This window comes from Chiloscyllium punctatum, chromosome 3 (assembly GCF_047496795.1).
Source record: "Chiloscyllium punctatum isolate Juve2018m chromosome 3, sChiPun1.3, whole genome shotgun sequence".
In the NCBI taxonomy this organism is placed as follows: Eukaryota; Metazoa; Chordata; class Chondrichthyes; order Orectolobiformes; family Hemiscylliidae; genus Chiloscyllium; species Chiloscyllium punctatum.
Window position 1 is genome coordinate 52,962,115 of NC_092741.1, and position 144,179 is coordinate 53,106,293.

Genomic DNA, 144,179 nt, shown 5'->3' on the forward strand with positions numbered 1-144,179 from the left:
AGCTGTTGAAAATGGGTGAGACACTAAACGAGTATTTTGCATCAGTATTTACTGTTGAAAAGGATATGGAAGGTATAGAATGTAGGGAAATAGATGGTGACATCTTGCAAAATGTCCATATTACAGAGGAGGAAGTGCTGGATGTCTTGAAACAGGTAAAGGCGTATAAATCCCCAGGACCTGATCAGTGTACCCTGGAACTCTGTGGGAAGCTAGAGAAGTGATTGCTGGGCCTCTTGCTGAGATATTTGTATCATCGATAGTCACAGGTGAGGTGCTGGAAGACTGGAGGTTGGCTAATGTTGTGCCACTGTTTAAGAAAGGTAGTAAGGACAAGCCAGGGAACTATAGACCAGTGAGTCTGATGTCAATGGTGGGCAAGTTGTTGGAGGGAGTCCTGAGGGACTGGGTGTACATGTATTTGGAAGGACAAGGACTGATTAGGGATAGTCAACATGGCTTTGTGCGTGGGAAATCATGTCTCACAAACTTGATTAAGTTTTTTGAGTAAGTAACAAAGAGGAATGATGAGGGCAGAGCAGTAGATTGATCTAAATGGCATTCAGTAAGGCATTTGACAAGGTTCCCCATGGGAGACTGGTTAGCAAGGTTAGATCTCACAGAATACAGGGAGAACTAGCCATTTGGATACAGAACTGGCTCAAAGGTCAAAGATAGAGGGTGGTGGTGGAGGGCTGTTTTTCAGACTGGAGGCCTGTGACCAGTGGAGTGTCACAAGGATCGGTGCTGGGTCCTCTACTTTTCATCATTTATATAAATGATTTGGATGTGAGCATAAGAGGTAGAGTTAGTAAGTTTGCAGATGACACCAAAACTGGAGGTGTAGTGGACAGTGAAGAAGGTTACCTTAGATTACAACATGATCTTGACCAGTGGGCTGAGAGGTGGCAGATGAAGTTTAATTCAGATAAATGTGAGGTGCTGCATTTTGGGAAAGCAACTCTTAGCAGGACTTATACACTTAATGGCAAGGTCATGGGGAGTGTTGCTGAACAAAGAGATCTTGGAGTGCAGGTTCATAGCTCCTTGAAAGTGGAGTCGCAGGTCGATAGGATAGTGAAGAAGGCGTTTGGTATGCTTTCTTTTATTGGTCAGCGTATTGAGTACAGGAGTTGGGAGGTCATGTTGCGGCTGTACAGGACATTGGTTAGGCCACTGATGGAATACTGCATGCGGTTCTGGTCTCCTACCTATCAGAAAGATGTTGTGAAACTTGAAAGGGTTCAGAAAAGATTTAAAAGGACATTGCCAGGGTTGGAGGATTTGAGCTATAGGGAGAGGCTGAACAGGCTGGGGCTGTTTTCCCTGGAGCGTCGGAGGTTTAGGAGTGACCTCATAGAGGTTTACAAAATTATGAGGGGCATGGATAGGATAAATAAACAAAGTCTTTTCCCTGGAGTGGGTGAGTCTAGAAATAGAGGAAATAGGTTTAGGATGAGAGGGGAATGATATAAAAGGGACCTAAGGGGCAACGTTTTCACACAGAGGGTGGTACGTGTATGGAATGAGCTGTCCGAGGAAGTGGTGGAGGCTAGTATAATTGCTACATTTCAGAGGCATTTGGATGGGTACATGAATTTTGGAGGGATATGGACCGGGTGCTGGCAGGTGGGATTAGATTGGGTTGGGATACCTGGTCGGCATGGACAGGTTGGACTTTTTGGATTTTCTAACCTGCTCTGAAACATGTATGTATATTGTATTTGAAGCAACAGCATTTGAAATTTCTGACTCTTTTGTTTTATTAAAATCAATCAAATCTTTTTGCTCATCAAACCAAATATCAGTTTGGGGAATGTGAGTTTCATTTGCTTTAGAATCCAAAGTCTACTTTGAGTCTGATTGAACATTAATTTCCTGCGCCTCAAGTTCAATCCTGTTCTCTATCTGAATGTAGGCTCAACTCCTCTTCTTCAGAGTCAACCAATAATTCCTTCACTTCAAACCTTCTATAAAACTTTTTGGGAAATATTCATACTTCCTGGTAATGGTTTGACAGATGTATATTGGATTTGAAAGGAGAATTTATAAGTATAGGCTCAACAAACAATTTTGCATTCTTTGAGATACATAAGGACTCTTCCCCACCTTACTCTTCTCTTCAGTGGTCAACTTTGTCATTGCCAGAGCACAGTACGAAAGACTTGGAATCTCTAGAATGAAGGTGGATGTAGTTCAGCCATACTGAGTTTCAAGGGAGTAGGTTTAGGTCAGATGGTCTCTACTTTAATGGGAGGAGTATTATCGGTAAGACAAATGAGTTAAGGCTGTGGATTGAGACATGGAACTGTGATGCTGCTGCCATCACAGAGATGTGGTTGAGTGGGGGGATGGGGACTAGGAACCCAACATTCTGGGCTATAGGCTCTTCAAATAAAGCAGGGAAGCATCAGTTACTGCAGTAAGTGATGACAATTTCTTGGGATGGTTTCAAATGAGCCTTTGTGACTCCAGCTTAGAAATAAAACGGTGACAAACACACTGCTGTGAAGGTATTATAGACATCTGAGTAGTCAGTGGTCCGTAGAAGAGCAGATATGTAGACAATTCACTCCGGTGTTTAAAAAGAATAATAGGACAATTATATTTGGGAATTGTTTTCTTTATGACCTGTGGGCATCACTGATGGCATTTATTGCTCATCCCGAGTTGCCTTGGAGAAGGTGGTGGTGAGCTGCCTTTTTGAGCTGTTGTAGTCTGAGCGCTGTCGATTTTCCTGCTCCTCGGATGCTGCCTGAACTGCTACGCTTTTCCAATACTATTCTAATCTTGACTCAAATCTCCAGCATCTGCAGCACCCACTTTCACCATACTTACATATACTTGAGGCACAGGGAGGGTCCAATAACTGAACGGATCTCTATTATACTTTGGCTGAAAGACCTTAAATGGGGCTGTTTCCCCACTGCGCCTTAGGGTCAGCTGCCCCAGCTTTAGTACATCCCTCAGCACATATTCTGGGTGATGAGGGAGGAAATTACAGAGGCTTTGACACAAATTTTTAATTCCTCTCTGGCGGCAGAGGAGGTGCCAGAGGACTGGAGGAGGGCTAATATAGTCCTTCATTTCAAGAAGGGAGTTAAACCAGGGACCAGTGAATCACATATCAGTGTTAGGGAAACAATTCGAGAAAACTTTGAAGGAAAGAGCTAATTTCTGTTTGGAACGGTAAGCTTTGATCAGGGATGGAGAAAGTGACGACTGAAAATGCTGGAGGTCAGAGCTGAAAATGTGTTGCTGGAAAAGCGCAGCAGATCAGGCAGCATCCAAGGAGCAGGAGAATCGACGTTTCAGGCATGAGCCCTTCTTCAGGAACCTGAAGAAGGGCTCATGCCTGAAACATCGATTCTCCTGCTCCTTGGATGCTGCCTGACCTGCTGCGCTTTTCCAGCAACACATTTTCAGCTTTGATCAGGGATGGTCAGCATGGCTTTGTCAGAGACAGGCCTTGTCTAAAAAATATTTGGCTACATTTTTGGAGCAGGTGACCAGGTGTGTCAATGAGGGGATGGTGGTTGATGTAGTTTATATGAATTTTAGCAAAGCCTTTGACAAGGCCCCAGATGGGAGACTGATAAAGAATATTAAAGCACATGGGATCGGGGTAACTTGGCAAGTTGGATCCAAAATTGGCTTCGTGATAGAAGATGGAGGATGGAAGTAGAAGTCTGTTTGTGTGATGGGAGGCCATTGTCCAGTGACATCCCACAGTGATCAGTGCTTATGAATGATGTAGAAGAAAATGTGAGGAGCATGTTAACTAAGTTTGCAGATGACACGAAGATTGGGCAGGTTGTTCACAGTGAGGTAGAAGATCTTATGTTATAGGAAGATACAGATGAATTGGTCAGATGGACAGATTAATGGCAGATGGAATTTAGTTCCAAAGTGTTAGATGATGTACTTTGGAAGAAATAACAAGTAATGAATGACTCTGGGAAGCTCAGAGGAATAAGAGTGACCTCAAGCTGCTTGTCCACAGATATCTGAAGACAGCAGGACAGGCTAATAGGGTATTTAGAATGCAAATGGGACTCTTGTCTTTATCATTTGAGATATTGATTCCAAGAGCAGGGAGATTATGATGAAGCATTAGTTAGGCCACAGCTGGAGTACTGTGTCCAACTCTGGTCATTGCACTTTAAGGAGGATATGATTGCAGTGGAGGGGAGATTTATCAGGATATTGCCTGGAATAGAGTAGTTTATTTATGAAGAGAGGCTGGATACATTTGGGATTTTTCTTTTGAGCAGAGAAGGGGACCTATTTGAGGTATATAAGATTATGAGGAGCATGGACAGGGTTAATAGAAAGAATAGAAGGATTATCGGGAATTTGAAGAAATGTTTTTCTTCAACTGGGAGGAGGTTGACACAGGAATCCTCGGAACTTTTAAAAAGTACTTGGATGAGCACTCAAAATGTCATAACATTCAAGGCAATGGGTCAAGTGCTTAAAAGTGAGACTGGTGTAGATTTAAAGTAACTTCTGTATTGTATAATTCTATAATGCTGCTGTAGAAACTGTTAAAGGATGTTCTACAATATTACAAACAAGGAGAATTCTGGAGAAACTCCACAGGTCTTCCATGTTTTTAGTACTTATGTTTCTCCACTTGAGGTATACACTTCTATGCTAGATTTGCTCAATTTTGTTATGATTTCTTTGTCAATTTTCACTGCCACCTCAGTTTTTCAATTTGACTGGGATAGCGTGGAGATGATGAATGGTGTTGAATTTCTGAATCCTGTATAAAGTGGCTGAATTCTTCACTTGTGAATTGAGAGATCTTGTTGCTCATCATAATGTTGGGAATACTGAAATGTACTTTCAGGCAGTTACAATCTTACAAGTAGCTATTGAAGTCAGCTGGTCTTCCTCCCTGTAGTCAAAATAGCAATTTACAGCGACAAGAAAATCAACTCCTGTGAGAGTAGTGAAGTTTGTTTCCAGCTTCAAACATGGCTTGACCCTTCAACCAGGGGATGTCATGAGTCATCCATGGCTGTCTAGCTTGTTTAGCTTGGTACTCTTCACCTGCATTTCACTCTCTGATGTGGCTCTTGATCTCATTGCTCATGTTTGGCTGGTTGAAAACGTCTCTTGCCTCCCTCAGACTCAACTTAATTCTTTGGTGACTTTCACAGATGTGCTTTTGCATTTCTCCTTTCAACATGTTAGGGATATGACTCTATTTCCTTTGTACAATATGCCATCTGGGGCTATCAATTCATCTCTTTTAGCTAATATATTCTTGGGAACCACACAATACTCTCAAGACATCCTTTCATCACTAATTCTTTGCAATACTTGGAAGAGCTGCATCTTGTTGGGTAGTTCACTTGATCTGAGCAAGATGTGCATCTGGTTGCATTCACTGCCTCAACTGGATTGATTGTTTTCAGAACATGTCAAGCTGCTGCTTCACTTTGGAGCTGGAAGATTCCACACACTGTCTCAGAAGCCGTTATTTTCTTCATGGGGAATGCTGCTCTCAGCAGCATTTCAGCACTGTGTGTCTTTATTTCTTTGCATGTCTGTCACATTCTAGTGAAATCTCTGACCAGAATACCATTCATTGCAGACACTTCAGAGCTGCAAGTAGCAGTTGGAGGAAAATGTTTTTAAGTGTCTTACGCTTGGACTCTGTTTCTTCCCAAGTAGGTATCGATAAAAATGTTAACAAGCAAAGACAATGGCCAGGCATTCTTTTGTGATCTGAGTATAATGTCATTCATTTACGTTAATGCCCTGGATATAAATGGGACCAGTTACCTTTGCTGCATTAAGGTTGCTCTAAGACATGCAACATGCCTTTCCAAAGTCACATTGCAGGATGTATTTCTAATTTATGGCAAAGTATTGCAGCATTGGTGTTGCTATCACTAGGTGTTTGATCTTAGTGAATTCTGCTTCTTGTTTTTGTATCTATATCACTGTGTACTCTTTGTCGTGATTTGACATAATGGTTCACACTTGGCTGGAAAATTGGGCAAGGATTTAGTTAAATAGTTGACAAGTGTAACAAATCATTGCACTGCTTTACCATCTGTTGGTTGCCACATCTTTGCTACAGCTCTCACCTTTTCAGGATCAGGATAATTTGCTGTCAGTACATGAGCTATGTACTTAGCTTTGGGTATCTTTAACTGCAATAGCTCGCTTGATCAGCTTCAGGTCCCATTAGGTGAACTCTCTCTGTAACAGGTACACGAGATTTGAGTTTGTCTTCAATGGCTTCTTCAATTCTTTCTCCACATTCATAAATTAGCACAACATCCATGAATGCTTTAACTGCGAGAAAATCACCGACTCCCTCATGTTGTCTGCATTTTTACTCTTCTAGAGCTGTGAAGATTCTAAATGGCAAATGCAACCATCTGAATCCCCTGACTGACATCCAGAACGCAATTAGAAACTTACTACTGTGCTGTCATCCAGCTTCCCTTGTCAGCTACTGTCCTTCACTTCACGGGGAGTGAAAAGATTTCCTTTGGTAAGTTGAGGCAAGATTCCTTTTAAATATTTGGAAAGAGATCCCTTCAGAGCTATATTTAGATCTTTTGGGTTTGTGCATATGTTCAGCTTTTTAAGTTTTTCACTGCTCCCATGCTACTAATCCATTCAACAGGAATTATCCCTTTCCTGATTAGATCCTTTTTTCCAACCCTTCATCGTGTCTTTCAGGTTGGACTTGAGGACAGTTGGAAATTTTCTCAACAAATGCTAAACTGTCTTATACTTGCACCTACTTTTAGACAATATTCTCCAGGAAGACATGATAAACCTTTCAACACAATACAGCTCTCTTCTAGGATCTGTTCTGTGGTCAGTGGTTTAGTGTTGAGACACATCGCAAATCTCTTGTATCACATTCATGGTTACCTTTTTTCTACAGCTTGTCACGTGTGATCTGGAAATCCGGATCATCATTCTTGTTGTTGTACTGGGCTTTCAGAGTAATCTGGCCTCTCAACATGAGCATAGTGCTTTCAGCTGTGGCCTGCATCTTTGTGCCTTTTCTGTAGCTGCCTCTGGCTCTTAAGAGCAGCACTGAACATTCAAGTGTTCATCCTTTGATAGCTGTACAACTCTTCAATGCTCCATTTCAGCTCCACTCTGTTGCCATTAGCAGTTTCAGGAAAACAGGCAGAAGTGGGTACTGCAGATGCTGGAGATTAGAGTCAAGATTAAGGGCTTTTGCCTGAAATGTCAATTTTCCTGCTCCTCGGATACTGCCTGACCTGCTATGCTTTTCCAGCACCAGTCTACTCTCAGGAAAACAGTCTGGCTTATACTTTGGCTTAATTCAATTGGTTGTAAGATGGATGGCCTGCAGCAAGTGGCTCATGGTAAAGTTCACATGGCTACAGTGAGCCAGAGGGCCCACTAACTAGCACTGTATTGCACTTCTATCCAAACCGATAATACTCTCGAATCTGCCCTAGAATTGCGGAACTTCACTTTCTTCTGCTGTGTGAACCAAAGATAGGCCTATCTGCAGGACACAAGCAGGATTCCATAATATAATGCAGGTTGGCCCCAGATTGATCAAGCAACTGAAGAATTGTTTCAATGTGCCAAAAGTGAATACAGTGTATCAATGATAACAATACTCACTTTGGAAGCACACAGCAATGTGCCAAAAGTGAATACAGTGTACCAATGATAACAATACTCACTTTGGAAGCACACAGCAATGTGCCAAAAGTGAATACAGTGTATCAATGATAACAATACTCACTTTGGAAGCACACAGCAATGTGCCAAAAGTGAATACATTGTATCAATGATAACAATACTCACTTTGTGCCCTATGGAAGCACACAGCAATCTGCAGCGCAGACTTGCAGAGGATAACCATGATTTCCGAGAAGCCACCCAGAGAGTTCACTTTTTGGGTCAAAGAGTGTTGGTGTGGTAAACTATTTGAAAGCGAAGCATTATGGCAGCTTCCAGCTAAGCAAGCATCCTGCAGTACACTGCAATGCTGTTAATTGCAAGTGAGTCACACATAGAAAAGTGGAAAGCTTTTCTTTTGAGGTGGATCATCCTATTGTGCAAAAGAGGATGTAAACATGTTGAGGTCCAACCAAAATGATGCCTACCATAATTTGTTAGTGAGAAAAAAATTAATAAAGTTAAAGTAATTGAACCATCAAAAATGGCAAGCAATTCCAAGACTTAACAGTGCGTGGTATACGTGGTGAGAGTGTAACATTGGCAAGGACTGCAAGAGAAGCTTCCTGCACTTGCTCAAATTTTCAATCTGAACCAGCAGATGCCCATACAAAAGGCATGCACCTTCAACAATGCCCATCTCCTGCAGTACTGATGTAACTGTAGCTCACAAATTGCTGACTCAGATATGACAAAGGGCTATGTCAAGTACTTTGCAAATTCTGCCTGAATTGCGGAGAGTTTCCTGACTATGTCTGCTTTCCTATCAGATTTTTACAGAATCCCCACAGTGAGGCCATTCAGCCACACCAACCCTCTGAATAGCATCCCATCCTGATCCAGTTCCCCACCATAACCTGACATTTCCCATGGCTAATCCACTGAGCTTATCACATCCCTGAACACTATGGACAATTCCAGTCTGGCTAATCCATCTAATCTGCACATTTTTGGACTATGGGAGGAAACCAATACATACATAGGGCGAACATATAAACTTCATGCAGTCACCCAGAGCTGGAATCAAACCCGGGTCTCTGGCACTTTGAGGCAACATTGCTAACCGCTGAGTTACCATGTCACCCATGATCCTATGGCTTTTTTTCTTTCATCAGAACTCATTAATTTTCTAGTTTCTCTGACTGTTCCAGGAATTAGAATTGTCTACTGCTAGAACTGTGCATTGGTTTAATATGCCAGCTGATCATATTTGATATGTATTGCTGAGATATTGCAGGTGCCTTTCAGTCCCACATACAGAAGTATCACTGATAAATAGATAGCTACAATAGTGATGAGGTTTGCCCATTCAGCAGATTGAAGGGAGGCTGATCCATGCATCAGTGAGTAATGTTTCACACTTACAACTTGTCTTTTGTAAAGAGTGCACAAATAATCAAACCTGGACTCTGCAACTTTAAAGTGCATCCCTTATTTAAGTGGCTGAAGCGAAATGGTCTGTTTTTTTGCAGGAAACTGCAATATACTGTTCTATGAAGAAAATGCAACACGTAATCTAGACATTATAACCATTAACAACCTAATGGCATTTCCTTCACACTACGTATTGTTTTTTAAGACAGTCTGTTTTATGACTAAAATATTACAGCTTCATACACTTGCTGCATCATTTCTGTAGTGATTTATTTGAAAGGGCAGAGGCAGGACAGCTCACCAGCTTTGTTCCTTCCTGTATCACTGTTTGGGGTCAAGAACTGAGAAAAGGGCTGGTCCCAAAGGCCTAACTTATTCCACTAGTGGAGGCTTTGGCTCCTCGCCTCTCTTTCTCTCCCCATCACTCTACATTTAAAAAGGTCCAGATGTAGAAAAAGGTTTAGAAAAACCAACTAATTGAATTTCACAAAAACAATTTTGCCATTGTCTGAGGAAGTGTTCAAATCAACAGCACATTTCTGAAAGGCAAAGGTTACCTAATTAGAACACCAAAAGTGTAACTAATTGCCCACATTTATTTAAGACGGTCTAATATGGACTTCAATAATGTGCAATTGTTGCACTACTTAATGCAGTGGTTTGGCTGTGTAGACAACATAGTTGGCTTAAATGAACTGAACCCAGCTTAATGAGCAGATCATTCACTGACTGCCAAAAATCGACATGTGAAAGAGTTAGAACAAACCAAGTAGTTTATAGTCTTATAGCATCTTGTGGATTAACAGATTTAAATCAGCTCATAATTCATGCTGTTTTACTTCTGTTTCCTGGACTTGGTTCAAGATTTAGGCACCACCTACCCTTCTTTTAATTGCAAGCATGGAGTTTGAAAATGGGTACCCTATATATAAAATATATTGGTGGAAGGATTGAGGCCAGCTCTCTACAATGTGTGATGTAGGTCAAATTCTGATGAAAGAGGAAAATAATCACCCCAGTGGACCAGGAAAAAAAGCTGCAATATTAGGAATACAATTTATTTTATTTACGACTTCTTTTTTTTCTGCTGTTTCACTCCAAATAGCAGTAGTCATACAGTCACAGAGATGTACAGCACAGAAACTGACCCTTCGGTCCAGCACGTCCATGCTAACCCGATATTATAGATAAATCTAATCCCATTTGCCAGCATTTGGCCCATATCCCTCTAAACCCTTGGTATTCATGTACCAATCCAGATGCCTTTTAAATGTTGTAATTGTACCAGCCTCCACTAATTTCTCTGGCAGCTCATTCCATACATGCACCACCCTCTGTGTGAAAATGTTGCCCCTCTGGTCCCTTTTAAATCTTTCCCCTCTCACCTTAAATCTCACTTTAAAGAAATTTGGCAACTATTGCTGCAACATTGGGCTTTTAACTCAGGTGTATAATTCCTCAATCAGCTGGTTAATATTGTGTCTGAAGTGGGTTACAATGGTCTCAACCCAGTGTCTGGTTGATCATCATTCACGGCACAAGATGGCTTATGGCTGATATTAAACCAGAAATCTGACATGGAGACAATGTCAGATGACTGGAATCTGAGTGGAAATACATCACAATGAAATGCTCTTCCAAGGATAGAAAGGAGTGTTACTCGATGTGCAATCAAGCCTTTGGCTGTTCTGGACTTGCTTTATGCTTACTCTGACTGCTTTGAATGCAAGGTATTACAGTCCCAACAGTTAATATTCCTCCCCTTCATCAGAATAAAATTCAGGAAAAAAGATCCAGGCACCTCAGTGGCATAATTTTTGTTTGTCCAATAAAGTATAAAGAGTAAGTTTGTTTGAATCTCTTGTAAACTTGAAACACACAAAGCCTTACAGCAAGCTATTGACTTCTCCAAATAAGTAAATGTACAATCCCTTAGTGATCCACTATTCTCCTTCAATTCAAGAATAAAAATTGCAATTGTACAATGCATTACCAAAATAGTAAGTATACATTTTCCCCTACATTCATGCATTGCTCCTAACCTGTCAGCCTTGACTCAGTGATGGCTGTCCCACCCCTGGGTCAGGAGGTAGTGTGTTCAAGCACCATGGTAAAGGTGATACTTCATTACGTACACATGATGTGCTTCTCTTCTGGGGTTGCCATCTTTTGGATGAGTTGTTAAACCCAGGGGTCACCTATTCTTAGAGATCTCAGGTGAAAGATCCTATGCTAATATTCAAGAATAGGCGAGTCTCTCAATGTTCTGGCTTTTAACCCTCAGCCGATCAATACAGCAAATAATCTTCTGAATTATACCATGGCTGTTGGTGGAACCTCGCAAGATGGAAACAAACTGTTATCTTGCCCTACAGTACAACAATGGCTATATTTCAAAAAGCATTTAGTTCACTGCAAAGTTATTGAGATATTCTAAAGTCAGCCACTGTGCTATATAATCTTAGAACATAGAACATAGAACAATACAGCACAGAACCGGCCCTTCGGCCCACGATGTTGTGCAGAACATTTGTCCTAGCTTAATTACCCATCCATGTACCTATCCAATTGCCGCTTAAAGGTCACCAATGATTCTGACTCTGCCAATCCCACAGGCAGCGCATTCCATGCCCCCACCACTCTCTGGGTAAAGAACCTACCCCTGACATCCCCCCTATACCTTCCACCCTTCACCTTAAATTTATGTCCCCTTGTAACACTCTGTTGTACCCGGGGAAAAAGTTTCTGACTGTCTACTCTATTTATTCCTCTGATCATCTTATAAACCTCTATCAAGTCACCCCTCATCCTTCGCCGTTCCAATGAGAAAAGGCCTAGCACTCTCAACCTATCCTAACCTATTCTCCATTCCAGGCAACATCCTGATAAATCTTCTCTGCACCCTCTCCAAAGCTTCCACATCTTTCCTAAAGTGAGGCGACCAGAACTGCACACAGTACTCCAAATGTCGCCTAACCAAGGTCCTGTACAGCTGCAACATCACTTCACGACTCTTGAATTCAATCCCTCTGCTAATGAATGCTAATACACCATAGGCCTTCTTACAAGCTCTATCCACCTGAGTGGCAACTTTCAAAGATCTATGAACATAGACCCCAAGATCCCACTGCTCCTCCACCTTACTAAGAACCCTACCGTTAACCCTGTATTCCGCATTCTTATTTGTCGTTCCAAAATGGACAACCTCACACTTGACAGGGTTGAACTCCATCTGCCACTCCTCAGCCCAGCTCTTTTTTTTAAATTTTTGTTCTCTTTACTTGTGCAGTGTTCAATTCACAATTTTTTAAAAAATATGACAGGTATTTCAGCAAGTAAAAAAAGGAGTATGATATATAACCTTATATCCTGTGTGAATCTGGAATTGAAATGAGTTCTATTCATGGCTTACCTCTGGGAGTGCTGCTAGGAAACAACAGGTAGAGGCCATGTTAAGCTGATGGTGAACTGTGGGGACCCTCCTCTGTAAGAGACTCTTAAGCCAATCAGAGAACTCCCCAAAGGCTTCACCTCTGTTCATTGGCTTCTCAAATCACAATCACCGCTTGCTGGGCAAGACTCACACCTTGACATCCAACAAGATGCCCAAACCAGAAGAGGAATATTTTTAAAGTGAGATAGGAGAGAAGATAATCGATAGCAGTGAGACCATAAGGCAGGAGAGGTGTGGTATGAAACTGTGGTGGTTGGGGGTAGGGGTTGCGATCATGTGGGTGGGGATCTTGGCCCCCAAAATACTCAAGTTCATTTAGACTACTTCTTGGGTCTGTCTAGAAACACTTCACACTTAGTCCCAGTCACAGCCTTCCCTCCAAGCCCCTGAGGCCCCTGCAGCCTACCCCAGCCTTCAAACCTTCCCAGACCCCCATCTACATCAGACCCCCTTCTCCTACGTTCTCCTTCCTCTACACCACCCTTCATTTCCTCACCTTCCCAGACTCCCTCTCAAAACAGCCCTCAGACCCAGAGCTGCCTTGACTCACCTTTCTAAAATGTAGCACCTCGCATTTATCTAAATTAAACTCCATCTGCCACACTTTGGCCCTTAGCCATGTGATCAAGATCCCCTTGGTGGTTGAGTGAATGTGCGTGCTCTCTCTGTGTTATCTCTGCACCGCACACATGCAGATACTAAAGTGTTCACATATTAGCAAGAAGAAGCCTTAATCAGCCTCCTCTTGCTGACGGTGATATCCAGGGCCAAGGATACATTCCTGTACAATGCAAGATGTCCAAGATGGTTGCTCTCTCTGCCCCAAACACTTGACCAAATTTCCCATGTCTGCCCAGATATGCTAAGAAGCTTCTGACTTCTTATTGGTTAACCTTGTGGGGTGTGAGCTCCTGCCGCTAAGGGGCACAAGTACCACTGTCAGCCACTTCATCACAAGTTAACCATTAATTGCAGAGGAACAGCTGTCCTCCCCACAATCTTTTTAGTTAGGGAATGGCGTGGGAGGGTGGGGATGGTTGGGGGGTGGGGGTGGGCAATGAATTCACACCTGAACATAATGTAACACACGAATTGTGGTGGCACCCAAGGAGGCTGTCCAGTCTGTCCTGTCTGTGCTCTGTCTATGAGGGCATTATCTCAGAATTAAGGAGTGCTAATTTATGACTGAGATGAAGAGGAATTTCTGATTTTGTTGTGAGCTTTTGGAGCTTCTTGCCATAGAGAGCTGTGGGGAGAGAGTTCTTATGTATATTTAAGGCTGAGATAGATAGAATCTTCATCAGGAAGAGAATCAAGGTTTATGAGGAAGACACAGTGAGGAGCGTCCTATTGAAGGGCGGAGCAGACCTGAGGAGACAAATGGCCAACTCCTGATCCTATTTCTTATGGCCACTGGCCCTGCAACCACTTTAGAATTTTACCCTTTAGTTTATATTGTCTTTCTTTATTATCCTTTCCTTATTTTCTTAATAAATGTATCATGTCAGTGTTCTGCATTGAATTCCATCAGAGATATGGGGAAATTACTTCTTTCAAAGGGTCATAAATCTGTAGACTTCACTATCTCAAAGTGCAATGCATGTCAGGAACCTGAATACATTTAAGGAGGAGACAGATAGTTTTTAATTAGTAAGGGATTGAAGGATTTTGGAAAGTGGGCAGGAAAGTGGAGTTGAGGCTGAGCTAAGATCAGCTACGATTGCATTAAGTTGTGGAGCAGATTTGACAGGCTGAATTACCTGTTCCTGCTCCTTGTTCTGATGTTCTTATGTTCATTCCAATAATTGTCCAGCTCCTTTTCTGGTTCTACAACATCTTCCACAAAGTCCAGTATCTCAAACTTTGTGCCATCACAAATTTTGAAGTTGCGTCTAGTTTACCAAACTCTAGGTCATTAAAGTAGATCAGGAACAGCTGGACATGGTCACAAGATGGTAGGAACAGTGTCAGGAGAGAAGGCCAATACCCTCTAGCTACCATGCCATTTTTACAATGGTGGAAAACTCAATGGGTTGGCTACCCACCACGGGACCAACTGAACCATATATCTGGTCAATCAAGCCCATATCCCACATCTGCTGGTACTTTCTGCAAAACTGAGGGACCTGTTTCCATATGGCGAAAGTGTTAGGTCAGCGTTAGCGACCTTCCAGTGGCTCCACGGGGGAAGGGTTCACCTTGATGAGCACGGCATGCCCCAAGGAGGGGCCCAGTCTCTACTCTGGCACAAACCACATTGCCAGCACTCAATGACTGCCTCACCTCCCTCCCAGCAGACCTTTTCTCAGAGCGGCCAGCTGTTAAGGAGCCCTTTTTCCGTTGAGTGGGAGCTTAAATGATGGCCATTACTTCCTGTTGAGATTGCCAAGTGTATTGAGCTGATCCCCCTTGGGGAAGGCCATCATCTCGAATCTTGTCATGTTTATTTTTTGATGTAATGTGGACATCACTGACAATGCCTGAAGTTGTTCCTCACTTGAGGGTAGTTAAGATTCAACCACATTGCTATGGGCCATACCAGGTAAGGAGAACAGATGTCCTTTGCTAAAGGACATCATGAACCAGATGGGTTTTTACAACAAAGATTGTTTCCTAATGTTATTACTCAAATTCAATTCCTTTCCTGACTTTTTTGTGACTAATTGATTACATTTATTAATTGAATTTAAATTTAACCAGTTGCTGTGGTGGGAAATAAACCCCTTTCCCCAATGCCCTGGCCCAGGCCTGTGGATCACTACTCCAGGGATATAGGACATTGGGCCCAACTCCAGCTTCCTAATTGGTCTCTGCACACAGGTCACACCTCCCACTGAACTGGGATCACCTCTCACATTCAGGTCCAATGACAGCACTTCCAGGTAAATGGCAAAATTCATTGCATTGACTTCACTGACAGTGTCTTGGCAGTCACAAGAACAATTTGTGTTTACGTGGCACTTTTAATAATGTTAACGATTTTGTGAAACTTGAAGGGGTTCAGAAAAGATTTACAAGGATGTTGCCAGGGTTGGAGGATTTGAGCTGCAGGGAGAGGTTGAATAGGCTGTAGCTGTTTTCTCTGGAGCATCAGAGGCTAAGGAGTGACCTTATAGAGATTTCTAAAATTATGAGGGGCATGGATAGGATAAATAGACAAAGTCTTTTCGTTGGGGTGCGGGCATAGGTTTAGGGTGAGAGGGGAAAGATATAAAAGGGACCTAAAAGGCAATTTCTTTACACAGAGGGTGGTACATGTATGGAACAAGCTGCCAGAGGAAGTGGTGGAGGCTGGTACAATTGCAACATTTAAAAGGCATTTGGATGGGTCTATGAATAGGAAGGGTTTGGAGGGATATGGGCCGGGTGGGATATCTGGTGGGCATGGACGAGTTGGACCAAAGGGTTTGATTCCGTGCTGTACATCTCTATGACTCTATGATTCTATAACCGTCCTAAGGTATTTCACAGACAAGTTAAAAAATAACATTGGTCACCAAGCCACATAAGGATATATCAGGGCAGAAGACGGAAAGGGGAACAAAGTTGACCAGCAGTGACTTATCACCAACAATGAGCCATTAGCCAAATCAACAGAACTCAAATTCCAGTGACAGGTGAAACCTAAAGGTGCTGCAGTACTGCAACATGGAGAAAGAAAGACTTTGTGACATCCCACGTGAAAGGAGATGGCAAATACAAGCCGCAAAGCGCAGGCAGAAGGATATTCTCACAAACCAGGGATCACAGTTTCAAGGTAAGGCGTTGGCCAGTTAGGACTGAAGTGAGGAATAACTTCTTCACCCAGAGAGCGGGGAGCCTGTAGAATTCTTTGCCACAGAAAGCAGTTGAGGCCAAAACATTGAAATATTTCAAGAGGAGTTAAGTATAGTTCTTAGGGCTAAAGGGATCAAAGGGTATGGGACAAAGTGGGAACAGACTACCACGTCTGTTCCTGCTGTCCGAATGAGCATTATAAATTAGTGTCACTCTCTTCTGTTTTCCCCATAACCCTGCACATTATTTCTTATTAAGTTGGACAATCAGCCATGATCATGTTGAATAGCAGAGCATGCACAAAAGGCTGAATGGCCCATTCCTGCTCCTATCTACTATGTTTCAAAGCATGCAACATTGAACCAACCACTGGCCCAAAAACCATGTGAGGTTATGAACTTTGGCGGAAAAATAGTAGATTTTAGATTCCCTACAGTGTGGAAACAGGCCCTTCGGCCCAACAAGTCCACACTGACCCACCGAAGCGCAACCCACCCAGACCCATTCCCCTACATTTACCCCTTCACCTAACGCAATGGGCAATTTAGCATGGCCAATCCACCTGACCTGCACATCTTTGGAGTGTGGAAGGAAACCGGAGCACCCGGAGGAAACCCACGCAGACACGGGTAAAATTTATGGGCGGCACGATGGCAAATGGGCAGCATGGTGGCAAAGTGGTTAGCACTGCTGCCTCACAGCGCCGGAGACCCGGGTTCAATTCCCGACTCAGGCAACTGACTGTGTGGAGTTTACACATTCTCCCCGTGTCTGCCTGGGTTTCCTCCAGGTGCTCCGGTTTCCTCCCACAGTCCAAAAATGTGCAGGTTAGGTGAATTGGCCATGCTAAATTGCCCGTAGTGTTAGGTAAGGGGTAAATGTAGGGGTATGGGTGAGTTGCGCTTCGGTGGGTCGGTGTGGACTTGTTGGGCCGAAGGGCCTGTTTCCACACTGTAAGTGATCTAATCTAATCTAATGTTCAAACTCAAGGTCACCCAAGGCTGGAATCGAACCTGGGACCCTGGTACTGTGAGGTAGCAGTGCTAACCACTGAAAAGAGAAAGTCTGCACATTGCTGCAGTACAGATGGATTTGGGAGTCTTTGTTCATAAACCACGACAAACTAGCATCCACATTCAGCAGGTAATAGGGGAGGCAAATGAAGTGTTGGCCTTTATTTTTAAAGAAATGAAGTATAAAATCAGAAAGTCTTGAAATATTTAAGATTAACGGCTAGACAGGTTAGATGTGGCGACGTTGTTTCCCTTGTCGGAGTTCCCAGGGCCAAGGGCATAATCTCAGAATAAACTCAGAGTCTTCATTTCTGATAAACATGAAGAAACATTTCTTCTCTCAGAGGGCAGTGAATCGTTGGATTCTTTACCACAGAGGTTGCTGAAACTGAGTAATTAGTATATTCACGGCTGAGATCGATAGATTTTAATCAGTAATAATATCACATCGGGAAAAGGCAGGAAAGTGGAGTTGAGGGTTATCAAATCTGCCACAATCCCATTGAATAGCAGAGCAGACTCAATGGGCTGAATGGCCTGCTTTCTGTTCCTTTGTCTATAAATGTTATACATTCCATAACAAGAGAGTACACATTTAAAGTAATTTACAAAATAAACAAACGCAATGTGAGAAAACTGTTTTTCACATACTCGTGGTTAGGATGTGGAATGCACTGCTTGGAACTGTCTTAGAGGCCGGTTCAGTTGAAGGAGTCAAGAGGACATGAGATGGTTTCTTAATAAGAAGCAATGTTCAGTGTTATGGGGAAAACAGAGGGGAGTGACACTAATTTATAATGCTCGTTCGGAGAGCAGGTCCAGCTGTGATAGTCTAAGTTACCTCCTTCTGCACCATTACACTTTGTGCCTCTGTAACCTTGTAATTTAAGTCAATACCAATCCCTGCACAATGACATACCAAACTAAAGTGGTACGGGCTTTGTGTGCTCTGCGCATACATCGTCCCTGAGGCTGTTTACTTCTCATCTCTGAGTAAGGCTTTACAACTCGTTTTGTTCTGCAATAGTCCTTTATTTGCATCTGTAGATAGTAGTTATCTAGCTCTCTAGCGTAGTGTCTAAGATACCTGTCTTTATACACTCCCTCTGGACTGATGTCTTCTCTTTTACTGCCTTGGGTGATGTGAGCATTTCTATTACTTAACATGATTTAACGTGAATCTCGTTGTACCACAGAATGAATCAAGCTTGCATCCTGAAGCAGCAACGCAACCTCCCTATACATGGGAAAAGATCCCAAACCAAGAGCCTATGGGCATAGGTTTGATGATGCTCAGCAGCCGAGATTATACCTTGTCCACACAGAAAGTCGTGTTGCTTAAAGGAACTGGAGTGCTTTGATTTTGGTCAATAACAAACCAATAGCTAAGTTTGGATCCTTGAGTCCTTCGGAGGATGCTGCAGGAACTCAGCCAGAAATGCGCAACGCAAGCTGGAAGAACAGCATCTTGTTTTCAGCTTGGGAACTCCACAGTCATCTCCCCAATAATAAATATGACCAGTGTGGTCTCATTTCAATGGGCAACATCTCTGTCTCAGGCTTGCTGCAGTGCTCCAGTGAAGCTCAACACAAGCTGGAAGAACAACATCTCGTTTTCAGCTTGGGAACTCCACAGTCTTCTGGACTCAATATTGAGTTCAATGGTTTTAGGGCCTGAGTACCTTCTTTTATGCCCACACCCCGACCACCACACCACACTGAGACAAGGATTGGAAACTTTCAACATCCACTTCAATGTGCATCAATCCTGCAAAACCTGCAACAGTGAATATGGCAATTTGGTGGAAGCAGGGACATTGATTATTTTTAAGGGAGAGGTAGCTCGGTTTTTATTAAGCCAGAGAGTGGAAGGTTAGTAAGCTGGGGCTGAAACCCAGGTTGAAGGTCACAATCAGATCAGCCTTGATCTTATTGAATGGCAGCACAGACTTTAAGGGCTGAATGGCCTTAATTCTGCTCTGAATTCTTATGTCCATATACCTCTATGTTCCTAAAGTAGACTGCGAACCACAAGGGCACTACAACATCGAGGTGCCCTCACTGAAGATTGGAAATAAATACCCCCAAAGCCAGTGGGGATGTGGTGGTGAATGGGAAAGACGTCCTTTACATTGGGCAGCACTGACAGCCTTTCACTCACGAGCCCCATCAACAAAACATAGGTCTTCATGTTTGTTGGCTTTAGAAAGTATTAACTGGACCAGGACCCTGAATCGACATTTACTTTTATAAAGCAGATGGCCATTCCAATTCCCAGGCTGGCCCTGCCAACATCCCCAATGAGGGTAACGTACTGGTGATCAACTAGTTTACATAAAGGTGAACATCTGGTTTGATACAGAGAGCTTTACTTATAACAGAAATAAGATGTAGTAATCCTGACTTGGGTAATGTTACTGTAAAGCAAAATGAAAACACACAATGCTAAATGAATTTTGTAGTGAGCTGGCAGACAACCGGAAGCTTAGTGACATTATTGTGGACAGAAATCTAGGTGCTCTGCAAAGCAGTAGGCCAGTCTGCACTTCATCTCCCCAATAATAAATATGATCAATTTAGTCTCATTTCAACGCACAGCCTGTTCCCCGGCCAACATCTCTGTCTCAGGCTTGCTGCAGTGCTCCAACGAAGCTCAAAACAAGCTGGAAGAGCAACATCTCGTTTTCACCTTGGGAACTCCACAGTCTTCTGGACTCAATATTAAGTTCAATAGTTTGAGGGCCTGAGTAGCTTCTTTCATGCCCTTACCACGACCCCCACGCACCAGGCCTTGTCATCACATGGGCTGCTACCACAGTCAACCCATTATCAGCCACTAACCGTCCCCATTAGCAGTTTTTCATTCTCCCAGGTTGACCTTTACCCATTCCTTTGTCTACCAAACTGTTTTTCTCATTCTCTGAGCTCCATCTCCACCTATTGTTTATTCCTTTTCTTCCCTCACCCCATCTTTAGCATGCTTTCCCTGGCTCCAGTCAGTTCTCAAGAAGGGTCACTGGACGTGAAACATTAACTCTACTTTCTCTCCACAGATGCTGCCAGCACTGTTGAGCTTTTCCAGTAATTTCTGTTTTTGTTCTAATTAACAGTTCTGGTTGTACTTTCTTCCTCCATGAAATTTAACAGAAATATAAAATGTGAGAAGTTTCACATTGAGAATTTTGGCCAGATCTCATTCCTTCCCTTGTTGTGACATTCTGTTCCTAAACTGATGACTGTTTATAAGCTGCCTGGCTTTGTCTCCATGCTAAACTGCAAGGTAAGATAGAAATGCATGTGCTGTTCTCTTCCTCATTATTACTTATTTTTGAACTAAACTTTTTCTCTTTGGGTTCCTTTTGTCATTCTCACCTGAACGTCCAGTTGCCCCAATCAACTAGGTTTCCTCCATCTCTAACCCTAACAACATCAGTCAACATGAAACTGAGCCTTGCTATTATAGGACCTCCTTGTGGCGTATTAGGCTGTCACCTTCAACTTACGTTGTTACACAACAGATGATAATATCATTATATCGCTCCATTAATTCTTTTATTCTCGATCCACAGAACTTGTGAGTCACTGTTCAGTTTCAGTGGCTTTCTAAACCATTTGAATACAAATCTCTGTATTAGAATTCCAGATGTACGTTAGGAAGAATGAAATAGAATTGTAGATCATGTCTTTTCACAGGCTAGTAAAATAGTTTCAATGAACTGTGAAAGTCAGATCTGGCAGACAGTTTTAAACGTAACAGTAGCATCTATAATTCTCTTGGTTTGCTGTAAAGGTATATATTATATCAGGCATATACTTTAGTTTCCATCTGAGGAGAAACCAATGGCTGTAATTACTGGACTCTGACCATCATTGAACAATCTTTCCCATAATATTACTCTTTATTATTATCTTTAATGTTTCGTGTGATAGTGAAGACTTCCATTGTAACAAAAAAAAGCCAATGTTATAAAATCATTTAATGACTCTGATAGACATTTTTGAACCATTGGTTTAGCACAGTTGAGATTGTAGTGCTGGAAAAGCACAGCCGGTCAGGCAGCATCTGAGGAGCAGGAGAATCGACGTTTCAGGCATAAGCTCTTCTTCAGGAATGAATCTAGTGGGCCCCGGTGGGGTGGGGGGGGGCGGGGGGGGGGAGTGGGGGGAGGTTGCTGAGGGAAGGTAGCTGAGAATGCAATGGGTAGATGAAGGTGGATGGCAAGGTGATAGGTCAGAGAGGAGGGTGGTGTGGACAGATGGGAAAGACAACAGATAGGCAAAGAGGGTGGTGCCAAATTGGAGGCTTGGGACTAGGATAAAATGGGAGGAGGGGAAATGAGGAAACTGGTGAAATCCACATTGATCCCGAGCGGTTGCAGGGTCCCAAGGCGGAAGATGGGGTGTTCTTCCTCCAGGCATCGGGTGGTTAGGATGTGGAGATGGAGGAGGCCCAGGACCTGCATGTCCTTGGTGGAGTATGAGGGGGAGTTGAAGTGTTCAGCCACAATCTGCAAATTGGCGTCCTGTCTCCTCGATGTACAGGAGACTACATCGGGTGCAACAGATACAGTAGAAGACATTAGTGGAAGTTCAGGTAAATTTCTGTCGGATATGGAAGGATCCTTTGGGGCCTTGGATGGAGGTGAGTGGGGAAGTGTAGCGCTTCCTGCAGTGGCAGGGGAAGGTGCTGGGAAAGGGGTGTGGTCTGGTGGAGATCTGATAAGAGAGTCGCGGAGACAATGGCCTCTCCGAAATGCTGATAGGGGTGGGGAGGGAAATATATCCCTAGTGCTGGGGTCAGTTTGTAGGTAGCAGAAATGGCAGAGGATAATGCGATGTATGCGAAGGTTGGTGGGGTGGAAGGTGAGCACCAGAGGGGTTCTGTCCTTGTTGCGTTGAAAGGGGTGGGCTTCAAGGGCAGAGGTGCAGGAAGTGGAGGAAATGTGCTGGAAGGCATTGTGACCAAGTGGGAGGGGAAATTGTGGTTATTGAAGAAGGAGACCATCTGGGACTTTCTGAGGTGGAATTGGTCATCCTGGGAACAGATGCGGCACAGGCAGAGAATTTGAGAATAAGGGATGGCGTTTTTACAGAAGGCAGGGTGGGAGGAGGTGTAATCCATGTAGCTGTGGAAGTCAGTGGGTTTGTAGTAGATGTCCGTGGTTAGTTGGTCACTGGAGACTTTCTCCTAACTGATTTAGCAAAGTGTGGTTTTACTTTGCTTTACAGTAACTTTAACCAAGTCAGGATTACTACAACTTATTTCTGTTATAAATAAAGCTATCTATGTCAAATCAATTTTTCACTTTTAAGTAAATTAGTTGACTTCTGTTTGATGGGGATATTATCCACTCTTTCATATCATTACTTTAAATCTAGAGTTTTGATGTTTGCGTTTATATTAAAATGCTGACATGTTTAAAACTACTAATCTTTGTTTCCTTATCTTCAAAAGGTGATGGTTAACACTTTACAATTTTCTCCCCTCCCCTCAAGGAAGCTGACATTACTCAGCTTTGGGATCCAGGACAATAAGACCAGAAAATTGGTGGGATTGCCAGGTGGGAAGTCCCACGTATACCCAGGACGCTGCTCCGTCTGGAATATGAATGTGACCTTCAAATTCCAGAAGCTGAGTGCAGACAGATCTTCCACCCACATTCCTCCCTGTATCAGGGAATCAAACTCCCCACAGTTGAACTCAAAGAATATCAATAACCAGCAATCAGATCCAGACCTACCTAATCAGTGTGTCTTAGTATCACATCAGTGAGTATGTCACCCCAATGAGCAATCTGGAACTGGGTTATGTTATAAATGAAATGTGGCCATAAAGTATCAGGTTCAAAATATCACCACTGTTATATTGGTATGCATTTCTTGAAATTTGAAGTGATTAGTATCCTGTCACTTTATATATCTAATTGGAAGGTCTTATATCTACCAAGAATCTCACATTCAATGGAAAATTGATTATGCAGATAATGAGAGAAAAACATTAAAAATTGGGCATTAGATTTCTTGGCAGCTATGTTGTTAGTTTTGAGACTCTGGTGCTGGAGAGTGAACACAATCTGAGAACCATTTGCTCTCCATGTGTCTTTGCTTCTTTTGCTGCTCTCGCTATTTCTTGCTGTATGTTATTTCCATGCGTAATAAGTTATGCACGATGATGTTCAAATGTGGCTGAATATTCTATAATGGAGCAGAGTTAAAACAAAGAGGAAGTAGAAGAGGAAGTTCTCATCCCCAGTGCTCCCAGTGCAGGCCTTCATGCACCATATACCAGCAACTCGGGCATGCAGTTCTTCCAAGATTTTTCACATTTGGCTCCTTGAAGTCTAAGTATTATCTCAGAGCGTCCTGGAGGAGAGAGAAAGTGAAAGAATGCTAAAGAGAATAGATGTGAAAGGAAAAAAAACACAAAATGGAAAGAAGTATGAAAGAAAGATAAAAATGGTTTATAATGGTGGACGCTGGGAAGTTGTTTCCGTTAGGCGGGGAGACTAGGATCCTTGGGCACAGCCTTAAAATGAGAGGGGGTCAATTTAGAATGGAAATGAGGAGATGTTTCTTCAGCCAGAGAGTGATGGGCCTGTGGAATTCATTGCCATGGAGCGCAGTAGAGGCCAGGACATTGGGTGTCTTCAAGGTGGAGATTGATAAATTCTTGATCTTTCAAGGAATTAAGGGCTATGGGGAAAGTGTGGGTATGTGGAATTGAAATGCCCATCAGCCATGATTAAGTGTTGAATTGGACTTGATGGGCTGAATGGCCTTGACTCCACTCCTATGTCTTCTGGTCCTATGGTCTAAAGACACCAGGGTTGTTACTGTTCCTGTCATTACAAATTGTAGTGGCACTATTCACATGAATTAATAACCATTGATGAAGAATATGGGGATAGTGCAGGAAAATGAGGCTGAATATCAGCTATGACCTCATTGAATGTGGGTGCAGGCTAGAATGGCCTAAATGATCTATTCTTGCTTCTGTTTCCTATGTTCATAATGAGAGTTTTATGTTAATTATACCGAAAATCCTTTTGAAAGATCGTCAATGTTGAACCTCTACAGTGTTTTCCGTATATGCAGTTCAGGAACTAGATAAGTCCTGTCAACTCTAAGGAAAGTGTCTGAGAGTATCATGTATTTGAAAAATTATGGTCTTTATATCTTTAAATATCTGCTTGGCTCGGTTGGTATCTGTATGAAAACTGTACAGTCAAACTACACAGCCGACAAAAACACTCACGGGCTGAATTTTACCAAAATCGGCTGAATGTTACTCAACAAAATGACATGGTTTTCTCCGAATTTTATTGTTCAGCACCTAGAATCTTCCAGTTCTCCAAAGCAGACATTTCAAGATTATCTTCTGTCTGCATGGTACTGGTATCAAACCATGTACAACTTGCATGGAAACCTGATACAGAGAGTCAAGGGGCTCTCTACCTTCTGAACCAACCAGTTTATTAAACTGCTCATCTCCCCACTTTACCCCATGTATCCCAGCCTAGCCATATCAACACAGTCATGCATTGTTCCCCTCTCAAAAGGAGGAACCATTGATGTCTCACTCCTTGTCTTGCCCTCTGGCCTTCAATCAGTTCCTACCCTTATGCGTTGAACTGACTATTTCATAATTTTGAATCTCTCTGCATCCCAGCATGTTGTCTCTCATCTCCACAATCAATTTCCCACTTTCACAACACAGCATTGGTTCCTGGTGACTCATCTTGATTCGTGGAGAACAGACTCTCTGGACTGACTGTGGCCCAAACTTCTAACCAATTTGAAAGACAGTTCTGACTGATCTCAGTGCAGCTCCCCGAATGCATTACTGCTAATCCCAGACTGGTTGATCTGCATCTTCAGGACTGACTATGGCCCACTTCCCAGACTGTAATATTGCAGACAGCCCAAGCAGCTGACTGACTGCGGTCAAGTCCCTGGAACAAGCCAGTTTCAAACCTTGCAGAAAATATGTTGATCAGGCACTTACACTTATAAATGGAGGGAAAACAGACATGAACTGGAGAGTCTTGTAAAATAAAGCTACAGAATGGGAATGTCCTGGAAAACTGTTGAGTTAGTAAAATAAGAGTCAAAGAAATAGTGGTCACCAAGAGCAGGGGGAGGGATTAGAATCAAGACTGGTTAGCCATGAACAGAGATTTGGTAGGATGTTAAATAATGACTTGTTTTCGAGTGCACAGTACAGACACAGTCAAGGGTTTTGAAGTTGTCCAGAAAAATGATTTTCTGAAGAACAGACTTCTGAACACCTCAGTCATAGAGTCATAGAGATGTACAGCATGGAAATAGACCCTTTGGTTCAACCTGTCCACGCTGACCAGATATCCGAACCCAATCTAGTCCCACCTGCCAGCACCCATCCCATATCCCTCTAAACCCTTCCTATTCATATACCCATCCAAATGCCTCTTAAATGTTGCAATTGTACCAGCCTCCACCACATCCTCTGGCAGCTCATTCCATTCCCGTACCACCCTCTACGTGAAAAGGTTGCCCCTTAGGTCTCTTTTATGTCTTTCCCCTCTCACCCTAAACCTATGCCCTCTAGTTCTGGACACTCTGACCCCAGGGAAATGGCTTTGTCTATTTATCCTATCCATGTCCCTCATAATTTTGTAAACCTCTATAAGGTCACCCCTCAGCCTCCGATGCTCCAGAGAAAACAGCCCCAGCCTGTTCAGCCTCTCGCTGTAGCTCAAATCCTCCAATCCTAGCAATATCCTTGTAAATCGTTTCTGAACCCTTTCAAGTTTCGCAACATCTTTCTGATAGGAAGGAGACCAGAATTGCACGCAATATTCCAACAGTGGCCTAACCAACGTCATGTACAGCTACAACATTACCTCCCAATCCCTGTACTCAGTACTCTGACCAATAAAGGAAAACATACCAAACGCCTTCTTCACTATCCTACCTACCTGCAACTCCACTTTCAAGGAGCTATGAACCTGCACTCCAAGGTCTCTTTGTTCATCAACACTCCCTAGGACCTTACCATTAAGTGTATAAGTCCCAAGTAATGTCAGAAAACAAAAGGTAATTTAAGAGTTAGCAAAATCTTACATAACTTTAGAAAATATTAATAAAACAGTACAGGTGTTGACAGCCTAAGGGTGATAAGATGATTACATTTGGGATGAGAAGTCTTCTTGGAGTTCAAAGGATATAATTGCTACAGATCTGATATGTTGTGTTGGAAGATCACTGAAATTAGCTTGAGAAAAGCCAATGAGGTTAGGTTTTATTTCAGGAGAGCTAGTAGCTGTAGGATGAAAAGGGATGGAAAACAAGATTCACAGAGGTTCTGTGAAATTATTTTGGCAAAGATTCATGTGGAGCAGTTGCTTCAGCCAAAGGTTGTACCACAATTGCTGCTTCTTTTCAATCAAATTGCATTTGACAGCACCAACAGTGGGTTTACAACAGCAAATGAAAAAAGATGAAACCATCTTGAGGTGCTGCAAGTGGCTCAAAATGGTAAAATGTTATCTTAGAGCGGATAGAGACGTAGTGAATAACAAAATCTTCAATGCCAAGAAAAATAGTATGAGTTACTTCATTGACACAAAGAGAAGGGTCAGCAGAAAGCACCAAATGTAATCCTTGAACAGAATTGTTAAAGACCAGTCCATTTGATTGCCTTCCAGAAATATATTTTCCGCTTGATGCAAATTGTGATGGAATGTACATTAACTGAGGAATTCTGATCGGTTTCCTCGATTTACCACAAAACCTGCCGTTTCACGTCTAAACTATTTCTTCTGCGTACAAATTGCTCATGTATAAGGCTGTATTTTTATATCAGGATGGTCAATGTGAGTCACAATGATTCTGGCCCATGTTTCTATCCCTGGAGAGAAGCAGAAATAATCCACGATATTCAGGCATGTCTGGCAGAGTATGTGGACAGAGACAAAGTTAATGTTTTAAATTGAGGATGACTCTTCTTCAGAATGGAAAGGAGCTGGAAAATGATGGTTATCATGCTGCAGGCATTGGGGAGACAAGAGATGAGTCACTCATTGTAGAATTTCCTGCTTCTAAATGCTCTTTCAGCCACAATATTCATAGGGCTATCGTCTCAGTTTCTGTTCAATGGCAATTCCATTGTGGAGGATTCAGTGATCTAATGCTGTCAAACATCAAGAGGAAGTAACTAGATTATTGCGTGTCAGAGATGGTCATGGTATGCCACTTGTGCAGCATGAATGTTATTTGCTATACGTCCATCCAGGCCTTGATGTTGTCTTAGTCTTACTGCATATAGACATGGGCTCAGATTTGCATATGGTACTGGTAATTCTGCACTTATCAGCAAACATCACCATTTCTGAACATATGATGGAGGGAAGGTTATTAATGAAGCAGCTGAAGATGTTTGGGCCTCAGATGCTACCCTGAGGAACTTGTGCAGTGAATGATCTATTTCTGCTCTTATGTTCTGATAATCCAAACATTCATGAGTTAACTACCTGTGAGGACCAAGATGTAAAACTGCTGACGAGTTCTGATCTTATCGCAATGGAAGATAGTCAAGTTCAGGGAAACAATACAGTAGACAGGTTAGTTGGCACAGATCAGCATAAATGCCAAACATCCCTGAAGCCATTTGAACACGCCCTCAATATTCCTAGCTTGAATCTCAAGAGATTATGAGCACTTATTTTGAGCTTATCCAGATGAATCACAATAATGAGGAACAGTAGACGATTTAAAAAAGGAAGGAAATAATGAGGAGCTTGAGGAAGGGAACAGAAGGGAAGAATTTCCTTCTTTAGATAATATTGATGACGTGCTCATGAATCCCATTGATGTAACCAATTGTCAATCAATGTATCTGCCTGACTCACAGTTCACATACTTATATTGTTCCACACTCAATTATTCTTTGTTGTTATTGCCATCATGTAAGAATGAGGGGAATTACTATATGCTCATTTATTTGTGAACCTTACTTATACTTGTGTAGTCAGATTATGGGAGAGCATTTTAAGCTGTTGTGAAATTCCAGAAGGTGTACTGAATTAATGGCATTATAATCTTTGACAGTGGTGGAATAAAGAAGCTTCTCCACAGGTGAGACCACGACATGGATGAGATAATTCCAATGTTGTACAAACATTAATCCGCTTCTTCTATTTCTAAAGTTAATGGCCAACATACAAGATCTTTCATGTCCAGGTCATTCTGGTTGGCAAAATAGCTCAGAACATAGTAAGCTACCGTGAACAAAATACACTCTCAGAGATATATTGCAGAGCCTCTCTTGCTCCATCAAGTTATATATTTTCAATGGTTTTCTTCATCATAATGTTTGGAGATGCATATACTTGATTGGAGCATTTTGAGGAGGATTCTTTGCTTCCATTCACTATTTCTCCATGTATTATCCTGGTGTGGACCTCCTTTCTATTCAGAAGAGTCATAAAGTTTAAGATAAGAATATTCAATGCTGTATTGGTCCCAGCTGTTACACATTGCATAGGGAACCCAGCTGGACAAGGAAGCTTTGATGTACTGTATAGGCCATGACCATGTTAAATTTGATATAGCTGTCAGTTCTTCTCAAAATTTCAATCACTTAGTGACTGTGTAACCAAATGCCACTCTGGATGATGTTACACAAATCCATCATGGTAGCCTGTAATGAGGTATTAGCATTGTAGTTGACTGTAGTAATGCTGTTATGGGTAAAATTCTTCAGCCAATCTTGGCTGCAGATGTTCGAACAAAAGCTGGCGAAGTTTTGCTGTCAACAAGATCTTCACTGCAGTGCACTCATTCCTCATAGTTCCTCAATGAGACCTGCACACCATCTGTGCAGCCTGTAAGCTCTTCCAAGAGGCTAAGGTGCACATTCCTCACCTGCTGCCTCATTCATGTACTTTTAATCCTCCACCCTGTACATTTGTTCTTCTTCCATTAAGATAGAGAGCAAAGGGCTGCAGGTAATGTAACTCGATGGCCTCGACCCCTCCATCCTGGCAGGCAATTCATTCTATGTATAATTCAATAAAAACTCTCCAAAATCTGTTTCTCAAGTATTCACTCATTAAGCTTACTCAGGTTATATGCTCCAAAAAAATGCACTTCACACCAACAACAGTGGAGGCTTGTAACATGCATATCCATTTTCATTTATCCTAAGTTACTGGTGGTGCACTGTGGCATAATTCAAGAGATTTCACCAATTTGATATCTGTAACTCTCACTTATATGTATTGCGATAACTCCCTGCAGTGCTGATACAAGAACACATGGCAAGCCCCAGAACCAAGCAGTAATGGCCATGGTGTTAATTTAGCAAATGAGGGCATTGGTTACCTCAGTTGGCGAGATGGCTGGTTGTTGTGCAGAGTGAGACCAACAACACTGGTTCACTTCTCACACTGGCTGACATTACTGTGAAGGTCCTGCCTTCTCAAATTCACCCTTCTCCTGAGGCATGGTAACTCTCAGGTTAAACTCACCACCAGTCATCTCTCTCTAATGAGAGAGTAGTCTTATGGTTCTCTGGGACAAGAGTGACATTATTGTTTCTGGCAAGTGACTCATCTCCTGACTGCTCAAAGCCTGTTTACCATCTGTAGTATAAGAAGGTTTGAAAAAGGTTAGTACATGAATGACATCACCCACTGTGCTCATGCCAGAAATCAGGATAAGAGAGATCAGAGCAAAGCATTTAAATCTCGCCTTTGATGGAGACAGACGTGTCTCAGTATTTTCTTTTTATTTGTGCATGGGATGTGGATGTCACTGACTAGGTCAGCATTTAGTGTCCATTCTTAATTGCCAGGGAGCAATTAAGAGTCAACCACATTGCTGTGGGTCAGGAGTCACATATAGGCCAATCCAAGTATATATGACAGTTTTCTTCTCCTAAGACACATTAGTAAACCTGATGTTTTATGATAAATAACATGGTCATCCTTAGGCAAGATGTTTACTCCAGACTTTAGCTTTTGAATTTAAATTTCACCATCTGCCATCATGAAATTTGAACCAATTTCCCAGAACATTAATCTGGGTTTCTGGAATATTAATCCAGTGACATTACCACTAAACCACTCTCCAGAAAATAAATAGTTTAAATCATTAACAAATGATTGCTGATGGGTATTTGGCAGTACTTCCATAATTCTGAAAAAGATGTACATTTTAACAAAGCTTTGCATTTTGCGCTCATTGGGATAATTCACAAGAAATACCAAAGTAAAGGAAAAACAACATTTATGCTTTATGAGCAGGAAATACTGATTAGTTGGCAAGTGGACTCTGATTGGTCGAGCCATTGCCATGGGGAATGCACTGGTTAACGACGACTATCACTTAACTGCCAAGCTCTGTTAAATCAGGTAAGCTGACACTGATTGGTCAAGTAATCACCCAAAGTAGTATACCATAGAATGGCTGTCCCCTATTTTGGTGCAGTGTATGTACAACTCACCAATGATTCTTCTGCAACACATGTCAAACCCAAGGTGTCTGCCTAGTAAACAAGGGAAAAGCTCTGTCAGACAGCTCCCCATCAACACAAACACACACACAAACACACACACACACACAATCCTGACTTGAAAGTGTGCCTTCACTGTTATTAGATTAAAATTCTGGAGCCATCAACTAACAGCACATTAATAACAATGGTTTGAGAAAGTGGCTCTCTGCTAACCTTTCAATTGCAATTAGTGGTAGCAAACAAATACTGGTTTTGCCAGAGCTGCCCAAATCCTTTAAATGAATAAAGAAAAAAAACACGATACACACTTAAGTAGTCCACGGAATCTTCTTTATAATCAGAATTGGAACAAGAGACCATTGCATAGTTTGTTGAATTTTTCTGATTGCATGAAACCATTTGTGAGCAGGTCAAGCTGAGGGTGTGATACTAGCTTTATACTTTCCCATACAGACTTGACAGCAGAAGATTGGGATGATGTATCAAAGGTCAAGTGACATCCACACAATCAGTGCTATTTGGAGGAGGTATCAGTAACTCTTTGAAAAGAAATCCCAAGCTGCAAAATAATTAATGTAGAAGGAGACAACTTTAGCAAAGCTGCTTCATAGCACTGCTATTCAAAGCAATAAATAATCACAATGAACATCCACTAATGGGTTAAACTGCTTGGCTTGCTGTACTTATGGCCACAAAATCACATTAGAATAACTGGATCAGTGGTCCCAGATAACTGGGATACCGCTGCATTGAATAATTAATGAAGTAATGAGAAGAAACCTAAGGGGAAATGCAACAGATAGGACTTCTCAGACTGCTGTCGCCATCCAATCACTATATCACACAAAACTCCAAAACAGTTCAATTGAATTCCAGCAGTGGCCTGATAATGACTGCTCTGTGATAAGAAAGTTCTAATGTCTATATTAATCATATTTATAGCCATTCATTGACAAATGTGTCAAGTTAACAAATCCTTCATTCTTCCTCTGCTCCAACATTCCAGGGTTTGAAGTGCCATAGTAAGCATTTTAATTTGAAGCAAAAATTTGAGGAAACGCATATTCTTACCATTCATTATTTTCAACCCATTCCTTTTCCTAACTTTCCAATGTGTTACAGGTTCAGGTTGTTACAGCCGGATCCTGGGTGACTTTCCCCACGTTATTATTGTTTCATACAGGATACCCCAGATGATCAAACTGGAGAGGGATGAACCATCTCCGATTCTATATTTATTTGCCCTGCCACCACCACGACCACCCAACTCAGTTGGTCACAACAAGGTTGTTATACAAGGATCTATTGCCTCATCATCCTTCCAAAGCGACTTAATTCGAGGTCTAAAAGGAGCCCATTTAATCAGATTTTCTCAAGAGTTACCTAAAAAGTGAGATAATTGGTTAATAAACGTGAGAAGGAATAATGTTGCAAAACACATACACTACAGATTATAAGTAAAAGGCGAGTCTAAAAAAAAGTAGAATTGACAAGATAAACAGATTAGACACTGAGTCATTTGTGAGGAGAAGATGGAAGAACATTACAGCTTTTACATTGGTGGTTAACGTAGTACAGGTGTTGGTAGTTGAACAGTCCATTTTGAAAGCCTTGGCTCTGCAAGCTGATTAAAATTCTTTTTGTCCAAGTTTCTTCCACCAAAGGCGAGCTGGCAACTTGTAGGATGCAAATGACTTTTTCCTTTCTTTACCTACTTTGTAGGGGTGCTGCCCAAGCTGTGAGCCTCACAGCACACCAATCCACATACTCAGAGATCAGGCCACTGACACTCACCCAGTCATTTTAAACCCCAGTCCCTGTCAATTCTTGAAAGATGCAAATGCATATTTTTCTCTCACCAAACTTGTATATTTTAAATCATGTTCACAGTCTGAGATCCTCAGAAGGAATTACAATTCAGTAGTGCATTTTTCCTTTTTGAGTCCATCCCTTTGAAGTCTCCTTGACATCTCATCAGGTGTAAGAGTTTAGAGTTTCTCTCTTTCTAGACAGTGACTGAAATTACACCCTTGGTCATTTTTGGGCTGTACATCCTTTTCAAAACAAAAGTGTTGTAATTAAATATTTTGTCTATCTATACATGATCCAGGGTTGTGATTTCTGTCATAACACAGGTGAAAAGTGCAGTCAAGACGCAATAAACATCCTAAATGACAAGTGCACCAAAGGAAAAAACAATTTGGTATGCAGTAGGTGATTGTTATGAACATTGTCATGACCTGTTATACAGTGAGCAGCACTTCATCTGTAAAACTAAAGCTGCTCTCCCAGAACCACAACCATAACATGGGAAAAGCCAAGTGTTTTTAAACAATCAGAGTATTCCACGATTCAAGGTGAATGGGACTGAATGAACTATAGAGACACAGTTTGCTGAAATGTAGCATTAGCAGACAAATCCAGATTGATCCTCTCAGGAAGAGTGTGAATAGCAGAGGATGCTTCGGCTCCTCTTTCTCCTCACAAACCCCCTAGCAGCTGGAATCAAGTCAGTGCTGTCAGAACTCTCGAAGGAGATTGTCCACCTGCCCATTCAGCTGCCTGGGCTGTATAGGGATCCCCCCAAAAAAGGCCACAGTGAAAGAAGACCCTCTGGGCAGAAATTTCAAGGTTCATGAGGGTAAGCCTAGAGGCAGTGGAGCCCAAAGAGTGGAAGGAATTCATGAAATCTGACTCTGTGACACATTGCTGCCTCCATGAGCCTCGTTCAGGAAATGAAGTGATGGCAGCACTAATCATCCAACCAGCCATGGTGGGGCTTCAATTCAGCCCCTAGTTTTACCTGCCAGCTCAGAAGGCCATACATGAAATGAGAGTGAGCTCCCAGCAGCAGACAGATAGCTATTGGAGTCAAAGGTCCTTTTCAATGAAACAGATGTATTGTTATTATTATTGTTATTTATTTTATAATTGCTTTTATGAAAGGAGGTTTTCCATTTTCTATCCAATTTCCCTAACCCCTTATTGACCCTTCCTTTCCCTTCCATCTGTAGCTGGTGTCTGGGTCTGGAGAAACTCTCATGTCTTCTGACTTCCTTCAGCAGTGCCGACATCTGACAATGCGTTGTCATTCTTTCAGAGCTGGGCGATACCCTATTGACTCACAGAGTGAGGAGTCTGTCACCAGAAGTTAAAATCCTGATGTGCTGAACTTTTGAGCTGTACTTATTTTTGACAATATTATTTTTGATTGTTTTTATATCAATTATACACAATGACATGAGGTTGGGTGTTAGTATTAAACAGTGACACCTATTACAAATCCTGTTTTGGCACCAAGGCCAAGATGACTACTTAGATTTACCAACTTGTTGCCATCCCAAAATTCCAATTATAAAAAAATACCATCAGACTCTAAAGATGGATCCCAAAAATGAGAAACTCCAAAACCAATATTGAATGGGATGTAACAGGTTACTGCAGATGCGAAGTAGAATGATGGAAACTTAATCACCTAAATTTTGAGCCAGCTGACATTCACAGCACTGATGAAAGCAATGTCTACAAACAAAGTTATTGATAGATTTGGCTAAGAATGAATCAGGTCTGATTACCAGTAAGCAACATGGGAACGTGTATAGCCAAATTCAGCTCTAACTTCATTTACAAATTTGCTGATGACACCACTGTAGTGGGTTGGATTTCAAACAATGATGAGACAGAGTAGAGGAAAGAGGTAGACAGTTTAGTGACATGGTGCAAAGAAGACAATCTCTCCCACAACACCAGCAGAATGAAGGAGTTGGTCATCAACTTCAGGAAGCAGATTGGTGTACACTCCCTCTATGCATCAATGGTGCTGAGATGGAGCTGGTCAAGAGCTTTGTATTGCTAGGAGTAAATATCACCAACAATATATGCTAATCCATCCACATCGGTGCTACACCAATGTCTCTACTTCCTCAGAAGGCTAAGGAGATTCAGCACCTCCATATAAGTCTTACCAATTTTTATGGATGCACCATAGAAAGCATCACAGCATGGTATGGCAACTGCTTTGCCCAAGATAGCAATAAACTACAGAGAGTTGTGAACAAGCCCAGTCTGTCATACAAACCAGCCTTCCATCCATTGACTCCTTCTATTCTACCCACTGCCTCAGGAAAGCAGCCAACACAATCAAAGACCCCTCCCACCCAGTTATACTCTCTACCAGCCTCTTCTATCAGGCAGAAAATAGAGAAGTTTGAAAACACATACCAACAGATTTAAGAACAACTTCTACCTCACTGTTATCAGGCTTATGAACAGACCTCTCATATACTGGAGTTGATCTTTCTCTATACCATCTCTGTAGCTGTAACACTATATTTTGTATTCTGTTCTATTAACCTAACATAGTTATGTAAAGTATTGAATAGCATGCAAAACAATAATTTTCACTATTTCTTGGTACATATAACAATAATAAATCAAAATGAATCAAATCAAATCATCAAGTTATCTTTGCAACAATAAGAATGTGAATTTCCCTCTCCCGCACTCACTGGGTAATGTAAAGGCTTGACTTGGTCTGAAAACCTCTCTACAATTGTTACATTCGACTGTGGGGCTGTTTATAAGTATTAGTTCTACTGCACATATAATCTTTAGCTCCAATGTGAATATCTACCAACGCAATGTAACAAATACAAGAGCTAAGGCTGCTCAACCACAGATATGGCATGAAAGCAGATTACATTATTTTACCTCCATATATCTTGAACAAAGTTTAAGAGCATCACTCTAGCTCTGTTAGCAGTAGCAATCCAGATTAAAAGTTGCACAAACTCTGATCTACAATGCTGAATTAAGCACTTTCTCTCTGAAGCCTTTCATGCAGTCATTAATTCATTCATAATTACTGTTCTTTGGAAAATCCAACTCCAACAACACAAAAATTGTATAGGTCATTTCTGGTTACAATCCAGTTACAATTACTGCCTGCCTACTACATATGTAAAACAGTCATTGGCTTGTAATTACTTCAGCAATTAGTAGCATAGGAGAGGTAAAATGCTGCAGATGCTAAAAATCTGAAACAAATTTGAGTTCTAAGAAGAGGCACACCAAACTTGAAATATTGTTTCTCCAGCTGTGTTTGTTGCAAAATAGTGCCGGTTATTATTAGGATAAATTAAACCCTCTTGAAGTAAGTTACTATTTAATCACAATAATAGTTTTTTCTCATTGTGTGATACTGCAATATTCAATCACACCTCACTTGAATACTGAAATCTGACTGTCAGATGTTTAGTTGAGAAACAAGTCTCATAAAGTGGAGAAAGAGGAAGAAACATGCTCAGAGGTACTGCAACATCATTGTGGATTGATATTGATATGGAAAATCCTGATTCCGATTCTCTGGCCCAGACTTTGGAAGGCATCCTAACAGCTGTAACAGTATTGTGTATTCCTGGTGAAGATGGGCTCGAAACAGCAAAGTATTTAGTTAAATAAAGTTTACGAGCAGTTTAAAAGAATGCAGTTGAAATACAAGTCCTTACCCATGAATGATTAACATGCAATGTAAAATGAGGTTATGCTGGAAGATTCATGGATTATACTTTGAGTCTTGATTATTTCAGATGACTGGCTTGTCTTTGGTTATAACCAGACACTAGGCATGTGCAGCCACTGAGATGTCCCTTTCATTGCTCCATTGCAATCCAGCGGAGCTAAATGGTAGAGATATTCCTCTCTGTACTCACAATCTGTCTGTGAGCTTATCTCTACTGAGTGCAGCCTGACATTGTTATTAGTGCAGCTTTGGGAGGACACAGATACCAACTGCAAACAGCCCCTGTGCTTATCTCCGCTAAGTGTTACATGACACAGTGCCCTATTGCTAGGAAATATTTTTGGAGCCACAAATGGTCCCAATTATATTTCTGAAATCCCAGTTAGTGATGTTGGAAGAAAAATGAAGATCCCCCACGCTGAATTCCTTACCATTACTATATGTAAGTTAGGCTTTTACTCATTGATTCAAATAATGGACTCAAATGTTTACATTAACTATAGAGTTTGAAATATATAAACACAATCAGTTATTTATTTGCCTACAAAATTTGATACTTTGATACAAATTATCAATATTTACAGAATCTAACTGGGTTGCTAAAGTGATCTAAATTAAGGCAGCTTTCAACAGCGCAGCTTGTATCTAAATATAGCTCAATCTGACTGTATAGAATAATCATAACCTGCTGAAATCGGTGTTAATGGGGTGGTAAGGGTCTCAAAATAACATCAGCCAGCTTTCTGCTCCATTAAAATGAACGGTCCCACTGCCACCATTTTAAAGGGACATCACTCCTTGGTGGTAGCAAGATCATGCAGATCCCACCTGTTCGTACTGACTTCAAGAAACTAAGGCCATAGTTTTGAAAAAGTTCCTTTCTGGTCATTCAAGAAATGGTTACACATTTTTATGTTAAAAAAAAATTAGAATTATTTTGAAGTTTGATAAAATAAATATGCTCCACTGAGCAACCTCCTTCAAATGTTGCATTGATAAGATAATGAGGTGGGATTTCTCTGATAAATTTCCCACATTTCCACATTTGGTTATTCCAATTTGGTCTTGAAGCACCAACTAGCAGTATCTACTAATTATAGAAACAAATTACTGCAGTTGCTGGAATCAATACTGAATGCAACAAATGCTAGAGCTCACAGCGGGTCAGAAGAGTCATCTAGACTTGAAAAGTTAGCTTGTTCTCTCTCCATGAATGCTGCCTGACCTGTTGCAATCTCCAGAATTTGTTGCTTTTGGTATGTACGAATGTTTTGGTTCCCAGTCAGTGACAATGAATTTCAGTAGGCAATTTCTCTAAGAATTTAAACAGCTTTGTCCATTTAACAGGAAATGCCTGCATTGACATTGGACTGAGCTGATTTTAAATTAGAAACCAAAGAATAAAACACAAAGGCTTGGATTAAAAGATAAGTGGATGTACAGTATTTAGTTGTTAACATTCTCATATTTCAGTTTGATGGGTCTAGGTTCAAGTTCCACTAAAGAGTTTAAGCACAAAGATCATGGCAGCTGCTGTCTTACAGTTCTTGGGAGTAGAACTGCTCCTCGGATGCTGCCTGACCTGCTGTGCTTTTCCAGCACCACACTAATCTAGAGTGCTGCATTGATGGCACAATTGCCAGTGGAATTGGTGGAGGCTAGTACAATGACAACCTTTAAAAAGGCATCTGGATGGATACAGGAATAGGAAGGGTTTAAAGGGATATGGGCCAAACACTGGCAAATGGGACTAGAAACCAAAAAAGAGAAAATGCTGGAAAATCTCAGCAAGTCTTTCAGCATCTGTAAGGAGAGAAAAGAGCTGGTGTTTCGAGTCTAACTGACCCTTTGTGACCCTTACAAAGGGTCAGTTAGACTCGAAACGTCAGCTCTTTTCTGTTTTTACAGATGCTGCAAGACATGCTGCAATTTTTCAGCATTTTCTCTTTTTTGGTTTCAGATTCCAGCATCCGCAGTAATTTGTTTTTATTTGGCAAATGGGACTAGGTTAATTTCAGAAATCTGTTCAGCATGGACTGGTTGGTCTGGAGGTCTGTTTCTGTGCTCTAAGACTCTGGTTTCAAAGGTGAAGCAAGATAGTAGCTCTGATAATGAAAGCAAAATACTGTGGATGTTTGAAATGAAAACAGAAAATGCTGGAGAAGCTCAGCAGTGGCTGTGGAGAGAAATGGAGAGTTAATGCTTCAAACCTGGTATGATTCTTTTTCAGATCATCCCTAAATAAAAAAAAGGAGGGGGGGTGGCATTGCTAATTAGAAATGGTATAACGGCTGCAGAAAGGAAGTTTGAGGGGGATCTGCCTCTGGAGATAGTATGGGCTGAAGTCAGAAATAGGAAAGGTGCAGTCACCTTGTTGGGTGTTTATTATAGGCCCCCCAATAGCAGCAGAGATGTGGAGAAACAGATTGGGAAACAGATTTTGGAAAGGTGCAGAAGCCACAGGGTCGTAGTCATGGGCGACTTCAACTTCCCAAATATTGATTGGAAGCTCTTTAGATCAAGTAGATTGGATGGGGCGGTGTTTGTGCAGTGTGTCCAGGAAGCTTTTCTAACGCAGTATGTAGATTGTCCAACCAGAGGGGAGGCCATATTGGATTTGGTACTCGGTAATGAACCGGGACAAGTGGTGGGCTTGTTAGTGGGTGAACATTTTGGTGATGGCGACCACAATTCTGTGACTTTCACCTTGGTTATGGAGAGAGATAGGTGCGCACAACAAGGAAGTTTTTACAATTGGGGGAAGGGAAATTACGATGCTGTAAGACAGGATTTGAGGAGCATACATTGGGAGCATAGGCTGTCAGGGAAGGATGTGGTGGAAATGTGGAACTTTTTCAAGGAGCAGATACGACGTGTCCTTGATATGTATGTACCGATCAGGCAGGAAAGAAATGGTCGTGTGAGGGAGCCTTGGTTGACGAGGGAGGTTGAATGTCTAGTAAAGAGGAAGAAGGAGGCTTACATAAGGTTGAGGAAACAAGGTTCAGACAGAGCAGTGGAGGGATACAGGATAGCCAGAAGGGACCTGAAGAAAGGGATTAGGAGAGCTAAGAGAGGGCATGAAAAATCCCTGGCGGATAGGATCAAGGATAACCCCAAGGCATTCTATGCGTATGTGAGAAACCTGAGAATGACGAGAACGAGGGTAGGTCCGATCAAGGACAGTGGTGGGAGACTGTGTATTGAATCGGAAGAGATAGGAGAGGTCTTGAACAAGTACTTCTCTTCAGTATTTACGAACGAGAGGGACCGTATTGTTGAAGAGGAGAGTGTGAAACGGACTGATAAGCTAGAAGAGATACCTGTTAGGAAGGAAGATGTGTTGGACATTTTGAACAACTTGAGGATAGACAAGTCCCCCGGGCCTGACGGGATATATCCTAGGATTATGTGGGAAGCAAGAGAGGAAATTGCAGTACCGTTGGCAATGATCTTCTCGTCTTCACTGGCAACTGGGGTGGTACCAGGGGACTGGAGAGTAGCGAATGTTGTGCCCCTGTTCAAAAAAGGGAATAGGGATAACCCCGGGAATTACAGGCCAGTTAGTCTTACTTCTGTGGTAGGCAAAGTAATGGAAAGGGTACTGAGGGATAGGATTTACGAGTATCTGGAAAGACACTGCTTGATTAGGGACAGCCAGCACGGATTTGTGAAGGGTAGGTCTTGCCTTACAAGTCTTATTGAATTCTTCGAGGAGGTGACCAAGCATGTGGATGAGGGTAGAGCAGTGGATGTAGTGTACATGGATTTTAGTAAGGCATTTGATAAGGTTCCCCATGGTAGGCTTATGCGGAAAGTCAGGAGGCATGGGATAGAGGGAAATTTGGCCAATTGGATAGAAAACTGGCTAACCGGTCGAAGTCAGAGAGTGGTGGTAGATGGCAAATATTCAGCATGGAGTCCAGTTACAAGTGGAGTTCCGCAGGGATCAGTTCTGGGTCCTCTGCTGTTTGTAATTTTTATTAATGACTTAGATGAGGGAGTCGAAGGGTGGGTCAGTAAATTTGCAGATGATACAAAGATAGGTGGAGTTGTGGACAGTGAGGAGGGCTGTTATCGGCTGCAGAGGGACTTAGATATGATGCAGAGCTGGGCTGAGGAGTGGCAGATGGAGTTCAACCCTGCCAAGTGTGAGGTTGTCCATTTTGGAAGGACAAATAAGAATGCGGAATACAGGGTTAATGGTAGGGTTCTTGGTCAGGTGGAGGAACAGAGGGATCTTGGGGTCTATGTACATAGACCTTTGAAGGTTGCCACTCAGGTGGATAGAGTTTGTAAGAAGGCCTATGGAGTATTATCGTTCATTAGCAGAGGGATTGAATTCAAGAGTCGTGAGGTGATGTTGCAGCTGTACAGGACTTTGGTTAGGCCACATTTGGAGTACTGTGTGCAGTTCTGGTCGCCTCACTTTAGGAAAGATGTGGAAGCTTTGGAGAGGGTGCAGAGAAGATTTACCAGGATGTTGCCTGGAATGGAGAGTAGGTCGTACGAGGATAGGTTGAGAGTTCTCAGCCTTTTCTCGTTGGAACGGCGAAGGATGAGGGGTGACTTGATAGAGGTTTATAAGATGATCAGAGGAATAGATAGAGTAGACAGTCAGAAACTTTTTCCCCAGGTACAACAGAGTGTTACAAGGGGACATAAATTTAAGGTGAAGGGTGGAAGGTATAGGGGAGATGTCAGGGGTGGGTTCTTTACCCAGAGAGTGGTGGGGGCATGGAATGCTCTGCCCGTGGGAGTGGTAGAGTCAGATTCATTGGCGACCTTTAAGCGGCATTTGGATAGGTACATGGATGGGTGCTTAATCTAGGATAGAAGTTCGGCACAACATCGTGGGCCGAAGGGCCTGTTCTGTGCTGTATTGTTCTATGTTCTATGTTCTATGTTCTATATCCGTATCATGGGAGAAAGGGTCTTTTTCTGTACTCTCATTCTCTATTACCATTATTCCTGCTATTCTAGCCCAAACCTAGTCCTCAATCATCATCACAAAAGACATATAATTTGATTCTAGTCACACTGCTGCATTGATCATATCACTTGCCACAGATTTCCTACATTACACAGCGACTAACCTTCAATTCATTGGCTTCAAAGCACTTGGAGGCAACCAGTGATTGTGAAAACTACTACATGAATGCAAGCTTTTCTTTAAATAATGTTATAAAGCAATGTTTTAATTTATAAAATGCAACAGCCAGTTTTCACACAGGAAGGTTCCATGAAACGCAGCAAGGTAAATTATGCAATAATTTTTCATGATGTTGGATCAGAAGTAAATGCTGTCAGGACACTGAAGATAGCTCCTTTGTCCCCCTTCAAGGAATGCCATGTAATTTTTCACCCAGGAATCAGAGGAGGCTTCACATTAACAGCTCATCAGGAAAGTGACATCTCCCACAACACAATACTCTCTTAGTATTACACAGGAGATGCCAGCCAGGATTACATGCTGCACAGTGGGACATGAGCCTAAAACATCCTGACTCAGAGACCAGAGTGCTACCGACTATAGCTAACACCTCATTCATTTTAGGTGTCTGGCAGCTGACTTGACCAGCTTTCTTGACAAGGGTAGATTTATCGCATTTCACTGACTTTTCTGCTTTTTTTTATTAGTTTGTGTGATGCATTCCGTAGACATGTTGCCATTTTCAGTTAAATAATAGTTAAGACAATTTTTTCTTGTGCCTAGAAAGATTATGATGTTTGACAGGTTTCAGATTATCTGAAGTGCTGTAAGTGCTCAGGGCTCTTGACCTTCAGACTGGTTTGACGTGTTAATCAAGAAAGAATGATAATGTTTTGAAAGTGTGAATGACATACTTACTGTGTTTCCTTAGGTATAAAAATACAATCAATTCTTCTTCTCATTCATCCATCAAGTTGAACAGGACTGTGTTCTTCATGTCATTACTGGTCACTGTACTTACAAAAGGATGTTAATGCATTGGAAGCAGGTCAGGGAAGTTTTACTCGACTAATATCTGGAATCATGATTTGGAGATGCCAATATTGGACTGGGGTGTATAAAGTTAAAAATCACACAAAACCACGTTAGAGTCCAATAGGTTTACAGAGGAACCTCGGTTATCCGAATATCAATTATCCGAATATCGGATTATCCAAAGAGGATCTCAAGGTCTCAATAGAAACATTGTGTAAAAAAAGCTGTTTTAACCCTGATGGAGTCTTTTCTTTACAGGTACAATAATTAAAAACGAAGCCGGCTTACTGAAATGCTGCTGAGAACAGTCCTGGATAGTCCAGGCACCGTCTCCAAATGACTGACCTCCCGCCCTCTCTCTTTCCTCCCACACCTTCCCGGCAGTTCTACACAGGGGTGAACCCTAAACCCTGTGTATGTGTGTGTGTGTGTGTGTGTGTTATTTGGAGACTTACCCACAAAGGCAGCACCAGTCTTGCTGTTGGTGTTCAGTCCAGATGCTTTGGGGTTTTCTTTGGGGGGGGGGGGGTGGTCATGGGGGTGCAGGTGGGTGTCAGACAGTGGGTGAGAATGGGAGGGTGCGGAGTTTGGGAGTGGGGTTGGGGGCAGGCGGTGGGGCGGATGGGGGTGCAGGGTAGAAGCCAAGCGGGTTGGGGGGTGGGGGTGGGGGTGGGAGTGGGGTTGGGGGCGGGTGGGGGGGTGGACAAGGTATGGGAGTGGGGGGTAGGAATGGATGGGGTGGGAAGTGGGGTTGGAGTGGATGGGGTAGGAGTGGATGGGGTGGGGAGTGGGGTGGGAGTGGATGGGGTGGAGGTGGGGTGGGAGTGAATGGGGTGGGGGTTGGGCAGGAGTGGATGGGGTGGGGAGTAGGGTTGGAGTGGATGGGGTAGGAGTGGATGGGGTGGGGAGTGGGGTGGGAGTGGATGGGGTGGGGGTGGGGTGGGAGTGGATGGGCTGGGGTTGGGGGTGGGAGTGAATGGGGTGGGGGTGGGGTAGGAGTGGATGGGGTGGGGAATGGGGTGGGAGTGGGGTGGGAGTGAATGGGGTGAGGGTGGGGTGGGAGTGGATGGTGTTGGGGAGTGGGGTGGGGGTGGACAGGGTTGGGGCTGGGCGAGGGGCAGGAACTCGCGCAGGGGTGCTTTTGCCTCGTCTCCTGAACGAGGAGCAGACTTCACAGAAAACTCTGAGCCCCAGAGGAAATCAATTAAGCGAATAATCAGTTATCCAAACGAAATAGTGCCCACCCACCACCATGATTAAATTAGATTAGATTCCCTGCGGTATGGAAACAGGCCCTTTGGCCCAATCAGTCCATACCGACCCTCTGAAGAGTAACCCACCCAGACCCATTTCCTTCTGAAGGGTAACCTACCTGACCTGCTCATCTTTGGACTGTGGGAGGAAACCAGAGCACTAGGAGGAAACCCACGCAGATGCAGGGAGAATGTGCAAACTCCACACAGACAGTCGCCAAGGCTGGATAATCGAGGTTCCTCTGCAATTGGAAGCACTAGCTTTGGGAGTGCTGCTCCTTCATCAGGTGGTTGTGGAGTATAAGATTGTAAGGCACAGAATTTATAGCAAAAGTTTACAGTGTGATGTAACTGAAATTATATATTGAAAAAGACCTGGATTGTTTGTTATGTCTCTCATCTGTTAGAATGACCATGTTGGTTTCAGTTCTTTCATATGTAAATCGCAAAACTTTTTTTAACGTTACATTCTCAAGTGAACTTTAGCAAGTAGTTTCATGTTGGCCCAGATAATGTACTGAAGGTGTGTGCTGCCCTGTGTGAGCTTCCCTTTTTATCTGGAATAATCACATTGCCTTATGAAGAAAGGCTAGACAGACTAGGCCTGTATCCTCTAGGAGCTGACTCAGGGATGTCTCAATTGAACCATATAAGACCTTGAGAGGACTGGAGGAGCAGCAATGACTGTTTCATATGCTGTTGCACTGTTTCAGAACGTTAGAAAAAAAAATGTCAAAACAACAGCAGTTTTAAAATGGAGAAGAACAAACAGAGGGAGTACATGGTGAGGTCAGTGCAGGAGAGAGCGAGAAAGAAATTGACACAGCAGTGAACCTGCACAGTTACTGCCTTTGCTGTTGGAATTCATGTATCTCTTGACATCGGAGTGCGTCTGGGGAAAATTAACAAACAGTGAAATTCACAACTATCTTGGAGGAACTGCTTGGACAAAGTTCACAGCACAGAAGCTGGTAGTGTATTGTTTTTTAGAGTGACCTACAGAGAGTCTGCAGTAGTGAGTAGAGTGGGTTCTTTCTTGATTATATGTTTTTTGAGATATGTCTCTTGATTAAACTTAAAATGTAAGCCATAACTATTAATTTAACTTAGGGCAGTGTTTTGTAGAGGAATAAGAATGTGTTATTTTTAGCTTCTGTAGATTGTGAAGGAGCAAAAATGGCCTTTAGTAGAGTGATATGTGCTTCTTGTCAGATGTGGGAGCTTAAAGAGTGTTTAGGGGTTACTGCGGATTATATCTGCAATAAATGCTGTTGGTTCCGAATCTTATCAGATCGAATAGATCAGTTGGAGAGACAATGAGAAGCAATGAGGAATTTGCAACAGTAACAGTATGTGATAGATGGCAGTTATAGGAAGGGGGGAAAGTCTCAGATACAGTCATATAGATGGTTGTGGCTATATCCATTTCAAAGAAGTATGCTGTTTTGGAAAAGGTAGGGGGTGATGCATTCTCAGGGGAATGAAGCACGAACACCAAGTTTCTATTATTGAGATGAGTTCTAATGCAATGAGGGGTACGTTGGGTTCCAAGAGATCAATTGTGTTAGGGAACTCTCCAGTCCTAGGTACAGATGTTTCTGTCACCAGAAGCGAAAAATCAGAATGGTGTGTTGCTTCCCCGGTGCCAGGATCAAAGATGTCTCAGAGAGGGTGTTTCTCACGGGGGAGACGGGCCAACAAGAGGTCATTGTCCACATTGGCACCAATGACACAGGAAGGGAAAAGGTTTAGATTCTAAAGGGAGATTACAGAGAGTTAAAAAGGAATTTAAAAAGGAGGCCCTCGAGATTAGTAATATCTGGATTACCCCCTGCACTACGAGCTAGTGAGGGCAGGATTAGGAGGATAGAGCAGATGAATGCATGGCTGAGGCGCTGGTGTATGGGAGAAGGATTAAATTTTTGGACCGTTAGAATCTCTTTTGTGGAAGAAGTGACCTGTACAAGAAGAACAGATTGCACCTAAATTGGAAGGGGACTAATATACTGGCATGGAGATTTGCTAGAGCTGCTCGGGAGGATTTAAACTAGTAAGGTGGGGGGGGTGGTGGGGAGGTGGGGGGGAGGTGGTGGTAGGATCCAGGGAGATAGTGAGGAAAGAGATCAATCTGAGACTGGTACAGTTGAGAACAGAAGCGAGTCAAACAGTCAGGGCAGGCAGGGACAAGGTAGGACTAATAAGTTACACTGCATTTATTTCAACACAAGGGGCCTAACGGGAAGGCAGATTAACTCAGGGCATGGTTAGGATCATGGGACTGGGATATCATAGCAATTATGGAAACATGGCTCAGGGATGGACAGGACTGGCAGCTTAATGTTCCAGGATACAAGTGCTACAGGAAGGGCAGAAAGGGAGGCAAGAGAGGAGGGGGAGTGGCATTTTTGAGAAGGGATAGCATTACAGCTGTGCTGAGGGAGGATATTCCCAAAAATACATCCAGGGAAGTTATTTGGGTGGAACTGAGAAATAAGAAAGGGATGATCACCTTATTGGGATTGTATTATAGACCCCTAAGAGTCAGAGGGAAATTGAGAAAAAAACTTGTAAGGAGATCTCAGCTATCTGTAACAATAATAGGGTGGTTGTGGTAGGGTATTATAACTTTCCAAACATAGACTGGGACTGCCATAGTGTTAAGGGTTTAGGTGGAGAGGGATTTGTTAAGTGTGTACAAGAACATTTTCTGATTCAGTATGTGGATGTACCTATTAGAGAAGGTGCAAAACTTGACCTACTCTTGGGAAATAAGGCAGGGCAGGTGACTGAGGTGTCAGTGGGGGAGCACTTTGGACCCAGCAACTACAATTCTATTAGACTTAAAATAATGATGGAAAAGTATAGACCAGATCTAAAAGTTGAAGTTCTAAATTGGAGAAAAGCTAATTTTGATGGTATTAGGCAAGAACTTTCAAAAACTGTTTGGGGGCAGATGTTCACAGGTAAAGTGATGGCTGGAAATTGGGAAGCCTTAAAAAATGAGATTGTGAGAGTCCAGAGAAAGTATATTCCTGTCAGTGTGAAAGGGAAGGCTAGTAGGTATAGGGAATGCTAGATGACTGAAGAAATTGAGGGTTTGATTAAGAAAAAGAAGAAAGCATATGTAAGGTATAGACAGGGTAGATTGAATGAATCCTTAGAAGAGTATAAAGGCAGTAGGATTTAAGAGGGAAATCAGGACGGCAAAAAGGGGACATGAAATAGCTTTGGCAAATAGAATTAAGGAGAATCTAAAGGTTTTACAAATATATTAAGGACAAAAGGGTAACTAGGGAGAGAATAGGGCCCCTCAAAGATCAGTAAGGCAGCCTTTGTGTGGAGCCACAGAAAATAGGGGAGATACTAAACGAATAATTTGCATCAGTATTTACTGTGGAAAAGGATATTGAAGATATAGAAAGTAGCGAAATAGATGGTGACATCTTGCAAAATGTCCAGATTACAGAGGAGGAAGTGCTGGATGTCTTGAAATGGGTGAAGGTGGATAAATCCCTAGGACCTGATCAGGTGTACCTGAGAACTCTGTGGGAAGCTAGAGAAGCGATTGCTGGGCCTCTTGCTGAGATATTTGTATCATTGATAGTCACAGGTGATGTGCCGGAAGACTGGAGGTTGACTAACGTGGTGCCACTGTTTAAGAAAGGTGGTAATGAACAAGCCAGGGAACTATAGACCAGTGAGCCTGACCTCAGTGGTGGGCAAGTTGTTGGAGGGAATTCTGAGGGACAGGGTGTACATGTATTTGGAAAGGCAAGGACTTATTAGGGATAGTCAACATGGCTTTGTGCGTGGGAAATCATTTCTCAAAAACTTAACTGAATTTTTTGAAAAAGTAACAAAGAGGATTGATGAGGGCAGAGCAGTAGATGTGATCTATATGGACTTCAGTAAGGCATTCGACAAGGTTCCCCATGGGAGACTGGTGAGCAAGGTTAGATCTCATAGAATACAGAGAGAACTAGCCATTTGGATACAGAACTGGCTCAAAGGTAGAAGACAGAGGGTGGTGATGGAGGGTTGTTTCTCAGACTGGAGGCCTGTGACCAGTAGAGTGCCACAAGGATCGCTGCTGGGTCCTCTAATTTTTGTCATTTACGTAAATGATTTGGATACGAACATAAGAGGTACAGTTAGTAAGTTTGCAGATGACACTAAAATTGGAAATGTAGTAGACAGCGAAGAAGGTTACCTCAGATTACAATGGGATCTTAGTCAGATGGGCCAATGGACTGAGAAGTGGCAAATGGAGTTTAATTCAGATAAATGTGAGGTGCTGCATTTTGGGAAAGCAAATCTTATCAGGACTTAATGGTGAAGTCTTGGAGAGTGTTGCTGAACAAAGAGACCTTGGAGTGCAGGTTCATAGCTCCTTGAAAGTGGAGTCACAGGTAGATAGGATAGTGAAGCAGTCATTTGGTATGCTTTCCTTTATTGGTCAGAGTATTGAGTACAGGAGTTGGGAGATCATGTTGCGGCTGTACAGGATATTGGTTAGGCCACTGTTGGAATATTGCATGTAATTCTGGTCTTCTTCCTATCAGAAAGATGATATGAAACTTGAAAGGGTTCAGAAAATATTTAAAAGAATGTTGCCAGGGTTGGAGGATTTGAGCTATAGGGAGAGGCTAAACAGGCTGGGGCTGTTTTCCCTGGAGCGTCGAAGGCTGAGGGGTGACCTTATAGAGGTTTACAAAATTATGAGGGGCATGGATAGAATAAATAGACAAAGTCTTTTCCCTGGGGTCGGGGAGTCCAGAACTAGCAGGCATAGGTTTAGGGTGAGAGGGAAAAGACATAAAAGGGACCTAAGGGTCAAGTTATTCACGCAGAGGGTGGTGCGGGTGTGGAATGAGCTGTCCAAGGAAGTCGTGGAGGCTGGTACAATTGCAACAGTTAAGAGGCGTTTGGATGGGTATATGAATAGGAAGGGTTTGGAGGGATATGGGCCGGGTGCTGGCAGGTGGGACTAGATCGGGTTGGGATATCTGATCGGCTTGGACGGGTTGGACCAAAGGGTCTGTTTCCATGCTGTACATCTCTATGACTGTATGACTGAGTGGATGTTAAAGGGATGTTTCTTCTTTTGGGAGAACCTAGATCTAGGGATTATAATTTAAAAATAAGGGGGTGTCCACTTAAGATAGAGATGAGGAATTTTCTCTTTGAATGTGGAGTGAGTCTTTAGAATTCCCTTCCTCAAAAGGAAGTGGAGGCAGAATGTGTAAATATTTTTAATGAAAGTGGATAGATTGTTGATTATTGAAAGGGTGAAAGATTATTAAAGATATGCAAGAATGTAGAATTGAGGTTAAAATGAGATCAGCTATGACCTTATAGAATGGTGGAGCAGGTTGGAAGGACTGACCGGCCTACGCATGTTTGTCTATTAATTTGTGTACGATGAAAGTCGATACTAAGGCTAAGACAGATTTGAGCTGGAAAGATGCTGCTCTAAGCAGACAAATGAGCTGTTGGCTTGGGCTCTCAATTGCTGGTATCTGCTGTCTGCCTCTGTTACATATTTGCTTTCAGAAGAGGCTGCACCATGTTTTTATTGGATGCACCAGGTGCTGTGATTCTGGGCGACTTGAACTCCTCAGTGAAATCTTTAGCTGGTCTTTGTGACAGCTCCTATGACGAGAGTGTCCTACAGACTCAGACACTTTGTGGAAGATTTGCTTGACTTTGATATTCTGGCTACATGGCCAGTCCAACTCTGTTATCCCTGGCTCAACATACTGCAGGTGCCTGGCCCCGATCAGGTGAGCACCTCAAGATGTGATTCTTTTTGCCCTGACATCTGACTGTCACGATCTTCCAAGTGCAAGTGAAAGTGGCGAGGCTTTTTGACATAACATATCGGAGCAAACATGTCTCCTCCCTGGAGGTGGTCAGAAAAGAGATGAGAAGGGAAAACGAGCAGGAGAGTTGACCATGGAGATGCTCACCCCTTAATGCCACTTCAACTCTTCGATTCTGGGTGAGAAGGTCTATTGGCGACTTTCTGCATCCAGCGTCAATTAAGGATGATCAGCAGTCAGTTACTGGCCATTCAAGAACCTCAGTTCATGACCACTCTGATTACCTGCCTTCCCAACCAGTATAAAATGGTAGCTTGTATCCTGATGGGTAAAACCATGTCACCTGCCTGCCTGGTTTGACGGTGTAGAATCATGGAATCGTGACAGTATGGAAGTAAGCTATTCCATCTATTGTGTCCATTCTGACCCTCCAAAGAGCACTCCAACCAAACCCACTCCCTACCCTATCCCTGCAACCCTGCATTCCCCATGACTATTCCACTTAGACTGTACATCCCTGGGCACTATGGGTAATTTAGCATGGCCAATCCATCTAACCTGTACATTGTTGGATTGTATTCATCTGAAAGACAACCCTCGTGCTTGGTTCTAACCCTGTTCTCACCTAGCAACCCCCACCCCATTAAAAAAATGGGCAAAGCAAGATAAGGCTGAAAGCCTTGGGGAGCAGACCTTAACTGACAGTCGTTAGGACCCAAAAGCTGCTGACCTCTGATAGACCAGCAGCTCTGGCAACTCAAGCTGCTAGTATAGAGGTTTGCAATTGACTGAAAGACTGACCTGAGATTTGCCTGTCAGGTGTTAATGATAGGTCACGCTAATGATAGTGCTTTGGTGATAGGAGTCGCTAGCTAGTGGCAACTACAGTGCTGACCCCAACACTTAGGCATGAAATGAACAACTGTGTCTTTGTACACAGCCCAGGTATTGAAAGCATAACATAGAGTGGGCAGAATTATTGCCCGATAGACTTGCAGTTTCATTAACAGATATTTCTTTATTTCCAGACTAAATGTTAAAATCAGCTATACTTTGGCAATTCCTCCATGTGTCTTACCACCAGGATACACAACTTGAGAGAATGTGCTGTCTGGGTAAGTGAGCCTACAGTGAAGGTGATAGGTAAGCAAACAGGATATGGCAAGGCAAATCTGCACTTATACATCTGCATTGAATTCCCTGTGATCACCAAAACAAATCAAGGAGCAAATTGGACATACAGGCCTCTGGGGATTGTCTAAATAAGAAAAAAGTGAAGGCCTTACCAAACAGCTCTGGGAACTGCATTTGATAGTTGCAGCTGAGTGAGAGACAAATCTGTCTTGGCAAAAAGCTATGGCCTCAAATTTCCAGTGACTGAGATCAGCACTCAGCAGATAGCTCGTTAACAGCAACTATAACTTACATTCGTATAGCACCTTTAACATAATGAAACCTCTCAAGCTGCTTCAGAGGAGCATTATAAAACAAAATATTAGATCAGATAGCCAAACGTTTGATCAAGAGATAACTTTTAAGGAAGGATTTGAAGGAGAAAGGTGGAGAAGTGTTGGGAGGATGTTCCGGAGCTTGGCCTCTGAAGATATGGCGAACAATATCAAAAAAGCAGGCCATTCAGCCCATCGAATCCACACTGATACTGTGAAGAATATCCCACCAAGACTCACCCAACCCTGTATTTCTCATGCTAATCTACCTAGACTGCATATACTGGGGCTCTATAGTCAATCTAGCCTGCATGAGGAAACTGGAGCACATGGAGGAAAACCACACAGTCACGAGGAGAACGCACAAACTCCACACAGACAATCACCCAAGGCTGGGATTGAACCTAGGTCACTGGTGCTGTGAGGCAACAGTGCTAACCATTGAGCCACCGTGCTGCCCATAATGGAGCAACTAAAATTAGAATTGCAATAGGGGCCAAAATTAGTGATGTAGTTATCTCCAAGGATTGTGAGACTTGAAGAGATTACAGATGTAAGGAGGTGTGAAGATGTGGCAGGATTTGAAAGCAAGAATGAAACCTTTAAATTCAAGACTGGAAGCCATGATATCCTAACAAAAACATGGATAACAGAGAGATTAAATTTGCTGCAAGTTAAGACACAGGTGACAGAGTTTTGGATAACTACATTAGGAATATGGGAAACTAGCCCAGGGATGCATGAGAATAGCCTGGTTAGATGTTACCGAAGGCATGGGGTGGAGTTTCAGCAGCATATGAACTGAAATAGGAGCTAAATTGAGCAATTTTGTGGTGAAAATTAGCAGCCTTTATGATGGTACAGATAAGGTTGGAATCTCATCCTGGGGTAAAATGTGACACTAACATGAACAAATAGGCTTAATTTAGATGGTGTAGTCAAAAAGTGTGGCACTGGAAAAGGTCAGGCGGAATCCGAGGAGCAAGAGAGTCAATGTTTCAGGAATAAGTCCTTCATCAGAATGTTTTAAACGTGTAAATGACATATTTACTGTGTTTCCTTAGGTATAAAAATACAATCAGTTCTTCTTCTCATTCATCCATCAAGTTGAAGAGGACTATGTTCTTCACGTCATTACTGGTTAGTGTACTTACATAAGGATGTTAATGCACTGGAATTAGGTCAGGAGAGGTTTACTAGACTAATATCTGGAATAATCACATTGCCTTATGCAGAAAGGCTAGATAGGCTAGGCCTGTATCCTCTAGGGGACAGAAGGCTCAGAGATATCTTAATTGAAACATATAAGATCCTGAGAGGACTGGACTGAGTTAAAAGGATGTTTCTTCCTTTGGGAGAACCTAAAACTAGGGATCATAGTTTAAAAATGTCTGATGAAGGGCATGTGCCCGAAATGTCAACTCCCCTGCTCCTCGGATGCCACCTGACCTGCTGTGCTTTTCCAGTGCCACACTTTTCGATTCTGACTCCCCAGCGTCTACAGTTCTCACTTTCTCTCATTTGCTTAGATGGTGTCAAGTAGAGGGATGTAGTCAGTAACCCGAGAATAGAGATTGGAGCAAGAGCCATAATAATGGTTTTAGTCTTCCCAATATTTAACTGGATGGAATTTCTACTCATCCTGTACTGAATGTTGGATTAGCAATTTGATAATTTAACAACAGTCTTCGAGTTGAGCGAGGTAATGATAAATGTAATAATATAAACAAGTATATAACAATCATAGTCATCAGAAATAAAGCTTGGCGAGGTATTGTATATACATCTGAAAGAGTTATTACTTGATTGAATTAGGATTTGGTGAAAGCTTTAGGTAGGATTGAACAGACCCAAGGTTAGGTTCTCCCAACAGCCATTGCAGTAATGGACAGCCTCTCCTAATAATATGTAATTGGAGAAGTGAGAAACTATATCTGCTTTACTCTATAAAGACTCTTCTCAGAAAACGCAAAGCTGATTACCTTCAGAGACATCAGAGGAAGTCCACTTGGAAAGAATCAAAACACTTATCAAACATGGATTACAGCACACACAACATCTAGGACCATTCAATCATTAACACTTAGCTCCTGAATATTAATTATTAATTATTGAAGAACTGCAACCAAAGAAACAGTAGTATCATTGAGTGTTTAAAGTTTGTTAATAGAATGAAGAATGTTTCATTAAATCCAGGAAGGTTAAGAGAGATTTAACAAAGGTGTTTAAAATGATAAATTCTGATAGAATAAGTCAATGATTCTGAAGTGGGGTGAATGTTCATGGAACTTTGGTTCCACCCATTCTTTTAGTGTCATAAACAGTTTGTGGGTGGAGACAAAAAGTTAAACTCGACATTTTGGAGGGAGCAGATGTTTCTGTACCAGCTCCCAAAGCTCCTTGTAATGATACCTGACCATATGTCATTGTATTTATTGCAATCATGCAATAAACCTTCCTGTTATCTCAGAACAGTGCTTTTTCTCTAGAATAACTAGGTTGACATAAGACTTGGCAAATACAAAAAAAGGATTGTTAGCAGTTTATTACCTCAAATAATCCTTGCTCTGCACTGCATGTAGTAAAAACCACATGGTTCTAGTACTGGTCATCTGGGAGAATTCCACAATAACAAAAAAACTGTTTCCATAACAGAATAGTGGATTGCAAGAAGACACTGATTTCATCATTGATAAAAGAACGAAAGGTAAGTTCACTAACATTCTTTAGGGAAGGAAATCTGTCATCCTTACCCGGTCTGGGCTACATGTGACTCCAGACCTACAGCAAAGTGGTTGGCTCTCAAATCTCCTCTGGGATGGGCAATAAATACTAGTCTGGCTAACGATGTCCATGTCCTGTGAATGAATATAAGAAGTATACCTTTTTATTCACTCTGTGTTGTTGTGAACTGGAGAGCATTGTCTGAAACAGGGGATTTAACACATGGAATGGACCTTTCAAAAGAAATTGATAAATACTTGGAAAAGAACAATTGTTGGGCAATGGGGAAAGAGCAGAAGAATGTGACTAATTGGCTCTGTCAAAGAATGGCACAGCCATAGTGGTCCAAGTGACCGTCTTCTGTGTTGTACCCTCCTATGATTAAAAAAAAGGTTAAAAAAGATAATGGGCTATTCCATTGAGTCTCTATTGTTTGATTTTGTCGATTGAGTTCGCACCTCTATCCAGAGCTGGTGGCAACTGGTCAATCCCAAGTGCTCATTTCCTAAAGCACAGCCATCTTCATTTGCTCAGTCCATAGTCAATTCTCCAATGCTCAGTCTCCCAACACTTTAGTGCCCAATGTCTTGCATTTAGTCCCTTGTTGTCAGGCTCCAGCACTAAGTCCTATGACAGAGCTTAGCACCTGGAGCAAGGCAGAGACAGGCAGCTTCATCTCAGCTTTGAATTGATGAAGGTAGCTCATGTTTCATCAGCAGACATTAAACTAGATAATAGCTATATAGAGTTTGAATCAAATGCAGTTAAAGAGTCACTAGAAATTAAGTTAACTCATTGAACCATGTTCATCTCCTTCCAAAATGGAAATAATTTGACTAATCTGATTCTTACAACTTCACAAATGCTTGGGTGGCATGATGGCTCAGTGGTTAGCACTGCTACCTCATAGTCCCAGGGATCCAGGTTTGATTCTAGCCTCTGGAGTGGAGTTTGCACATTCTCTCTTAAGTCTGTGTGAGTTTCCTCTGGGTATTCTGATTTCCTCTCACAGCCCAAAGATGTGCAGGTTAGATGAATTGGCCATGCTAAGTTGCCCATAACATTCATGGATGTGTAAGTTAGGTGATTAGTCAAGGGAAATGTAAAGTAATAGGGTAGGGGAATGAGTCTGGGTGGGATAGTCTTCGAAGGGTCCGTGTGGACTTGTTGGGCCAAATGGCCTATTTCCACACTGTAGGGATTCTACAATTCTAACAGGCATCAGTGTATCATCAAGTTTAGCTGCCCTTTATCACCAGGTCCAGACAGTAAATTTAATTATGTTTCTGAATACTGTGACAGAATAACTGTTGAGAAAATATAATTGGGAAAACAATTTTGAAGCAAATAAATATAATATTTTATCAATTATTCTGCAATGCAAGCTTGCAATTGAATAACAAAACTAAAATTTTCACACAAAATAATACATAAGTAGATCATGAGGCTTTGACTCGAGAGTGAAATGATACCACACGCTTCTCTCTGTTTTCGAACAGTTTTAATGAGTATTTATTCAGTGAATGTTCCATTTCTTTCAGGTGTTTAGTTAGTGTTGCTGAAGTTTGGCACTTCCGCATCTGTTAGAGTTGAAAACACAGAGGAAAGAATTTGGCCTCTCAATAGGATTCAATCTATGATTTGCCTGTCACATAGGCCTCTGAGCCTGGGGCTTCTTTTGCTGCATTTTATTTTCTCCCTCAAGTCTCCAAACCTGAGAAACAGGCACAGAGAAAGATGGACAAAAATTAGTAAACACTAGGGGATTTAATAGTCTCAGAGGTTCTCCTGATTAGCTGGAAGTTTGCCAGAAACCTCATTTACACATCCACACAGTGTTTCCATTAATCATCCACCAAAGCGATGGTAGCCAATTGGGAGAATCAGAAATTCCCTTTGCAGCACCACAGCCCAGCGCCTACAATAATAAAACACAGAATTCTGATCGTTTTATTTTCTAAAATAGAAATGTTCGCCAAGTTGAGGATTTTAGTTATAACAGCACCTCAGGATGAAATGTCTCTCTGTCATTGGAATTTGGTGCTTTGTCTTTACAGAATGTTAGTGAGATAACCCACTGGAAATTACACAGTGCAGAGCAGGACATTTTGACTTTGTGAGACTAGAAAGCCTGTGATAGTGACTCTGCAGCTCATTTGACATCTCTCTGATTTACATTTCCACCCAAGTCAATGGGAATATAAATCAAGATAAAATGGAGAATGATCTGGTGGATCCATCATTGTCCACTTTATCACGCAAAGTCACAATTAAGCCAGATTTTGCTAATGACCAACAAAATGAAACATGACAATGCAAAACAAAAATCATCACAATGGTAGAAAGATCGGGGCGGCACGGTGGCACAGTGGTTAGCACTGCTGCCTCACAGCGCCAGAGACCCGGGTTCAATTCCCGCCTCAGGCGACTGACTGTGTGGAGTTTGCACGTTCTCCCCGTGTCTGCGTGGGTTTCCTCCGGGTGCTCCGGTTTCCTCCCACAGTCCAAAGATGTGCAGGTCAGGTGAATTGGCCATGCTAAAATTGCCCGTAGTGTTAGGTAAGGGGTAAATGTAGAGGTATGGGTGGGTTGTGCTTCGGCGGGTCGGTGTGGACTTGTTGGGCCGAAGGGCCTGTTTCCACACTGTAAGTAATCTAATCTGGTAAAATGCTCCATTTTGAAAATTATCTACTGGATTAGTTCTGCACGAGATTTATTGTTTCATCTGAATATTCAAAACCAAACTAGCCAAACCTAAAGAAATGAAATTAAGATGACAGTTACAGTAATACAAATGTTTTTTTCAGTCTGGAGGTGTCAAAACTTTACCTTATAGGATTTTAAAAGAAGAAACTTATCTGTTATGTTGAACTGTGGAGTTTCATGTATATTGATTTAACCAGAAATGGGTATATAAATTCTAGCTCATTTGCAATAGAAGTAACGCCATGACTCGCTGAATGAATGTTGTCTTTTTATTCCCACTTTGCCCCACACAAACTCAGTGATCACTGAGAATTTGTCTGATATTATTGTTGCGTGTCCCTCATTGGATCAGGAGTGGATTGAAAGGCATGTTCATTTTATATTCCTGAGCTCTCCCAATAGCACTTCAGTATAAAGTGGGGTCACCAACTCGGTGATAGTTATCAACACCTCCTCCTTCAGACTTGCTTCAGCTCTTCAACAAAACACTTAGGCAGCTCCCCTGCAGGAGTCTCTTCTTCAAAACACACTGACATTCTAACTCAAAATAATGAATGTCTGTGTAAGGTTAGTCTTTCTGCCAACTGCGACAAATTACATGGCTCCATTTAGCTGTTTGCTTGTCGGTATAATCCCAGTCCAAGAATCCCAGAGTGATATATGTTCCTCAGTGTTTCCAGATGCATTGTGAATAGACTGTTCTGTCTCAGCAGAGGAACACTGCCTACCTTAATGTCACTTTGGGCTGGGTGTCACCATATATCATGCTGATATGCATGTTTAATTAGAGGAACCATCAGTCCACTGGTGTGGGATAAGGGAGAAGTCTATAAATAAAACACCGTAGCCAACTAATCACAGCCCAAAGAAAATTAGTAAGCAAGCCTGTGTCTCAAATTTCACAAAGTTGAAGTTCAGACAAGCTTTGACAATCCCTCCACCCACTACCCAAGCAATGACAGTGGAAATCCAGCCTTTAATGGTTATGTATATAGTTTTTACAGAATGTCAGCACTGTGTTGCAGCTTTGTATAGTTTGTGTAATCATTGTTTGCTTGAAAGCTTTACTGATACATCTCTCACTAATTTGTTGGACTACTGCTCATGACTTCCAATCTCTTGACATTAACAGCAAACATGCTGAATGTTAGCATGACAGTGATATTTGAATGATATGATGACTATAGTGTGTGAGACATAATAACAGTCACATGTCATCATGCAGATCGGTTTTTAGTGAATATGGGTTGCGTTTTATAAAGGGAGCATTCCAAACTGGATATACGTATTCGGACATTGGAAAATACGACATTGCCCTTTTGATTAAAAAATCAGAAACTGCATCACTGCAAATGAAGCACTCCCTGTAAACACACACAATTACCCACAGAGATTGGGACAAGTATTCCCGTATTTTGCCCCTTGGGAATCTTACTTCTCATTCACAAAGTAAGGGAAAAAAAGAGATGATTCAGTCTCCATATGGACTTTTAAGGATATCCCGAGGATGAGGGGACAGGGTGCTTGGTTTAAGAATTTGTTGAAGCAAGACATGCCAAGGAGACCAGCATATGAGAGAGTTAGACTGCTAGTACCTGCTGTAGTATCCTCAAACATACAAAAAAACTTAACTTCATAGTTCATCTTTGTAGCAGAAAGATATGCTAAGTTATTTCACAGAGAACTGGGAGGGAAGATAGTCATTATAAAGGAGATGAAAAACTGGGTCAAACTGAGATTTAATGTGGAGTAGATTATAGAGGAAGAGAATACATGACACATAGTTTCCATTTTAAATAGTTAAAAAACATTTATCTCCACTTTACAATTTCCTTTATTTTGTGATTCGTTTCTGGATATCTCCTAGTTTGTTTTCAAATGCAGACTTTGCAGAGATAATTAATATTAATCACAAGAAAAAGTAACTCCTCTAGGGATCAGTAGGAAGATCCTAATATCCGGCGCCTACTCCCTGCTCCTCGTTATGGTGTGGGCATGTGCTGACGTCTGGTGGGAAACAGGATAAATGAGCTGTCCTGGTGAGTGGTCAAATGTGGGGGTGGAGAGAATGCTGCTATCAGAAGACAGAGGAACGTTCCTACAAGAATGAAGAGTAATTAATATAATCATTAGACTGGAGCCTGTTTTACATGTAGGATTCACATAGTGGCACTGTACATTGGGGTCACCATAATATCTAGCACCCTGTGCAGTACTGGACACACTCAGACCTCTGTAGTAGGTCTGCACCTCAAGCGAAAATGTGTGTTTTATTCTTACTTGTTTCTTTATATAATTTCTGAGTGTGTCAATGATTGCAGTTCTGTACATGCTTGAGTATTTGTATTATATTTTTTTTCCTGTCATGGGAATCTTTCTGCATTTACATGTGAATGTGTATCTATGTGAAAACATAAAAATAGAAACAGTATTTGGCCATTCAGTTTTTTTGATCCTGTTCTGCCATTCAATGAGATCATAGCTGATCTGCTTTGACAGCGTTTTCCTATACTACCTCAATATCCCTTGTTGTTACTAATTTGTAGAAAGCTATCACAATCTTCAACACACTCAATGACCCAGCCCACTCAGGCAAGGATCCCACACATCACCTGAAGATTCAATGTAATGACATAACATATATGGGCGAATAAGACCTGATAAAAATCCTGAAATTCCCTTCCTAACAGCATCATGGGTCTACCTACAGCAGCAGGTTAAGAAGATAGCTCTCACTACCTTCTCAAGGGCAGTTCGGAACAGGCAATAAATATTGGCCCAGTCAGAGATGCCCACATCTCATAAGTGAATTGAAATAAACATAAAGGTGGTGGATGGGAGAAACACATGTCACAGGCAAGAAAATACAAATTGTTTGGTTAAGAAGAAGGCATTGTTCAATACTTGATAGCAAACTGAAGCAGCCTTTTTAACTTGCAATGAACAGAACTTATTACCTTCACAAATGGTTTGGTTATAGTCCACCATTGTTTAGTCTCATTTGAATTTTATTGGCCAGTGCCTTTGAGAGATAATAAAGGCAATGTGACTTTAATAGTCATATCCATTTAGGTGCAATTGATTTAGATTCTACAGAAAGTCACCTTTAGTGATGAAAGATGCAGCCACACATATGGTCAGTTTCAGGCTCCTTTATATGCCTTGTAATTGATACTAATTGAAATTTGAATGAGCGGATTTGAACTTTTTTCTGGGATAGAACTTACAATGGACCATATTTCAGTTTGAAAACTTGATTTGCTTCTGCCTGCACCAGTTTAAATGCAATCATTAACCCATTTATTGTTTAGCAGGTCTCTGACTGCATTAACTTACTGCATGTAGTCATTCAATGTGAATACTAATCAAGCTCACAATGATTTATGCCTTTTTGATATTTCACAATGGCATTGTAACTAGCCATATATTTCAACAAATTCTTTGGAAGAAAAAGCTAAAAATTTAGAGACAGGTTATGTTGTGTTCCTCCCTCTTTCTTTCTGCCCATCAAAATGTTCTCAGAATTTGGGAGTTACTATAAAAGATATAAATGTGCAGGAGTCACCTTATGTATTATTATTCCCAGCAATATTTTGGCAATGATAGATTCTCGTGGCACTGGTGCATCCCGGACAATCATTGTTGCAAGGATATTTGGGAATGGCCAAACTAAAATATCAAGTGCAGAATATGACCAGGCAAGGAATGGCATTGGTGAGAAAGTTAGGAAAATCAATCAGATCGGCAATAAAGTGAATCTCGTTGACAAGAGCTAAATGTTCGATTTTTCAACCAAGTGTTGAACAGCGAGACAAGATTCCTGTGAGTGAGTGGAGAGAGATGCCTAAAACAAATGTATTACAATGCATTAACATCTCACTATTAGTTGATGTCACCTCATTTATACACAGCATCTCATTCTCCCACACACTGGAAAGAAACTAGACAGTGACAATTCCTGATATCCAGCCTACCAGCTTGGACACTAGTCATTAATAGTTCAGGGCACACTCCATGGGTAGTGACTGCCCACATCTACAATCCATGTATATTACATCAGACACATCCCTTCCACAGATCAATTTTTAAGAATCCCATCATTTCCGCTGGGCTTTTGTTCCATCCTCAAGTTGGTTGCACGTTGAAATATCCCAAAAAGAAAGAAAAGAAGCTTGCCCTCTCTCTTGATTGGTAAGGCTGTATTCTTACACGCGATCTTTGTAATTGATTGCTTTATTGAAGCCTGGGACTGAAGTTCACCAGAAATCAGCTCATTGCCAACTTTGGTGAGTTTCGTAAGGGGGGTATTGTCTGTGAGGCCTAGTGAATCTTCTTACAGCAACTTCCCAGATGTGCCTCACTACCTACGCAGATGCTCATGTGGCACAATGTTTATTGGATCCTCCCACTCCTAGCACTGGCACCATCTTTAAAACCCAACCTTGCATCAAGTCCTTTGCTGGCAGTACAAGGCTGCCCCTCAAAGATCCTGTCAAGGACCCCAGATATGTTGGACAAGGGGAAATTGATAATATGCTTTGCCAATATGGACCTGGAGGTAACCGTGGTTAGGGTGTTGCAGATGAGGGTCATCCCCTTCTCTCTTCATATAATAAAAATCAAACATATTGGAAATATTCAGCAGGTCTTGTCAGTACTAAAGAAAGCTACAGAATTCATGTTTCAAGTTGACCTTTCATCAGAACTGGAAGATGTTTGGAAGGTGCTAGGTACTTCAGGGTCTTTGATATTTCTTCAAATTTCTGGTTTTACGGTATCTTACTTCTGTAATCTCTTCAATGTGATGCAAGTAGTCGAGCTGTGTTTAAGTCACTGTGCATCCCGAACTGAAAGTCATATCAATTCCAAATAATCCTTCTGGATTCCCTTCACCATATAGGATGCTCCTTATTAAATTCATAACCACTGTCGACAGCCCATTCTGTAGAAAGAAATTTGAGGCTCTGCTGTGAAAAAGAATGGCAGGTTTTTTCCATAGGTAATGGAGTTAGAAATTTCAGCTTCAAAAACTGAAAGCCTTCTCCTTGGGTCATTTGTTACATTCCAGGGGACTGCCATGGAAATATGTAAATCAGCTGGCCTCAAATTAAATTAATTTCCATTTCTAAGCATTTTCTATGCAATGGACATCATTGTTGGCCACAATGTTTATTCCTAACAGTTTATGGCTGTCATAGATACTTCTCATCTCCTTATCTGCTCCAGCCTCCCTAATTGGAATGTTAACACATCAATTAACAAACCATTTGTACTGGTGGTGTGTAATCAACTGGATTCACCACATGCTTCATCCCCACTGTGAACCAAATGCAAGACGAGCATTCAGCAGAAACCCTGACCAACTGTCAGCGTGTAATGAGTTCTCAGGCTGACTGAATGTTGTTTACATTTCTGCAGGCAGCTCCCACCAATGCTTGCAAGCCTGATTTAATTACTTGCTCTCTTGGTAATGTTGGGCCCAGGGCAGGACCCCAAATGCTGTCAGTGTTTTTGTGTTTGTTTGTTGAATGTGCCGGACAATGGAGGATTGTGGGCAGCGTGTAGTCTGCTCACTAGCTGAGGAATGCCATCTCAAGAGCCTTTCAAACAAACTAAACAAAGCCTGCTGATGTGGACTGACAATGTTTCCTCTGTGTCAACCACTGAGGTGTTTGGAAAAGTATTTGGTGACAAATTGCAGGCTGTTGATTTTCCCCTGTAAATAATTACTCGTCAACTTAATCCAACTAAGCTCTCCTTCATATGACCATCAGCACACTTTGAAAGAATGATGCCAGAGCAGGTTGTGGAGCTGAGCCATAAAATAAGTGGCTAATTTGTCAGATGTCAATATAATAACGAGACACTGTTAAACTGCATTTCAGTTAGTTGATGAAAACATATGTGTGAAAATAAATTAGAACTGGCTGCACCCCTTTTATTTAAGAAAGCAATGTTTGACACAATTTCAAATAGAGCAGTCGGACAAACTCAGAGACAGAAGGTATGAACGAAACAGCATGTATCATGACGTTATATTTGAAAGGGGATCTCAGGGCATCAGCAGCGAAGGATTCAATCCACTCACGGGGGAGGATGCTGCACAAATGTGCAGACTGGGACATAATACCCCAAACCTTCCAATCTCCGTTGGAATCCCAGTTTCTTTGCAAGAACATTTGGGCTAGACTTCTGATGCAAAATCTATCCCAACCCATGTAATCCAGGTAGCTGAAACATTGCAGAAACTATGTTCCATGTTTTAGCAATAGCTGCTGTATTCCAGTAGAAAATGGGTGTTAGGTGGGGGGGGGGGGGGGGGGGGGTGATATGTGGGTCTGGTGGCAGGTGGATAAGGAGGTTGGGTGCCAGTGGTTGAGGGTATATGGTGCCAGGTGGGCAAATGGGTAGGATGGAAGGTGATAACTTGGGACATGTCAGGCATTGCGCTGGTTTTGGGAGTGTATGGGGCTTAGTGAATGGTGGCATTGAGGTGTGTGGCAGGAGTGGATAGAGTGATTGGAACAGGCTGTTCAAAGGTCCTGGCAGTCGGGTGTCATTGTTTTTAGTGTCTGGTCTACAGGAGAGGGGTGGGAAGTGGGTGTTCTAGTTGGGAGTTCTGGTTGGGGGTTCTGGTGTTGGTGTTGGAGATGGGGTGGTGAATAGCAGAGAGGGAGTGTCATTGAACCATTGAAATACAACACAAGGGGGACTTTTGACCGATCTTGTCCATGCCAACCCAAAGACACCCAGATGCCCTTTCTAATCCCATCTTCCTCTACACAGTGCATAGCCCTGCAGCTTATAGCACTTAAGGTGACCTGGCATGTTTTAAAAAGAGTTTAGGATCTCTGCCTCCAACACCAATTCAAGCAGCGAATTCCACATACCTGCTCCCTCTGCATTAAAAGGCTTCTCCTCACGTCCTCTCTAATCCTTCCAATGCTTTGCTTGAATCTCTGACCCTGGTTTTGAACTTCCTACCAAGGGAAACAGGCTCCTATTATCTACTCTTATCTCTCTCCCTCACAATTTTGTATACCTCAATCATGTCATCCCCCAGCCTTCACTGTTCCAAGGAAAACAACCTCAACATCCCCAACCTCTCACTGTAGCTACAATTCTCCAGCCCTGGCAACATTCCAGTAAATTTTCTCTGCAGTCTCTCCAAAGTAATTATGTCCTTCCTGAAATGTGACCAGAACTGCACATAATACTCTAGATGTTTCCTCACCAGTGTTTTATATCTCGACAATTATGTTGGGGAAGGTCAGTTGTTGTGGGTGGGAACTGATTTTCTGAGGGGTCTGTGTGACAGACTGGGAAGTTAGTTTAAAAGTTATTCAGGAGCTAGAGCATCTTTTAATTCCTCTAAGAAGAGGGGAGGAGAGAAAAGTTGCAGAGTGACATGGATATCGTTAAGTTGCTGCTTTTTGCATTCCTTAATGCCAGTCCCTTCCCACTTATGCACACAATTTGTATGAAGCTTAATGTCAGTTTTAGAATATCCAGTTTGCCATGGATATACAATCCCTCTACACATGCATCCCCCACCAGGATGGTCTCAGGGCTCTCTGCTTCTTCCTGGAACAAAGGCCTGATTCGTCTCGATCCATCACCATCTTCCTCCACCCGGCCAAGCTCACCCTCACCTTGAACAACTTCGCATTTCACTCCTCCCACTTTCTCCAGGGTACATGCATGGGCACCCATTATCCCTGTCTCTTTGTGGGGTACGTAGAACATTCCATGTTCCAGTCCTATTCCAACTCCCACCCACAACTCTTTTTTTCCGGTACATTGGTGACATCATCAGTGCTGTGTCACTCTCCTACTCGGAAATGGAAAAGTTCATCAATTTCTCTTTCAATTTCCACCTCGCTCTCCACCTTTCTCTGGTTCAGTTTTGCCTTCTGCCTTACCTTTCCATCTGTTTCCATTTCTAGAAATAGGCTGGCCACCAGTATCCATTACAAACCCACTGACTCCCACAGTTACCTTGACTATAGATCTTCACACCCTATTTCATGTAAAGACTCAATCCACTTCCTAGGTTCTGTGTCTCCATTGCATCTACTCTGATGACACCCGCTTCTATAAACGGGGTGCTGAAATGTCCATCTTCTTCCTTAACCAATAATTCCTCACCATCCTGGTTGACAGGGCCTTCAGCCAGGTCTGACTCATCCCCACGCTTTGACCCTCACTCCCTCTCTTCCCTCCCACAACTGTGATAGGGTCCCACTTGTCCTTATTTACCATCCCACTTGTATCCATATCCAAAAGATTATTAGCTGCCAATACTGCCTTTTGCAGCAGGATGCCACTATTAGACACAAATTCCCTTCCCTTCCCTTGTCAGCCTTCTGCAGCGATTATTCCCTCTGGGACACTCCAGTCCAGTCTTCCATTCCCAACCCTCAACCTCTTAATCCCCTCTCCTCCCACAACCACCACCCCCCCCACCCCCATCGCCCCAAGGCACCTTTACATGCAATCACAGAAATGCCTGCCCATTTACTTCCTTCCTCCTCACTGTCCAAGGTCCCAGATACACCCTCTAGGTGAAGCAGTGCTTTACCTGCACTTCACACAATCCAGTCTGTGATCCAGTCTACTGTATTAGCTGCTCACAATGTGGTCTCCTCTGCATTGTGAAATGAAACATAGATTGGGGGGGGATCCAATTTGCAGAACACTTACATTCTGTTCACAAAAATGACCTTAAGCTTTGTGTTCCCTGTCAGTTCAACACGTTGTCATATTCCCCGGCCAATATCTCTGCCTCAGGCTTGCTGCAGTGTTCCAGTGAAACTCAATGCAAGCTGGAAGAACCGCGCATCATTTTCCACTGGAGGTCCTGGAGCCTTCAGGGCCCAATATTGAATTCAATGATTTTAATGCTCCTCCCATGTCCTTACCCCAACCCCCACAAGCTGGAAGAACAGCATCTCATTTTCGGTTTAGGGTCTCGACAGTCTTCTGGACTCAATATTGAATTTAATATTTTTAGAGTCTGAGTACCTTGTCTGATGCCCTTACTCCAACCCCCACACACCAGGCCTTGTCATCACATGGCCTGCTACCACAGTCAACCCATTGTCAGCCACTAACGATCCCCATTAGCAGCTATTCGTTTTCCGAGGATGACCGTTACCCATTCCTTTGTCTACCCAAATGCTGTTCCTGTTTCCCCCTACCCTTTCTTTAGCATATAGGCCAAACCTTTCCCAGTGACAATCAGTTCTGAAGAATGGTTCCTGGCCTCAAAATGTTCACTCTGCTTTCTCTCCAGATGCTGCCAGACCTGCCCAGATTTTATTTGGTGCAAATGTCACCTTGGTCATCTGCTATAAGACACGATGATTTCAAAATCTATGTGACTGGCTGAATGCCACAACCTGAAGTTGTAGTCACATGACTCATAACTGAAATATATGTTTGAATTATTTACAAAGATACAGTTTTGCTTAGTGTTTGTCAGTTTGCTTGGACCACCAGAAAAGACTGTTGTTTATCATTTACTGATAGAATCACAATGGAGCTTTAACTCACCGGACTCTCTAATTCTCATAACAGTGCACTGTAATGCCTTGGCACACCCATTGAGATTTTTAAGGTGTTTTGGAATAACAGGCACTTTGTTTATTTGGGGTTCACTCATTATATATCCATTGAGGAAAACACCAGCACTACAATCAAAATGCTGGAATTGTTCAGTTGGCCTGCCATCGTCTGTGGATAGAGAAATAGCATTGACTTATCAAGTCAAATGGACTTGCAGCACCCATTGTGTTTTTCTTTTCCTATCACTGCTTCCATTATTGGGGTCTGTCTTCATGCCTCACTGCCCAATTTAGGTCTAAATGGTTAAAAGCGAAATACTGCAGATGCGGGAAACTTGAAACAAACACAGAAAATGCAAGAGAATCTCAGCCGGTCTGTAGAGGGAGAAACAGAGGAAACGTTTCATGTGTGATATGAGGTCATCTTCAGAACTGAAAGATAATTTTGACAGAGGCAGCAGTTTAGTGCAAAAGCCAAAGGGGTTGTTAATGGTAGAGTAGGATAAAAAGAAATGTAAATTGGGTGTAAAATTAAGGTGTGAAAGGAGGGACTGAGATCTTTATACTAAGAATGAAATAATGTTATCACATTTGAGTATTGCTTATGTCGATGGGGGGGAATGGGAGGCAGGGGTGGGGATGGGGAGGTGGCCAGAGAATATATGCAAAATATATGAGAATATGAGTCCCATCCATTGACTCCATCTACACTTCACTGTCATGGAAAGGCATCATCAAAAACTCCTCCCATCCCAGTGATACTCTCTTCCAACCTCTTCTGTCAGGCAGAAGATATAGAAGTTTAAACACATGCACCAACAGGTTCAAGAACAGACTCTTCTGCTCTAATTTCAAATCTAATGTTGGTCTTACTTTTGTGCAGCTATAACCTTGTATACTTCACTCTGTTCAATCACCCTATAATCTGCATGCCCTTGTATGCTATGATGATTAGATTAGATTACTTACAGTGTGGAAACAGGCCCTTCGGCCCAACAAGTCCACACCAACCCACCGAAGCGCACCCACCCAGACCCATTCCCCTACATTTACCCCTGCACCTAACACTACAGGCAATTCAGCATGGCCAATTCACCTGACCTGCACATTTTTGGACTGTGGGAGGAAACCGGAGCACCCAGAGGAAATCCACGCAGACACAGGGAGAATGTGCAAACTCCACACAGTCAGTCGCCTGAGGCGGGAATTGAACCCAGGTCTCCGGTGCTGTGAGGCAGCAGTGCTAACCATTGTGCCACCGTGCCACCCATGATCTGCCTATACTAAATGCAAAGCAAAATGTTTTCATTGTACTTAGTACATGTGACAGCAATAAATCAAATCAAATGGAGAACAGATATAATGTGGTCAGTTGCTGAAGTTATCAAATGCAACATTGAGACCTTGAGGGTATAAACTGTTGAAGCAGAAAATGAGGTGTTGTTTCTCAAGCTCACATTCTGCTTCTTTGGAGTATCGCAGGATAGAAATGTTAGCATGAAAGCAAGCAACTGGGAGTCCAGGGTCATTCCTATGGACAAAGCAGAAGGTAGTCTGCAAAGCAGCCACCCAGTCTGGATTTGGTCTCACCAGTCTCATAGAGTCATTGAGGTCTACAGAACAGAAGGCAGCCCTTGGCCCCATCGAAAGTCAAATACATAAACCTAACTTTTTCAAATTTCATTTTCTAGCATTTAGCCCACAGCCTTGTATGCCTTGGCATCGCAAGTGCACATTTAAATATTTCTTAAATGTAATGAAAGTTTCTGCCTCTACTACCCTTATAGGCAGAGAGTTCCAGATTCCCACGACCTTCTGGGTGAAAAGCATTTTCCTCACATCCCTTCTAAACCTCCTGTCCCTTCCCTTAAGTCAATGCCGTCTGGTCACTGGGTCCCTCCACCAAGAGGAAAATGTTCCTTCCTGTCTATGCCCATCATAATTATGTGCATCTCAGTCAATTCCCACCTCAATCTTCTCTGCTCTAAGGAAAACAACACCAGTCTGTCTATCTTCATAACTGAAAGTTCCTGGTAAATCTCCTCTGCATTCTCTCCAGTGCTATTACATGCCTCCTATAATGTGGATTAAACACAATACTCTAGCTGTGGCCTAACCAATCTCTCTAATTCCAGTATCACATCCCTACTCTGAAACTCTACATCTTGGCTAATTGAAGCAAGTATCCCATATGCAGCCTTGACCACTTTATCCAGCTGTCCCACTACCTTAAAGGACTGATGGACATGTACACCAAGGTCACTCTGATTTTCATGCATCACATGGTCCTACCTTTCATAATATATTCCCTTGCCTTGATTGTCCTGTCCAAATGCATCATCTCTGAACACAAGTTGCCATTGTTGTCCTTACTGTAATGAACATCTTATTATGAGGAGAAAATGCAGTAGACGAAGAAATACAAGTGAAATGTGACTTCTTCTGAAAGGTATGTTTTGGAATCTTTGTCAGTGAGGAGGGTGGATGTGAAGGGGCAAATGTTACACCTTCTTCAATTGCATGGTAAGGTGCCAATGTGGAGTGGAGGAGCATTCAGAGTGATGGAAGAATGGACCAGAGTGTCATGGAGGGAATGGATCCCTGCAAAGTGCTGATCACAGAGGGGAAGCGAAGATTTGTCTGGTGGTGACATCCTGCTGGAGGTGACAGAAATGGCAAAGGACGATCCTTTCATCCTTTAGAAAGTAAGGGTGAATGGAACCTTTTGTCGTTCTGGAAAGGGGTGAGGGCAGAATTGTGGGATATGTCAGACACAACTGAAGGACCTGTTAATCACAATTGAAAGCTGTACAAGAATCCACCTCAACCACCCGAACATCAATTCTTTATTCCATTAAGGATATCCTTTCATATTATCCTCTTACAATCCTTAAGGACTTTTCAGGGGTTCAGCAGGGTAAATGCTGTTTCCGTCATGGGAATATGTAGGATCAGAGGATGTAGTCTCAGACTAGAGTGGTGCCAATTTAAGACTATGATGATGAAGCATTGTGAGTCTTTGGAACTCCTGGCCACAGAGAGCTGTGAAGCAGAGAGAGATAGATTCTTGATCAATAGGGGAACCAATGTGGAAAAATGGCAGGAGAGTACGTGCGACAAATGTCAGATCAGCCATGGTCTTCTTGAATGACAAAGCAGGCTGGAGGGGCCCAGTCGCTTACTCCTGTTCCTATTTCTTAAGGCCTTATAGTGTATTACAACTACTTAATTCCCTTCACTATTTACCAAGTATTGCACACAGTCACTCACTAGTTTGCAAGACATTTCAGAATTTTGTAGACACTTCATGACTCTCCCTGTTAACCTCATCTGTTTGAGTGAACCTCCAGTCCTTCAGCAGAACTCCTGATTCCAAAGTACTGTAATAAGAAGATTACAACTGCTGCTTCTGATGTCTCTCTTTTCCCATCCTCTTTGTTTCCTGTAATCCATTCAGGCTAAATGATCCTTTTGTTCCATTTTAGATACTTAAATCTGATAGTGGTTTCCCTACATTTTCTTCAACAAATCGACTTTCACCTTCCTCTGTAAAAATCGGATCAAAAGTACTGATTGACCATCTCCATTATTTTGTTCTCCTCATGTATAAGATGGCCCCATCTGTCTTTATTCTTTGGCTAACCTTTTACTTATGTGCTGAAAAAAGTCAATGCTATTTCCCTTTATGCTGTTAAAAATCACACAACACCAGGTTATAGTCCAACAGGTTTAATTGGAAGCACACTAGCTTTCAGAGCGTCGCTCCTTCATCAGGTGACAGTCTATCACCTGATGAAGGAGCGTCGCTCCAAAAGCTAGTGTGCTTCCAATTAAACCTATTGGACTATAACCTGGTGTTGTGTGATTTTTAACTTTGTACACCCCAGTCCAACACTGGCATCTCCAAATCATCCCTTTATGCTGATAGCCACCATTAATCTTCTTTAATACCACCTTTTGGCTTTCTAAATTTCTCATGTTGATTCATTTCTAGAAACTTTCTAATTGTCATAGTTTTCACTGCTTTTGAGTACCTCCCACTGCTGGCTCATTGTTTGATCTGTCATTCTGCCAACACATTAATCAGAACCAGGTCGCCTTTCATATAACATCTTTTCTTCAATTTGTTTCTCTTTCTAAACTGATCCTATTTAGGTTATGACCACTATTATTGAAGTGTTCTCCAGTTTTCAGGGTACTTGTTTGACCTGCTTAATTGTATGCATCCTTTTTTGTTCAACTTGTATCGGAACTAGATGCATTCTAAAAGCCTCTAACCATTTTGAAAACATGTTGGCTTAATCCAATCGAGGAGGGTTGAAGTGCCGATGATTGCAACTCTGTTACAAGCACAAATTCTCTAAATTGCTTGCACACCATGATCTCAATTTCATTCCCATTACATGGTATTTGGTGATCAGCAATGTACCTCCTTATTGCTTTATAAGTGAACTCAGACAGCTCTGAACGCCATAATTGATAATTGTACTGGGGTACAGCCTCATATCATTGTCCCTTTAAATGATCAATTTGCTGGGGTAGAATGGGATTATGGTTTGGCTATCGGTTTAAAGAAATAAATTCTATTCCCAAATTCAGCGGATTAACTTTAGAATAAGCCCATTATCCACGGCGTATAGTTTTGTGTTGCGCTAGGAGGCACAAAACTAATTGCTGTGGATAACTTTAGTTCCTCAACAATGTACTCCTCCATAACATTGTTAGACCAGGAGATCAACAGCTGCAATAAAATGGCCAATGCAGCATATAATTGCTTGTAACATTATATTTGGCTGCTCTGTGGCCTGAAACTGCAGCCAAAGCTGTGATCTACAGGGCAGTTGCATTTTCTACAACTTTTACAATAAAAACACATAATGATACTTTAAGTATAGAATCATGATAATGCACAGAATGAGATCATGTGGCCCATCATGCCCGTCTCTGCACCTGCTCTTTCCCCAGTGTTCTGTAAATTCTCTCTCAATTTATCAACTCCCATTTGAAAGTTATTATTGAATCTTATTTTGCCACTTTTCTTCAAGCTGTGGATTCCAGATTATAACAACTCTCCTTGTGAAAAAAAACATTTGTCTCATATTGCCTTTCTTTTGCCAAGTACCTTAAATCCGTGTCCTCTGATTACTGGTGCTTCTGCTAGTGAAAACAGTTCCTCCTTTTTAGTCTATCAACACCCTTCATGATTTTGAATACTTCTGTCAAGTTTTACCATTAACTTGCTCTGTTCTGAGGAGAATCATGCCAGCCTCTCTTGTCTCTCTACGTTACTGTACACACTAATGCCTGGTACTATTCTTTTAAATCCATTCCTCACCCTCTCCAAGATTTGGCAATCTTTTCTAAATGTGATGTACAAAATTGACAGCAATACTCCAAATGAGGCCGAACCAGCGTTTTACAAAGACTCAGGATTCCTGTTATAGTCCATGGCTCTGGAAGTTTAGGATCCCATATATCTTTTTAACAGCCTTCTCAACTTATCCTGTCATGTTTTATAGACTTGGATATGCACACACACCCAATTCTCTCTGTTCTTATTCCCTATAAAATTATTGTGCTTATTTATTGCTTTTTCTCATTACTTCTGCTAAGTTTCTTCACACTTTTTTGTCACATGTCTGTTATTTCATAAGACTATTCCATTTGAAGAACATAGGAACAGTCAGAACCACGACCACGATTAGGCAATTCAGCTTCCCGAGCCTGCTTTGCCAGTCAATACCATCATGGCCTCAATTCCATTTCCCTGCCTACTCCCTATAACCCTTCAACTCAGCATTAATTAAAATCTGTCTATTTCCTCCATAAATTTATTCAGTGTCCAGGCATCCACCACACTCTGGGCAGTGAATTCCAGAGAGGAATCGATTGCTGTTGTGCTCACAGTTTAGTACACATCTAAATTGCTTTTAAACTCTGTCCTACATGCCCAAATTCATATCACTAAGATACATGAGAAAGAAAAGTGGTCTCAACCCTGACCCTGAAATTGTAGGCCTAACATACGATGAGCAGCTAAAGATCCTGGGATTGTATTCATTCGAGTTTAGAAGGTTGAGGGGAGATCTAATAGAAACTTAGAAGATAATGCATGGCTTAGAAAGGGTGGACGCTGGGAACTTGTTTCCATTAGACAGGGATACTAGGACACGTGGGCAAAGCCTTAAAATTAGAGGGGGCCAATTTAGAACAGAAATGAGGAGACATTTCTTCAGACAGAGAATGATAGGCCTGTGGAATTCATTGCCACTGAGCGCATTGGAGGCTGGGATGTTGGGTGTCTTCAAGGCAGAGATTGATAAATTCTTGATCTCGCAAGGGATTAAGGGTTACGGGGAGAGTGTGGGTAAGTGGTGTTCAAGTGCTCATCAGCCATTATTGAATGGTAGATTGGACTCGATGGACCAAATGGCCTTACTTCCACTCCTATGTCTTATGGTCTTATGGTTTTATGTACCACTGGATGACACTACTTCACAATTTTGCCCAGTCTGAAAACTATTCATTTATTATTATTCTCTGCTTTCTGTACCTTTGCAATATCCTTATCCACATAGCCACTATTTTCTTAGTCCCAAGGCCAATTCGTTTGCTAGACTGTAATGTGTAGCCCCTCTGTTCTCGAATACAGAGGGTGAGGGAACCCACCCCATCCTTCATATTCCTGAGCTCCACTGAAAATCCTCAGCCTGGGATATACTGCAGTATCGGCAGTGGCCACTTCTCCTACTGCTGGCCTCTGATTGGCCGGCTCCTGTAAGAGGCAGGACACCTGCCCACCCCAGGATTTCTGGGAAGAAATCCCCCTCACAAGAAATGTGGGAAGTCCGATGTCAGGAAGGTAATTGGGACTTAAACCCATTCGAGCTCCCAAAAAATGGCTATGGCAAGTCTGCCACTGGTTTTCCAATCAGGATCATTGAATTCTGCCCAGCCTTTAATCAGAAATGACCTTATTCCTTTACAGATTTTGCCTGTCTTTACGCAAAACTAAGGAGTACTGGGATCCCCATCAGCACTTTTAAAGTGAGATCGAAGAGTAGATGTATATACCACAGAAGCTTCTGTAAAGATTATTGCACATCAAAGAAAGCATTGTATATGTAAAAATTACTTTCTTTGCATAATGGGCATTACTGGCATTTAATATATACTTCCAGTCCAAAGCCCAAAAGTATACATGCTGCCTCTTTATGCCACTTAATTGCATTTTAAACCATTCTTTTTTAAAATTAATTCATGGTATATGTGCATCTCTGGTTAGACCAACATTCATTGCTCATCCATTACCCAGAGATAATACTCAAACACATTGTTATATGTCTGGTGTCATATGTAGGACAGACTATGTAAGAGAAAGTGAGGACTGCAGATGCTGGAGATTAGAGTTGAGAGTGTGGTGCTGGAAAAGCACAGCAGGTCAGGCAGCATCTAAAGAGCAGGAGAATCGATGTTTCGGGTATAAGCCCTTCATCAGGAATCAAATCCTGATGAAGGACTTACGCCAGAAATGTTGATTCTTTTGCTCCTCAGATGCTGCCTGACCTGCGGTGTTTTTCCGGACCATGTAAAGATGGCAGATTCCCTTCCTTTCAGGATTTTAATGAACCAGACTTTTTTTACAACAGTGTGTTTTATAATTTGGTTTTACAACAATTTGGCAGCAGTTACATGGTTGTCATTAGGCTAACTTTTAATTCCAGATTTTTTTTTTTAAATTTAAAATTCATCATCAATCTTGGTGGGATTCGAACCCATGTACTCAGAACATTAGCCTGAGGTCTGAGAGGGATGTTAGCCCAGGTTTCCAGCTGGAAGTAGTCAGGCACTTTACAATAGGAAGTTTAAAAAGCCAAAAGGCAATTGAAGCCTGAGAAGATTTTCCCCATAATTTTCAACCCATACATTGTAGCACCACCTGCTGTACATATTGGTGAGGAAACTGTTGAGAGCCCACAAGAGAAAGCAACCACATTTTCGAGACCACATTTTCTTTATCAAAATGCTTGGCTTGCCACACAAAAATGTACTGTGCGATAGCAGTCTGGTGTCAATTTCAGAAGAATTTCTTGCTGATAATTTTTCACACTTTGAAAGGTCGGTGTGAATCATGCAGGCGAACCCCTATGTGTCTTCAGCAATGAGCTGAGGGAGTGCACTGACAGGGTAGACATAGTTGAACACAGTGACCGGATTGAGAAGGGGAGGCAGCATGATAGGAGCCAGTTTCATGGTTCCTCAGCCTGGACAAAGTGGTATCAGTGACTTTGCGTTTTAGTGTGCTTTCCAAGGTTTCATGAATGTTGTCACAGTTCAATAAGAGGAGGTGAAGAAATACTGGCAGTCTTGGCAAGTACTGATCGCCTGACACAAAATTGATTGTTTCGCCATGAGGTGTCAGTGCTATGGCCAAATCATTCTAACTTTACAAGTCCCAGAGAGAGGAAAAAAAAAATCACCAAAATCATCAACCAAGCAGGAGAGGTTTTCACAGTTACGTCTGCAAAGTACAACGAGTTTTAACGATTTGGCAGAAAATGAAACCCTTGGCAGGAAATTAGAAAAAAAAAGCTTGAAATGGAGCTTAGCCACACATCTGAAGGAATGATTGAAAGGAACTCTATTGTGCCATTAATTAATGAACCAAAGAGTGTTAAATAAAGACATCCTGCTATCAGAATTCAAAACAGAATTTTAGTCATACTAAAATAATCAAAACAAGAAGTTTTCAGTTGCACAATCTCTCAGTGTTTCTCTCAAATATTGTGGGACTCAGAGCAGAAAGTGAGTCTTCTGGGAGATGCATGACATCAGTGCGTTTCTTAAATAGAAATTTCTCTCATTCAGAGCCAGGCTGAAGTTTTTCTGATACAATAGTTCCCGCTGGACCTTTTCCTTCAAATGTTTGGCTTCAAGACTGAGGAGGAAATAAATGACCGGGGGAGTGAATGGTCTTAAATGGGATGTTCATCTGCAGGCTGATAAGACTTGTAACCATATTTTAGGTTATCTGCAGAAGCTAACTGCAACCCAGTTGAACAACAAAGATGTTTAGTGAAAAAGACGAAAAGAGTAAAGCATGCAAGTCTCATTTGGCAGGGAACAGGCCAGTGACTCAAATAGATGTAAACTTGATTCCTAACCAGTAGACTGTGAGATCAAGATCTATGGCTGAGTTGTCACTCCTACAACTCTGCCCCCATTGGATGAGCTTAAACAGTTCTTGATAAGGGTAAGGTCTGCATTTACAATTAAACACAAGTAAGCCTGATTACATGGATTTGCCAAAATACTGAACAGTTTAAAAAATAAGCACCTTCTTCCTTGGCTCACTTTTTGCTTTCACAATTCTGCTTGTTTGTGAAAAAAATCAATACCATCGAAGATCAGATACATTATATTCTCCTTTAACTTCCATTTTCTTCACCAAAAATCTAGTAGCGTAGCCTTGTTTTGCAGAATCCTCTGCACTGTACTGTGAAGAAAAGGCAAAGAAGCTGTATTGAGTGCACACCCATCCTGTAGCCAAAATGAAATTGTGTCTCCTTGGGTGAGAATGCATCAATTTCAGAGGCTGAATAAATTGGGGTTAGAGTACATGGACGTTTGAAGAATGAGAAATGATCTCAATGAGACATGCATGGTTCCAGAAGAGCTCAAGAGGGTAAACACTATGAGATTGTTTGTTGCTGGTCAGGGAATCTAAAACACTGGGTACAGTTTTAGGGCAAAGTGCAAAGCATGAGGGGTATGTCGGGTTCCGAGAGATCAATTGTATTAGGGGATTCTGTAGTCAGAGAACAGACAGACGTTTCTGTGGCCAGCTGCGAAAAAGCAGAATGGTGTGTTGCTTGTCAAGTGTGAGTTTGTCCATTTTGGAAGGACAAATAGAATGCAGAATACAGGGTTAACGGTAGGGTTCTTGGTCAGGTGGAGGAGCAGAGGGATCTTGGGGTCTATGTTCATAGATCTTTGAAAGTTGCCACTCAGGTGGATAGAGCTTGTAAGAAGGCCTATGGAGTATTATCGTTCATTAGCAGAGGGATTGAATTCAAGGGTCGTGAGGTGATGTTGCAGCTGTACAGGACCTTGGTAAGGCCACATTTGGAGTACTATGTGCAGTTCTGGTCGCCTCACTTAAGGAAAGATGTGGAAGCTTTGGAGAGGGTGCAGAGAAGATTTATCAGGATGTTGCCTGGAATGGAGAATAGGTCCTTCGAGGATAGGTTGAGTGCTAGGCCTTTTCTCATTGGAATGGCGAAGGATGAGGGGTGACTTGATAGAGGTTTATAAGATGATCAGGGGAATAGATAGAATAGACAGTCAGAGACTTTTTCCCTGGGTACAACAGAGTGTTACAAGGGGACATAAATTTAAGGTGAAGGGTGGAAGGTATAGGGGGGATGTCAGGGGTGGGTTCTTTACCAGAGAGTGGTGGGGGCATGGAATGCTCTGCCTGTGGGATTGGCAGAGTCAGAATCATTGGTGACCTTTAAGCGGCAATTGGATAGGTACATGGATAGGTGCTTAAGCTAGGACAAATGTTTGGCACAACATCGTGGGCCGAAGGGCCTGTTCTGTGCTGTATTGTTCTATGTTCTAGGTTCTATGTTCTAGGTTTCCTGGTGCAAGAATCAAGGATGTCTCTCAGAGGGTGCAGAATGTTCTCAAGGGGGAGAGGGGCCAGCAAGAGATCTGCACTTTGGAACCAACGACATAAGAAGGGAAAAGGTTGAGATTCTGAAGAGAGATTACAGAGAGTTAGGCAGAAGTTTTAAAAGGAGGTCCTCAAGAGTAGTAATATCTGGATTAGTCCCAGTGCTACGAGCTAGTGAGGGCAGGAATAGGAGGATAGAGCAGATGAGTGCATGGCTGAGGAGCTAGTTTATGGGGGAAGAATTCACATTTTTGGATCATTGGAATTTCTTTTGGGGTAGAAGTGACCTGTACAAGAAGGACGGATTGCACCTAAATTGGAAAGGGACTAATATACTGGCAGGGAAATTGACTAGAGCTGCTCAGGAGGATTTAAACTATTAAGATGGTGGGGGGTTGGGATGCAGGGAGATAGTGAAGAAAGAGATCAATCTGAGACTGGTACAGTTGAGAACAAAAGCGAGTCAAACAGTCAAGGCAAGCAGGGACAAGGTAGGACTAATAAATCAAACTGTATTTATTTCAATGCAAGGGGCCGAACAGGGAAGGCAGATGAAATCAGGGCATGGTTAGGAACATGGGACTGGGATATCATAGCAATTACAGAAACACGGCTCAGGGATGGGCAGGACTGGCAGCTTAATGTTCCAGGATACAAATGCTACAGGAAGGATAGAAAAGGAGGCAAGAGAGGAGGGGGAGTGGCATTTTTGTTAAGGGATAGCATTACAGCTGAGCTGAGGGAGGATATTCCCAGAAATACATCCAGGGAAGTTAATTGGGTGGAACTGAGAAATAGGAAAGGGATGAGAACCTTATTGAGATTGTATTATAGACCCCCTAAGAGTCAGAGGGAAATTGAGAAACAAACTTGTCAGGAGATCTCAGCTATCTGTAAGAATAATAGGGTGGTTATGGTAGGGGATTATAACTTTCCAAACATAGACTGGGACTGTCATAGTGTTAAGGGTTTAGATACAGAGGAATTTGTTAAGTGTGTACAAGGCAATTTTCTAATTCAGTATGTGGATGTACCTACGAGAGAAGGAGCAAAACTTGACTTACTCTTGGGAAATAAGGCAGGGCAGGTGACTGAAGTGTCAGTGGGGGAGCACTTTGGGGCCAGCGACCATAATTCTATTAGATTTAAAATAATGATGGAAAATGATAGACCAGATCTAAAGGTTGAAGTTTTAAATTGGAGAAAGGCCAATTTTGACGGTATTAGGCGAGAACTTTCAAAAGCTGATTGGGGGCAGATGTTCACATGTAAAGGGATGGCTGGAAAATGGGAAGTCTTCAGAAATGAGATAACGAGAATCCAGAGAAAGTATATTCCTGTCAGGGTGAAAGGAAAGGCTGGTAGGTATAAGGAATGCTGGATGACTAAAGAAATTGAGGGTTTGGTTAAGAAAAATAAGGAAGCATATGTAAGGTATAGACAGGATAGATCGAGTGAATCCTTAGAAGAGTACAAAGCAAGTAGGAGTATACTGAATAGGGAAATCAGGAGGGCAAAAAGGGGACATGAGGTAGCTTTAGCAAATAGAATTAAGGAGAATCCAAGGAGATTTTATAAATACATTAAGGTCAAAAGAGTACGAAGGAGAGAATAGGGCCCCTCAAAGATCATCAAGGCAGCCTTTGCATGGTGCTGCAAAAAATGGGGAAGATACGAAATGAGTATTTTGCATCAGTATTATGGAAAAGGAAGATATGGAAGATATAGACTGTTGGGAAATAGACGGTGACATCTTGCAAAATGTCTATATTACAGAGGAGGAAGTGCTGGATGTCTTGAAACAGATAAAAGTGCATAAATCCCCAGGACCTGATCAGGTGTACCTGAGAACTGTGTGGGAAGCTAGAGAAGTGATTGATGGGCCTCTTGCTGAGATATTTGTATCATCGATAGTCACAGGTGAGGTGCCAGAAGACTGGAGGTTGGCTAACGTGGTGCCACTATTTAAGAAGGGTGGTAAGGACAAGCCAGGGAACTTGATCAAGTTTTGTGAGGAAGTAACAAGGAGGATTGATGAGGACAGAGTGGTAGATGTGATCTATATGGACTTCAGTAAGGCGTTCGATAAGATTCCCCATGGGAGACTGATTAGCAAGGTTAGATCTCACGGAACTAGCCATTTAGATACAGAACTAGCTCAAAGGTAGAAGACAGAGGGTGGTGGTGGAGGGTTGTTTTTCAGACTGGAGGCCTGTGACCAGTGGAGTGCCACAAGGATCGGTGCTGGGTCCTCTACTTTTTGTCATTTACACAAATGATTTGGATGCGAGCATAAGAGGTACAGTTAGTAAGTTTGCAGATGACACCAAAATTGGAGGTGTAGTGGACAGCGAAGAGGGTCATCCCAGATTACAACAGGATCTTGACTAGATGGGCCAATGGGCTGAGAAGTGGCAGATGGAGTTTAATTCAGATAAATGCGAGGTGCTGCATTTTGGGAAAGCAAATCTTAGCAGGACTTATACACTTAATGGTAAGGTCCTAGGGAGTATTGCTGAACAAAGAGACCTTGGAGTGCAGGTTCATAGCTCCTTGAAAGTGGAGTTGCAGGTAGATAGGATGTTGAAGAAGGCATTTGGTATGCTTTCCTTTATTGGTCAGAGTATTGAGTACAGGAGTTGGGAGGTCATTTTGCGGCTGTACAGGACGTTGGTTCAGCCACTGCTGGAATATTGCGTGCAATTCTGGTCTCCTTCCTATCGGAAAGATGTTGTGAAACTTGAAAGGGTTCAGAAAAGATTTACAAGGATGTTGCCAGGGTTGGAGGATCTGAGCTACAGGGAGAGGCTGAACAGGCTGGGGCTGTTTTCCCTGAAGCTTTGGAGGCTGAGGGGTGACCTTATAGAGGTTTATAAAATTATGAAGGGCATGGATGAGGTAAATAGGCAAGTCTTTTCCCTGAACTAGAGGACATAGGTTTAGGATGAGAGGGGAATGATATAAAAGGGACCTAAGGGGCAACTTTTTCACACAGAGGGTGGTACGCGTATTTAATGAGCTGCCAGAGGATGTGGTGGAGGCTGGTACAATCGCAACATTTAAGAGGCATTTAGGTGGGTATATGAATAGGAAGGGTTTGGAGGGATAAGGGCTGGGTGCTGGCAGGTGGGACTAGGTTGGGTTGGAATATCTGGTCGGCATGGTTGGACCGAAGGGTCTGTTTCCATGCTATACATCTCTATGACTCTATTTAGGACTGAGATGAGGAGGAATCTGCAGAATTCATCACCTCAGAGGATTGCAAATACTTCATCTTCGAATATAAGTAGGGTGTGAATGACAGACGTTTGCTCTCACAGGGAACCAAGAGAAAGGGAGCAGGATGATGGAGTTGAACCTGAACATCAACCATGATTAAAACAAATAGCAGAGCAGAGCATGGACCATAATGTCCATCCCCACCCTTCTTTCTGATATCCTTGCGATCAACATTATAAGATGATAAAAGGGAAGGATAGAAAAAGGAATAGATAAAAGAAATCTAGGGTCACCTTTTAAAAATCCCTAAGAAGTATGAGCAGAAGTGTGTGATTGTGGATATATTTTCATGTAATGGGGTTTGGTGATTATTAGTATAAATACTGTGGGCCCATATCAAGGAAATGATTGTCCAGGAGAAAGCAGAGTATCCGCTTCAAAGAAGATTATATCTGGAAAGCTGTTTTAGAGGAATTATTTGGTTGGATGAATCTATACTTCCAGTCTATAAAAATAAATAGAAGGACTGAAAAATTGTCATTATTGTAATGGTAATGTCCCATCCAGTAATTCAGCAATTTTTAAAGATGAGTCTTACTGGAGAATTTCCTTTTGTTAAAGTCATATTCTTTTAGTTTGCCTCATTGGTTCTGATGATTGTTTTAAAATGTATTTTTATTAAAACACTGAATGAATGTTGGTGACATGATCAAAGCTATTGCGTTAGTATGATTTTGATCCCACAGGCACATAGAAGCTGATTTAACATTCTCAATGTGACTGAATAGCCTTTTTCATAATACTCCATTAATGTCACCAGCACTCATTGTGTAAGTCCTTTTACTGTAAATACAATTTATTTTTGATTTACTAAAATTCTTTCTGAATTTTAAACCATTTATAGATATAATTTTCAAATCAAGATGGAGGCAAAAGACAAATGAAGACTAAATAAAAAATGGTCCAAATTCATTGCACTGTTTTAATGTGTGTGAAACCTAACATGTAGTCTGGGATCTGATACAAACTCAATAAACAACTGGAATGCCAAGGATGTGATACAAGTCACACTCCACTGACTGGACCACCATGGGTCTGGTACATATCCTATTTCACAATTAGACTTTTAGGGATTTGACAGCTATTTTATTCCAGGATCATATCTCCAGGGATCTAACACATATCTCTGACAACTATCAGGCCTTCTGGTATCTGCTATGTATCTGAATTTTTGAATCAATGTATTATTGGATAGTCAAATAACACAAACTGTTTCTTTATCAGATTCTCTGGTGGGATTTCATCCAAATTTTCACTACCATTTCCACAAAAGAGCTTAGAAAGTTCCATTATATTTACAATCTTAGTCCCCATGCATTCTTCATAAATCATTCCACACGAGACGTTTCTCTTGAACTATCAAGCTGAGTTCTGAATTTTGTACTTTGGCCCATACATAATTGATTACAATGGATTCCCTGGATATACACTTAAGGCATCAGAGCAATTAAAGGGCTATATATTTATCCAAACTGTTCTTACACTCCAACCCTGATGACAGTTCAGAACTACTTTATTGGCCACAATGCGATTTATGATGTACTGAGGTTTGAAAGGTGCTATATAAATCCAAGCCCTTTTGCTAAAGGTACAACCAGAAGTTCTTCCATTGTTGTTGATGTCTGATAAACCAAATCCATTGTGTTATGCACTAAATACCAGCAACACCATGACTTAACTCATGGCAAGGCTATTTCATTTAGGTTAAGGCACACAAATCACTGAAGCAGCAACAGTTCCAGCTACACTGCTGCTTCAGTGAGTGTCAGAAAGCATTGCAGCCAGGCTTGATACTGTTGGACACACAGTCAGGACTCAAACATATTTTAGTAAAGTGACACAGAGAAAAATTAATACTTCAGCTTGAAGAGAAATTTCTCTCATAGACTGGTGCTCAATAGGTATCAGAACTGCGAGCCTGAGCTGATTTTGACACAAAGTACAGAAAATCCAGACATGGTGATGTTTTTCTCCATCCCTTGCTAACTACTTAAATCAGTTTGCACAGTGTCTATCACCCATTGGTCTGGATTTCCCATGCAGTCAGTGAAATTAATAACCTAAAACCTTTCAGATTGAGAAAACAGCCATGAGCCCATCAATCCTACTCTGCTTGGTATCAGTGTACCATAAGTATTTACCCCAACCGTTATCACTACCATCAACCACCACATACCTTTTGAAGTACCTACCGGAATGACACTAAAGGGTGAAATCTCCAGCTGCTGTACTACCAGCCACCAGGGTAGGCTGCAGGAAATCCATATGGCTTCCAAAGTTGCTGTGCTGTCAATAACTCAGAGATCCAATGTTGTAAAATGGTTTCTACTTCCAAATCTACAAAAATAAAATGAAGAGGAAGAGATAAACAGATCCCTCCAGATTGTCCAACCTAATCATGAAGACATTTTGGAACAAAACATACATCTTCCCCATCCCAATATATAATTTCCTGGGGCTGGATAAAATCATGGGGAGAGAAAATTTGAATACTTCCTCTTCCTGGCTCTTAAACTGGATGAATTAGTAAAGGAGATCACTTTGATTCTGATTAATGTCATACTGTCACTATAATGAAGAGCCATTCAAACTTTCAAAAAGTTCCACCAGTGGGCAGAGGTCCCACCAGAAGACAGAAGACCCACCAACGGGCAGAAGACCCACCAGTAGGCAGACAACTCACCAGTAGGCAGAAGACCCACCAGCAGGCAGATGACCCATCAGCAAGCAGAATACCCACCAGTAGGCAGAAGTCCCACCAGCAGGCAGAAGTCCCACCAGCGGGCAGCAGTCCCACCAGCGGGCAGAAGACACACCAGCAGACAGAGGTCCCACAAGTAGACAGAATTCCCACCAGCAAGCAGAAGACCCACCAGTAAGTAGAAGTCCCACCAGCAGGCAAACAACCCAGCAGCAAGCAGAAGATCCAACAGTGGACTGAAGTCCCACCAGTTGGCAGAAGGCACACAAGTGGGCAGAAGACCCACCAGCAAGCAGCACTCCCACCAGTAGGCAGAAGACCCACCAGCAGGCACAAGACCCACCAGTAGACAGGAGACACACCAGCAAGCAGAAGACCCAACAGTGGACAGAAGTCCCAACAGTAGGCAGATGATACACCAGCAAGCAGAAGACACACCAGTAGGCTGATGACCCACCAGTGGGCAGAAGACCACCAGCAGGCAAATGACCCAGCAGCAAGCAGAAGACCCACCAGCGGGCAGAAGACCCACCAGCGGGCAGAAGACCCACCAGCGGGCAGAAGACCCACTAGTAGGCAGAAGACCCACTAGTAGGCAGAAGACCCACCAGTGGACAGAAGTCCCATCACCAAGCATACGACCCACCAGCGGGCAGAAGACCCACAAGCGGGCAGAAGACCCACAAGCGGGCAGAAGACCCACCAGTAGGCAGAAGACCCACCAAAAAGCAGATGACCCACCAGCAAGCAGAAGACCCACCAGTAGGCAGAAGTCCCACCAGTAGGCAGACGACCCACCAGCAAGCAGACGACCCACCAGCAAGCAGACGACCCACCAGCAAGCAGACGACCCACCGGTAGGTACATGTCCCACCAGCAGGCATAAGACCCACCAGTAGGCTGACGTCCCACCAGCAGGCAGAAGTCCCACCAGCAGGCAGAAGTCCCACCAGCAGGCAGAAGTCCCACCAGCAGGCAGACGACCCAGCAGCAGGCAGACGACCCAGCAGCAGGCAGACGACCCAGCAGCAAGCAGAAGACTCACCAGCAGGCAGAAGACCCACCAGCAGGCAGAAGACCCACCAGCAGGCAGAAGACCCACCAGTGGATAGAAGGCCCATCAGCAAGCAGACGTCCCACCAGCAGGCAGAAGACCCAACAGTAGGTAGAAGACCCACCAGCAGGCAGAAGACCCACCAGCAGGCAGAAGTCCCACCAGCAGGCAGAAGTCCCACCAGCAGGCAGAAGTCCCACCAGCAAGCAGAAGACCCATCAGTGGACTGGTGGGACCTCCGTCCACTGGTGGGTCTTCTGCTTGCTGGTGGGACTTCTGCCTGCTGATGGGACTTCTGCCTGCTGGTGGGTCTTCTGCCTGCTGGTGGGTCTTCTGCCTGCTGGTGGGTCTTCTGCCTGCTGGTGGGTCTTCTGCCTGCTGGTGGGTCTTCTGCCTACTGGTGGGTCTTCTGCCTACTGGTGGGACTTCTGCCTACTGGTGGGTCTTGTTCCTACTATTGGGTCTTCTGCTTGTGGGCAAAAGCTCTTATCAGGAGAAATTACCCTGAAACTTTCTTGCTCTAAGTTCCCTGCTAAAAATCAAACTGAATGATGAATATCTCAATTACTTCTCATGCTCTCTTTCCAACACACATAAAACAAGCTGCTTCTTCATGCTGTTAATTGACACCTCCTCTTCAAGCCTATTCTGTACTTATTTAAGTTATTATGGGAGTTCTTTTGATTTTTTAAAATTCTAGTTCCACTCTGCTTTGTTTTTCTAGGCAATCTGCAAAACAGTCCAAGTTAAACATCAGAAAATGAATTATTTGCTTTATTGTATGTTAAATTGGATTTCGTTTTGTGTTCTTTAAGCTACTGGGAACGCAAACTTATCTCTTCACATAATTAGTATCCAATGATAGTATCAAATGCTTCATTAAATCTCTCTTCTGCATCAATTGTCTGAACTCAATATCCTTAAAATGTTTCACAGCAGATTTTGCCAATTAATGGTGGTTTGAATGCAGTTTTATCTTGTAATCTGGTGTACATTGGGAAGTGAGTTTAATGGACTGGTTCACTCCGTTCAGAATTCTGGATTGAACCCAAACCCGAGAGGCAAAATTACATTAATTCTGAATAACATTCAACAATAAACTTATAGTTCCCTTATTTTAATGTAGACTCTCTTAACGTGTAAATTGGGGAGGAGAGGGATGCAATTACCACAGAGGAGAGTTGGGAAAAAGTACAGGAAGTCAGGGATAAGCTTGAAGAATGGACATGTAATTGGCAAATGAACACTAATATAGCTAAGTACGATATGGCACTATTTTTTTAATAAAAAAGAACACGGAGGCCACATAGCTCTTGAAAATGGATTGCCTGAATGCGATAAGGCAGCAGAAGGATCTGGAGGTGCAGGTATACACATCACTAAAAGTAGCAATGTGGTTTAACAAGGTGATAAGAGCAAGAAAACAAGCCTTGAGGTACATTTCGAGCAGAGAAGTGATGTTAAATTTGTATAGAACCAGGTCATGCCAGTTCAGCTTGCTGCCATCAGGACTACAGATACCAGTGTTCAAAGAGGCTAGCAGGGTATTAAAATATTCCAGGAATCTGTCTCTTAACAGGTAGCTAGTATTGCTGAGATGTCAGCCAGTGATATGGCAGTAGGCCTTTGGAGTATAAACCTGCTGTCGGCTCTCACAAAAACAGCAATTTCCCATTCCTGCCACACAGCGATACCTGAGCTGTTCCTTGTCAAATGGATGAGCCCAGACTTTCACTGCCCATGTCAAGATAAATGCAATTTACACCCAAAACTGCTCCAAGACACCCACTAAGGATATCAAATAGAGCGTCATCCTTCACTGCAAATTGGAAGCCACACTGTTTAGAAACTCTGGAATAACCAAAGGTGGACAGAAGGTCAGCATAAGCAAATGGACAGGTTTTAATTTTTAATCTTGGTTTGGAATGTGAATTTTGCAATAGCTTTTTTTTTTGCATTGTGGCTAGTGGAATAATATGATGGCCAGTGACAGAGAAAAGTTAAGGAGTTTGGAGCTGTTGGTTAATGGAGAAAAATAAGCCTGTGATACTTGGTGTCAGATTCAGATGAGCTATTTCTGGACAATGGAACAAGAAGATGACTATTCAGGCTCCAGCCTTTGTTCCACCTCCACATCCTTCTCCTGCTCCTCAACATCTCACTGGTTAAGTGTGCTTTGTGCCTGAGAGGTGTGCAGAGATAAGGTACACCGGTTCCAAATGAATAGGACTTTATGACAGAAGCTTTTAAAATGTTTACATACTGTAAGCTTTCTTTTCAATTTCTCTTCCTCTGCATCCATTCCCAGCAAAGTCCCCTCTGACTACCTCCCTTCAGCCTTTGTTCAGCACACAGTTACCCACATATAAACACTGGATGTAAGTTTGCTCGCTAAGCTGGAAGGTTCATTTTCAGATGTTTCGTCACCATACTAGGTAACATCTTCAGCAACCTCCAAATGAAGGACTGCTGATGATTCCTGCTTTCTATTTATATGTTTGGGTTTCTTTGGGTTAGTGATGTCATTTCCTGTGGTGATGTCATTTTCTGTTCTTTTTCCTGTCCACTGGGACAATACATCCATCCTAGGACAAGCCAAACAGAGAGACACACGAGAATTCCTAGAAGCATAGAATTCCAACCGGAATTCTATCAACAAGCACATTGACTTGGACCTGATTTACCATCCCCTGAGAAAAAGAACAGGAAATGACATCACCATAGGAAATGACATCACCATAGGAAATGACACCACCAACCCAAATAAACCCAAACATATAAATAGAAAGCAGGAATCATCATCAGTGCTGGTCACTGAAGATGTTACCTAGTATGATGATGAAATGTCTGAAAATGAACCTTCCAGCTCAGTGAGCAAACCTACATCCTGAACCTCAACCTGAGCTACAAATCTTCTCAAAACTTGCTAATACAAATACTGAACAGTTGAACGTGACGTTATGAGAAAGGACTGTCCCCTGATTATTGTAAAGCTGTGCAACAGACCATCATGAATCAGTCGATAGGTCTGTGGAGTGGAATCATTCCTTCAGATTGCCAATGGCTTCTAGTCCGACATATGTCTTAGAACATAGAACATTACATGACAGCGCAGTACAGGCCCTTCAGCCCTCGATGTTGCACCGCCCTGTCATACTAATCTGAAGCCCATTCCACCTACACTATTACATGTATGTCCAATGACGACTTAAATGCACTTAAACTTGGCGAATCTACTACCGATGCAGGCAAAGCATTCCATACCCTTACTACTCTGAGTAAAGAAACTATCTCTGACATCTGTCTTATACCTATCTCCCCTCACATTAAAGTTTTGTCCCCTTGTGTTTGCCGTCCCCATACTTGGAAAAAGGCTCTCCCTGTCCACCCTATCTAACCCTCTGATTATCTTGTATGTCTCTATTCAGTCACCTCTCAACCTTCATCTCTCTAACGAGAACAGCCTCAAGGCCCTCAGCCTTTCCTTGTAAGACATTCCTTTCATACCAGGCAACATCCTAGTAAATCTCCTCTGCACCCTTTCCAAAGCTTCCACATCCTTCTTATAATGCGGTGACCAGAACTGTACACAATACTCCAAGTGTGACCGTACCAGAACTTTGTATAGCTGCATTATAACCTCCTCGTTCTGGAGCTCAATCCCTCTATTAATAAAGGCCAAAACACTGTATGCTTTCTTAACAACCCTGTCAATCTGGGTGGCAACTTTCAGGGATCTGTATACTTGGACACCGAGATCTCTCTGCTCATCTGCACTCCCAAGAATCCTACCATTAGCCCAGTGCTTTGCATTCCGATTATTCCGGCCAAAGTGTATCACCTCACGCTTGTCCACATTAAACTCCATTTGCCACCTCCCAGCCCAGCTCTGCATCCTAACTATGTCTCTCTATAACCTACTACATCCTTCATCACTATCCACAACTCCACCAACCTTAGTGTCGTCTGCAAATTTACTAACCCACCCTTCTAAGCCCTCATCAGGTCATTTATAAAAGTGACGAACAGCAGTGGACCTTGCGGTTCACCACTAGTAACTGGACACCAAGATGAACATGTTGCATCAACTACAACCCTCTGTTTTCTTTTAGCAAGCCAATTACTGATCCAAACTGCCATGTTTCCCACAATCCCATTCCTCCGCATTTTGTATAATAGCCTACTGTGAGGAACCTTATCGAACGCCTTGCTGAAATCCATATACACCACATCAACCGGTTTACCCTCATCTATCTGTTTGGTCACTTTGTCAAAAACCTCAATGAGATTCGTTAGGCACGACCTACCCTTCACAAAACCGTGCTGACTGTCCCTGATCAGATTATTCTTTTCTAGATGGTTATAAATCCTATCTCTCATAACCTTTTCTAACACTTTACTAACAACTGAAGTGAGGCTCACTGGGTCTGTAATTACCAGGGTTGTCTCTACTACCCTTTTTGAACAAGGGAACCACATTTGCTATTCTCCAGTTCTCAAGCACTATTCCTGTAGACAATGATGATTTGAAGATCAATGCCAAATGCTTGGCAATCTCTTCCCTTACTTCCCAGAGGATCCTAGGATAGATCCCATCCGGCCCAGGGGACTTGTCTATTTTCACAATCTGCAGTATTTCTAATACCTCTTCCTTGTGAACCTCAATCACTTCTAGTCTAGATGCAACTATCTCTGCATCCTCCTCGCCAATATTTTCATTTTCTATAGTGAACACTGTCGAAAAATATTTATTCAGTGCTCCCCCTATCTTCTCTGACTCCACACGCAACTTCCCACTATTATCCTTGATTGGCCCTAATTTAACTCTCGTCATTCTTTTATTCCTGACATACCTATGGAAAGCCTTAGGGTTAACCCTAATCCTATTCGCCAACAACTTCTCATGTCCCCTCCTGGCTCTTCTGAGCTCTCTTTTTAGGTCTTTCCTGACTTCCTTGTAACCCTCAAGCGCCCTAACTGAGTTTTCACATTTTGTCCTAACATAAGCCTTCTTCTTCTTCTTGACCAGGGATTCCACTTCCTTAGTAAACCACGGCTCACGCGTTCTATATCTTCCTCCCTGCCCGACAGGTACATACTTATCTAGGACACACAGGAGCTTTTCCTTGAATAAGCTCCACATTTTAAATGTGCTCATCCCCTGCAGTTTCCTTCTCCATTATACGCTTCCTAAATCTTTCCTAATTGCATCGTAATTTCCTTTCCCCCATCTGTAACTCTTGCTCAGTAGAGTACACCTATCCCTTTCCATCACTAAAGTAAACCTGACAGAATTGTGATTGCTGTCACCAAAGTGCTCACCTCACCTACTTCAAATCTAACACCTGGCCAGGCTCGTTACCCAGTACTAAATCTAAAGTGGCTTCACCCCTTGTTGGCCTGTCTACATACTCTGTCAGGAAGCCCTCCTGCACGCACTGGACAAAAACCAACCCATCTATAGTACTCGTACTGTAGTGATCCCAGTCAATATTTGGATAGTTGCAGTCCCCCATGACAACTACCCTGTCTCTTTCACTCCTATCGAGAATCACTTTTGCTATACTTTCCTCTCCATCTCTGGGACTATTCGGAGGCCTATAGAAAACTCCTAGCAGGGTAACTTCTCCTTTCCTGTTTCTAACCTCAGCCCATACTACTTCAGTTAATGAGTCCCCAAACATCCTTTCTACAACTGTAATATTATCCCTGATCAACAATGCCACACCTCCCCCTCTTTTACCATCTTCTTTGTTCTTACTGAACCATTTGAATCCCGGAACCTGCAACAGCCATTCCTGTCCCTGCTCTATCCATGTCTCCGTAATGGCCACAACATCGAAGTTCCAGGTACCAACCCATGCTGCCAGTTCACCCACTTTATTTTAGATGCTCCTCACGTTGAAGTACACACACTTCAAACCAGGTTCTCGCTTGCCAGTGTCAGATACTTGATTTGGGAACTCCCTACTCTCATCCTCTTCTGTATCTGTCCTACAATTTTGGTTCCTATCCCCCTGCTGTATTAGTTTAAATCCACCTTAATAGCTTTAGTGAATTTCCCACCCAGGGTATTGGTACCCCTCTGGTTTAGATGAAGACCATCCTGCTTGTAGAGGTCCCACCTACCCCAGAAAGAGCTCCAATTATCCAAAAAACCGAAACCCTCCCTCCTGCATCATCCCTGTAGCCACATGTTCAACTCCTTTCTCTCCCTATTCCTCACCTTACTAGCACGTGGCACAGGCAGCAAACCAGAGAAAACAACTTTGTTCGTCCTAGCTCTAAGCTTACATCCTAGCTCCCTGAATTTCTGCCTCAAGTCCCCATCTCTCTTCCGACCTATGTCGTTGGTGCCAACATGGACCACGACTTGGGTCTGCTCTCCCTCCCCCCGAAGGATCCCACAAACACAATCAGAGACATCACGGACCCTGGCACCTGGGAGGCAACACACCAACCGTGAGTCTCTCTCGTCCCCACAGAACCTCCTATCTGTCCCCTTAACAATGGAGTCCCCAATGACTACTGCTCTGCTCCTCTTCCCCCTTCCCTTCTGAGCAGCAGGTGCCCCACTGCTTTCCCCTGGTAAGTCATCCCCCCCAACAGAATCCAAAATGGTATATTTATTGTTGAGGGGAATGGCCACAGGGGATCCCTGCAACCACACAAATATAACCTGTTCTACTTACCCTTCCCAGAGTTCCTTTGCTTGCTCCTCCCTCGCTAGCCTGAAGGTAAGAAGGTTAAATATACTTACCAGCCTTCCCGACAATCACCTCGCACCAACGTCACCTCCTCCCGGCTCTCAGTGTCTTGAAGCAGCATAACTCTTATTGTATAGTGGCCAAGAGCACTGGGAAATCAGAAGATTGGGAAGGCTACGAAAACAAACAGAGGATAATAAAGAGAGAAATAAGGAAGGAGAGGATCAAATATGAAGGTAAGCTAGCCAGTGATAGTAAAAGTTTCTTTCAATACATAAGAAACAAACGTCAGGCAAAAGTAGACATTGGGCCACTTCAAAATGATGCTGGAAGCCTAGTGATGGGAGATAAGGAAATGGCTGAAGTACTTTGCGTCAGTCTTCACAGTGGAAGACATGAGTAATATCCCAACAATTAAAGGTAGTCAGGGGGCTGAGTTGAGTATAGTTGCCATTACAAAAGAGATAGTGCTAGAAAAGCTAAAAGGTCTTAAAACTGAAAACTCTCCTGGCCCTGATGGGCTACATCCTAGAGTTCTGAGGGAGGTGGCTGAGGAAATAGTGGAGGCATTGGTTGAGATCTTTCAAAAGTCACTGGAGTCAGGGAAAGTCCCGGAAGATTGGAAGATCGCTGTTGTAACCCCCTTGTTCAAGAAAGGATCAAGACAAAAGACGGAAAATTACAGGCCAATTAGCCTAACCTCGGTTGTTGGTAAAATTCTAGAATCCATCATTAAGGATGAGGTTTCTAAATTCTTGGAAGAGCAGGGTCGGATTAGAACAAGTCAACATGGATTTAGTAAGGGGAGGTCATGCCTGACAAACCTGTTAGAGTTCTTTGAAAAGGTGGCAAGTAGGTTAGACCAGGGAAACCCAGTGGATATGGTCTACCTAGACTTCCAAAAGGCCTTTGATAAGGTGCCACATGGGAGGCTGCTGAGTAAGGTGAGGGCCCATGGTGTTCGAGGAGGGCTACTGGCATGGATTGAGGATTGGCTGTCTGACAGAAGGCAGAGAATTGGGATAAAAAGGTTCTTTTTCAGAATGGCAGCCGGTGACAAGCGGTGTCCCATAGGGTTCAGTGTTGGGACCGCAGCTGTTCACGTTATATATTAATTATCTGGATGAAGGGACTGGGGACATTCTAGCGAAGTTTGCCAATGATACGAAGTTAGGTGGACAGGCAGGTAGTACTGAGGAAGTGGGGAGGCTGCAGAAGGATCTAGACAGTTTGGGAGAGTGGTCCAGGAAATGCCTGATGAAATTCAACGTGAGCAAATGTGAGGTCTTGCATTTTAGAAAAAAGAATACAAGCACGGACTACTTTCTAAACGGTGAGAAAATTCGTAAAGCCAAAGTACAGAGGGATCTGGGAGTGCTAGTCGAGGATTCTCTAAAGGTAAACATGCAGGTTGAGTCAGTGATTAAGAAAGCGAATGCAATGTTGTCATTTATCTCAAGAGGGTTGGAATATAAAAGCACCGTTGTGCTACTGAGCCTTTATAAAACTCTGGTTCAGCCCCATTTGGAGTACTGTGTCCAGTTTTGGGCCCCATACCTCAGGAAGGACATACTGGCACTGGAGAGTGTCCAGCGGAGACTCACACGGATGATCCCTGGAATGGCAGGTCTAACATACGAGGAACGGTTGAGGATCCTGGGATTGTATTCATTGGAGTTTAGAAGGTTAAGTGGAGATCTAATAGAAACTTACAAGATAATACATGGCTTGGAAAGGGTGGACACTAATAAATTGTTTCCATTAGGCGAAGAGACTAGGACCCGTGGGCACAGCCTTAGAATTAGAGGGGGTAAATTCAGAACAGAAATGCGGAGACATTTCTTCAGTCAGAGAGTGGTGGGCCTGTGGAATTCATTGCCGCGGAGTGCAGTGGAGGCTGGGACGCTAAATGGCTTCAAGGCAGAGATTGATAAATTCTTGATGTCACAAGGAATTAAGGGCTACGGGGAGAATGCTGGTAAGTGGAGTTGAAATGCCCATCAGCCATGATTGAATGGCGGAGTGGACTCGATGGGCCGAATGGCCTTACTTCCGCTCCTATGTCTTATGGTCTTATACATACTGTGCACATACTAGGCGTGGATTACAATTCAGAATCACATGACACAGTGATGGGAACCAAAACTGTGGGACAGGTACAGAAGGGGATGAGAGTAGGGAGTTCCCAAATCACACTGGGTGACCTACGGACATGTTGATCGTTAATAATGACATTTTTTAAGAATAACAACATGCATCCAAAAGTTGACTGTAGATATAAATTCATCGATTACCTGGAGACAGAGAGAGGGAGAGACACTGGAATATCACATCTGATGAGGCATCAAAGAACCCTCAAAGGAGAAGAATGCACTACCAGCTGCAGTTGAATCTCCCAGGAATATCTCAGGCAGTTAAAATGCTCATGAGAAGACAGTAGTCTGGGCAACGGACATATATGCATTTTCCCCTTTTAAGACTTCACAGGGATGAGGTTAAAAGTGAGCTTCAATCCTTGTCTGTGTATGTTGGTGGCTTGACACCCTAATCTGTGGACTAGTGTTCACTAAAGATTACAATTCTGAGAACACCCATTAAAGCACTCCAGCATTGTGAATAAAGGAAGTGGAGATCATCTCCCTCATTCTGAGCGGTGTCAGTCGACTACTGCCGAAAGGAGTCAAGACTCCTTTTAATCTTTTTAACTGGGTAGTACAACAATTAAAGTAGCCAGTCTAATATTGATCCCTATTTCTTCGGAGTAAATGTTCAGGGAAAGCTTACAAAATTTAATCTTTCTTGCCTGAGGAAAGTGCCACTGATTATGAGACAGTGAAAAAGCCATCTGAAATGGTACCAGAGGCACGCTATCAGAAATTCCATACCCTCAGGAAATGGCCTGACAAGAGGTAGCAGGGATTTGAAACACTGCAGCAGCTTGCTTTCAACCAACACGTATGAGTAATTAAGACAGAAATCACTTCCAAAACTTCCATGAATAATTCTCCATGAGGGTTTTAAGAAGTCATCGCCTTTCTACTAAGGTCATACCCCCAGAGGTTGACTTGGTCTAGACAAGCCACCACACTGTCTGATGATCCGTGAAGTCCTATCCAGAGGAAACACTTACCTTGTTAACCCCAACCAACTGAAAAGGATAGGGACAGAGAGAAATTGAACCCCATGGGAGAGGAGATCATCCTGAAGCACTCCTCAGGACAGGAAGAGTGATGTGGAGATTAAAAATTAGGCCAAAAAAAAACTGTGTTTAAACTGTCAAAGGCTTGTCCACATTAATTGCTGAAAGCTACAGAAAAATCAATAGGATTTATTGGGGCACATACACCCAGAGCATAGGAGTCAGTCAGAGCATTGCAGACACAGTTATAATTCATAGAGTCATAGAGATGTACAACATGGAAACAGATCCTTCGGTTCAACCTGTCCATGCCGACCAGATATCCCAACCCAATCTAGTCCCACCTGCCAGCACCCGGCCCATATCCCTCCAAACCCTTCCTATTCATATACACATCTGCATGCCTCTTAAATGTTGCAGTTGCACCAGCCTCCACCACTTCCTCTGGCAGCTATGCCTCTGATTGCAGCTGCAAATTCCTGTAAAAGTATTCCAGAGAGTGAATAGGGCTGAACAAATCTTCATGATTTAGAGGAATTTTATATCTAAAGGAACAGTGTTCGCATTTCCCCAGGGTGAGGCAAGCAAGCCTGCAGTGAACTTCAGGGAGACAAAGGCTAGATCTACTGCTGAGAAAAGGCATCATCTTCCCAATAGATATTACAATAAGTGCAATGGTGCTGACAAAAGGGATTGAGGGGGGGATTCATGTATATTCTGTATTTGGACCCTATATCAGGACCAGTGAATGTGGGAGTCATCCCCAGTTTGCCTGTGGTTGGAATCAACATGCTCTTCTGCTTTGATAGGATCAAAGGCAATAGATTCCCTAGTGGTCTCTGAGAAGCCCATTCAGTTCAGGGACATCAAATCGCTATGGGAGAAAGCACCTGGCATTTCTCTAACTATGTGGGTACACGGTCCATAGCCAAACAAGCTCAATGACTTGGTGCTGAAATGGCACTGCAAATGGAAGAGCCTACAGGCTGGTTTTCCAAAACTTTTTTTTTTGGGAGTCTGTAATAAATAGAGCTTCCTTGTGTAGCACCCAAGGAAGGCCCACTTCCAAAACACTAGTTCAGAGTACTCACACTGAGATTGAGGCAGAAACAGCCCCTGAGTATCACGATAGCTACAAAGAGGTGCTGATGAGGAAATGAAAGACCTTCACTGAAAATGAGTGGACAGTGATCCACCAGATAGTGACACTGGCCAGGTACCACTAGGGCGTATTATGGCTAACCCATGAAGTTCCGATAGCTGGAGGTACCAGTGTAAACAGCAAGGCATCAGCCAGCATCTTTAATGGCCACAGATCCACAAGGAAGTCAGAAGATCTTGAAGAATCTTGCTAACAGTGATTAGCTAAAGCCCAAGTGACCAATGGGTCAACGATGAGGACTGGTTAGGGTTACAAAGATGGAAGCAGTAGCACAATTCTCCCATTTGTCATGGGAATGTGTATGTTTATGGAAAGGTCATCCCAAATTTCAGCACAGTAGCCGCACGACTGACAGATCTATTAAAAAGGTAGTATCAACTGAAAAATGACAAACTGCTTTTGAAAACTTGAAAGTAATTTTTAAAAATGTGCCAGTACTAATAGCTCCAAACTTTAACTGTAGAAGACAGGCAAGAGGCTGGAAGAACACAGCAAGCCAGGCAGCAGCAGGATGTGCAGAAGTCAACGTTTCAGGTGAAACCCTCCTTCAGGACTGGGGGTGGGTGTCAGGAGAGCTGCTGATAAAGGGGGAGGCAGGGGCAGGGTGGTGAAGTGGGGATAGGTGAAGACAGGTAGAGGGTATGACCCTAGTTGATCAATGGGAGAAATGAATCCGGTAAGTGGCAGGGAGGAATGAAAGGGAAGGGGACGAGCTGGGAAGGGAGTTGGGGATGGAGAGGGAGGTTATTTGAAATTGGAGAACTCAGTGTTGAGTCCTCCGAGCAGTAGGCTGCCCAGGTGGAAGGTAAGGTTGGCCTCCTCCATTGCCACAATGAACCACACCATAAATTGGAGGAACAACACTTCATCTTCAACCTGGGCAGCCTACAGCCCAGAGGACTCAACATTGAGTTTTCCAATTCCAGCCTCCCTTCTCATCCCCTGACTCCATTCATTCGGATTCATTCCTCCCACTGACTAACCAGGTCGTACCCTCTACTTGTCTTCATCTATCCCCATTTCAACACCCTGCAGCACCCCCTACACCCACCCTCAGTCCTGAAGAAGGGTTAACCCAAATTGTCAACTTCTCCACCTCCTGATCGTGCCTGGCTAGCTGTGTTCTTCCAGCCTCCTGCCTGTCTTCTTTGGATTCCAGCATCTGCAGTTTTTTTTGGCATTAACCAAGCATTTTAAAAAGCCATTGAGCCAAGTGACAACTGGCCAGGGGTTTCCCTCTCCAGGAAGACAAAACACTATTAGAGAGATTATTGGGTACATGCCCAAAGAACTAAACAAACATCAGAATTGGTACTCTGCAGTGAAGAAGCAAACCTAGTTATTACTAGTTCTCAGGCATAATAAGATACATGTTCAAAGTGGGCAGTGAGAGACCATAGTCTATACTGACCATAACCTGTTAAGTTTTGTGAAAAGGTTTAAAACTCAGAATGCAAGATTATTCCATTGAATGGTTTTATCAATGATACCACTTAAGTATCATCAATACTGCCAAGAAATCAAATGCAATTGCAAATGTCCTGCCCAGAACCTAAAGTGGCCCAGTTAGAATTGAAGAGATATGATTGGCAAACTCTCAAGGAATGAGTGCATGTGTGAGTATGCCTGCTTTGAAAAAAAAAATGCTTTATTTTGCAATGATAGAAGAATGAACCTCATGTCATTCATCATGTGGGAAAAATGTCCTGATAGATCATAACCTTGCATTATCAATGGACATATCAAACTTTAACTACAACATGTGCCTTTCTTTAAAAGGAACAAACAGCCAAAATATGACGGCAGGTGTAAATTCAGAGAAAGACTCTGGATTGTCACACCTGACTAGGTTCAAAAAAGATACAAAAGGGAGAAAACACACTACAAACTGAGCTTTCAAAGACTTGGGACTATCTCAAACAGTGAATATGATAATAAGAAAAGACTGCAGTGTGGGCAAGAGATTTATTTACGTTTTCCCCCTTTTGTGAATACACCAGGCCAAGGTTTAAAGGTAAATTGGTCTATGTGTTAGTAGCCTAATGCCTGGTGCGAGCACCAGTTTGTTGTGAGGGTTACAGCTCTGAGAAGAGGCATTTAAACATCCCTGGATTGCAGGTAAAGAATGGAAATCTCTCTCCATTCTGAGTGTATGTTTCAATAAACCCTCAAAACCAAGAACTTCAAAATCAACTATTTAAATAACAACATCAATGCGACCAGTATTGTCCATTACTATGTCCATAACATTTAAGGATCCACTTTTCACAAAAAAACTCAGAGATGATCTGTATTTTTTTTAAACTTTTGTCATTTTGGGTTCACCTCTTATTTCTTATTAGTATGTTGCATATTGTGATATAAACTCTTCTTGTATTTAGTAATTGTGATATTCTTTTTGTTAATTCAAATAAGTGTGATTAAATTGGCTCCTTTTAAAACAGAAGTTCATTTGGAGCTGAGCAAAAGGTATCCACAAGGGAAGGAATCTTTTGAAAATTTACCTCATTGTGACCAACTAAGGGAGTGGGAGAATAAACAAGGGAAGCCAGTTCATTTCCCTGCCCCCAACTCCCCCCACCCCTCCCCACCTCCCCTCCCCCCCAAAAAAAAACCTGCCCCTTCTCTGCATCCAGGAGGTTAATGATTTGAGGTATCCATCTAGAAACACAGTCTGGGCTGGTCATAAAAATGGATACCATGTTATTCAATAATTACCATCTGGTTTGCCCCGAGGATTGAAATGCAGACTGCTACAGAACAAAATCATCATCACTGCTACCAATATGTCAGGAATTAACATGCATCACAAAAAAGAATCAGGAAGAAAAATTCACATTTTTAAAGCACTTTCATGACCTCAGGATGTCTCAAATGTTTTGCAGCCTATAAAGTACTTTTGAAGTGTTAATGACAGGATACATAATGGCCAGCCTTACACTGCATACAGTCACACACTGAGGAAACAATCCATTTTAGTTTGAGTTTTGGGCAGTGTTGGTAAACAGCCCCCACAATGACTGCAGTCAAAGCACTCTGCAGCATGGGGAAGTCTGTATTCGGAGTGAATTCAGGTATTGCTCTGTCTTCTTTTCTTCTGACAAGAGACAATGAAATGGAGTCAGCGCTGGATAGGATGGCCTGAATGACGTCTCATATGAAGCAGGGAAGGTGTTATACCATCTCCAGTTTCAATCGGGATGGAGCCAGCTGTATAATAGTTCATCGCCGTAGTAACCTTCACAGCCGATGGCAATGCTGCCAAGTTCTGAGACTGTAAGAAGGGTTGCAAGTGGTTCACAGATTTTAGTGAGAACCTCATTATTGAAGTAGCAGCATCTAACCAGCTCCTCCTCACTGAGGTCCAAGTAGGAGTCTTGCTCCCTGAATTCCTAGGCAGATATGATCTCCTGGTAAGAGAAAGTCAACCATTTCTCCTTTTCTCTCAACCAGCTCTACAACTCAGCCTGCTCTACATGGCTACTGCTTATACTCCCAGTCACATTCTATTCCAAGAGGACCACCTCTATTAGTTAACATACTTGGGAACAAATGTTTTATTCAGAAGCTTTAGATTGATACTCAGCAAAAAAAAAAAATTGGTTGTGATTTTTAAGGGCCAATCATTTCAGTCACATATCATCACTGGAGGCGTTCTTCAGAGTAGAGTTCTGGGTCCAGCCATCTACTTTCATCAATCACTTCCCCTCCATCAGAAGAATGCACACTCACCCACCAGGAGGCCAACTTGATTCACAGGTCACATTTCAATCTCTATTTGGGGCCCATTTCCATACTGGAGAATTCTTATTGATGCAGGAGAAAGGTCTTAATAAGCCATTTAATAACTTCAAACATTGACAATACTGCCTAACATGGAGATCAGGTGGAGAAGTTGAATTATCATTTTTGGATATTGGTCTGAAAATGTGAATAATTCATGGAATACAACAAACACCACCACTGTGATCATGTCATGAAGACTTGGGGAGAGAGTAATGTTGGATATTGTGGGAGACAGATATAGGCTAGGCCCTCACGACAGTCTTTGAAATTGTGCAAAATCTATTCTTATAATCTAAATATATAGATGTGGAGATTCAATAAACTGTAGCATGTTTACTGCATCATAAACTCCTTGTTAAACCAAAAGGAGGCTATCCCTGCATATATTACAGCACCTAACTCCTGAAGGAACTCACAGGGCAGAATCTTGTAGGAGCCTGAGTAATGTGGGCTATGTGTCGTTTTGGTGGGAGAATTGAGGTTCAGTGAAGACCACCTCAATATCAGGAGCAACTTCTTCCACCTTTCACACATTTGCTGAGTGTGCGAAGTGGGTTTCTCATGTGGCTGCAGTGAGTTGTCAATTCAGGGGGGATTAGAATTTGTTAAATACCTTATTCATGCTGCAATTCACTTCATTTAGTTTACCAAATGCACCAAACAAGCAAGACATCAAGAATTTTCAATGGAAGTCAGAGCAGGCATGTAGTGATTGTAACGGGGTCAGCCAGATGAACCTCATTTAATATCAGTTCTTTGATTGGGGCTGTTAATCTGGTCCAATCAGGGAATCCTGGCTTACAGTTAAGAACAGGAGTGTTTGGCCCGGACGGAATTTCACATTGGCCCCAAGGTCCCGTACTTCCCGCGGGAGCCTGTGCCCCACAACCTGAGCCGCCTCCGGAATTTTAATTTTGTTGCTTTTAGGGACATAAAAAGGAGGGCCCTGTATCGACTGCTGCTGCACACCGTCCACCTCTTCTCCCTCATCCACCGTCCGGACACGCCTTGGCGTGCCCATTTGCCACCGGGCGGTGGAGATCCCCAGTGGAGGGCTCTCTACGCGGGAGTCCTCCCCCTTTCTCTCGGGGATCTGGGGTGGAGGGTGCTGCACGCAGCAGTCCCCTGCAACCGCAGATTGCGGTGGTTCACGGACTCCCAGCCCAACTGCTTGTTCTGTGGCGCTGTGGAGTCCGTGGACCATGTATATATTGGGTGTGGGCGTTTGCACTCCCTTTTTGATTTCCTCAAAAACCTTCTCCTCTGCTTTTGGCTGCACTTCAGTCCCACGCTCCTGATCTTCGGGCACCCGGTACGGAGGAGGGAGGGCAGGTCCGAGGACCTCCTCGTGGGTCTGCTCCTGGGCCTGGCCAAACTGGCCATCAACAGGTCCAGGCAGCGGGCCGTGGAGGGGGTCGTTAGGGCCGACTGCCTGCCCCTCTTCCGGGGTTACGTTAGAGCCCGGGTGTCCTTGGAGAAGGAGCACGCGGTGTCCACCGACACCCTGGAGTCGTTCAGGGAGAGGTGGGCGCCGCAGGGAGTGGAGTGCATCATTTCTCCCTCCAACTCTATTTTGATTTGATCCCTACCCTCCCCTTCACTGTTTTGCTCACACAGCATTGCCCTGTGGTTTGAAGGGCAGTGCTTGTCACTGGCCACTCGGGTGTCTTTCCTATCTTCCTGGTGGTGGAGATTGAATAAAGATTCGTGCACTTTGTGTCTTTTCACTGTGTCTCACACCTGCGCAAAAAAAAAAAAAAAAAAAAAAAAAAAAAAAAAAAAAAAAAAAAAAAAAAAAAAAGAACAGGAGTGTTTGGCCCGGACGGAATTTCACATTGGCCCCAAGGTCCCGTACTTCCCGCGGGAGCCTGTGCCCCACAACCTGAGCCGCCTCCGGAATTTTAATTTTGTTGCTTTTAGGGACATAAAAAGGAGGGCCCTGTATCGACTGCTGCTGCACACCGTCCACCTCTTCTCCCTCATCCACCGTCCGGACACGCCTTGGCGTGCCCATTTGCCACCGGGCGGTGGAGATCCCCAGTGGAGGGCTCTCTACGCGGGAGTCCTCCCCCTTTCTCTCGGGGATCTGGGGTGGAGGGTGCTGCACGCAGCAGTCCCCTGCAACCGCAGATTGCGGTGGTTCACGGACTCCCAGCCCAACTGCTTGTTCTGTGGCGCTGTGGAGTCCGTGGACCATGTATATATTGGGTGTGGGCGTTTGCACTCCCTTTTTGATTTTCTTAAGAACCTTCTCCTCTGTTTCTGGCTGCACTTCAGTCCCACGCTCCTGATCTTCGGGCACCCGGTACGGAGGAGGGAGGGCAGGTCCGAGGACCTCCTCGTGGGTCTGCTCCTGGGCCTGGCCAAACTGGCCATCAACAGGTCCAGGCAGCGGGCCGTGGAGGGGGTCGTTAGGGCCGACTGCCTGCCCCTCTTCCGGGGTTACGTTAGAGCCCGGGTGTCCTTGGAGAAGGAGCACGCGGTGTCCACCGACACCCTGGAGTCGTTCAGGGAGAGGTGGGCGCCGCAGGGAGTGGAGTGCATCATTTCTCCCTCCAACTCTATTTTGATTTAGTCCCTACCCTCCCCTTCACTGTTTTGATCACACAGCATTGCCCTGTGGTTTGAAGGGCAGTGCTTGTCACTGGCCACTCGGGTGTCTTTCCTATCTTCCTGGTGGTGGAAATTGAATAAAGATTCGTGCACTTTGTGTCTTTTCACTGTGTCTCACACCTGCACACACACACCATGGGTGCTGGGGAATGAAAATAAGCACTACCGCACTTAGGCGGTAGTGTGGGGGTTAAATAAAAAAGAAAAAAAGAAAAAAAAAAAAAAAAAAAAAAAAAAAAAAAAATAAACAGGAGTGGCGGCCCGGGTGTCCTTGGAGAAGGAGCACGCGGTGTCCACCAACACCCTGGAGTTGTGACTGGCCAAAAAAAAAAAAAAAAAAAAAAAATAAAAAAAAAAAAAAAAAAAAAAAAGAAAAAAAAAAAAAAAAAAAAAAAAAGAACAGGAGTGTTTGGCCCGGACGGAATTTCACATTGGCCCCAAGGTCCCGTACTTCCCGCGGGAGCCTGTGCCCCACAACCTGAGCCGCCTCCGGAATTTTAATTTTGTCCCCTTAAGGGATATAAAAAGGAAGGCCCTGTATCGACTGCTGCTGCACACCGTCCACCTCTTCTCCCTCATCCACCGTCCGGACACGCCTTGGCGTGCCCATTTGCCACCGGGCGGTGGAGATCCCCAGTGGAGGGCTCTCTACGCGGGAGTCCTCCCCCTTTCTCTCGGGGATCTGGGGTGGAGGGTGCTGCACGCAGCAGTCCCCTGCAACCGCAGATTGCGGTGGTTCACGGACTCCCAGCCCAACTGCTTGTTCTGTGGCGCTGTGGAGTCCGTGGACCATGTATATATTGGGTGTGGGCGTTTGCACTCCCTTTTTGATTTCCTCAAAAACCTTCTCCTCTGCTTTTGGCTGCACTTCAGTCCCACGCTCCTGATCTTCGGGCACCCGGTACGGAGGAGGGAGGGCAGGTCCGAGGACCTCCTCGTGGGTCTGCTCCTGGGCCTGGCCAAACTGGCCATCAACAGGTCCAGGCAGCGGGCCGTGGAGGGGGTCGTTAGGGCCGACTGCCTGCCCCTCTTCCGGGGTTACGTTAGAGCCCGGGTGTCCTTGGAGAAGGAGCACGCGGTGTCCACCGACACCCTGGAGTCGTTCAGGGTGAGGTGGGCGCCGCAGGGAGTGGAGTGCATCATTTCTCCCTCCAACTCTATTTTGATTTAGTCCCTACCCTCCCCTTCACTGTTTTGATCACACAGCATTGCCCTGTGGTTTGAAGGGCAGTGCTTGTCACTGGCCACGCGGGTGTTTTTCCTATCTTCCTGGTGGTGGAAATTGAATAAAGATTGGTGCACTTTGTGTCTTTCACTGTGTCTCACACCTGCACACACACACCATGGGTGCTGGGGAAAAAATAAGCACTACCGCACTTAGGCGGTAGTGTGGGGATAAAGAAAAAAAAAAAAAAAAAAAAAAAAAAAAAAAAAAAAAAAAAAAAAAAGAACAGGAGTGTTTGGCCCGGACGGAATTTCACATTGGCCCCAAGGTCCCGTACTTCCCGCGGGAGCCTGTGCCCCACAACCTGAGCCGCCTCCGGAATTTTAATTTTGTCCCCTTAAGGGATATAAAAAGGAAGGCCCTGTATCGACTGCTGCTGCACACCGTCCACCTCTTCTCCCTCATCCACCGTCCGGACACGCCTTGGCGTGCCCATTTGCCACCGGGCGGTGGAGATCCCCAGTGGAGGGCTCTCTACGCGGGAGTCCTCCCCCTTTCTCTCGGGGATCTGGGGTGGAGGGTGCTGCACGCAGCAGTCCCCTGCAACCGCAGATTGCGGTGGTTCACGGACTCCCAGCCCAACTGCTTGTTCTGTGGCGCTGTGGAGTCCGTGGACCATGTATATATTGGGTGTGGGCGTTTGCACTCCCTTTTTGATTTCCTCAAAAACCTTCTCCTCTGCTTTTGGCTGCACTTCAGTCCCACGCTCCTGATCTTCGGGCACCCGGTACGGAGGAGGGAGGGCAGGTCCGAGGACCTCCTCGTGGGTCTGCTCCTGGGCCTGGCCAAACTGGCCATCAACAGGTCCAGGCAGCGGGCCGTGGAGGGGGTCGTTAGGGCCGACTGCCTGCCCCTCTTCCGGGGTTACGTTAGAGCCCGGGTGTCCTTGGAGAAGGAGCACGCGGTGTCCACCGACACCCTGGAGTCGTTCAGGGAGCGGTGGGCGCCGCAGGGGGTGGAGTGCATCATTTCTCCCTCCAACTCTATTTTGATTTGATCCCTACCCTCCCCTTCACTGTTTTGCTCACACAGCATTGCCCTGTGGTTTGAAGGGCAGTGCTTGTCACTGGCCACTCGGGTGTCTTTCCTATCTTCCTGGTGGTGGAAATTGAATAAAGATTCGTGCACTTTGTGTCTTTTCACTGTGTCTCACACCTGCGCACACACACCATGGGTGCTGGGGAAAAAATAAGCACTACCGCACTTAGGCGGTAGTGTGGGGGTTAAGGAAAAAAAAAGAGAAGAAGAAAAAGAAACAGAAAAAAAAAAAGTAACAAAAACAAACAAAAAAAAAAAAAAAAAAAAAATAACCAGAAGATACCCCTCTTCCGGGGTTACGTCCGAGCCCGGGTGTCTCTGGAGAAAGAACACGTGGTGTCCACCGACACCCTGGAATCGTTCAGGGAGAGGTGGGCGCCGCAGGGAGTGGAGTGCATCATTTCTCCCTCCAACTCTATTTTGATTTGATCCCTACCCTCCCCTTCACTGTTTTGCTCACACAGCATTGCCCTTTGATGTGAAGGGCAGTGCTTGTCACTGGCCACTTGGGTTTTTTTTCCTATCTTCCTGGTGGTGGCAATTGAATAAAGATTTGTGCACTTTGTGTCTTTCACTGTGTCTCACACCTGCACACACACACACACCATGGGTGCTGGGGAAAAAAATTAAAAAAAAAAAAAAAAAAAAAAAAAAAGAACAGGAGTGTTTGGCCCGGACGGAATTTCACATTGGCCCCAAGGTCCCGTACTTCCCGCGGGAGCCTGTGCCCCACAACCTGAGCCGCCTCCGGAATTTTAATTTTGTTGCTTTTAGGGACATAAAAAGGAGGGCCCTGTATCGACTGCTGCTGCACACCGTCCACCTCTTCTCCCTCATCCACCGTCCGGACACGCCTTGGCGTGCCCATTTGCCACCGGGCGGTGGGGATCCCCAGTGGAGGGCTCTCTACGCGGGAGTCCTCCCCCTTTCTCTCGGGGATCTGGGGTGGAGGGTGCTGCACGCAGCAGTCCCCTGCAACCGCAGATTGCGGTGGTTCACGGACTCCCAGCCCAACTGCTTGTTCTGTGGCGCTGTGGAGTCCGTGGACCATGTATATATTGGGTGTGGGCGTTTGCACTCCCTTTTTGATTTTCTTAAGAACCTTCTCCTCTGTTTCTGGCTGCACTTCAGTCCCACGCTCCTGATCTTCGGGCACCCGGTACGGAGGAGGGAGGGCAGGTCCGAGGACCTCCTCGTGGGTCTGCTCCTGGGCCTGGCCAAACTGGCCATCAACAGGTCCAGGCAGCGGGCCGTGGAGGGGGTCGTTAGGGCCGACTGCCTGCCCCTCTTCCGGGGTTACGTTAGAGCCCGGGTGTCCTTGGAGAAGGAGCACGCGGTGTCCACCGACACCCTGGAGTCGTTCAGGGAGAGGTGGGCGCCGCAGGGAGTGGAGTGCATCATTTCTCCCTCCAACTCTATTTTGATTTAGTCCCTACCCTCCCCTTCACTGTTTTGCTCACACAGCATTGCCCTGTGGTTTGAAGGGCAGTGCTTGTCACTGGCCACTCGGGTATTTTTCATATCTTCCTGGTGGTGGCAATTGAATAAAGAAAAAAAAAACAAAAAAAGAAAGAAAAAAAAAATAAAGATTTGTGTACCTTGTGTCTTTCACTGTGTTTCACACCTGCACACACACACACCATGGGTGCTGGGGAAAAAAATAAGCACTACCGCAGTTAGGCGGTAGTGTGGGGGTTAAATGAGAAAAAGAAACAGGAGAGATGCCCTTTGATGTGAAGGGTGGTGCTTGTCACTGGCCACTTGGGTGTTTTCCTATTTTCCTGGTGGTGGCAATAAAAAAAAAGAGGAGTGTTAGCCCGGGTGTCCTTGGAGAAGGAGCACGCGGGTGTCCACTGACACCCTGGAGTTGTGACTGGCCACTTGAGTGTTTCCTTCCCTTCTGGAGAAATAAAAAAGAAAAAAAAAGAACAGGAGTGTCAGAGGTTCTGTTTACTCAGAAAGTTGGCTCTGAGGGAGCTGGATCAGTGTCACGGACTCTCCAGTTATAAATGAAGGGTGATTAGGTGATGGGATACTGGCCTCTGTGGAATTATATCAGGGTACCTCCAACTTCAGCTCATAACTGGCAGCAAGTAGCCTCTATATTGCTGAACACAAAACAGCATTTAAGAGCACGATGCATGGACATCAGCAACACATGCCCCTTACCCACAGACATTGGCATTTGACATTTGCCAACCACTTATGACCATCGGAGTAACTCTCTGACCCACTTGGAGTCTGCTTAGGAAGAAAAGGCTTGCCTTGCAATCGCTGCAGTGTAATATTGCGAGATTATTAATTCAAAAGACCCATATTCTGGGTACCCAAGTTTGAGTCCTACCACAGAAAATGATGGAATTTGAACTCAATAAAACAAAATCTGGAATTAAGGGTCTAACGATGACCACTGTTGGTTGTCAGAAAAACACATCTGGTTCACAAATCTCTTTGAGGAAGAAAATCTGCCATTCTCACCTGGTCTGGCTTATGAGACTTCAGACCCATAGTAGTGTAGTTGAATCTCAACTGCCCTCTGAAATGGTCTAGCAAGCCACTCAGTTGTAACAAACACCAGAAAATCTCAAAACAGACATGAAACTGGAAGGACCAGCTGGCATTGACCTAGGCACTGGAAAAGACAAGGGCAGAAACAGGCCCGTTGACCTTGCAAAGCTTTCCTTCCTGATATTTGAGAGCCAGTGTCAAAATTGGGAGAACTGTCACACAAAATTAGTCAAGCCACATCCTGACATAGCCATACTCACGTAACCCTACCTTACAGGCAATGTCCTACCGCCATCAGCACCACCATCCCTGGATAGGTCCAGTCCCACCGGCAGGGCAGACCCAGCAGAGACGGCAGCACAGTGGTATCGATTTGGGAACGAGTTGTGCTCGGAATCCTCAACATTGACTTCAGGTTAAACATGGGCAAGGAAACTATCTGCTGGTAACTACGTACCATTCTCCCTCGACTGATGAATCGGTATTCCTCCATGTTAAACAAGACTTGGAGGAAGCATTGAGGGTGGCAAGGGCACAAAATGTACTCTGGGTGGGGCATTTCAAGGTCCACCATCAAGAGTGGCTTGGTAACAGCACTACCGATCAAGCTGGTCGGGTCCTAAAGGACACAACTGCTGGACTGACTCTCTGGCAGGTGGTGAGAGATCCAACAAGAGGGAAAAACATACTTAACCTCATCCTTACCAATTTGCCAGCTGCAGATGCAACTGTCCATGACAGTATCGTTGGAGTAACCACCTTGTGGAGACAAAGTTCCATCTTCACGTTGAGAATAACCTCCATCATGTTGAGTGGCACTTCCATCGTGCTAAATGGGGCAGACTTTGAACAGATCTAGCAACTCAAGACTGGACATCCATGAGGCACTGTGAGCCATCAACAGCAGAAGTTTACTCCTGCACAATCTGTAACCTCATGGCCTGGCGTATTCCCCACTCAACCATCTCCATCAACACAGGGGATCAACTCTGGTTCAATGGAGAGTACAGTAGAGTCTGCCAGGATCAGCACCAGGCAAAACTGAAAATGAGGTGTCCACCTTGTGAAGCCACCAAACAGGACTACTTGCATGCCAAACATCATAAGCAGCAAGTGATACTCAGCGCAAAGCGTTCCCTCTATAAATGGATCAGATCTAAGTTTTGCAGCCCTGCCTTATCCAGTCATGAACAGTGTTGGACAATTAAAGAATTCAGAGAAGGAGGGTCAACAAATATCCCCACGGTCAATGATGGAAGAGCCCAGCACATCAGTGCAAAAGATAAAGCTGAAGTTTTCACAGCAAAGGGTGGGGGAGTCCAGAACTAGAGGGCACAGGTTTAGAGTGAGAGGGGAATGATATAAAAGGGACCGAAGGGGCACCCTTTTCGCGCAGAGGGTGGCACATGTATGGAATGAGCTGCCAGAGGACATGGTGGAGGCTGGTACAATTGCAACATTTAAAAGGCATCTGGATGGGTATATGAATAAGAAGGGTTTGGAGGGATATGGGCCGGGTGCTGGCAGGTGGGACTAGATTGGGTTGGGATATCTGGTCGGCATGGACAGGTTTGACCGAAGGGTCTGTTTCCATGCTGTAAATCCCTATGACTTTATGACTCTAAGCGCCGAGTTGATGGTTCATTTTGCCATTCTCCGGAGGTCTGTAGCATCACAAAACAAGTGTTCAGTCAATTCAAATCATTTGACATGATATCAAGAAACAGTTTAAGACACTGGACACTGCAAAGGCTGCAGATACAGACAGCATTCCAGCTATAACACTGCTTGTGCTAAACTTTTCCAGAAAGGCACAAGACAGTGACAATATAAGTTGTACAAAATCACACCAGGTCATTTCCTTTATCAATGATGTGTTCAGTGCTGCACCCCAGCAGTGGGTTCGAAAATATAGTGGGCTGCACAAGAATGACACTGAAAAGGCCATATCAACTGGCTGTGTTTATCGGGGCACATGTTTTTCTTTATTACTTGGCATTCTTCTGTCTGTTCTCTAAAACTAGTCCCTCTTCCATCCACAAATGTTGTATTCCTCCAATTTCCTTGTGGATTTCCCTATCTGTAATTATGTGTGAGAAATCATGAGTATTTGCCAGAAATTTTGCTTCTTTAATTTTTAACACTTAATGCCCATCTTAATGATTTTAAATTTGCAAGCATGCTATATCTGAACTATTCCAAAATCAGAATTTCCTTTACATTGTCAAAAGTTTCCTCAAGCTTTTGTGAAGATTGGTCCCACAACATTTTTCTTCTTTCCAAATTCTACAAATGTTTGATTTCTTTCTTACAGGCCTACATTTCAATTGATAAGGTTCAGGGACAAGATCATAAGCACTGAGTTTTGCCTTTTTGACAGTTTAATAACCTGTAGAATGTTCTCCTAATGAATTAGTGTACACAGTCATAGCTGCACCTGTCAAAACACTCTGCAATATCCAAACAACTTTTGGCCACTTCAGCTATCCAGCTACCTTCACAAAAGAGTTAATATACCTTTCCACTCCATCCTCAGTAAATGTAAGTACTCAGCATAGATTCTTGTTAAATCAAATCATTGGCATCAGAATCATTTTTAAAGCTATTACCATGTTCTTCCTTCTATATTCTAAGCTTTTCTTTGGCCAAATTGTATTGTATAATTTCTTTATCACTGTGAAGTTCAAGTATTTTTTTTAAGATTGCATCTTCCAATAGTTTTCTCTTACCTTGCTTTCTATTTATATCCTTCTTCCTGCTAACTCATCTCTTTTCACTGTTTTTCTCTCTTAGACAAGTTTCTTTTCATTTCTAACTGTTTCTTAGATAATTTCAGGTTTCTTTCCTTCTGATTCTAAATGTTAGATAGTCAGATCATAGGAGCAGGAAGAGGCTATTCAGCCCCTCCAGCCTGCTCTATCATTCAATAGGATTGTGGCTGATAATTACTTGAAACATCGCCTCGTTCAGAGATCTGACTTCTGCTTCTACTGTACCTTCAAAGAATCTACAAATTTTCTCAGCTTAGCTATTGTCAAAATATTTAAAATAATCCACTGCTATATCTTCCAATTCCAGGAAACTCTGATTAACATTCACAACTATCTTCAAATTCCATTCAAAAACTCCTTAAAAAAAAAGAGACACTAATCCCTCTTGAATCCAATTAATTCAAATCCCAGACAAGCCCCAATCTATCATGATCCCAACTGATGTTACTATTGGAAAAGTCACATCGTGCACTGAAATGTGGCTTGAAAGATGTGTGCAAAATAAATGAATAAGGATATCTGAACATCATCTTAAAAGTCACTGTTTGCTGAGAATGAGCATACCTGAAGCAACAAGAAGACATTTTATTCTTCAGGTGTTGTCACCTCAAAGAAATTCCCATCATTTTCACTTCACAACAGAATAATTCCGTAAAAGTCTCAAATACTTCAAAGTCATCCATCTTTTTCAACAGCCATCAATAGCCAACAACGATTTCTACCATTATAGCTGGGTTTAAACTAGACAATCATTCATTCACATCCCCAAGACTAACATTTCTCCATTCTTCTGACACCATGAAAGTTATTTTACGAAATGGGCCCTCAATTCACAGCCACCCTGGTTTGTTGAATTATTGTTGACTAAAATATCAACTGATGCAATAACTAACTGCTCATTCTGGCTCCAATGGCAATTTATCCAAGGAGATTTTCTGAGCACCAAAAAATTCTTCAAATTTACAGGTTTTCTCCTTCAATACATCCCTGATTGAAATTAGATTGGGTTTGAACTACAGATGATCAAATGGCAGAATATGATCCCACTTATCTATTACCCCATCCCTTATTCCACACAACTACCACCATGGGAAATATTTTCATGGATTCTTTTAACATACTTGAGCAAGCAAGTCAGGTCTTGTGACAAACTCACCAACGATGTAGCATTCCACTGTGCTCAATCCTGGGCGTCAAATCCACAACTTTCCACCCGAGAACAACAGGTGATCAATCCAATCACAGTCTTAAAATGCTAAAAAAATCTAACTTACTCTAGACAAGACTCTGAGCAAGCCTTCCAATTTATGCCTGATAGATGAGCCTTCATATTGGAACAGAAAAATATACCATTCTTACATTTATTTCAGAATCATGTGAAAATAATGCAGGCTTATTAACTAGCGTCTTTTTTTTTGAGTCTGAAAGATGATTGCTCTGTTCAGTCAAAAAGCAGATGACCTCAAAGGTAGGTCACCTTAGATGAGGTTGTTCTCTAATTCCCTGCCAGTGATCATGAACTTGTTTCAGTATTTTTTCCCTGATATTCAACTTGTCCTTTCAATATGTCTATCTTCATTTTACACTTAGCCGCAATAGCAGTCCATATAAACTGGAATTTCTTCATAACATTTCACAACATTGTTTAAATGCACAAACATTTTGGCAGAGGATGAACTGACATGAATGACATGACATTCTTCATCACATCTTGATTTTTTCATTCATGTGTCTGAAAATGAGTTTGAAAATGTGTGCAAGAACAGACAGGGTAAACAGAATGGCAAGACTGCAACAGGGTTTAGTGAACGACATTCCAAACCTATAGAAAAACCTGTAAAGGCACAAATTGTGCCTTTTTTTAATTAGGTGGACAGCAGCGACCAAGCAAGAGCATTGTACAAAGAATCCCATTTCCTCCTCTCCATCCATTACAAATGATGCATTAATGTGTATTTTCATTTGTCATGTGGCATTACCACTGTAGATATTAATACCAGACAGAATTCATTACTGCTTGAGTGCTGACAGATATTTGTTTGCAACGTATAGAAAAGAAACGTTGACACATCAGTGTGACAGTCTGTATTTCCAAGGTACACACTGTTTGTTTTATCTCTGACCCTATTTTTTCAATACTTTGTCTCTTCCTTTTCCTGACTAGCAGCAACAAGCAGTTCAACTCACCAAAGGCACCAAAGAACATAAACAGAATTTCATCTGAATCCCCCCACCACTCACCAAAAAAACTTCCTGAACTGAAAGAGAAAAAGACAAATAAACAAAAGAGGGGAACTCGAACAGAGCGGTACAGAGCTCTGAGATTTGCACAGAGCTCAAAAGTGCTGTACTGAGCAATCATCACAGGACTTTCTTTATTCTGAGGAGCTAAATATGGCTGATGGGAAACCAGATGTGAGTAAAACCTAAAGTTCACACACAACTGCAGTGAATTCCTGCCTTGCCTTATCATTCACATACTTAGTGGGACACTTAGCAGCTATTTGTCCTGAACCTTGAGTTGATTCGGTATACAGTTTTTCCAAATGTTTTAGACTTAGCACTTGTAACCAACAAAGCGAGATCATGACTTTATACAATTTCATAAAGAAGATCATAAAGAGTCAACAAGCCACTTTATGATTCCCCTCTCTTTTAACTTGCAATCACTGGATATAAAGTACATGACCAGTTATCACCCACTGTGTACAACTGCAGAGAATCTGCAGCTATGCTAATGGCATTTTCAAACTCCATGAATATATCCTGAACATTATTCCTTTTTTCTTCCAGCAACCACAGTATTTTGATTTTGCTTTATGGTTATTTTTTATTACTTCCAATAGTTTGTTACCTAATATGGAGCAAGTGAGATTGCATAACCGCACACTTCGTTGAAAATTCAATTTTTATCTGCGACAAAGTGGTGACAGTTGACGTTTGATGAGAATGAAGCACGGGGATTGATGATTCAGTCCAGTCAATGTTCATTTTAGGCTGGGAAATTGTTTTTATTTAATAAAAAGCATCATATCAAAGTGTTAGAGAAACTCAGCTCAGTGCCTACTCAGTGAAGCCCAATTTGGGTCCCAACAGGACCACTCAGCTTCTGACCTCGTTGCAAACTTGGATCAATCATGGACAAAAGAGCTGAATTCCAGAGAAGAGGTGAGAGTGATAGCCATTGTCATCAAGGCCACTTTCAACTGAGCATGGCATCAAGCAGCCCTGGCAAAAAACTGGAATCAATGAGTATCAGTGGGCAAAATAGTCTGGAGTCAGACCTGGCATATAGGAGGATGGTGGTGATTTTTGGAGGGCAGTCATCTCAGCTCCAGGACATCTCTACAAGAGTTCTTCAGGGTAGAGTCCTAGGCCCAACCATCTTCAGCTGCTTCATCAATAACCTTCTGTCCATCATAACGTAATGTTCTCCGATGATTGCATAATGTTCAGCATCATTCGTGACACCGCAGATGACTGAAGCAGCCATGTTCAAATGCAACAAGATCTGGACAAAAACTGGACTTGGGCTGACAAGTGGCAAGTAACAATAGCGCCACACAAATGTCAGGCAATAACCATCGCCAAAAAGAGACAACATAATCACTGTCCTTTGACATTCAATGGTGTTACCATCAATGAAGCCTCCATTATCAAGATTGTGGATGTTACCACTGACCAGAAGCTGAATGGAACTCACTATATAAAAACAGTGGCTGCAAGAGCAGGTCAAGGGCTAGGAATGCTGCAGCGAGTAACTCTCCTCCTGTCTCCTCAAAACCTGCCCAGCATCTACAAACCACAAGTCAGGAGTGTGATGGAATATTCCCCACTTGCCTGGATGGGTACAGTTTCAACAACACTCAAGCAGCTTGATGCTATCCAGGGTAAAGCAGCATGCTCAATTGGCATCACATTCACAAACGTCCACTCCCTCCACCACTGACACTTTGTAGCAGCAGTGGGTACTATCTACAAGATGCACTTCGGAAATTCACCAAAGATCCTTAGACAGCACTTACATCTAGAAGGATAAGAGCAGCAGATATATGGGACCACCATCACCTTCAAGTTCCCTTCCAAGCTACTCACCATCCTGATTTAAAAATATATCACTGCTTTTTCACTGTTGCTGTGCCAAAACTGTGGAATTCCCTCCTTAATGGCATTGTGGCTCAACCTACAGCATGTGGACTGAAATGGTTTAGGAAGACAGCCCATCACCATCTTTTCAAGGGCAACTAGGGATGGGTAATAAATGCTGGCCAGCCAGGGACACCCACATCCCACAAGTGAATTTAAAAAAGAACATGCAGTTGACTTCCACAACTCAGTAATGCAGTATAATTCAGGATCAAAATCTAATTTGTATGCCTGAAATACACTATTGGTAGTTACTGCATGAAGAGATCCACGTGTCTGAAGTATGCTAACACTAACCTGATGTCACATTCCATCAAAGCCAAAGATTGATTCTGTTATGATTCAATTTATTAAGGCTTAAAACACCTCAACATTCACCAATGCCTGCTTCCATCCTCAATGCAACTTGAAGGAAATGGCTGACTTTTCAGGTTGTTGGGTGGGGTTTGGATTTTGCCTGAAATGTGAGTGACTGGCCGGTTGCTGGAGAGGGGAGGGAGGTGATGAGTTGCTTGCACTTTTACATCCAGAATTTTGACACAAACCACCTCCAACCTACCTATCTCCAGCTTTAAGTGGGATGGGAAGGTGGGTGAGTGAGCAACCAGAGCCAAGAGGGCAAATTGGCTGGCTCCATGTGATAATTTTGCCAACCTGACCGGTTTTCAACTGGGTTTCACAAGCCTCAGAAAGGTACTTCAAAAGGGGAGGAAGTACCCAAGAGATGAATGCTTTTTACACTAACCTCTTGGATTCAGCATGCCTATCTCCCCAAATCGATCACTCTACATCCCTTCTTTTGTTCACTCCAGGAGTTAACCACCAGAATTGGCTTTCTGTTTCTCCTATTGATCGTCCTGAACCTTCCTCCCCCAGGATTGATCCCCTTTTCACCTGCAACCCCCTCCCATATTTAACCCATCTTCCCTCACCCTAGTTTATTCAAAGGCTTGGCCTCATTCCACTTTGCTCCCCCCACAACCAAACAGGGTTCTGGCCCATATCACGGACTCCTAGGGCATGAGCTATCTCCTGTCCCAGGAACTTGAGAGTCACTGTTTTGGTGACACAACCGGAGTGTCACAAGAATTCCATCCCCTGCTCCACTCATTCTTTTCAGAGGAAGGAGAACATCAAGGACATCAGCTCAATTGTCTTGTAAATTCTGCTTACTTTACTTGGAACAATATCCAAAATTTCTTCCCAAAACCCTGCTTAGACAGTTGTATTTCGCGGCCACCTGGAAAAATTAAAAAGGTTCCTTTAAAAATCTCTCAACTTCTGAGACATCCTTATACTTCAAAGCCTTTATACTGGCAACTTTTCATGCAGAAAATGCAGCATTCCAGAGGCCAGAAAATGGCAAAAAGCCCCTCCCTGATTATAGTTGCATTTATAAATGAAGTTCCTGTCTGCTTTGGTTCAGGGCTTCAGGCATGTACACCAAGCTCAAACTAGAGAAATCCAGCCTCTAGCTAGGAATCACTTCATTCCCTTCTCCCAACACAAAACAGCATCTTCAACACCTTAAGTCTCCGATTTTAGTAGCAACTGGTATATCACATATTACCACATAACTCCTTGTTCCCTGATTAAGGCAGAAGCGAAATGATTGTGAGATAGTTCTAAGAGGTTCAGAAAAGATTTACAAGGATGTTGCCAGGGTTGGATGATTTGAGCTATAGGGAGAGGCTGAACAGGTGGGGCTATTTTCCCTGGAGCATCGGAGGCTGAGGGGTGACCTTATAGAGGTTTACAAAATTATGAGGGGCATGAATAGGGTAAATAGGCAAAATCTTTTCCCTGGGGTGGGGGAGTCCAGAACTGGAGGGCATAGGTTTAGGATGAGAGGGGAAAGATATAAAAGAGACCTAAGGGGCAACTTTTTCACACAGAGGGTGGTACAGGTATGGAATGAGCTGCCAGAGGAAGTGGTGGAGGCTGGTACAATTGCAACATTTAAGAGACATTTGGATGGGTATATGAATAGGAAGCATTTGGAGGGATATGGGCCGGGTGCTAGCAGGTGGGACTAGATTGGGTTGGGATATCTGGTCGGCATGGAAGGGTTGGACTAAGGGTCTGTTTCCATGCTGTACATCTCTATGACTCTATGACCTGGAATAGCAGATGATGACTGGAAGGCATTCCATTGAGGCTGGGTATCCAAGGTTGTCCAGAACTTGGCCCAATTGCAAAGAAGCTGAACCTTCACATTTCCAACAGGAGGAATGGCAATTTAATGACATGCATTGGTGTTTTGTTAATGGTGCTAATGCACTTACAGTTATGGCAGTAATTTGTGCTGCTTCCTCTATTGCTGAGGAAAAGCTCATTAACTGCTGTTCACTGCCTTTAGTCTACCTCCAATGTGGTCATTTAAACAGAAGTGTTTTGGTGGGATCTTATTGGTATAAAGATAAAGTTTCCACTTTGAGTCCATCCATCATGAATCAATGCAATTTGGTCAAATTTAAGCATAACTTGAAACATCGCCTAAAAAATACTTCTTGCCAATTTAAAACATGGCAACATGACAAAGGGAATTGAAATGTTGAGGTTGTGCAGGATGTTGGTGAGGCCAGTTTTGGAGTGCTCTGTCCAGTTCTGGTCACCTGGCTATAGGAAGGATAATATTAATTTGGAGAGGGTTCAGAAAACATTTGCCAGGATGTTGCCGGGACTGGAAGGTTTGAGTTGTCAGGATAGGCTGGGACTTTTTGACTGGAGCAGAAGAGGTTGAGGGGGTGACCTTATAGAGGCTTTTACAATCATGGTGGGCATGAATAGCAAGATCTTTCCCCTACAGTTCGGAGTTCAAATCTAGGGGGCATATTTTTAAGGTGAGACGAGAAACATGTTAAAGGGACCTGAGGAACAACCTTTTCACACAAACCCTGGTTCATATGTGGAAGAGGAAGTGGTATGTGCAGATACAGTTACAACATTTAAAAGATGTTTGGACAGGTACTTGAATGGGAAGGGTTTAAAGGGATTTGGCAAAACGTGGGCAAGTGGTACTGGTTTAGTTTGGGAAACTTGGTCAGCATGGACGAGTTGGACCAAAAAGTATATTTCTATGCTGTATGACCCTATGACTCTAGTATCGTAGAAAATGAACATTTCAAGAAAAATGAGCATTTAACTAGAAGGTCACCTGCCATCTGGGAGTAGTCCAATCTTAAATGACTCAAAATAATGTTTTAAAATATACATAATACTTAATTCTTTTTTCTTTATTCAACTCCTTAAAACATTTTTAAACCTTTTCAAATGAGTCTTTGAGTGCCTTAATAGCCAAAGCCAAATCTTAATTCCTAAAGTTTTCTCAAAGATCTGCAAATAGATACATTGTCAAAATTCACAACCAGATTGATTCACCCTAAAAAAGGGTCACACAAACATGGTAGATGTTGAGGGGCTGGTTTTAGCATTAAAATTTCAGACTCCGTTGCACTGAAAGGAATTTGTGCTTAAAATTCCACCATCTGTTGTGTTGGCCATGTCAGTGTTGAGGTAGAATGGTGATAAGAAAGCCAACATAACATTGCAGAAACCCTAGGTCCACATCTGCTAATTAAAATAGGAATCAAAGTATTTGGCCAAGGATGGTATTCAGAAGCCCTAGCAAAACTCAGTTCAATGGGGCTCGTCGGAAATCTTGCCACAGGCTGGAGTCATACCTGGCCCAAAGGAGGAGAGTTGCTGTTTTCAGAGGTTGGTTATATCAGCTCGAGGATATCTCTGCAAGAATCCTGAATGCCTGTTTTCCTGTAGTTGCCTGTGACATGATCAATATATAAATGGAGGCCAACCACCTTGAAACTCCAAAGAAAGATACTGTGGATGTGGGAAATCTGAAAAAGCAAGGAACACAAAACTTATCAGGTCTCACAGCATCTGAAGACAGAGACCGAGCTGATGCACTGAATTTTTCCAGCTTTATGGAGATCAGATTGGAGTTGATGAGTTTTCGGAGAACAATTAGGAAAATAACAGACTCTGCTTGGGGCAGTTCTCCAAGGTATTCCCTACTCGGAGAAATCTTTCTCAGAAATGCACTGGGAACCAGGCCAGCTGGATTCTCCTTGGAAACAGGCAGACAATTAGTCTAGTTCATATCCCGATTATGGATCAGTTTTCTCTGGTATTTTACTAATGTTGATGAAGGGTTCCAGTTCAACTGAGGCAGCCCCCAAGAGCAGGCTGGGTGGCCCTGAAAGTTCAAGGCTCCACACCACACAAACAAACTGCAAAACTAGATCTTTTGGGAGATTATCTCACAGGCTTCAGGTCTTTTGAATGGATTACTTCTATCCAGGCATTAAATGAAAGGCCCTCCTGTTGAGCAACTGTCAGCCTCATGTGACTGCCTTAGCAGCATCCCCGTTTCCTAGTGGGTCTGTTGGTCTGGTGTTTTTGTGTGGGCCTCTAGATTGGATCTGCAGCCTTAGTAGGCCAATTATTCCTGAATAGATGTTAAACATGAAGCCAGCCAAGTCAGAAACTGCCTCCTGCAAGGCTGAGCCACAGGTTGTGCAAATGTACAATCTCAGGATCCTTATATAAGGCCAATGTTGGGGTCACGAAAATTCAACACTATGCTTCAGGTCTATAATGCTTCACAAGAATCAAAACGTCAATGCCCTAAAACTTTAGCCCCTGTTTCTCACCCCCTAAATACTGAACATTTCCAGCACTCCTGTTTTTCCTCCAACCATGCCGGAGTGAAATGAGTGACACTGTCTAAGGAATCCACATTCCAATTAGTCTCGAAAGAATGGTGATATTACTTTCTAACATATCCATTTCTTCAGCAGTTGCTTGGAAGGTGGGAAAAAGGGATGTGAGATACTTTTTGTCTAACATGTAATTATTACCAATCTATTCACGGAGGTATTTCAGCTCACTCGTACCAGATGAAGGATAGGTCCTTGACTTTTATTTCAATCTGATCATCCTAACTAATCAGGTACAAAAGGAAAATGCAGGAAACCTGCAATGCTGAACCGTTTCAGATCTTATTGGACTCTGTTCGGTCAGATAACCTAAATAGAATCACGTGTAACTGCCTTTTGGAATTCTATGAGAAAAGCATATTGGAAGTGACATTTCGCTGCTCGCAGTCAGATTCAGCACATTTAGCTTGATGAATGGCTGGTGCTGATGACTTCAACAGGCCTTTCATTCAGGAGCAGCCTATACGCTCAATTCTCATCTCTAATCACCCATGTAAACAGTTACACACAGACCTCATTAATAATTAGTGTACTCAACATAGAAAATAAACACAGCCTGTTAACACAGAATTGTTATGGAAGGGAGCTCTGACTGGTTTAGATCATTTTTCTTGTCAAACTATAGATTGAGCACAAAGTCAAAGCCAAACATCCACAGACCTGAGGTTTTGGTTAAATTCTTCTACATTTTACAGCACATTCATTATAGTAGGTGCTAATATGTAGTAAATTGGCACAGCGTTATCAATGGAGTGGTCACTAAATGTTCCCTATCCTCTTAAAATTCCTCATGTCAGTGTCCTAGTTTAGCACACACTAGCCTTGAAATTCCAATTGAGTTCTGCTTTACTTCTGCCATAACTTTAGCGTTGCTGTTCAAGGTGACATTGTCTCTGCCTGATCTACCAGGTTTTCATGTGCCATCATTTGTTTACCTAATTTGACAAAAGTGGTTGAAATGTTTCAAAGGGGTAAAGGTCAGTTTTCAATTAGATGACGAAAGAAAATTGACCTCACTTCTCCGGTATGGAGGTGAAGAATTAACAGGTATTTTTGATACCGGAGTAAAACCACACACAGTCAGACCCAAATGCACTAACAGATAAAGAAAACAATACTTATGTAATGCACTGAGCAGGATGCAAACATGAAAATTGATCAATATTGCATGCATTTGTAACAACTAACAGCCAGATGTGGCAAAGCTGATTTTAAACACATTGAGCAGGAGATCAAAACACAAACAATGGAAGGTTATCCTTCTGGTTAACTGTATGGAGAGTCACTTGAGAAAGATGGAGAGTTTTCAAAGCTGCTTGAGTTAACGAGATCTCTATCACTTTCAGCGTCCAAAGCTACTGAAGTTGAGGCTGCCAAGAGTGACTACCATAATCCATACTCAACTCTTGTGAACTCTGTTCATTGCTCACATTCCAAGAAATAATTTGCAAAATGATAACAGAAATCTCAGAGTTGTGATTTGTCCAAGCACCTCTTTCTACGGTGGTGCTTATTCACACTGGACAGAATATCCTGCTACCTGCAAACAACATAAAGCTTTTGTAAAATCTGACCACTTTACTTATGTTTATCACTCATTATCAAACTCAACTTGTAAAATCAATACCACCAGCTGAGTGTCACATACTCAGAACAAAATGGCAACAGTAACCTGCATAGAAGTGGGTAATATACTCCATACTCTTTCAGATGCAGCAACCTGCCACATGTGACAGTGATCATTGATTACTTGGAAATAAATATTCTCCTAGATACAGGAGCATCTGTCAGTGTAATGGCAGACAAAACATTCAACAGCCTTGATGCTTGCACCATTCTCTGCAAAACAGGGAAATCAACAATTTTCTCTTCTAAGACTGGAACAGCATTGAAGTCTCTGAGAACCTTTGAAAGGTCCAACTCACTAGAGTGAATGCTGCATTCTGTTGTATATCTGGAAAATGTGACATACATATCAGTTTCCATATCTGCTCATGATTGCCATCACATACACAGTTTCTATTCATACTAACAACATTCTTGAACTGGATGATATGCAATTCACTGATATCAGCAAAATGAAAGATGTTACACACAAACTGTACATAGAGTCTAAAGTGCCCAGTCATGTATTAATGGTGCCAAATACCATTTCAGGTCACAAAGTAGACAGAGAAGCAACTTACTCAGCGCTTACCTGACCTTGATAATGTCATAACTATGTAAGGCAAAACACAGTACTAAAGTCACTAAGACTAACTGACATCAAAATGGTGGCAAAAATAGATGAGGCATTGCAACTGTGTGATAAATGAACACATGTCTACAAATGAAATCACTCATATGCCACTTCTTCTCCATGTTTCAACTGTGCTCACCATTACAACCACATCTGATCTCCTGTTAAGCTGCAACTGTATTGTCATTCCATAATTATTTAGGCAGGTTGTTGCAGGTAAAGCACATCAAGATCACCAGGGATTTGTCAAAAACAAACAACTGCTTATGAAAAATATATGACTTCCAGGAATTGACCATATTATAGAACACAAAATTAATCAATGTTTTCATGTCATGCAACTCAAATGTCAACATTTCCCAAACATCTAAGGATGTAGAAAAGTAGAAAGCTAGGGGTAGTATGGTGGCTCAGTGGTTAGCACTGCTGCCTCACAGCAACGGTCTGTGTGGAGTTTGCACATTCTCCCCGTGCCTGCATGGGTTTCCTCTGGGTGTTCTGTTTCCCTCCCACAATTCAAAAACTGTGCAAGTTCGGTGTGTTAGTCATGCTAGATAGCCCATAGTGTTAGGTGCATTAGTCAGGGATAAATATGGGGAATGGGTCCGGGTGGGTTACTCTTTGGAGGGTTGGTGTGTACTTGTTGGGCCAAAGAGCCTGTTTCTGTACTGTAGAGAATTTAATCTAATCTAATCTAAAACAGAAGACAGATGAAGAAATGGAATCAGAATACAGAACAATGTTAAAGAAGCCAAATTAGATGCCCTCTGTCAGAATGCTTGTACCATTCAAAAAAAGGATGATCATTTGGGTATAATTTGAATGATCAGAGTATTGAGTACAGGAGTTGGGAGATCATGTTGCGGCTGTACAGGACATTGGTTAGGCCACTGTTGAAATATTGCGTGCAATTCTGGTCTCCCTCCTATCGGAAAGATGTTGCGAAATTTGAAAGGGTTCAGAAAAGATTTACAAGGATGTTGCCAGGGTTGGAGGATTTGAGCTACAGGGAGAGGCTGAACAGGCTGGAGCTATTTTTTCTGGTACATCGGAGGCTGAGGGGTGACCTTATAGAGGTTTACAAAATCATGAGGAGCATGGATAGGATAAATAGACAAAGTCTTTTCCTTGGGGTGGGGGGAGTCCAGAACTAGATGGCATAGGTTTAGGGTGAGAGGGGAAAGATATAAAAGAGACCTTAGGGGCATTTTTTTTACGCAGAGGGTGGTACGTGAATGGAATGAGCTGCCAGAGGAAGTGGTGGAGGCTGGTACAATTGCAACATTTAAAAAGCATTTGGATGGGTATATGAATAGGAAGGGTTTTGGAAGGATATGGGTTAGGTGCTGGCAAGTGGGTCTTGATTGGGCTGGGATATCTGGTCGGCATGGATGAGTTGGACTGAATAGTCTGTTTCTATGCTGTACATCTCTATGACTCTGACTCTATGAAGTTAAAAGGTATGATTTAATTGTCATTATGGAGGCACGGCAAGGTAACCAATGTTCAGAATTAAATATTCAAAGATACTGGGCATTTAGGAAGGATGGGCAAAGATGAAGAGGATGGAGTTACATTCCTAAATCAGGATGAACAGCTTGGCTGGAGCTATGAAACAGCAAGGGGCAGCAAACATTGATGAGAATTGTTTGTGAATCACAAACTGTGATAATGTTGGGAATAACATAAATCAAGAAAATTGTAACATGGGTGGTGGAGTAATAATGGCTGACTTCAATTTACACATAGATTGGATTAACCAAATCAGTACAAATGCTGTGGAGAATGAATTCCTGGGGTGTGGATAAAGTACATGTCCAGAGTAGTTGAGAAGCCAACTAAGGATCGGACTATCTAGGATTTACTGTTGTGTGTAACAGAGTAATCACCTTGTTATAAAGTAACTTCTGGGAAATAGCAAACATACTATGATAGAGTCATGCATAATGCATTCTAATTATTTTCTCAGGATTTAAGAATCTCAGCTTATGAAGTTATGAGGGTCAAATTATCAACAGTGGTTTGGAAATATAAACAAAATTATTTCATGGTAGCCAGGCAATGACTAATATTTGAAGAAATACTACACAGTCACTGCAACGGATATACAATCTCCCACCATGCAAATACCCAAAGGAAAAGGTAAATTAACCATGGTTAATGAGAAAAGTTCAAGATTGCATGAGATCAAATATAATGATGGCAGTAAAAGTGACAAATCTGATGTTTGGAAGCACTTTAAAAGCCAGTTAAAGAGGACCAGGAAAAGTAAAGATCAACTATAACTAATGGGGGCCGATTACAGACTGAGATAGGAACATCTGTGGTGAAGACTAGAGAAACTGTATGGTTACTTACCTTCTATCTTCACAAGGAGATATAAAAGATTTCCAGAAATACTAGGAGATGACGTGATTGTGCAACGGAGGAGCTAAAATAATTTTGTCTGTAAAGAGGCAGCACTTGAAACTTAACTGCACTGAAGGCTGATAAATCACCTGGACTGGATGAGCTGTGTCCCTAAGTACTGAAGTAGGCGGCTAGAAACAAAAAGCATGCACTGGTGGTTCTCTTTCAAAATTCTATAGATTTTACAAAAGGTTCCTCTGAACTGGAAAAGAACAAAAGTAATCACACTGGTTAAGAAGGGAAGAAGAAAGAGAATGAAGCCTTACAGGTATGTTTTGGTTTGCATAACTACCTAATGCTAGTTTGACCTCAATGGTAGAGAAAATGTGGGAATTTTTCATAAAGGATGTGACGACTCGATATGTGACAAATCTCAAGTTTTTATGAGAATACTAATTGTAGTATTGATAATGGAGAACCAGTGAATGTGCCGAATTAGAATTTTATAAGGCTTTTGATAATACCCCAGAAAAGAAATTAGTACAAAATTAGAGCACATGGATTAGGGAGAAATGTACAGATATGGATTGAGAATTAATCAACTGACAGAAAGCGGAAGAAGGAATAAATGGATCATTCTAGGATGACAAACTGTTACTAGTGAGAATACCATCATGCTAAGTCCATACCTATTCACAATCCATGTAAATGATTTGGGGATCAATTGTAACATTTCCAAATTTGCTGACGTCACTAAATTGAGAATGTAAGTTGTGAAGACAATGCAAGAGGCTTCAAGAGGATTTAGACAGGACAACTGAATGGACTAGAACATGACAGATGGAATATAATGGATTGATGTTTACCAGAAATCAGCTATGTATACGTTTTGCTGAGTTTCTTGGAAAGTGTCACTCTCTGTCAGATCCAATTATTTTTCTTGCACTATCATCCCAAACTCACCTCAAAACCAGGTGCAATACCCCAATGGCATCCCACTCATCGAATGCTTGATTTTCTCACTCACCAGAGGCAGAAGGAATTGTCGCCACCAGGATATTCTGGGATCCCTGGCATAAGTACCATATTTAAAAGGCTGTTGTCATCTGATCATGTGCTAGCAGTCCAGAGCTGCACAGCATGCCTTGGACTTGGCAGTCTAATTAGTAAAGTTAGGTCACATGGGATTCAGGGGGAGCTTGTCTTAACAGCAGGAGACAGGGACTGGTGGTGAAGGGTTTCTTTTCAGACTGGAGGCCTGTGACCAGTGGTGTTCCACAGGGGTGGGTCCTGGGTCCTCTTTTGTTTGTCATTTATTTAAATGATTTGAATGAGAATGTCGAAGGCATGGTTAGTAAGTTTGCAGACGACACCAAAATTGGTGACATAGTAAACAATGAAGAAGTTTTTCTAAGATTACAAAGGGATCTTGATCAAATGGGTCAATGAGCTGAAAAATGGCAGATGGAGTTCAATCTGGATAAATGAGAGGTATTACATTTTGGTACAACAAACAAGGGTAGGGCTTACACAATTAATGGTAGGGCATTGGGTAGTGCTGTAGAAGAGAGGGACTCTGGGTGCTGGTACATAATTCTTTGAAGTTTGCAACACATATAGACAAGTTGGTTTAAAAGGCGTTTGGCATGCTTACTTTCATTGCTCAGTCCTTTGAGTACAGGAGTTGGGAATAAAGATTGGAGCTTGAAAAAGGACAGCAGGTCAAGCAGCATCAGAGGGGAAGGGAAGTCAATGTTTCAGATTGGTGCCTTTCATCAGGACTAATGAAAGGTTCCAACCTGAAACATCAACTCCCCTCGTCCTCTGATGCTGCTTGACCTGCTGTGCTTTTTCCAGCTCAAATTGTTATCCACTTTGACTCTCCAGCATCTGTAGTTCTTACTATAGGAGTTGGGAGGTCATGTGGAGGTTGTACAGGACTTTGGTGAGGCCTCTTCTGGAATCCTGTGTCCAGTTCTGGTAGCCCAATTATAGAAAGGATATTATTAAGCTGCAGACAGGTTGCAAGAGATTTACCAGGATGTTGCAAGGTATGGAAGGTTTGAGTTATAAAGAAAGGCTGATAGGCTGGGGCTTTTTTCACTGGAGCATAGGAGGTTGAAATGCGACCAGATAGAAGTCTATAAAATAATGAGGAGTATGGATAGAGTTAATGGTGGTTGTCTTTTCCGTAGGAAGGTGATTTCAAATCTGGGGGCACATTTTTAAGGTGAGAGGAGAAAGATTTTAAAAAGACATGAGGGGCAAATTTGTTTTACACTGAGGGTATTTTGCATGATGAATGAACTTTGAGGAAGTTGTGGATGCGGGTACAATTACAACATTTAAAAGACATTTGGATAAGCATAAGATTGAAGGGATATTTGCCAGGAGCAGGTAGGTGGGACCAGTATAGTTTGCGGTTATGTTCAGCATGGACTGTTTGGACCAAAAGGGTTTGTTTCTGTACTGTATCATTCAATGACTCTCTGACTCTATAAGGAAAAATTGGAACCCCACTTTGCAGACAGGGAACTAGTAGACAACATGATGAAGAGAAGGGCCATCTTCTTGCCCCAGGACAAGCAGAGGAGGTCATGACTCTGCTCGCCTGTTCAGTACAGTTTCAGCTGTCCAAAGGGAAACCCGTTAATGTCCCAAGAGGGTCAATGGTCTTCTTCACACTGAAAGGGTAAGTGTCACCATCTTCTCTCTGATACCTCACACTCACTCTGCTACCATACTGACCTCCCACCACAGCGTATGTTCTACCACTATCATATGCAATGCCTTCCCTCAATTGCTTTCACCCACATGATCGCCCAGACTATTATATGGCCTCTGTATCATCCATTCACTTGGGAACCTTGCTTCTTTTTTCCAGTTACACCAGCACTAACAGCCATGTTAACCAATTTCATCTCACTCAAGTTTTCCCCTTCTCTCATTCAAGAAGAAACAGTACATTTTAGGGAAGAAAGAGCCAGGACACATGGTGATCCTGATCATGACTTCCCGAAGTGGTTGATTAATTGTGTCTAAGCCCCAGGACTGATGCTAAATGTGCCATTGACTTAATATACTGGGATCTCTTGAAGGAAGGGTGTCTCCCTTGATTTGATTAATAATCCCTCCCTATGGAGACATGGCCATTTGGTTGATGCATATGCAGTGTGTTTGCCACGTATCCTGCTGGCATATCGTGTAGGTATGAGATGGATATAGCATAGGTATGCAGTCACATATCCACCATGACAAGCTGTTTGGCTTTGCATCTGGACTGAACAGTAGGGCAAAGCCGAAATACGTGAACAACACAGAAAAAAACTTAAATCTCTTGTTTAAGTTTATAATTCACATTTTTGCAAATGAACCATTGAAATATGCTATATTTCTCATTTTCTAAGAAAAGATAGATATTGTATAATGCTAATTGCACGATACAAATTGGCCTTTTAAATTTATGATACATGTACAAGCAGAGGGAGTCTAGAAGGACAGTGAAGAAATTTCTGTTTCTAAAAGCGTGTGGAGTTCTGGATCTGAATGCTCTGAACTGAATCTCACTGATTCTTCATTAAAAAATTCACACTTCTACAAAAAAGATTGCACTAAGGATATATTGTTCTCCACAGATATAAAGACAGCTTCATTGCCTTTGACTGTTCTATTCTTCTACTTCTGTAATTTTTTTTTGGCGCCCCCAAAACTTCCAACAAAGACAATTACACTCTCTTAGTAATGTGCTGAATAAAAAGGAAACAGAATGAAATCTTACTGTTTATGCAAAAAGGAAAGTTTCATTCCCACTATTTTTGGGAAGTGGACAAAAGCATCTGATGCTTGTCTGATTGTTTGCCCTACATTTTTGAAAATTATACTGTCGTTTTCAGCATTTCTTGTTCTCACTGCCTCATGTTTATTTTTGGCAATTTAGATTCAAATTTCAAGCTGCTTTGCTGGTATTCTGGAGCAAGAGTTAATTTATTGTGAGTTAAATCAAGTGCTTTTCTAATGTAGAGTTCTGTGGATCCCCACTGGAAGTTAAAGCCAAGAAAATATGTAGGATCTGGAAAGCATTTATAAGAATTCCTGAGGAGAGGAATAGGAGGTGGTGATGCATTGGTCATTAACTTCTGTTGACAAGCTCTAGACTTATCCTTTAACACGTGTTCTCTTGAGCTGTTCATCAACCTGAATTAGACCCTTTGTTCAAACACAAACGTATTATCCTCCAAGGTAAGCATGAATTGTGCAATGTGGCAGCTATCATTGACACTCTACTGCTTCCATGTCAGTACTATGGAGCTGACACATTATGATGTACCTCTTTACTGGTCTGCACTCTTTAATCATTCCAAATCAGTCTTTGTTTCTTATCAGTGTCGAATGTTTATTGGTTTCCCTTAAGCTCAAACAGCAGTGACAGCGAAGATTTCACAGTACAAGAAACTGTTGACAAAATATTTTCTCACCTTCTTGACAAGTTTTCATCTAAATTTAACGATGTGACACACATAGTCCTGGGTCTAACTTGTCACACAATCACTCTCAATGACAGTTGGAAAATGTTCGTTGTCAGATCAGCAGTTTTCCTCCAGTACCTAGGTGGCCTGATCATTGATGATGAATGACAGTCAATTGCTCAGATTATTAACAAAAATAAATTTCATGTTGGATTAAGGTTCTGGATTTGGCATTAGGAAATAATTCAAGTGGAAAATGTTCACTTTTCTCTACCACCTCCAACTTCATGATCATTTTGCCAGATGTTTGATAAAGGGATAAATTTTCAAAACCATACACCTGCCTTCTATGTTTTACATGACATGGAGTAGTATTATTTTACTTAACAGTGTTGGTTAGCCCTTTAGCAGGTGCTTGCAGATTATTGTAAGCAAACTTATTAAACTCCTTAACTGTGCAATTATGTCTAAATATATGACAAGACTAATATTGCTGTGATGGGGGTCTTATAGTACAGTGGAGTATCCTTACCTCTGAGTCAGAAGGCCTCAGTTCAAATCCAGTCTGTTCCAGAGGTGTGTCTGCATTACTAATTGTTTCCTTTTCATTCCCTCCAGTCTCATCATGAATTTCATCACTTTGTTTCCAGCTTTCTTCACTTATAATTTCTAAACCCATCAGTGTGTCCCAAGGTCACCTTCTTGTTAAAGTGTCAATAATTAACTTATCAAACTTTACAAAAATAAAATCTGTAAAAAAAAAAGCTTGCAAAAGATATACCCCTGTACAGTCCTTTTCAGGGAAAAAAAATAGTAGGTTTGTCATGTCTGCCTGCTGCTTTACTATGCCATTTAGTCAGTCTCAAATCGTGGGGATGGGATGGGGAAGGAGTGGAGGTTGTCAGAGAATTAAAGGAACAGAGATAGTTTATGTAGCACTTCACACTCTGGATGAGCAATAAATGATGGCCAAGCAAAAGATGCCCACATTCTACGAATGAGTAACACAAGCCTCTTCTGTTGTTCAATTTCTGCATGTCTTAACTATTTACTGATCATGGATATGTATCTCTGAATATTCTTAAAAGTGCCTGCAGAGATAGTAGATACATTGATGTTGATCCTACAATTCCCTACATTCTGGAAGGGAACCTCAAGTTTGGAAAATCTCTAATATGACACTTCTTTTCAAGGGAGTTGGGAGGCAGAAAGCAGGAAACTACAGGCCATTTATCACAACATTAGTCATGAGGAAAATATTGGAATACATTATTAAGGAGATAATACCAGGATATTTAAAATAACCTAAATACAGTCAGGCACATTCAACATGATTTTGTGAAAGTAAAATTATGTTTGACTAATTTATTAGAGTTCTTTGAGGAAGCAAACCCAAGTGGGTAAAAGGGAACTTGTAGATGTAGACTCATAGGTGTTTGCAGCACAGAAGGAAGCCCCTTAGCCCATTGTGTTTGTGCCAGTCAACAAATATCTGACTATACTATTGCAATTGTCTAGTTTCTGGTCTATTGCCCTGGAGACTATGGAAATGCAAGTGAATATCTAAATGTGGTGTATTTACATTTCCAAAAAGGTATCCGAATAGTGTGTCACGTTAAAGATTACTATACAAAATAAGAGAGATCATGGTGTAGAAGACAATACATTAGCACATTGGTGGCTTAATAGGAGGCAGATCCCTGAAACTCAAGTAGGTTGGAAACCTTCAGAGACCAGAGGGAGATAAGGGTGAGGTGAAAACATCTGAGAAAAGAGCGGGTAGGCAGAAAAAGCTGAACTGTCATTGAACACTGTCATATTTCCCTTCCCCCACTGCCACCCCTCCCACCCTTCTCCCATCAAAGACAGAGCATATGAGGGGTGATTAGAAAATTTAATTGTGGCTTAGAAACAGCACAATCTCAGCAGTTAGGTCAAAGTGTTGCTGTTAATGTCAGGCGCAGGCTTTTGGTGAGCATTAGGCCTCACTGAGGAGCATGAGCAGTACTAAGGTACGGCAAGATAAGGTCTTCCATTTTCTTTTAATCCAGTAGTTACTAGAGAGGAAGTAATAACACTTAATGGAGTGGTCTGCTCCTCGGGTGAGACATGGAGATCAGGAAGAAGTCAAATCTCTCTGAGAAGTATGTCTGCATGACGTGTGTCCACCTACAGCTCCTCTCAGACCACATAGATCAGTTGGAGCAGCAGTTGGACTCACTGAAGAGCATACAGGAGAGAAAATGTTTTGTATATAGGAGTTTCAGGGATGTGCTCACACCAAAGATTAAGCTAGATAGATGGGTGACCAGGAGTGGTCGGCACCACTGAAGCCAGGTGCCAACTCAAAGATGCCTCCTCTACCGACCCCTCAACCATGACCTCACTTCCCATCACCAAACTATTACCTTTCAGACCGTACACAACCTCATCACCTCAGGGATCTCCCATCCACCGCTTCCAACCTCATAGTTCAGGAACCCCACACTGCCGGATCCACCTCCTAGCCAAGATCCACAAGCCTGACGACCCTGGCCGACTCATTATCTCGGTCCGTTCCTGCCTCACCAAACTCATCTCCACATACCTTGATACTGTCCTATGCCCCCGGTCCTAGAACTCCGCACATACGTTCGGGACACCACCCATGCTCTCCACTTCCTCCAATACTTTCGTTTCCCTGGCCCCCAATGTCTCATCTTCACCATGGACATCCAGTCTATGTATAGCCCCATCCACCATGGCAAGGGCCTCCAAACCCGCTGTTTCTTCCTCTCTCAATGTCCCTTCCACTGACACTCTTATTTGTTTGGCTGAACTGGTCCTCAACCTCAATAATTTCTCCTTCGAATCCTCCCACTTCCTCCAGACCAAAGGGGTAACCATGGGCACCCGCATGGGCCCCAGCTATGCCTGTCTCTTTGTCAGTTATGTGGAACTGTCACTCTTCTGCAGTTACACCAGCACCATTGACCACCTTTTCCTCCACTACATTGAAGACTGCTTCGGCAGCACCTCATGCTCCCACGAGGAGGTTGAACAGTTCATCAACTTCACCAACACATTCCACCCTGACCTTAAATTTACATGGACCATCTCTGACAGCTCCCTCCTCTTTATGGACCTCCATCACCATCAAAGATGACCGACTCAACACTGACATCTTCTACAAACCCATCAACTCCAACAGCTACCTGGACTACACTGCTTCCCACCCTACCTCCTGCAAAAACGCTATCCCTTATTCCCAATTGCTCAGCCTCTGCCACATCTGCTCCCGGGACAACCAGTTCCACCACAGAACACACTAGATGGCTTCCTTCTAAAAGACCATAATTTCCCCTCCCACGTGGTTGAAGGTGCACTCCACTACATCTCATCCACATCCCCCACCTCCGCCCTTGAACCCCACCCCTCCCACCACATAAACAACAGAACTCCCCTGGTCCTCATCTTCCACCTCACCAACCTCCGTATACATTGCATTATCCACTGACATTTCCGCCACTCCAAATGGACCCCACCATCAGAGATATATTTCCCTCCCCACCCCTACCCACTTTCCATAAAGACCATTCCCTCTGCGACTCTCTTGTCAAGTCCATGCCCCCCACCAACACATCCTCCCCTCCCACCGCAGGAATGGCAAAACCTGCATCCACACCTCCCCCCCCTCCCCCTCACCTCCATCCAAGGCCCCAAAGGAGCCTTCCACATCCATTAAAGTTTCACCTGCACTTCCACACATGTCATTTACTGTATCCATTGCTCTCATCCACATTAGGGAGAGAGGACGCCTTCTCGCAGAGCACTTCAGAGAACATCTCCGGGACACCCGCACCAGCCAACCCCACCGCCCAGTGGCAGAACACCAACTCCCCCTTCCCACTCCACCTCCTAAACACCTGAGTCCAGGGCCTTCTCCATTGCCACTCCCTAAACACCTGACGCCTGGAGGAAGAATGCCTCAACTTCCACCACGGGACCCTCCAATCCCATGGCATCAATGTGGATTTCATCAGGTTCTCATTTCCCCTTCCCCCACTTAATCCCAGTTTCAACATTTCAACTCGGCATCATCCTCATGACATGTCCTATCTGTCCATCTTCCCTCCCATCTACCCGCTCCACCCTCCTCTCCAACCTATCACCATTACCCCCACCTGCAACTATCTATCGCACTCCCAGACCCATCCCCCTCCCATTTATCTCTCCACCCCCTCGGCTCACAAGCCTCATTCCTGATGAAGGGTTTTTGCCTGAAACGTCGATTCTCCTGCTCTTTAGATACTGCCTGACCTGCTGTGTTTTTCCAGCACCACACTCTCGACTCTGATCTCCAGCATCTGCAGTCCTTACTTTGACCTAGGGGTGGTAGACGGAATCCCCTGAGGCTGTTGCCCTCTCAAACAAGTATACTGTTTTAGATAGTGACAGGTGGAATGTCCTCTCAGGGGAAAGCACCAGCAGCAGCCGGATCAGTGACACCATGACTGACACTGTTGTAAAGCAGGGAGAGTCGAAGTGTAGGTGAGTGATAGGGGACTCTGTAATCAGGAGCATAGACAGGCAGTTCTGTGGCTTGAGCGAGACTCCAGGATGGAGTGTTGTTCTCTTGCCCCAGGGTCAAGGATGTTTTAGAGTGTGCACAGGACACAGGAGGGTGAACAGTCAGAGGTCATGGTCCATATTGTTACTAACAACATAAGCAGAAAGAGAGATGGGATCCTGCAAAGGGAGTTTAAGGAGTCACGTGTAAATTTGGAAAGCAGGACCCTGAAGGTTGTAATCCTGGGATTACTCCCTGGGCCATGTGCTGTTGTGGCCATAAAGGGGAAGATAATACCGTTGAATGTGTGGTTAAAGGGCTTCAGAAACCTGGATCATTAGGATCTCTTTCAGGGAAGGAGAGACCTGTAGAGGAAGAACAGGTAGCACCTAAAATAGAAAGGCACCAATATTCGTGTCAGTTGGGAAGGTTTAACCTAATATGGCAGGAGGACAGGAACCAGAGCAGTAGATCAGCATATGGAGGGATTGAGGAGAAGGTAAAAGTTAACTCAAATAAATCTAATAGGAAGAACAAGCAAGGCCTAGTTAATGGATATGGTGGGTCTGGTGGTCTGAAGTGTAATTAATTTAATGCAAAGAATATAACACATAACACATATGAGCTTGGAGTTTGGATTAGTTTTTGGAACTTCAATGTTGTAGCCATTACATAAGAATATAAGGAGCAGGAGTAGGCCATCTGGCCCTGCCAGCTCCCTCCACCATTCAATAAGATCTTGGCTGATCTTTTCATGGCCTCAGCTCCACTTCCCCACCCTCTCACCATAACCCTTAATTCCTTTACTATTCAAAAATTATCTATCTTAACTTTTAAAACATTTACCAAGGAAGCCTCAACTATTTCTCTGGGCAGGGAATTCCATTAATTCACAACCCTCTGGGTGAAGAAGTTCCTTCTCAATTCAGTCTTAAATAAGCTCCCCCTAATTTTGAGGCCCTCTTGTCCTAGTTTCACCCAACAGCGGAAACATCCTCTCTACTTCCATATTACCTATTCCCTTCAATTTTATATGCTTCTAAAAGATTCCCCCCTCATTCTTCCAAATTCAATGAATATAATCCCAGTCTGCTCAGTCTCTCCTCATAAGCCAACCCCCTCAACTCCGGAATCAACCTAGTGAACCTCCCTAATGCCAGTACATCCTTTCTCAAGTAAGGAGACCAAATTGTACGCAGTACTCCAGGTGCGGCCTCACCAGCACCCTATACAGCTGCAACATAACCTCCCAGCTTTTAAGCTCAATCCCTTTCACAATGAAGGACAAAATTCCATTTGTCTTCTTCATTACCTGTTGCATCTGCAAGTAGGTTTGTTCTGTGATTCATGCACAAGGACATCCAGGTCCGTCTGTATAGAAGCATGCTGCAATTTCTGACCATTCCTTCTTACTGTTATTCCTACCGAAATGGATGACTTCACATTTATTAACATTGTGTTCCATCTTCCAGACCTATGCCTACTCACTTAAACTATCTATATCCCTTTGCAAAGTTTTACAGTCTTCTGCACGCTTGCTCTACCACTCATCTTTGTGCCATCTGCAAACTTTGACACACTACACATGGTCTCCATTTCCAAATCATCTATGTGAATTGTGAATAATTGTGGTTCCCTGAGGCACACCACTAGTTACTGATTGCCAACCAGAATAACATTCTTTTATTCCCACTCTTTACTTCCTGTTGGTTAACTGATCCTCTATCCATGCTAATACATTGCCCATAATGCCTTGCATCTTTATCTTATGCAGCTCCTTGGCGAATGCCTTTTGAAAATCGAGGTACACCGCATCTACTGGGTCCCCATTGTCCACAATGTTCATAATGTCTTCACTGAATTCCAAAAGATTAGTTAAGTATGACCAGCCCTTCATGAACCAATGTTGCATCTGCCCAATGGGACAATTTATATCTAGATGTCTAGCATTTTCTTCCTTGATAATAGACTAAGACATGTCAATATCACAGAAATTCGGTTGAGAGAAGGATAGGACTGGCAGCTCAACATTCCAGGATTTGGATATTTCAGACATGATAGAGAGGGATGTAAGAGGAGCAGGGCAGTTGTATTATTGATTAAGGAGAATGTCACAGCTACATTTTGGAATGCTCATCAAATAAGGCTATATGGCTTGAGCTCAGGAATAAGAAAGGTAAAATCACTGTGATGGGGTTTATAGTACAGGCTTACCAATAGCCAGTGGGAGACCAAGGAACAGATATGTAGGCAGATCATATCTGTAGGAAAGATGGAAAAACAACAAGGTGGGTGATTTTCACTTCCTCAATATTGACTGGCATTCCCTTAGTAGCAGGGGTATAAACGGGGCAGCTTTGTTAAGTGCATTCAGGAGGGTTTCTTGAAACAATGCATAGATCATCCAACTGGGAAAGGGGCATACTAAAAGTTTTCATTGGAGACTGTGTCTGGCCAAGTGATCAAATTTCTAGTGGGGGATGATTTTGGGAACAGTGATCATAATTACATACATTTTAAGATAGTTTTGGATTTGGATAAGTCTGGTCTTCAGGTGAAAGTTTTAAACTGGGAGAAGGCTAATTACAATAACATTAGGCAGGAACTGGGGAAATTAGATTGGAGGTGGCTGTTTGAGGGTCAATCCATACCTGACATTTGGGAAACTTTTAAAACACAGTTGATCAGAGTTCAGGACCAGTATGATACTGGGAGGACGAAAGATGAAGACGGTAAGATTCAGGAACCCTAGATGACAAGAAACATTGAAAATGTAGTCAAAATGAAAAAGGTGATGTACGTAGGGTTTAGGAAATTGAAATTAAATAAGGTCCTAGAGGAACATAAAGGAAGCAAGAAGGAACTAAAATGAGGAATTAGGAGGGCCAAAAAGGGGATATGAAATGTTCTTTGCAAGTAGCAATAAAGAGAATCCCAAGCATTTATGCATTTTATCGGAACAACAGGATAGCTAGGGAAATATGGTTCACTCAAAGACAAGGTAGGGAATTTATGTCTGGAGCAAGAAGACTTGGGTGAGGTCTTTAATGAGTACTCTGCATCAGTTTTCACCAAGGAGAAGGACATGAATGATGGTAAGATTAGGGAGGAGTATGTTGATATTCTAAGGCATGTCACTATTAAGAAGGAGGAGGTGTGGTGTTCTTGAAAAACACTAGGCAGATAAGTCCTCTAGGCCTGATGGGATCTATCTCAGGATACTGAGGGAGGCAAGGGAGGAGATTGCTGGGGTCTTGACAGCAATCTGTCTATCCTCTTTAGCTGCAGGCAGGGCCCCAGAAGACTATAGAATAGCCATAATCATTTCTTTGTTTAAGAAGGGGAACAGGGATATTCCAGGAAACTATAGGCCAGTGATCCTTACAATAGTGGAGGGAACCTATTGCAGAAGATTCCTAGGGACAGGATTTACTTGCATTTGGAAAAGAATGGCCTTATTAGGGGCAGTCAGCATGGCTATTTGGTGGTGGGGGGTGGGGAGTTGGGTGGGGGGGGGGGGGAGGTCTTGCTCATACATTTGATTGATTTTTTGAGGAAATGACAAAGATGGTTGATGAGGATAGGACAGTGGATGTTGTCTATATGGACTTCGCTCAAGCATTTGACATCATCCATCACGGTAGACTGGTTCAGAAGATTAAGTCACATGAGCTCCAAATGGGTTGGTAAGTTGGATACAAAACTGGCTTGGTCATAAAAGCTAGAGGGTAGTTGTGGATGGGATGTACTTTGGCATGGACATTCTTGTGCTGTATCGTTCCACATTTTTTTCAGATTTGATCACTTAAGGGAAGTTGTTGGTTTTGACATCTCAGGCTGCACAATTACTGTCTGGAGCAATAAAGGTTGACCAGGGTGGCTGTTCAGGATTTTCTAACTACAGAAATAGTAAAAACAGAGACAGAGATTAGCATACCAGGAGGCACCAGGCAATGAAAGGTTTTCTACCTGAAATCAATTTAAATGCTAGTGTTATAATAAAAGAGTTCATAGGAAAGACTAGAGAGATGCCATTGATTGAGGAAGACCCTGAGAATGAAGTTGATGTTGGTCTGATAACAGTAGGGTGACCACAAGCTTGCTAAGGACATGGATAGTTATTTTATCTAGGAAAAGTTTGGCTGGCTGCAGGGTATCTCCCTTAAACAGTAAAGGCCAGTTCGGAGAGGTCGGAGTAGCAGGTGGCAGAGGGAAACCAGGAACTGGAAAATGTCCAGAAGTTCCACAAAGTCTGAAAAACCCAGTGTGAGGGATGATTCAAAAAGAGTAAAATCAACAGGAAGCATCAAAGAGGCCAGGAGCCAAGGGAGAGTCAGAAATTCCGCAGCGGTCAGTGAATTTGTGAAGTTTGGTCTGACTCAGGAAGTGTGTCTTGAATTATCAGAAAAGGGTCAGATTGTAACCCAAGAGAATTAAGACAGAAGCTGTTGATGCAAAAAAGAGTTAGGGAAGGTAAAGAAGCTAGTGGATGTTCGAATGAAGAACCTCAGGCTCAGGACATTGTTTCAGGTGTTCTTGAGGGTAGTGTCCTCAGCCCAACATCTTCAGCTACTTCATCAATGACTTCCCTCCAACAAAATATCAGAAGTAGGAATGCTTTGTTGATTCTTGTGAAGTGTACTGTACCATTTACAACTTTTCACCTCATGAAGAAATCTATGCCCATATGCAGCAACATCTGGACAACATTCAGAATTGGGCTGATGAGAAAATACCATTCACTTCACATGATCCTAACTTACTTTCAGTAGCATAAGCTTTATGGAATTCTCCACCATCAACTGCCTGGCATTCACCATTGCCCAGAAATTGATTTTAACCAGTCAAATAAATAATATGACTCCAGGAACAGATCAGAGGATGGGGATTCTGTGATGAGTAGTCCTCCTCATGATTCCTCAGAGCCTGTCCATCGTCTACAAAGCACAAGCCAGAACTGTTATGGATTACTCGCCGTTTTCCTGGATGAGTGTATCTCAAACTAAACCCAAAAAGAATGACACCACCCAGGACAAAACAGACCAGCTGGTCATATCCATGAACCTAAACATCCACTACGAATGAAAAGTGGCTGCGGTAAGTATTGTGTTATGTCTTACAGCTAATATGCAGGTATGCAGTATACAGTATACCTTTAAGAGACATGCTGGTGATATCATCACTGTATCATAGCATGTGACCTGAAAGGATAAAGCTCTCAGACTCCATTTTGTCTGAAGCCGCTTGAAGCATGAAATACTGTTGAAAGTACACTACCGTTTGTTACTGAATAGCTTAGTATTAGTCCAGACACTGACATGCCTTTGATTGGAATATGTATTTATCGGGGACTGTAATAAGCACATGTTAAACCTTTCAGTACTGTTACCCACATCTAGTTCTTATGTAATGAAGGGTAACAAAAGTATCGTCTCATCAGGTACAAATATCCTGCCAGTCGATAAAGCACATATTAAAGAAGAAGGTTAGTGTGTACAATATAAAAGATGTGTTGCCTTAGCTCACTATCATAATACCTTCAAAATCTCTAACACCCAGATGGACAAACGCATCAGACAAATGAGATCATAGTCATTTTATGTGTCTCTCCAAGTCACAAACTATCCTGACTTGGCAATTCATTGGCGTTGTTTCACATTGCTGTGTCAAAATCCAAGCAATGCCAACCTATTGGTACTGTGAAAGTAGACTCATCACACAGATCAAAATAATTCAACTCCTCAATAGAAATTTGCATTAGGTAATAAAATGTGTTATCAGTAGCACATACATTCCATGAATAATTTAAAAATAAATAATTATATACCAAAGCCATATTCTGCATACTCCTGCAATCTTAGATGTTGGCCATATGTTTATTCAGGTTCTTTACCAATCCCAAACCCTTCTTCCCTATAACCATCCCACCAGGTGCCTTTTTGATGCCTTGAATAGACCCTTTACATACCTGGATCATCAGTCTCTCCACCCAAAATCTGGCATGTAATCCTTCTTGTATTTTAACCCAGGTTTCAACTGTTCTTTCATACTTTTTCCATTGCCTCGAACTCTTCCTACTGGTTCCTTCTACAATGTCTTTCACGTGGATGTCTCTTTGCTATTTGTGAGGCAGAGTGGTGACTGAGGAACACGCTGTCATGACTGGAATCAGAGGAAGGTGGTCCTTCTTTCTACTCTGCTGCTTACGTTGATCTTAAGAGAGAAAGGAAGACTGATTCGAACAGGTCACTTTCAAGAGAAGAGTTTCAAGATACTTGTATCATCGATAGTCACAGGTGAGGTGCTGGTAGACTGGAGGTTGGCAAATATGGTGCCACTGTTTATGAAGGGTGGTAAAGACAAGCCAGGCAACTATAGACCTGTGAGCCTGACCTCGGTGGTGGGCAAGTTGTTGGAGGGAATCCTGAGGGACAGGATGTACATGTATTTGGAAAGGCAAGGACTGATTCGGGATAGTCAACATGGCTTTGTGCGTGGGAAATCATGTCTCACAAACTTGATTGAGTTTTTTGAAGAAGTAACAAAGAAGATTGATGAGGGCAGAGCAGTAGATGTGATCTATATGGACTTCAGTAAGGTGTTCGACAAGGTTCCCCATGGGAGACTGATTAGCAAGGTTAGATCTCATGGAATATAGGGAGAACTAGCCATTTGGATAGAGAAATGGCTCAAAGGTAGAAGACAGAGGGTGGAGGGTTGATTTTCAGACTGGAGGCCTGTGACCAATGGAGTGCCACAAGGATCGGTGCTGGGCCCTCTACTTTTTGTCATTTACATAAATGATTTGGATGCGAGCATAAGAGGTACAGTTAGTAAGTTTGCAGATGACACCAAAATTGAAGGTGTAGTGGACAGAGAAGAAGGTTACCTCAGATTACAACAGGATCTTGACCAATGGGCTGAGAAGTGGCAGATGGCGTTTATTTCAGATAAATGTGAGGTGCTGCATTTTGGGAAAGCAACTCTTAGCAGGATTTGTTTACTTAATGGTAAGGTCCTGGGGAGTGTTGCTGAACAAAGAGACCTTGGAGTGCAGATTCATAGCTCCTTGAAAGTGGAGTCGCAGGTAGATAGGATAGTGAAGAAGGCATTTGGTATGCTTTCCTTTATTGGTCAGAGTATTGAGTACAGGAATTGGGAGGTCATGTTGCGGCTGTACAGGACATTGGTTAGGCCACTGTTGGAACATTGCCTGCAATTCTGGTCTCCTTCCTATTGGAAAGATGTTGTGAAACTTGAAAGGGTTCAGAAATGATTTACAAGAAAGTTGCCAGGGTTGGAGGATCTGAGCTACAGGGAGAGGCTGAACAGGCTGGGGCTGTTTTCCCTGGAGCATCAGAGGCTGAGAGGTGACCTTATAGAGGTTTACAAAATTATGAGGGGCATGGATAGGATAAATAGACAAAATCTTTTCCCTGGGGTCAGGGAGTCCAGAACTGGAGGGCATAGGTTTAGGGTGAGAGGGGAAAGATATTAAAGGGACCAAAGGGGCAACTTTTTCACGCAGAGGGTGGTACGTGTATGCAATGAGCTGACAGAGGATGTGGTGGAGGTGGTACATCTGCAACATTTAAGAGGCATTTGGATGGGTATATGAATAGAAAGGGTTTGGAGGAATATGGGCCGGGCACTGGCAGGTGGGACTAAATTGGTTTGGGATATCTTGTCAGCATGGATGGGTTGGACCGAAGGGTCTGTTTCCATGCTGTACATCTCTATGACTCTATGTATCATATTAATTAGTTGTGGGAAACGTGAAAACAGAGATAAAAGTAAAGTAAAATTTGACTGTTAACTCAGTTGGCACTTTAACTTTTACTTTGTCTTATGTATCTCTTTTACTTCTTTGTTAAGAAACTCTGGTACTTGCTCCTTGAATTCGCTAAAAAGTAATAAGTTGAGGTACACTATATTTTCATGAATATTTCCAATGATTATGAATTGCTAAGCCCTAGAGAAATGACATTAAAAAGACAAGTTAGCTTCAGTAATCGTGAGATGCAGTAAAGCCTAAGATTTCACGCATTATTTAAAATGGGAATGCTGATAGATGAATGTAACAAGCACTAACAATCCCTGTGAAATTTCCAGCAGATAATGATACAAAAAGATGTTAGGGCCTAGGTTGTAGAATTCTTCTCAACATCTCTGTCTCTCCATCTGAAAGATGCACCCGTAGATTTTATAGATACATCGTAGAAGGCATTCCATCTGGATGCATCATGGCTTGGAATGGCAACAGCTCTGCCCAGGACTGTAAGAAACTACAAAGTTGTGAACCCAGCCCAGTCCATCACCAACCTTCCAACCATTGCCTCCATCTGTATTTCTTGCTGCCTTGGAAAGGTAGCCAACATAAACAATGACCCCTCCCATCCCCTAGTTATAACCTCTTCTGATCTCTTCCATCAGGCAGAAGATACAAAAGTTTAAATACATGTACCAACAGATTCAAGAACAGCTTCTTCCCTTTATCCACCTACTTTGCACCTGTAACATTATATTCCTTGTTCTGTTCTATTAGCCTGATGCACGTTGTATGGTATCTGCCCGTACTGCATGCAAAACAAAACTTTTCATTGTACCCAGGTACATGTGACAATAATACATCAAATCAAATCCAATTGAATTCCTCTTTCCTCCTTTAAAGTCACTTCTTAAAACGTCTTCACTCTGACTGACTTGGCCTAATAGCTTGGCTCAGCAAATTTTGTCTGATAATATTCCTCTGTGGCATCTTTAGACATTTTTATGATATTAAGGGCACTGTACATAGAAATAGGCTGTAGTCATTATTCACATCTCTGCAAAACCAGGGAATCAATTTGGTTAAATTGGTATTAAATTGAGTTAGATGACAGTCTTCTTTAAAAAGCAATTATTTTTACACAGTTATGTGATAGAAGATCATTCATTCCTTTATATGGAAGATTTCAATTAACAGTTTATCTTTGTTTTACCCACTGGGCTTTGGCATGGTTGACTATAGCAGGAATTTCCTCATTGCTATGCCAACTGGCTAGAAATGAATATGCTATTAACCAGCAATATGGTGGCATTTTCTGAAAACAATTTTTGATATTACTTGGCTACTTGATAATTAAGAGGCATTTGCATAGAAAACGATATCCATCTCTGTGCAAATATGAAACAGATCATCAGATTTATTGAGATAATAAATGGCATATTAAGGAAACATTATTACAAGCATACAGAATGAAACAAAATTTGAAATGGTAATTTAAGTACTTAAGTGTAACACATTTACATTCAAGTAATCTATGAAAAAATCAAATGAATTAAAACTAATGGAAGCCTTCAGTGTCGGTTTGTTGATATTATTGTCTTCAAGTTATAAAACAGTACAAAAGGATTTTGAGAGGTTGTCAACTAATACACTAATTCTAAATGAATTGAAAGAGAAAGTGTGGAAATTTGAGGGCCTGGTAAAACTGAGTACATTAGCCACTATCAGGCTGGAGACTTCATTGAACGGACTTTCAACAATTACTCACACTCTCATTCACTAGAAAAACACACTTTCACTCAACTGAGCTACACTAAATCATATTCTGACATATTATTAGATTAATCCTGATCATCGTGAATAGCAGAGGAGGCTTCAGGGCCAAATATTCAACTGTGGCCCTTTTTCTTCCCTGTCAATGAAGATGCTGTCCTAACCCTCTTCCCTGTCCTCTTTCTTTCTTATTTGAGAGGATGTCTCCTTGGCATTGTGTGCACTGTTAAATTTTCCTGGTACATTAGACAGGCAGTTGCTGAGGCCAGTTCCATGAGATATTGCTGAGTGAATTAACCACTGGGCTGGACCCTCTGTCTCACCCCAGATAAAATCACACCAGATTCCCCAATACTTTACACAATCCTGACTTAAACGTAGTCACCAGACATGCTCTTAACATTTCCAAAGAGAGTCAGTAGCTGCATTAAAGTTGGGGCCAGTGAGGTGACAGTGAGAAAGGTCTAAAAGTGGATTCCCCTGATGTTAACTGTTCATCCACCTCACAAACTCCCAGATGGAGGGGAAGGGGGTGGGGGGGGGGTTGGGTTCTTAAAACCAGGGCCAGAGAGTTATTGAACACAGTTTGGCCCACCTACACTTACACTTACCAACACCTGCATTGAGAGCTGTTCACTGAATGGTTTCAGCACACTTCCAGCATCTGTTGCTTCCATTGAGTCCAACAAATTGAAATACCGTGGCAGCCGTTTTTCTATGCCCAATTGAAGTAAAAGCCCATCAGAAATCCTCTTTAAACTGACCCTTATCCAAACAGGAAGTTGACCTTTGACACCCAGCATTGTAAGGCTACACCAATGGAAATTTCATTATCCCTGCTTCAGCTGCACTGAGTGAAATTTAATTGTGTAATTATCTGGGTGACTGAATGTGTAAAACTTTATGATGTGTCAGTTAAATGAAGCAGTGTGTCGGTGAGCTTCATGCAAGTTGTTGCATGATTTAATGCTCAGAAGGACATTTTTATGAAGATACCTGTAGAACCTTAAAGAAAAAATAGCACATGTTGGAGGGATTGTTAAACCAAAGAAGTCACTGGTATGGTTCCTTTTAACTGCCTGTTGTGTCTTACTTATTACACTTAAACAATGCTACTGCAACTTGGAATGATATCATCCTTAATTAAATTAGGAACTCATCTTGAAATATTTGCTCAAGTTGCTTTCTCATATTTATTCTGAACATCGGGTCTTGGTTTTATCAGCTTTTTAACTTCTTGCACCATGTTCACAATGCATTTTATCATCAAATTGAAAGGATGCCCCTCCAAAATGATCCAGTAATGCATTTTCTTTACATATACCAGCCATCTTGTGTTATCTCTGAGAAAGACTGGCCTGTAAATGGTGTATGATATACTGTTTTTCTTCAGCTCACTGCAAATTACCTACTGTGAATTGATCAAACTGTATGGGCAAACATTTATTTATCAAAACTACAAACACAATGATGCTGCACAACCATATCAATTTCATAGAAGCGAATTTTTAATTAGAAGTTGCCCATTTAAACACATGAACGCGGAGCAAGAGTTCAATTCTCAAGATCGTGGCTGATCTGATTTTAACTTCAACTCTACATCCCTGCAAATCCCTAATAATCTTTCATCCCCTTGGTAATCAGGAATTTATCCACCCCTGCTTTAAAAATATCCAAAGATTCTGCTTTCACTGCCTTTTGAGGAAGGGAATTCCAAAGATTCAAACCTTCAATATCCTTTCCACATTCACTCAGTCAGGTCACCTCAGGAATTTTATGCTTGAGCCAAGTTACCTGGCAATTCTAACCTCCAGAGCATACAGACCTAGCCAGTGTAGCCTTTCCTAATAAGGTAGTCTGCTATTTCTAGGTATCAATCTAGTAAACCTTCTCTGAACTGCTTCCAATGCATTTACATTCTTCTGTAAGTATGGTGACCACTATTATAGACAGCAATCCAGATGAAGTTCTACCAATATTGTGTATACCTGGGGCATAGCCTCCCTGCTCTTGCATTCAATTATTCAATCTGTCTCACAATAAACCATAATATTCTAGTACCAATCCTGATAATTTGTTGTACCTGCATACGAACCTTCTGTGATTCATGCAGTAGGATACCCAGATGTTTCTAGATTTCAGATCTCTGTTCCCTCACCATTTAGATATTATGTTTAATTTCAATTCTTTATGCAAAAATGGACAATTCTACAGCATGCCACATTATAATCAATTTTCCAGAATGTTTCCCACTCACTTAACCAATCTATGTCCATTTGTAGGCTCCTTTTGTCCTCTCACAACTCACTTTCCTACTTGTCTTTGCACCATGTGCAAATTTAGTTACCATACCTTCAGTTCCTTCATCCAAATGAATTATATAAGTTGTAAAAGAGTCCAGGCCGCAGCACCAACCCCTGAGGCACATGACCTGTGACATTCTACTAACCTGAAAAGGATCCATTCATTCCTAACTTCCTATTAGCCAGCTAATCTTCTATCCATACCAATATGTTACCATACACACCCTGAGCTTTTTATTCCCTGCATGATCAAAGGCCTTCTGGAAATCTAAATACAATATCATTGGTTTCCCTTTATCTGTTACATAAATGGCTTGAAATTTATGTTTAATCTGCCTCACAGGTTTCATCTTTTAAAAAAGAAACCACATGTAAAATCCCATTATCTATCTCTCATTGTTCAATGACAAGTCTTAAAATTCTTTATCACACTCCATAATCCCTGCTCATTTGATCTTTTGATTATTAACCATTGATGATTCTCCATGTTGTTCGGGTAGATATATGAAAGTGTAAGGCGAAAGTGAGTACTGCAGATTAGAGCCAAGAGTGTGGTGCTGAAAAAGCACAGCTAGTCAGACAGCATCCAAGGAGCAGGAAAATCGATGTTTCGGGCAAAAGCACTTCATCAGGATATTTGGAAATATTTGACACATAGAGATATACAGCATGGAAACAGACCCTTCGGTCCAACCCGTCCATGCCGACTAGATATCCCAACCCAATCTAGTCCCATCTGCCAGCAACTGGCCCATATCCCTCCAAACTCATCCCATTCATATACCCATCCAGGTGCCTTTTAAATGTTGCAATTGTACTAGCCTCCACCACTTCCTCTGGTAGCTCATTCCATACTCGTACCACCCTCTGAGTGAAAACATTGCCCCTTAGATCTCTTTTATGTTTTTCCCCCTCTCACCCTAAACCTATGTCCTCTAGTTCTGGACTCCCTGACCCCAGGGAAAAGACTTTGTCTATTTATCCTATTCATGCCCCTCACAATTTTTATAAACCTCTATAAGGTCACCCCTCAGCCTCTGAGGGTCCAGGAAAAACAGCCCCAGCCTGTTCAGCCTCTCCCTATAGTTCAAATCCTCCAACCCTGGCAACATCCTTGTAGATCTTTTCTGAACCCTTTCAAGTTTCACAACATTTTCATAGCTCCTTAAAAGTGGAGTTGCAGGTAGATAGGATAGTGAAGATGGTGTTTGGTATGCTTTCCTTAATTGGTCAGAGTATTGAGTACAGGAGTTGGGAGGTCATGTTGCGGCTGTACAGGACATTGGTTAGGCCACTTTGGAATATTGCATGGAATTATGGTCTACTTCATGTCTGGCAAAATCAATAATTATTTGGAACAT

The 144,179-nt window shown here is 42.7% G+C and overlaps 1 long non-coding RNA gene across 1 annotated transcript; it reads right to left on the reverse strand.

Annotated features, from left to right (window-relative positions):
• Positions 1-55,100: 55,100 nt before the first annotated feature.
• LOC140454626 (uncharacterized) lies at positions 55,101-90,411 on the reverse strand. The gene is made up of 3 exons (XR_011952728.1): positions 90,298-90,411; positions 81,975-82,119; positions 55,101-55,267 (listed from the first exon to the last, which is right to left on the reverse strand). It is a non-coding gene; the product is annotated as an uncharacterized lncRNA (long non-coding RNA).
• Between the last annotated feature and the right edge of the window lie 53,768 nt (positions 90,412-144,179).